At 38.5% G+C, this 142,988-nt stretch overlaps 15 protein-coding genes across 15 annotated transcripts; 7 read left to right on the top strand and 8 right to left on the bottom strand.

Moving 5' to 3' along the window:
- Positions 1–4,504: 4,504 nt before the first annotated feature.
- LOC115624741 (serine protease inhibitor 42Dd-like) lies at positions 4,505–5,897 on the top strand. The gene is made up of 3 exons (XM_030519568.1): positions 4,505–4,512; positions 4,674–5,675; positions 5,736–5,897. The coding sequence occupies exons 1-3, from the start codon at positions 4,509–4,511 to the stop codon at positions 5,852–5,854; spliced, it is 1,125 nt and encodes a 374-aa protein (XP_030375428.1). The 5' UTR covers positions 4,505–4,508; the 3' UTR covers positions 5,855–5,897.
- A 717-nt stretch (positions 5,898–6,614) lies between these two features.
- Positions 6,615–8,261, top strand: LOC115624585 (leukocyte elastase inhibitor C-like). Its single transcript, XM_030519323.1, has 4 exons — positions 6,615–6,676; positions 6,867–6,988; positions 7,055–8,059; positions 8,117–8,261. Exons 2-4 carry the CDS (start codon positions 6,967–6,969, stop codon positions 8,233–8,235), a joined length of 1,146 nt encoding a protein of 381 aa, XP_030375183.1. The 5' UTR covers positions 6,615–6,676; positions 6,867–6,966; the 3' UTR covers positions 8,236–8,261.
- A 1,627-nt stretch (positions 8,262–9,888) lies between these two features.
- LOC115624883 (serine protease inhibitor 42Dd-like) lies at positions 9,889–11,195 on the top strand. Its single transcript, XM_030519729.1, has 3 exons — positions 9,889–9,910; positions 9,975–10,982; positions 11,050–11,195. Exons 1-3 carry the CDS (start codon positions 9,889–9,891, stop codon positions 11,166–11,168), a joined length of 1,149 nt encoding a protein of 382 aa, XP_030375589.1. The 3' UTR covers positions 11,169–11,195.
- Positions 11,196–16,774: 5,579 nt separating this feature from the next.
- Positions 16,775–19,519, top strand: LOC115624793 (WD repeat-containing protein 78). Its single transcript, XM_030519636.1, has 6 exons — positions 16,775–16,786; positions 16,847–17,014; positions 17,083–17,307; positions 17,362–18,791; positions 18,848–19,060; positions 19,118–19,519. The coding sequence occupies exons 1-6, from the start codon at positions 16,784–16,786 to the stop codon at positions 19,332–19,334; spliced, it is 2,256 nt and encodes a 751-aa protein (XP_030375496.1). The 5' UTR covers positions 16,775–16,783; the 3' UTR covers positions 19,335–19,519.
- A 21,504-nt stretch (positions 19,520–41,023) lies between these two features.
- Positions 41,024–42,720, top strand: LOC115624888 (lysyl oxidase homolog 3B). Its single transcript, XM_030519736.1, has 4 exons — positions 41,024–41,201; positions 41,256–42,201; positions 42,265–42,422; positions 42,485–42,720. Exons 1-4 carry the CDS (start codon positions 41,024–41,026, stop codon positions 42,700–42,702), a joined length of 1,500 nt encoding a protein of 499 aa, XP_030375596.1. The 3' UTR covers positions 42,703–42,720.
- Positions 42,721–52,639: 9,919 nt separating this feature from the next.
- On the top strand, positions 52,640–53,107 carry LOC115624952. The gene is made up of 2 exons (XM_030519804.1): positions 52,640–52,833; positions 52,887–53,107. Exons 1-2 carry the CDS (start codon positions 52,708–52,710, stop codon positions 53,010–53,012), a joined length of 252 nt encoding a protein of 83 aa, XP_030375664.1. The 5' UTR covers positions 52,640–52,707; the 3' UTR covers positions 53,013–53,107.
- A 3,072-nt stretch (positions 53,108–56,179) lies between these two features.
- On the bottom strand, positions 56,180–57,385 carry LOC115624889 (protein cutoff-like). The gene is made up of 4 exons (XM_030519737.1): positions 56,913–57,385; positions 56,741–56,872; positions 56,472–56,688; positions 56,180–56,410 (listed from the first exon to the last, which is right to left on the bottom strand). Exons 1-4 carry the CDS (start codon positions 57,383–57,385, stop codon positions 56,180–56,182), a joined length of 1,053 nt encoding a protein of 350 aa, XP_030375597.1.
- A 1,667-nt stretch (positions 57,386–59,052) lies between these two features.
- Positions 59,053–61,779, bottom strand: LOC115624890 (transmembrane protease serine 9-like). Its single transcript, XM_030519738.1, has 3 exons — positions 60,961–61,779; positions 60,388–60,709; positions 59,053–60,119 (listed from the first exon to the last, which is right to left on the bottom strand). Exons 1-3 carry the CDS (start codon positions 61,777–61,779, stop codon positions 59,053–59,055), a joined length of 2,208 nt encoding a protein of 735 aa, XP_030375598.1.
- Positions 61,780–78,187: 16,408 nt separating this feature from the next.
- Positions 78,188–81,341, top strand: LOC115624733 (dynein intermediate chain 2, ciliary-like). The gene is made up of 7 exons (XM_030519559.1): positions 78,188–78,331; positions 78,780–79,095; positions 79,155–79,498; positions 79,558–79,987; positions 80,041–80,118; positions 80,174–80,987; positions 81,045–81,341. The coding sequence occupies exons 1-7, from the start codon at positions 78,281–78,283 to the stop codon at positions 81,214–81,216; spliced, it is 2,205 nt and encodes a 734-aa protein (XP_030375419.1). The 5' UTR covers positions 78,188–78,280; the 3' UTR covers positions 81,217–81,341.
- Positions 81,342–87,098: 5,757 nt separating this feature from the next.
- On the bottom strand, positions 87,099–88,132 carry LOC115624891 (eukaryotic translation initiation factor 3 subunit F-2; the record flags this gene model as incomplete). The annotated part of the gene is made up of 2 exons (XM_030519739.1): positions 87,099–87,991; positions 88,055–88,132. Coding segments are annotated over 2 exons (918 nt in total), but the record flags the coding sequence as incomplete, so codon positions are not given.
- Positions 88,133–99,259: 11,127 nt separating this feature from the next.
- On the bottom strand, positions 99,260–113,470 carry LOC115624518 (G surface protein, allelic form 156). Its single transcript, XM_030519234.1, has 8 exons — positions 113,359–113,470; positions 110,516–111,531; positions 108,605–109,757; positions 106,057–107,319; positions 101,683–105,471; positions 101,482–101,597; positions 100,051–101,179; positions 99,260–99,830 (listed from the first exon to the last, which is right to left on the bottom strand). Exons 1-8 carry the CDS (start codon positions 113,420–113,422, stop codon positions 99,400–99,402), a joined length of 8,961 nt encoding a protein of 2,986 aa, XP_030375094.1. The 5' UTR covers positions 113,423–113,470; the 3' UTR covers positions 99,260–99,399.
- A 482-nt stretch (positions 113,471–113,952) lies between these two features.
- LOC115624892 (spore coat protein SP96) lies at positions 113,953–115,151 on the bottom strand. The gene is made up of 2 exons (XM_030519740.1): positions 114,807–115,151; positions 113,953–114,751 (listed from the first exon to the last, which is right to left on the bottom strand). Exons 1-2 carry the CDS (start codon positions 115,149–115,151, stop codon positions 114,233–114,235), a joined length of 864 nt encoding a protein of 287 aa, XP_030375600.1. The 3' UTR covers positions 113,953–114,232.
- A 1,068-nt stretch (positions 115,152–116,219) lies between these two features.
- On the bottom strand, positions 116,220–117,031 carry LOC115624819. Its single transcript, XM_030519667.1, has 3 exons — positions 116,807–117,031; positions 116,590–116,747; positions 116,220–116,523 (listed from the first exon to the last, which is right to left on the bottom strand). The coding sequence occupies exons 1-3, from the start codon at positions 117,000–117,002 to the stop codon at positions 116,278–116,280; spliced, it is 600 nt and encodes a 199-aa protein (XP_030375527.1). The 5' UTR covers positions 117,003–117,031; the 3' UTR covers positions 116,220–116,277.
- A 1,709-nt stretch (positions 117,032–118,740) lies between these two features.
- Positions 118,741–119,591, bottom strand: LOC115624779. The gene is made up of 3 exons (XM_030519611.1): positions 119,385–119,591; positions 119,167–119,324; positions 118,741–119,108 (listed from the first exon to the last, which is right to left on the bottom strand). Exons 1-3 carry the CDS (start codon positions 119,569–119,571, stop codon positions 118,794–118,796), a joined length of 660 nt encoding a protein of 219 aa, XP_030375471.1. The 5' UTR covers positions 119,572–119,591; the 3' UTR covers positions 118,741–118,793.
- A 5,065-nt stretch (positions 119,592–124,656) lies between these two features.
- LOC115624954 (L-asparaginase-like protein GL17509) lies at positions 124,657–125,884 on the bottom strand. The gene has a single exon (XM_030519806.1). It carries the CDS (start codon positions 125,783–125,785, stop codon positions 124,736–124,738), a length of 1,050 nt encoding a protein of 349 aa, XP_030375666.1. The 5' UTR covers positions 125,786–125,884; the 3' UTR covers positions 124,657–124,735.
- Between the last annotated feature and the right edge of the window lie 17,104 nt (positions 125,885–142,988).

A 142,988-nucleotide genomic window follows, 5' to 3' on the forward strand; every position in this document is an offset into this window, starting at 1 on the left:
ACATATGGATGTGTGAGTGCGTGTTCCTGCGTACACATTTGTACAAACATATTTTGTACATACTTGTATACTTGTATGTATGTATGTTGAGACTGGGAATTGCCACAAAACTTTTTACGTGCTAGAATTTTAAGCCTTTGAAGAACCAAGAACACATCTGGTAAGGCAGTTGTGCTTTATTAGGCGCATATTTGTGAAGAGGGCGGGAAGAAAGCATTCGAATATGTATTTATTCACATATACTAAGGCATATGTACTCGTATGTGTACTATGTGTGACTCATTTGTAAAGCAGTGGAAAGTATTTATCGCAGCACGCATATATGGGCACGTGACTGCGTCCCAGAGAAGGCAAAGAACAACTGCTTCGGGATTTATTAAATTTTTCGCCGGCATCCCTTCAGCCATATTTCATGAAATATGTGTTAGATGTGGTTGCCATCGGAGTATTCTGCCCCATGGAATGAAAATTCATTTGCTTCCTTCTGCCATTTGACAACTTAAACTTTATTTAACTGCAACAACTTCAGTTGTGCCTTTTTCACGTTGCGGTTGCAATAATTAATTAAAAAAGTTCTAAAAGTGTCTCTTCCCATCAAAAAGGAGCAGTCACCTAAAAAGTCCAAAGCCGCAAAGGGAAACCTGCCGTTTTTGCAGCATATCGAAAAATGTTGGCATTTTATGTTTACGACTAAAGTCAAAGTCATGCCGAGTCGCAGCGCCTTTAGAGTTTCAAAGTCAAATAAAAGATTTGCGGTGGCAATGAGCGTGCAACATTTTATAACAATTTGTGGTGCCTCAAATAGGAGCAGAGCTGATTTTGATTAAAGGCTTTTTGCCCAGGCATTAGTCGAGTCTTGCCTGACTTTATTTTGACTCAAATACGAGTATATCTGGTTGGGTTAGCATCATTTGTGGCTCAAAACGTCTGTGGTTTCTGCAGCGGTTTGACAAACCACAAGCACCAACACAAACTGAGAATTATTGAGTAGTCTCGAAATAGGCTTGAGTGGTTCATAGTTGAAAATGTTGTAGTTTAGGAAATTTAATGTTCAACAAGAAATTCCATAGTAAAACGAATACTTTCATATTGAATTCAATGTTCTAATATTAAACAATAATATTCAAAACAAAGTAAAGGGTAAATCCTGTATTTAGTAGAGTAGTGGGAACAATGTTCTATAATTACATACATGTTTAAAGAAACCTTTGGCGTGAATCAATCACGTGTGATTAAATACACATTTTAAATGTAATATGATGCTTCCCTATGCCCGTAAGGAAAAACGGATCCTATGGGTACAGGGTATAAATATTTAAATCTATAAATATACATAGTATTTAAATTTACATGTGTATTTTTATGAGTGGGATAGGTGCCGTTAGAAAATTCAGAACCCAACTTTGGTGTAAAAAGGGTGTATGTATTAGGTTTGTGCAAAGTACATATGTAACAGGCCGAATGAGGCATAAAGTATGCATTAAGCATAACAAAAGACTTCGATCGAGAAATGTCCGCCCTTCTGTCCGTGTGGATGAACGCCTGGATTTCGGAAACGGCTAACCGCATATCAACCAAACATGGTATATGGATGCTCCCAGTCCCTAGTCTATACTAGTTCATTTTATTTTTTTGATCAAGTTCGCTCTTCTTCTTATTGCTTCTACTAGCGGCGCATATAGTTCAGTGCCGCAAGTTCGGCTGGGTACAGAGTCAGATTTGTTCGACTGTAGCATTCTTTTTTGTAAAAGTCAAATTTGTTTCTTGCATATCGTCAAATTTGATTTATTCAAATTTATCAATCACCAATCACTTCATTGATTACAGTTCAAAATCCAAATTGTAAAAGTTATTGCAACGTTATTTTTCGCTTATACCGGTTGAAATTCTCTTTTTTAGGAGATATGTACTGATACGTAGATAGTATGCATTGATAAAAGAGTTTCATATTGAAGTTCCGAACCAAGTTAGTTTTTTAACTTCAAGATATCGTTTCAGCGCCCCTATGTTACACAGTAAAATAATTAAAATTAAAAATAATTGAAATACATGCCCATTTTCTCTCAGAATAATACTTAACATTCTTTAATGAAGTCATTGTAGATCTAAATTAAAACCAATTAAATTTACCTAAGCTATAAAAATACTCTTTTGACATACAAAGACAAAACTGACAAAACTAAATGGCTATCACATCACTTTGTCTTGACATGCCGATTTTAGGTACCTTTCTCCATTTAAGAATTAAAGCTACCAAGTCAGATCACTACTTCATATAGCTATCATAGAAATGATCTATTTTAGAAAGTGATATAAAATATATTAAATCATTGAGAACCCTGGATTCATACTTGGTGTTGCATCTGGCATGGGTCGCGAATTGTGACCATGGATGACGAAATGAAAAGCAATAATAAACCCTGTACCCGAACGTAGGAAAAACTCTAATTAAATTCTTGCAACAAGTAGCCTACAAAAGAACCTTTAACAAAAGCATTGCCATTAGTTACTATGCATTAAACGATAGTACATTTGTGTACATTCATTTTCTAACTATTCTCTCTCATATACTACATATGTTGGACAATTGGAATTAGTATGTTGTTTGGGTTCGATGGCCAAACATTTATCTCTAAGAAATTTTTGACTTGCACTCGCAGTGTTATGAGCGCCTTCATCTGCGTTACTTACTTAGCAGCTGCATATACACAAACATATAAAAGCTGTGACAAGAGAATGTCTCCCTTTGATGTAAAGTTGCTAACCGACAAGGCTTACAGGAAGTTTGTTCGTTTGGTCCTGCCAGGCAAATTTATAATGCGATGAGTAGCACATGTGTATGTGTCTACATGAAAATTGTTTTGTTTTGATGCGCACTGCGATTGTTGTCGACGTATGTATAGTACCATATACACGTATGTGTGTATCACAGTGTGAGTGTGTGCGTCTGTATCCTGCCAACATCTGTGCGCGCTTTTGCTTTGTTCTGTTTAATTTTCTGCTTGCTATTGTATCCTGCAGCTGTTTGCCCGTATTGCTGTCTGCCTGCCGGGCACTATCATCAACGTGTTTTCATTAATGTTATTATTCCACATTTCTGTGTTTACTTCACTTCTATAACGTCAGACTCTAATTTGTATGCATAATTTACACCAACACTGAGACATGCACACAAACATTGCAATAGCAGCACGATTTGCAATTGTCAACATGCAGACGTGTACTATATAGTATATAATCTAGGTGGGGTGTATTTTGGCATTGTTGTGAATGTCAGATATTGATGTTGTTTATAGTGCATATTTTAAGGACTTACAGATAAGTATGTGGGCAAGGGCTTTTTATAGCCTGTACCCAAAGGGTAAGTTTTGTGCGAATGTATGTAGAAGGAGGCGTGGCAGACCCCACAAAGTATATATATTCTTAATCAACGTGTAATGTGATATGTAACAAATTACTTTAAAACTGAGATTAGTTTGAAAACAAGTAGACAGTCAGGCACCATCGATTTGTCTCGTCAAGCTAATCATTAATATACCTATAACATGGTATTCTACTCCTATTCTGGGCGTTACAAATATTGGACCAAAAATAAACTATCATATAAGGTATTAAGCGTGACATATTCATATTCCAAAAAAAGTTTCTCTCGAGATGCTATGATCTGCTATGATCACTACCCGATATTTGTTTAATGCGAATTCCTTATTTATGTAGTTAGGAGTCAAAATTATTATTATGTAGAACCCAAATCAATTTCATGAAGCTTCTAACTTAAGCAAGTAGTTCGATAATTATCGAAAAAATAGCAACTCTTCAGATTTTAATTAACAAAAGATTTGTTAGGAATGCCCTCAAATTGGGTTTAATTATAGACTCTGAGTTTGAAATCTTTTACCGTTTGAGTTTTTTTTAAATGTTAAATGAACAGCAAACTTGGAAACGTTTTTGTATATCCAAGTAATGCTAAAGTGAGATTGTTATCCAACAATAAGGAAAAGAGCTTAAGAAAACTAAAGAAAAATTGCAAGTGATGGGAATGCAACGAAACAGTTTTTGCCATTTTTTTATTCACGAGCCAACAATTTAGAAAAACTTTTAATTAATTGCTGCAGCTCGGAAAAAATGCAAACAGTTTGGGAACTGCAATCAATCTAAAAGTCAAGTTGTCAATAAAATTGTCAACATAGTGGCATTTGTTGTGTGCGAGCTGCCTTTAAACCTTTGAATTGGCACAGAAACCGAGAGTCCTTAAGCTGTGCTTTTTATTTTGCTTTTCTTCGACCCATTCGTTACGTTGCTCTGTGATTCTCATAGTGAACGCGTAATGGCATGAGAAATTGGTTGCCTATAACAAATACCTTCAATCAGGCGGATCAAATGCAATTCTAGGTTGTGTTTCCTCGCACTTTGAATATTAGTTGGCATAGCTCTCAATGTAGCATACAGTCTTTGATTAACATTGAAATTTATTTTCTTATTGTACTTGAGTTTTTAAATTTAAAGTCATGTGTAAGTACACTCAGTTGTTTTTTAAATCATCAATACATCATAGATAAAGAACCATGCCAGAAAGGGCAAGGCATATTAAATCCATTTCGGCATTAAAAACCAGTATACTTGTTAATGTTTAAATACTACTATATGTATATTTTACTTCTAAATTTCTGCAGTGGTTGCATTATTAGCAACTATATTCGTTTTAGGCCTGGCTCAGGCCGACTTATTCGCTAGCTTGCTGTACAGTGAATTGGCAATGCAGGAGAATCGTGACAATGTAGTCATTTCACCTTCTGCCCTTCGCAGCGCCTTGGGAATGGCTTATATTGGTGCTGAAGGTGAAGCAGCTGCGGATCTGAAACATGTCATGTATCTTCATGGGGATACAAAGAATATGGTTTTAGACGACTTTGACAGAGATCTCAACATTCATACGCCATATGTAGAACTAAAATTAGCCTATCGGCTATATGTGCACCACAATTTTCCTATACAGGGCGCATACCAATCTTTAGCGATAAAACATTTCCGTACAGCGGCTGAAAACGTTAATTTCGACCACGCGGAAGCAGCGGCCAAGCATATGAGCGCCTACATTGAGGCGCATACCGCGCACAAATTTAAAGACACTATCCAACCGGTAGATATAGGCACGCATACGAAATTATTTCTGACGACTGGCTTCTATTTTAATGGAAAATGGGAAAGACCTTTTGGAAAAATTAGTATTCGTCGCCCCTTTTACTTTACGCCGTCTGACCACGTTCCCGTGATGATGTATGGCAAGACGGACGAGCTACTTTGCGGTGACCTGCCCGATTGGGATGCAAAGGGCGTCGAGATACCATACAGGACCTCGAATCTTAGTATGCTTATAATATTGCCAAACCAACGCACCGAAAACTTGAGGGATTTGGAAAAAGCTATTCGCACTACCGATTTTCGCACAGTTAACAACCGTTTCGAAAGAGCCATCGTACACATAGAAATGCCGCAATTTAGAGTTGAATACCAAATCAAACTCAACGAAGTGCTCCACGCTATGGGTCTGAAAAGTTTATTTACAAATCCAGACTTTGGCAGTCTGTCCCATAAGCCAGGTTTAAGGATATCGACTATAAAGCAAAAGGGAATAATTGACGTTAACATCGCGACGAACGATGAGGTTCATGCAGGTGAATAAAACGGCAAAAACTGTAGATCCTAGGTATACAAATCATAACCCTTTTTTTCAGATTTGGAAGTGAATCTCAACAACACGCCAAAGAACTTCATTGTAGACCACCAGTTCATGTATATCATTAAAGACCCGTATATGGTATACTTTGTGGGTAGGGTGTTAAAACTACAATAAAATATGTATAATTAATAAAATTATAGATGCCTTATAAACCGTATTTTGTTTTTTAAAATATTACATATAATTAGCTTAATTTGGTTCTTCTACAATATTAATGATAAAAAATATTGCAAAATATTGCATCGACAAAAATTCTAACTCGTAGATAGACGGACATGGCTATATCGACTCGTCTTGTGATCCTCATGAAGAATGTATATACTTTGTGGGGTCTGCCATGTCTCCTTCTGTAAGTTACTTACATTCGCACTCAACTAATACAGCCTTTCACCCTTTGGGTACAGGTTATTATGTATAATTTTTTTGGTAGATATTACCTCGTTTGAGATTCGAACTCACGTAAAAGGTGTTTGACTCCACATTTACATCGGTATGTGTAAAGTACTGAGTTGAGACAAAGCTGCTACATACAATAACAACAGTTCCAGGTAGAACTAAGGCAGACATTACATTTGTAAGCGTGGAGTGGGGAGGTGTATAAGAAAACAAATTTGAAATGCGAACACATATTAGGTATCTGTTAAAAATTTGATCCTAAATTTGTCAATTTGCGCAAACCTAATATACCCTGAAACTTTTTAGGTACAAGTTATTATGATTATGTGGACTTAAATTGGACGGTACTTGGAGCGAAGCCAATTTTGCAGAATTCGATTAGATATGAGTAAATGCTCTTTTTTATTGGTACAATGTAATATTACATTGACAGCAGTCTTTTTCTGATATATCGGCGAAGTAGTTCATAAAGAAAGAAAAATTGTTCATGTAGACTTTTTTAGAGCCTTTTCGTGTATATGAGAACTTTATGATATAGAGGTATGAATTGCGAGCGAATGGACCGTGAAAAGGGCCTATGGATAGAAGGACACTACCATCTCAAACCCTCGTATAAATGTTAAACCTCGAAACTTTTTAAATATACTGAAAAATAGACGGGTGGACTGGCGATCCATATAGACTTGTCCGGTTCTTAACATAATTTATAAACATTTATATTTCATTTAAGGTGTATCAAACTTGCATGCCAAAAACGATGTACCTCCCACTAAGGTAAAGGGTACGAAATCATTCACAATAAGTCACAAGGAATATCACTCAAAAGGAAAATGGCCAACGGTGTGGGCGCATGTAAGTTGCATTACCCAGCATATTACATTATAAATAAATTGTTCATCGCTTTCTCATTTAACGCAGCGACATTAAGGCTAGGCTTGATAATCAATGCTCTCAGTCTGGGCGTGGCCGATTTGTTTGTAAGCGAGCTATACGGCGAGCTATCCAGTAAATATGTTCGTGAGAATATAGTCATATGCCCCGCTTCCTTGCGCATGGGCTTGATATTGCTTTACATTGGGGCTGAAGGTGAAGCAGCAGCTGAACTAAAAAATACTTTGTATCTTCACGGTGACACTAAGACTCAGATTTTAGAAGATCACAAAAAACAAATTAGCATAACCAATGCAGATATAACAATGCAAATTAGCCAGAAGCTATATGTGGACCACAAGTTTAAAATAGACCCACATTATATTTCTACAGGATGGAAATATCTATCTGGTCCAGCTGTAGAACCAGCGCACTTTGAAAATCCAGAAAGTGCGGCCAAACATATTTGCAATCAGATTGAGAGGCACATGTTGAACAAATTCAAGGAGACTGTTGCCTCAAGTGAAATAAGTTCGCACACAAAGATTTTTCTTGCTAGTGCTTTCTACTTCAGTGGAAAGTGGCAAAAACCTTTCATGAAGCTTGGCACTCGCAAGTTTTATAACGTTATGACGGGCTTACATATGTCCGTGACAATGTACGGCAAGACGGACGAGGTTCTTCACGGCGATCTACCTGAACTTAATGCAAAAGGCGTCGAGATACCCTACAAGAACTCCAATATAAGTATGCTAATAATATTGCCCGAAGAGAATGACAATAACCTAAGGCATATGGAGCAAGTTCTCCGCACCGTCGATTTTCGCACGCTTAACAACAATTTTCGGAGAGGCAACGTTCATATAGAGATGCCCCGATTTAGAATTGAATATGAAATGGATTTCAATGAAGTGCTTAAGGCTATAGGACTGTCGAGTTTATTTTCGAATCCAGACTTAAGCAGTCTATCACGCCAGATGGGCTTAAGGCTTTCAAACACAAAACAGAAGGGTGTTATTGAGGTCAACACAAATAATGATAACGGGAGATCGAGTAAGCTCAATAACTTAATATTAAAATTATTTAAATTATACTTTTTCTTTTTTTTAGCTATTGACGATAATCCTTATAATCCTCCGAAAAAATTTATTGTCGATCGTCAGTTCATTTTTATTGTTAAGGATCCCTACATGGTGTATTTTGTAGGACATGTGATAAGACCACAATAAAAATATAATGCTTATTGTATTACAAATAATCGGGAAAAACATAGATGAGCTCTTTAATCCTTCTAAGCTCTTATATTCCACTATCTCTTACAAAACTTATTTCAAGTCGTTAAAAACGGTTAATCGGAAGCTTAATCGTTTTTATTTATCTTCGGTTCACCAGACGAATTACAGAAGTTATTTTTGTAGATGATAGTATGTGGCAGCATTATCCTCTTTTCTTACATTGTTCTGCAGGGGATATGAGTAGCTCTACATCTGTTGCTGTTCTACATGTTCAGCTCTGAGATTACCAGCCGATTGGCTAATGGCCGAGACTTCATCATACAATCTCGTGTAGATTTAAATGTCTCAACACTTCAGTTTTAGACTTTCCTTCCAATCAATCAAGGCTACAATTGTACATAAATGGTGCATTTAAAAAATAATTTATGCATATGATCAATGAAAAAACTCAGTTCCATTTTAAGGCGACTTTGCCCATCTCTGTTTGTGTCTGTGAGTGTGTCACTGCGTGTGTTTATGTGATGTCCCTATCTGTTTGATATTTTGCGATCTTTGTTATTTATTGTTGCTGCATATGGCAAGTAAAAAACATATTTCTATATTTCGAAAATCGTTGAATGCCAATTTGTAGATATAGTTATGTTGATTACGGATCCCAAATTTGAAATCGATCGGACAACATTAATAACACATACTTTTAATTTGTAAAAATGTGACGAAATATAAAAACCCCAATAATTCAGTTTCCAAGAAAAATTTCAAAAACCCGAGTAAGCAGTTTTTCTATTCTTTTATAGATCGCAAAAACCAAATTTGAAGTTCATTTTGGAATTTCCCTCCCACCCCCTCTCCACCACAAATCGCGAGTTTCTCTAACTCCCGTAATCCTTAAAATTTCTTAAAACTCAAATTTTGCAAATACCCCCTGTTAGTGATTATGTGTCCGTATGCCAAGTTTTACTATGATAGACCGATTTAACAAGAAGTTAATACATATATACATATATTTGCTGCCCAAGCGCTGCCTGCAGCTGTTGCTCATGCTGGTACTTTGGTTGACTGCAAACATGTTCACACAGACACGAATAGACGCCCATAGGCATGCATACACTCACATAGACGCAATTGCTATGTAAATGTGCAATTATACACCCTTTCCGTGAGTTCGAATACCGAGAGGGATCAAAATTTTTTGTAATTTTCTTAATTTTGTTAATTTCTATAATTATTCTAAGCAAAGTATTTCAAAGTCGGGACACCCGACTTTAGCTTTTTTACAGGGTATTTAAGAGTTGAGCTCGCTCGACTTTAGCATTCCTCTCTTGTTTAGATTAGCTGTTGTTTTTGTTGCTGCTTTGCAAAGGCACACGTGACATACAGAGTATTTCAAAGTCGAGGTACCCGACTTTATCTTATGCACTTGTTGTATAACAAAGTAAACAGGAATTTGTAAACGTATCTTTGTGTTAACTTGTTTCGTATAAACTTTAGCCTTTCCTATCTGTGGCGAACTTATTTAGGAGATGTGGTACTAATACCATTAGCCAATTAAGTATTAATTATCAACATTCATGCTAAGGTAAGCGAATCCAGTGAATAGAATGATATTCGACATATGTTAGTCGGAAAGTAGAACTCAGAGAGAAAATGCTAGGCGAAATAAATTTACGTAAGTTAAAAAAATATATTCCTATACATATATTTAACATAATGTCTTTTTAAATAATCTGTAGTGATTATTCGCCTGGTGTTGGTTGTAAGTGCATTATGGCTTGCCCAAGCAAACTTATTTGCAAGCCAACTTTATAGCGAGCTGGCATTGAAGGAAAATCGTGATAATATAATAATTTCACCGCTTGCCGTGCGAAGTGTATTAGCCATGCTTTTTATTGCAGCTGAAGGTCAGACAAGGGCCGATTTGAAACGGGTGTTGCGCTTGCATGGTGAGACAAAATTCTTGAGCGTAGCAGAATTTCGGAAAAATGTGAACATCGAATCTAAAGCCATGGAACTAAAAATTGCCTATCGCATTTTCTTGGATAGTAAGTATCCAATAGAAGAAAACTTTCAAGCAACTGCAGAATATTTTTTGAATTCGACGGCCGAGAGTGTTGATTTCGAGAATACAAAAGAGGTGGCAAAAGTTATAAACAAATTCCTCGAAGAAAAGACCAACAAGAAGTTTAAAGATGCAGTCCAACCCGCCGATATAAGCTCATACACGACTCTTTTCCTTGCTAACGGCTTCTACTTCAAGAGTAAGTGGGCAAAGCCGTTTAAAAAGATTGGTCTGCAACGGCCCTTTTACTTTACGCCCGTCGCACATGTGCCTGTGGTTATGTATGGAAAAACGGATGAGTTACTTTACGGCGACATTCCCCATCTTAGTGCAAAAGGTGTTGAAATACCCTACAAAGACTCCAATCTTAGCATGCTCATCATATTGCCAAACCATCGCACTGACAAACTAAAGCATTGGGAGAACCTCCTCTTAAGAATGGACTATCGCACACTTAATGCCAAATTTCAGCGAACAAATGTGCACATACAGATGCCACGTTTTAAAATTAGTTATGAAACTGGTCTGAACAGTGTCCTGCAGTCTATGGGCCTAAAGAGGCTCTACATAAATCCCGACTTCACTAGTATGACGCGTAAAATGGGCTTGAGGCTATCAAATTTAAAGCATAAGGGAATTATTGAGGTGAACAGCAAGACGGACGATGGTAGTGAATATTCAGGTCAGTAAGAAACTCTCACACATTTTAGAGTTTTCTGCATAACATATACATATTTACTCAATTTCAGACAACGAACTGAACATGAATCAGTTACCAAAAGATTTTATTGTGGACCATCAATTCATATTTATCGTCAAAGATCCAGTAAGGTTGTATTTTATGGGTCGTGTTTTAAAGCCACAATAAAATAATTTATGGAAATAAAGAAAACAATACCATTATTTTGATTTAAATGGCTTCTTCAAACTGATACACCATTTCAGAGAGTTTAAGGAGGCAAAGATGAAAGGTTTTTCTGCCATAAGAACGATAAAATGTCCTTGTACGAAAAGTTTTCTTTTTTTTTTAAGATATCGAAATCAAATTGGGCATTGGAAATTGTCTTGGTAAGGCGTACGGATAAAGAGGTATACACATTTGCTATGGCGCATCGTTATGAAGTTTACATTTAATGTACATGTATGCATATTTCCTTATAATTTGTCAATTCTAGAATGCTGTAGTAGCTGAATAAATCTTAAAAATAAAATCATCAAGCTTACGTAAAAAAAGTTAAGTTTTTCGACTACTTAGCTTCCACATGTTGAGAAATTTGTATGCTAAACCAAATAGTTTTCACACGAACTTGGTTGAATTTCGCAAAAATATAATTAAAATGATGTGACTCAAGTAAAGCTACTTATCGATAGTTCTACAAGTATACTAACTTATAGGCTATATACTTTCTTTGCATGTCTGATTGTAGATTAACACAGTGATCGTTTATCGTTTAATTTTTACTTTCAAAATGTATGCGTTTTTTGATGAAATACAAGTATTATAAGCTACCAAAAAATTGTTGTGGTATTGTACTAGCAATTTCAATGACTTTTGCAATATAGCTTAATCTGTGCTAGAGAAGTGCTGGAAAACATCGATGTTCCAATGTTTTTAGACTAAGAAAACTTGTACTAATGGTGTATTTTCAAAAAGTTTATGCTAATCCTTATACATACATAGTGTATTTCATGTTTATATCATTCATAAACTTAATGTTTCTTATTATGCTTAAATTACTCTCAGCCTTCCTCAGGATCTCTGGCCACTACAATTGAGTTTGCATTTTTGCAATCTACATAAAATAACTAATAAATAATGCATATGTATATGTGCATATGATGAAAATACACACACACACACAATCACAATATGGCTGCAACTGGAAGTTAAAAATTACTTTTGTCATTGGATCTTTCGAAAATTTGTAACCATGTTGCATGTTTGGTCCAGCACTTTGCTGAAGCTATGAGGTAATTTTTCATATGATGAACCTCAAATCATTTATATTACGCATATGCTAATGGAGCAGGAGCTCAATTAAAGAAACTCCACTGATGAGAAGAAGAAATAATGTAGCACTACCATTTCAGAGCCAACTACACCAAAACAGATTTACACATACTAATCGTTCTAATGAAACTGAAACCACTGCAAACTTGAACCCCACAAACTTCCCAACCGAACCGAACCCATCCGCCCCCAATCGACCCCATCCGCCACCAAGTCACATTGGTAGTTATAAGCTACGTAAATGAATAAGTAGTGCAAACGAACGAACTTCTGCTGTACAAAGAAAAAGAAAGCGGCACTGGAGGAAGCAAGTAAAGATTATGCCATGTTAAGAAACATGTGAAGTAATTTGAGCTCACACATATACTTGTACATACATATAGTACAGTCGCAGGGAGACATGGAAACTCACACGACAAACAAAAGATTACTGGCAGGGTGGATTTCTGTGAATCGCTTTCGAGTGTCTTACATTTGTCGAAATTAAACAATGTAAAGTTTTGGTTTCCCCAACAAGACAACTACATACTACCAGAAAAGAAAGTTTGCGCTTGTAACTTGTCGTGATGTGTGACTAAGACTTGGACTGGGGTTGGGTGTGGATGTGGATGAGGATCTATGTATGGCAGCAGCAAATATGTAACTCAATTAGGTCTTGCCCAAAAACTTTATGTGTAATACATAGTTGTTGTTGTTGATGCTGCTGTTGCTGTTCATATAGTTCTTGTTGTTTCTATTGGCGTCAACAACAATCAACTCCATATTTGATATTACAAATACACTATATAGTACATACTGTTTTCCTAATCGGCTGAGCGTTTCAATTATGTCATAAGTACATGAACCACTTGAAGAGCATCCACGACTAACCCTGCAACCCTTAGGGCTTTGACTGTTAACACATCAAATAACTACATACACACATACCGTTATATTCAAGTATGTATGGATATGCTCCAAGTCGGTCAATTGCTCAGGAAGTCAGCAAAGTTGTTCAAGTAAAGTCATACCGATGTCGTCAAACTTGTTGTAATTAATTGACGACAAATTGTTCATTGGCATTTTTCTGATTATTGTTTTTTTTAGGGTGTCTGTCATGTATGCAATCAAATGTAGAATATAGATTTTTACAAGAAATATAAGATACCAATGCTATACTATTTTCCTACTATGTACTATAGTAGAGTTATTACCCCCTTCTAGGGGCGTTCAGCGATATGGCTTTCAGGTATACAGAATCGCTGCAAAATCCCACCTGGAGAAAATCCTAATCTTTCGTCTCCTAACTAGAAAAGGACCTTGGACTGCAGAATGTTGGTGACGTCTCCAATGAGCAAGCTTCACAATACATGAGGCGTCTCCGAACCCATGTAAATGTTTCAGCACGACGTCTATTGAAACGGAGAAGGTTTGATGAGAGGCTGGCTTAAGAGGGCGCACCCTATTGACCTTGCCAATAGATTTATTAAAATTATAAATGTAAAATTGTAAACAAGACCAAACTCCTAGCTTAAATTATATTTTTATTTAGCCAAAAGTTTAATTTAAGTTATTAAAGTAACAGCATAATTAAAGAGAAAACAAGTAAAGAAGCTAAAGTCTATCTATTTTACCTCCCTCGTTATTCGAACTCACGTAAAGGTTGTATAATTGCACATTTACATAGCAATTGCGTCTATGTGATGTGGTATGCATGTCTATGCGTGTCTATTCATGTCTGTGTGGGCATGTTTGGAGTCAACCAAAGCACCAACATCAATTTCCTGTTAAATCGGTCTATCATAAAGAAATTCGGCATACGAACACATAATCACTAAATACTTTAGTGTTCGGTACTTCGATTAACTAAATTCTTCAGTTGGCTTAAGACAGGGTTTCTTCTACATATATCATAGCTAATTTAATTATAATATTTGAGAGCTGAAGGGAGAGATAGACGAAGATACATTAGAGGAATATAGAATGTTCTGTGTGGGTGTAATACCTATAGCATCGATTTAAAATTCGATTTTTGATTCTTAAATTCTAAGCTTATTGGAGTTGTAAGTCACAATTTAAAGTCACTTTAAATACAAGTATACTTGTATTATACATGGCTAAAGGAATATACATACTATATTACATCTGTAAGTGCACTTCACTAAAAGCAAAATCTTGACAAATGTTGCTACTTTTCTAATACACGTACAGGGCGCCAAATAACAGAATGAGTGCGGGATACTTAAATTTATTGGTGCTCCGCTTCTGGCTGGCATAAATTGATTTTATTGATTTGAGGCATTACTTTAAGTTGGGCAGCGTTAGAAAAGACCATTTCGTCTACAATCCCTTGGCCAAGGAGAAAAAGATTGATGGCCCCGCTGGCGACATTTAATGTTCACTTTTTGGCATAAGAATGCCGTTGGCGGCCAATGCACATCACTCAAGCGGAAATCACACAAGCAAGTGTAGAAGAAGACCCTCCATATAAATGTCTACTTGGCTGGCTTTTATTATTTGTTGGGCATGTTGTTGTTTCTGCTGCTGATGCTGCTGCTGCTGTTATTGTTGTTGTTGAGCCGGGCTGCTTCTGACCACATTAACCGGAAGCGCCTGGCAACGCAAACTTATGCAAACTAAGTAGCCAGATACCGAGAAACATAGCAACAAGACTAGGACGATGGGAATAGAAAAGCAACTAAGAAGCGAAGTGGGAAAGGGAAGGAAAACGGGCGCCGCACGGGCATAGAACTAAGAAGAAGTCCAACTTTTTATCAAGGAAAAAGGCGTTGAAAATACGCAAAGCAGCCGAAGCGGCAAGGAGTCCTGCGGGGACATGCTCACTGGCACATCCTCTGGCGCCTTATTGTGCAAAGTGTTGACTTTATATCCTTCATTTAGTGGACATAAAAAGGATATTATTAAAAGCTTAGAAAAGTAGCCATTTCCGCGCTGGCTGCTCAGTCCCTCGCCCTTTTATGATTGCAACGCAAAATACATAAAATATTAGATGGCTAAAAAGAATACAATACAAACTGATTTCAGTACTGGCCGTTAGCCATCCCCCGCAGCCCTTCCCAATCAGCCAGTTGACCAACGCAAAGTAGCGCAGACAATGAGACTGCTTCGGTTTTTTTTCTCCATTTTTTGCCTACTCGGTTGCGGCTCATTTGTCTTTTATGATGTTGGCTCTTTTCTCTTGTACTGTATGTTGTGCTTCATGATTAGAAAAAAGTTAACTGTCACAGTAAAATAAAAATGGAATTGCCAAAAGGAACTCGTAAGCTTTATGAAAGGGACACAGAATAAACTTTTTCTCTTTTTATTTGAAAATATTCGTAAAAAGTCCATTATAATTATAAATGAGTTGTGTGCGGCCTCATAATGCTTTTTGTCAACATTGGGAATGTTGTACGCCGAGTTATCTTAGGAGGGGTATTGTAATGGCTTTGTCAAATCGACTGTTGCCTTTTAATGAGCATTAAAAAATTTGGGCCAAAAGGCAAAGCAAATAATAAAATATGAAAATCTTTTGAGTATAGTACAGCTAATCCGACTATTGAATAACCTACATATACGTGTACCACACAAGCTTAAAACCCTTATGTTTTATAGCAAACCTTCATAATTTACATAAAGTGAATGTCTTCTAGTGGAAAACAAGAGAGAACGCTACAGTCGAGCAAGCCCGACAGTAAAATATCCTGCACTCTCCACAAAAAAGGAGAATTAAAAAAAATTAAATAAAAAGAAAATTAATAAAAAACAATTGAATTAATTAATTAAATTAATGAAGAAAATGTTTTTAATACATACATAGAAGACATGTTTATGTGCAGTTTAACAGCATACATTTACACTACGTGCCTATACGTGTATACATGCGTGTATGTATGAAACACAAAGTTGAACCCAAGCAGCAACAACAACAGCTGCGGGCAGCGCTGCAAGCAGAGCATGGGCAGCGATTTTATTTATGGCTATAACTTTCTTCATAATTGAACTATCATGATGACACTTGTCATACGGACAAATAACCACGAACTGGATGTATATGTCAAATTTGAGTTCAAAATTCCAAGAATTACCGGAGTTAGGAAAAACATGAATTGCGGGGAAGTGGGGGGGGGGGGGTTATCAGAAAAAAAACACAAACTCGATCTGCCTGGGGCTTAGGGGAACCTGAATGCCAAGTTTGGTTATCCTAGCTATTGTACTTGCTGAGATCGTTGCGCTCATACAGACAGACGGTCGGACGGACGGACGGATGGACATAGCTATATCGACTTGTCTTGTCATCCTGATCAATAATATATACACTTTGTGGGCTCTGCCACGCCTCCTTCTCTGTGTTACATACATGCGCACAAAACTAATATACAGGCTATAACAATGCTTGAAACTTAATAAGTTACATGTTAGTTGTCAATAAGTTTGACAATATATATATGCATATACAAATAAGTAAATATATCTTAATATAGAATTTCACCATGGTATGTATTATATGTAGTTTTCATAGTTTAAAAGGCCCATTATAAATATTGTTCTTCAAGAAAAAATCAACCATAGAAACAAAGGGGGTGAAGAAGTCTGTTCAGGTCATTCAAGAAGCAACTGATGAACCAGCAAAAAAGAAGAAGGAGGAGTATGTAAGGCGGGAGGACTTACATTCTTATGCACAAGAGATCCAAGCAGATCTGCAAAATCGCCAACAGTTTAAGGTTCACTGTCTCACTTATTTCATATTCTTGTTCAATTCGCTATTATTGGTTACCATTACCATAATCAGGTCACAGAAAATGTGAACGGCGAAGAAGTAGATATGACCCCGAAGTACATACCTGATGACCTCTACAGCCAGCAGTTTTTGGTCTTTAATGACCGTCTAAAGGATGAAGTGGAAAATATGGCTTTTGTGCATGTAAATTTGAGTCAGTCTCAGTCTAGAACCCGCGGAAGCATGCGAGCTGGTGTGGGTGGTAATAAGCAGTCTATAGACGATCTTATGAATGGCGTAAGTCCCACAGATAGTTTGAGATCAAACGATGAATATTTGAATACTTTGTAGATAATGTACGATACTATTTTATTTGAACCGCCAACTGAGGATAAACCAAAAGAAGAAGCGGCGCTAGTGCCCTACACTAAATCCTTTGTTAAAGTGACCCTGAAGAAGACCGAATTTGTGGAGATATTCACACAAAATAGCACAACCGTCCTGAAGGGTTCACCGGAAGCCGATGAAGTTGAAAAGGACAACCGTCAATACGATTACCTGACCGTTGGCAAGGGAAAGGTTCGACGACGATCAGACAACGACGCACAGACAAACGTCGTGCTTATGACTTCTCGGGCAGTAAACACAATAATGATCGATAGTGCTACGGTTGGCTCTTATGTTTCTAATTTCGAGATGTACGATACAGTGCACAATCTAGTAGGCAAACATACCATAACTACACTTAACCAGAGCTTGATACGGTTGGACTCAGAGATGCAAACAGATCAAGCATATGACAACGAAGAAGAAGACGAAGAGAGAGAAAAGGCGAAGACCGTGGAGAATCGCCTTTTTGACAGTACTAGCTTTAAGAACGCCATTATGTTTATGGGACGTGCGATTTCAAGTAACATCCACGAGGCTGGCATGAGACGTTTTCGAAATTTTGAGTACATCGATCGGTGCTCCACTGATGCCGAATACAACTATTCCATGGATTTGCTCTTCCGTTGCATACCTTCGCCAAGTTTTGGTGAACGAAAAGCTGTCAGTGACATTAGCTTCTGCCGCAGTAATGGTGACATTTTTGTAGTTGCCTATGGCCTGTACTCTTTCTCCTCTCAGCACGTTCCCAAATGTGGCGACGTGTTCGTTTGGAGCATTAAGAATCCTGGCGAACCGGAGAGAGCCTTTTACTATAAAATACCAGTGACGGCAGTACGCTTTTCACCATTTCTCCCATCATTAATAGCAATTGGGATGTACGATGGTACCGTGGAGGTGCGTGATGTGACTAATCCAAGCGATCCTCCTATTGCCATATCGCAGCGCAGCACTTCGCCAGGCTGTTCTCCTGTGGTTTCCATACGGTGGATTAAACAGTCCGAGTCAGGGGATGGGAGTGAAATTGATCCCTTCTTGAGCCTTTCACAGGACGGATCAGTAACGCGCTTTCGTATAATCAAAAGCCCCTTTCTCCTGGGCTTCAATCAGATGACCTTAGAGCGCGTGGAGGGCGCACCGGAGGGTATACATGTTCCCATATCTCCTGTAATGACTTGCGAGTCAAACAGACATCCGCAAGGCTTATATGTTACCACACATCCACTACACAAAGATATATACTATGTGCTCACAGATGAGGGGTGTATACATAAGTGCTCCATAAACTATCAGCATCAGTATCTTGAAGTCCTAAAATGTCACGATGGTGGTGTTAATGTAATGGAGTTTTCTCCATGGTCTCCCAAATTGTTCCTCACATGTGGAAACGATTGGTACTGTGTTCTTTGTTCTTAAGTATTATAACTAACCCCACTTGTCTCTATTGCAGGTATGTGCGTATTTGGTTAGATGGGATAACGCGGCCGCTTATTGAGTTACAAGATAATTTTCAACCTGTGCATTGGGCTAACTGGAGTCCAACTCATTCGACCATAATTGTTGCCCTAAACCGTGAAACTGTACAAATTTGGGACATAAGGCGAAATATTTTAAAACCAATGGCAGAACATGAAATGGACTCCTCCTTTAATACAGTGGCACAGTAAGAGAAAACTTGAAGTACCTTAGGAATCATTCAATTTAGTATTACTGCTAATAGATTTTCCAACTGTGGACGTACAGTTGCAATAGGAAACGAACGTGGAAATGTTTTGTTTCAGTCATTGGACGATATGCCATTTGAGCCACATTTTCAGTATGACGAGCTAGAAAAGGCCATTTATAAGGCCATCGGTAATGATCAGGAATTATTAATCGAGCTGAAAAGTGTTGGGTTTTTTGGGTACCCCAATAAAAAGTCAGTGCAGCCTTCCTAAACGCAGCTGGGAAATTGGTAGCAGCATATAGAAAATTGTTAATTGTGAACTATATTTGCTTAAACCCTAAAATACCAGTTATTTATTAAAGAACATGCCGAAAAGAAAATCAATTTAAATACCCACTTGAAATATGTTAAATTCTTGAGATTGTAGAAAAAAATATTAAAAATGTATAAAATGTACATATTTAGTAAGTTATCGAAATAAGACTAGTCGATATAAGATATTATATAAGTCGATAAAAAATAAAGATAGATAGATGAAAAGAAGAAGCAAACGAGAGCACATGTAAAAAGAGACGCTCTGAAACTTAATTATTTTAAAAAGTTGTTAAATATCGGAAATAAAGTTGAATTTTACACTTCAGATGTGGGGTGAGCCCTCCCACTTCTTCGCCAATCTACATTAATACATGCTCAGCGTGAAATAGCATTGGATGGACATGCTAATTCTCTGAATTAATTTCACAAGAAGGCATTTCACAAGAAATGGAAACTGCGGCTGCTGAGGAGCTAGTGCGAATGCGCAAAAATGGCGTCGGTGATGACGACATTGTGAATACTCTCGGCTGTTCTGGGCGCGACGACGGCGTGAGTGGAGTGAAGCGGTACGGTGAGGTGAAATCTGGTGGCGTCGCAGGCGGCAACGATCATCAGTATGTTTTTGGAAAAGTGGATGGTGGCCCTGTCACTGGGGAAAAATTGGCGAAACGTGATGACGTCGCAGGTGGCGGCGATCACCAGTATGTTTTTGGAAACGATGACGTCCCTTCTACTGGGAAAAAGTATAAATTAGTGAACGAACATGAGCATAAAGAAGTTGGAAATGCATTGCCAGATCAGAATGTTGCTGCGAACGCGGGCAAGAACCAACATATCACAACGTTGGCCGCACTCGATCAGGAGTTAAATATTTTGGAAAGAATGTCTGATGTGTGTATTGCCAGGAAACGCTTAGCAGAACTGCAGGCTAGTATGTATGATAGTGAAGCCATGTTGGAAAAACCCCGAAGCTTGCCGAATTTTGACATACGAGATGTGGAAGCAACGATTCCAGCATTTTCCGGAGACGATCATCTGTCAATTAATGTATGGGTGTGTGAAGTCGAACGTGCAGCGGAAACTTTTGAAATGACCGACAGACAAACTTGGCTACTTGCTCTGAGAATGCTGCGCGGCTCTGCAAAGAACTACATCACTTACGAAAAATCATCAACTTGGAAAGAGCTGCGAGATTCTTTGACTGATGTGTTTGGCGCCAAAACTACACGTTTGGAAGTAGGCAGGTTATTGGAAAGCCGTAAGCTTAAAAAGGACGAATCCTTGTTGCAGTATTTTATTGCAATGCGCAATATTGCAAAACAAAGTGATTTGGAAGACACTGACATTATAAAATGCATAGTGGACGGCTTGGAAGACTTCAGCGGCCGGTCGAGTTCCCTGTATTTCTGCAAAACAATGGATGAGTTGCGAAAAGGTCTCTTACGTTACGAACAAGTACGTACAATTGCAGTTCGGAAAACAGTTGCACCCCGTCGGCTGAGTTCTGAGCCCACAAAGGATATTCGATGTTACAACTGTAATCAAGCTGGCCATATAAGCAAGGATTGTCAGCAACCGAAGAGACCACCGAATGCTTGCTTTAACTGTTCTGAGGTTGGCCACAAAGCTGCACAATGCCCTAAGAAGATCGTAGGCGTCGCTACGAAGAACAACTTATCGCCGCAAGAAGACCAGTCTTACATAAAACTAGTAAGTTTAAGAATATATAAAAGTAACGGATGCACAGAAGTAAAAAATATTTTTTCTTTGTTAGATTCCGGAAGCCCAATAAGCTTTTTAGCAATATCATTTGTACCACTAAGAATTTTTAAAGGCGAATTATCAAATAGTAAATACCGTGGCTTTGGCTATCAGTCCATTCCAACATTTGGAGAAATTACTTGTTCAGTTCTGTTTGAAAACAAATATTATGAAATACCAGTTTATGTAGTTCCCGATTTGATTTTACCAACCCCATTACTTTTGGGAAGAAATGCCCTAAGTATACTTAATTTAAAACTTTTGACAGATGTTAAACATAGATGTAACTGCCAAAATTATAATGCTGATAAAATAGTTGGTTTCGCTTATCAATCTTTCTGTGCATCCGTACTCGATAAATCAAAGTTATTTAATTGTAATACAGACGATCACAATAGCCTTAAGGAACTGAATGAAATGAATGACGCTTTGGAAGTTAGTAACAAACGTAATGCATCCAAGGCCAAAGAAGCTGAGCTGTTGTATGGTGAACGGTTACGTGAATTTGAATTATCACAGAATGTTAGTCTTGTTGATGAAAGTCTAAATGTCGGCTTGGAATTCGGACTAGGTATAGCTGACAAATGCCGGGATTTAATTAAGGTTCATTATTTAAACAAAAGCCCAGTTACTCCTTGTTCGCCGAAGTGTTCTATGACAATCAAGCTAAATGATAATACACCCTTTCATAGTAGCCCCCCAAGACTGTCGTATTACGAAAGGGATAAAGTTAGAGACATAGTCGAGGATTTGCTGACAAATAATATAATAAGAGAGAGCGATTCGCCATATGCGTCACCAATCGTATTGGTGAAGAAGAAATCGGGTGATATTAGGATGTGCATTGACTACAGAGGCCTTAACAAATTGACAGTTCGTGACAATTTTCCTATGCCACTTAATGAGGATTGTCTAGAATATTTGGGGGGAAAGTCAGTGTTCTCAGTAATTGATCTAAAAAGCGGATTCCACCAAATAGGTATGGATAACGAATCCATTAAATATACCGCATTTGTGACCCCCGACGGCCAATATGAATACCTAAGAATGCCGTTTGGACTGAAAAACGGGCCCGCTGTATTTCAGCGGTTTATTTCAAATGTTCTGGACTCTTTGGTGAAATCTCGAGATCTTTTAGTTTATATGGATGACATTATTGTGGCGACACGTACTGTTGAGGACCATATGGTTGTACTGGAGAAACTATTTAAAAAGTTAACCGAGTATAGTTTGGAGGTGAACATAAAAAAGAGCAAATTCTTAGAAAGAAGTATAGATTATTTGGGATATGTCAGTGCTAAGGGGATAACACCAAACAATAGCCATATTGCGTCGATCCAAAACTATCCGGAGCCTACAAATGGCAAAGAACTGCATTCCTGTATTGGTCTATTTTCGTATTTTCGAAAATTTGTTCCATCCTTTTCAAAGATAGCCAAACCTCTTACGGATGCCCTTAAAAGAAAAGGACAATTTCCCTTGTCAGAAACAGAGAGAGCAGCTTTCAATACACTTAAACAAAGTCTTTCCGCACCCCCAGTTCTCTCATTGTATAGTGCGAACCGCGAAACGGAGCTGCACACGGACGCTAGCTCGCATGGGTATGGAGCTGTTCTTCTGCAGAAGCAGGATGATGGGAAACTCCATCCAGTTTTCTTCTTTTCAAGAAAAACTACTGCAGATGAGGCGAAATATCACAGCTTTGAGCTCGAAACTCTTGCAATAATATATGCCCTTCGACGGTTTAGGATATATTTGGAACATAGGCCTTTTCGCATAGTGACGGACTGTAACTCTTTGGTCCAAACGTTGAGTAAAAAAGCTGTTAATCCTAGAATAGCCCGTTGGTCCTTGGAACTGGAAGGGTACAATTATTCCATTGTACATCGGACAGGATCAGGAATGACTCACGTTGATGCGCTTAGCAGACAGGTGAATCCGTTAGAGTCTGAAAGTAATGACCCTGTGGGAAATGTCGTAACTTCATTTGAGGAGGAAGAGATTTTCGAGTCCTTAGCCAAATTGTTCAAAATGCGTGAAAATATGTTGTCAAAGGATATTATTGGATTGGTCGGTGTAGCCCCAGGAGATGTCGAATTGCTTCTGCGAACAGAGCAAATGCGAGATAGTGAGATCATAACCATTCGGAAAGATTTGGAGAAAGGTAGTGTTAAGAACTTTGATTTAATTGACGGAGTGGTTTACAGAGTTGACGACCATGAGACTTTACTTCTGTATGTACCAACTTTTATGCAAGAGCAGATAATTCGTTTGGTCCACGAGAAGCTGGGTCATTTAGCGTCAGGAAAATGTATTGAGGAACTAAAGGCCAAATATTGGTTCCCAACGATGAAGGTTAAGGTGGAAGCATACATTCGCAATTGCTTGCCTTGTATTTTGCACTCTGTTCCCAGAAGTATTCATCATAGAACCTTGCACAGCATTCCAAAGGCACCAGTGCCTTTCGATACAATTCACATTGACCATTTGGGTCCTTTACCGTGCGTTCAATCCAAAAGCAAGCATATTCTGGTTGTCATTGATTCGTTTACTAAGTTTGTAAAGCTGTACCCGGTAAGCTCTACCAAGACTCGTGAAGTAAATGCCTGTTTGGAAAAGTACTTCGCATACTATAGCCGACCCAGAAGAGTAATATCTGACCGAGGTTCATGTTTCACATCCCTTGATTTTGAAGAGTTTCTGAAAAAGCGAAGTATTCAGCATATAAAGGTAGCCACAGGAGCCCCTCAAGCAAATGGGCAGGTTGAACGTGTCAATCGCGTATTGGCCCCCATGCTTGGGAAACTGTCTGAGCCCATAAACCAGTCTGATTGGTACAAGATGCTTTATCGTGTTGAATACGTCCTTAACAATTCCGTCCACTCAAGTACTCATGAAACTCCTAGTACACTGCTGTTTGGATGTGATCAAAGGGGTCCAATTGTGGACGAATTAGCTGAATTTCTTAATGACAAATTCCAATCAGAAAATTCCCGAAATCTAACAGAAATAAGGCATGAGGCGAGTTGTCGAATAACACGGTCGCAACAAAGGAACGAGGCTAGTTATGCACTAAAACATAGGCCACCGTCACAGTATTCTGTAGGCGACTTCGTTGCTATTCGTAACATAGAAACTACACCGGGGTCAAACAAGAAATTTTCACCCAAATATCGTGGGCCTTATAAAGTGAGTCGCGTCCTTCCAAATGACAGATACGAGATAACAGACGTGGACGACTGTCAATTGACCCAGCTACCATACAGAGGCATTCTTGAACCAGCACGACTTAAGCCGTGGATGCAAATTGATGTAAATGAAACCGTTGAAATATAAATTCAAATAGATCGAGGCCGATCTAATGTCAGATTGGCCGAGTATAAAATGTACATATTTAGTAAGTTATCGAAATAAGACTAGTCGATATAAGATATTATATAAGTCGATAAAAAATAAAGATAGATAGATGAAAAGAAGAAGCAAACGGGAGCACATGTAAAAAGAGACGCTCTGAAACTTAATTATTTTAAAAAGTTGTTAAATATCGGAAATAAAGTTGAATTTTACAAATGTTATTAAAGGAAAAATGGTGAGAATATGCTGATATTTCAGTACCTTAAGCCCTTTATAATCGAACTTGACGAAATACACCCAATGCAAGATCTTTAACATAAGCTACAAATGATTTGTGAAAAGCAAAAATTGGTAAATAATTTGAAACAACGTATTTTAAACCTGTTTCATTGTGTTCTAGCAACTATAATATTAACCTAAGCTGTGTCTGCGAAATCAGTTTTACGAAATTATATACAGTTCTAGAAACTGTGCTTGGTTCACCATTACCTTGCAGTAATATAAATGAAGTATATTAACATTTTGTTTATAAATTTACATACCCGTAGGTGCTCCAGCCACAATTTTTCGCACATCCTGTTACATTTCATTTTCATTAAAACTCCGCGCTACTTTCTGTATTGCTTTGAGCACATATGTTTGACTATATACATATACATATATATGTAAATATATACACATACATGTGTGCCACCGTTTGAGGCTGGGTCTTTGGAGCTTTGGACCGGAACTGTGGCACAATATCCTTTCGAGCTGTGCTCTTTCTGTATTCTTTATTTTCAATTGCAGACAAACAAGTCTGTGGGCGCGCAGCAATGCGTGTATAATTGCTCAGACAATGAGCAATTGTTTTTCATTTTTCAATTTTTTCCCTTTTTTGAGTTTATTTTTGTTGTATGAGTTGTTATTTGCAGTTGCATTTCTTTGTTGTTATTGTTGCTTCTGCATTTTTTACATTGTTTGCGTACATTTTGCAGTCAGTGTGGGCAATGGGCTCGTGATACAAAAAGCCTCAAAGCGTTGTTTTCGATATGCCGCACTTGTACATGCACATTTGTATATATGTACATACATATGTATATACGAGTGTGTACATATGTATATACATGTACATCGTTGCCTTTTTTTGGAACCAAATTAGTTTACAAAGGCTCGCCAACCGTCGTCAGACGCCGCCTCCGGTCCCATGCCCCCAGACGCCTCCTTCTCTTTGTTGTGCCCACAAATTGAAAATGCATTTTAAAGCAGCAGCGGCAGAAGCATCCACCGCCACACAAATCACCGCAGGCTAGAAATTATTTTATGTATTGTGTTTGTTCACTTGTGCAGACAGTGGAGGCGGGGCAAGGAGGCCGGCGCAGGGTATGGCCGGAAGTGACAGGATATTGCACACACACGTGAAGCATGAAACTGTTTGGACAAACCCATCATTCCCATCCCCAAAGTTCATTCCGTTTTCCATAATTAAGTGCGAAAATTGGCAACGCTTCCAATTCCTTACATTGTCTGGCCAGTACGCCACCCACCATCGCATGCAATTAGTTTGCTTTGTGAAATAAAACACAAAGCGTCTGGCCATTAACTGGGAATGGGACTGAGACCAAAGATAAACTACATTAGTTGCACTCGCATCGCCCACGTGGCTGGCCAATCAAGCGCCGTTTTATGACTCAATATAAGTGCGTCTTTATGAACTCCAACTGTAGTCGTTCCACTTTTGATAAGTGGCTGCCATCAGCCACCGCATTCTGCCACTCAGACACTCAGTCAGCGACTCAGCCATGGCTCATACTCGTACATATCGCTATTCCTGCACTAATTTCGGCGCTATAAAAATTCAGTTGCACGCCATAAATGTCAACGACAGGCAACGCTGATGACTACGCGACGAAGGCGACAAAGGCGCGGACGCGGACGCGGACACGGACAAGGCTGGGGCCGAGGCTGGGGCTGAGGATGGAGGATGGAGGATCAGGAGAGGGGCAACAATGCGCCGCATCGCGTGTTTCATTAGTTGCGAAATATGTATTGTCGCTGTCGCCTTGTCCCAGTCGTGTGTCTTGTGACAAATTTGCTTTTATTTTTGTGCTCACAGACACAAAATAAAACATGCCGGAAAGTTAGCCAAGCAAATGAAACGCAGAACACAGGACGTGGCAAAATTCGCAGTCCAAAGTGGGCCTGGCGTGTTTAATTATGTTTGCGTTTTGTTTGTTGGCAGCAATTCTTTTCCGTGTGGCAGGCACTGCGAGAAAAGTTATGGTCTCAGTAAGCAGTTAACCAATGAGAACATTAATCGATGATGAGGTCGCCTGAAGTCACAAGCGACTCTATTGAAGTAGGAATGAAGTATAAGTACTTAGCATGTAATGGAAATGAGCACGATAGTCCTTTTATTATTCTTTCAGTTCTGCTAGCGATTAGCTTAAGCCTATTGATTTTTTCGTTCATTTTTGTATAGGAATGTCACACATTCGAATGAAATAGGTCTGGCAGATCCAACAAAGTATATACTACATAAATATGTATTTGTGAACATTTGTGATCACTATGATGAATCGATATAGTCAAGTCCGTCTGTCTGTATAAACGGAAAGTATTAAAGCTAAAATAAGGAGAGTTTGTGTTTGTCTTCCTGCCCTGATTAATTATCTGTTACCTTGCATTAACGAGACCCGAATGTATAGGTTGAAGAGATTTAAAAAATGAAACCCAAACACTTTCTAGTTGCATCCAACTTTCCTTATTAACGATCTTTACTCAAATAAGGCAATGTTTGTGTTCACAGGAAATACATGCATATCGCAATTAGTCTTTTTTTTTGTTAACAGTACTTTTAATCGTCATTCTTTCCATTCTTCTAGAAATGTAATATAATTTTTTTCAATGGAGTTTCAGTGCACCTCAATATCACACCCAATGCCTGCAGCAAAGTCATTACCAAGGGAAAATCCCTAGGTCTTAGATGCTGCATCATGGAGTTGTGGAGCTCATAGCTTCCCAGAAAGGCAGCGCGCATCAAATGTGACAGACTGGCAAGATGTCATAGACGTTTTTTTTTGAAGACTTGAGCACACAAACAATCAAATAGAATAAAGTACGAGCTTGTTCAGATGGACGGATTTTAGACGGCAGCCCAAAATATTCCTGTCGCTCCCAGTGCACTTATTTAAGAGTGCAGACTGCCAAGTCCATGTACGTGTATGCTCGAGTGTGTTTGCGTCTGTATAGAGTCTGCGCTGGTCCCTCACATGTCAGCCCGTTGTCTTTGAGATGTTTAAAATGACGACAACTATATCTATGAAGGCAGCAGGCACCAGGCACCAGGCAGCGACGACTTTGCTTTCTCTGAACGAACACTGATGCAGACGCGCTTGTGTGTTTTTGGGCACCGCTCTGGCGCAAGACCGCCCCTCGCCCCTCGGTCCACGCCCCTCGCTCCTCGCCCATTACCACTATGGCACGCCCCACACGCGTGCCACGTGCAACATGCGGGTAGCTGAAACAATTTGACTTAATGTTGATGTTTCTTTGTTAATTTCCATGGTGCGTTTTATGTGTCTTCTATCTTGTTTTTTGTTGTTGCTGTTCTTGTGTCTTGAGAGATTGAGTTTTTGTCTTGCGTAAATGTTGCTACGTGTGACAAATGTTGAACTTGTACAATTGTCTACGACATTCAGTAAAAGTTTCTCCATGCTGTACTCGTATACTATACTGTGTCTGCGCTTTTCTTTTGACGCACGCATGAGGGCAAAGATCCGTGTTGGCTTTAAAGATTTTACATAAGTTGAGGAGATTTCGAAAAACGTTTACCTTCGAGTTACAAGACTTAAGCTGCATGCAATTAATTTCAACAAAACCTGGCTGCTGTCTGTTGAATAATATGTTTGTTTTTTTTGGGCTACCGGTTTCTATAAGAGTGTGTATGGGTAAGAAGAAGAAAAATTAACAATTTTCTACTTTAACTAAGTACAAAATCTTGTTTTCATTTGATTGTTCATCAAATCTTGATAATAGCCTGTTGTGCGTGGGTTTGATTTATGCTTTTAATATTATTATCATATAGTATAACAATAATTACTCACCAATCATTGCTTACTTACAGTTTTTGCTCCTCTTGTATACTTAATGTAAGATTTTTATACTTTTACGTCTGTCCGACTGTCCGTCTGTCCGTCCGTATGAACACCTGGATCTCAGAGACTATAAGAGATAGAGACATCAAATTTTGCACAAATATGCGTTATGTGTGTATTCTATACGAGTTTGTTTTATTTTTTTGATTTTCCCCCCCACTTCCCCCCTATGGGGGTTTTCCCGATTTTCCATTCGTATAATCGCCTATATCTCGGAGACTATAAGACCTAGGAAGACCAAATTTTAGTCCCATATGCCTTATGTGAATACGCGGAAAATGTATATCTTGGAATTTCCCTCCCTCCCCCCTCTACCACACATATCGTAACTCCCGTGATTCTTGGAATTTCGAACTAAAATTTTGGAAATACCTCCAGTTAGTTATTATGCGCATAGGCATACATACACTCACACAGACGCAATTGCTATGTAAATGTGCAATTATACACCCCTATAATTATGTACAGAGTACTTCAAAGTCGGGACACCCGACTTTAGCTTTTTTACTTGTTTATTTTATTTAAGTTAATAATTTTATTTAATTAATTAAATTTTTAAAAATTAATTTTTTAAATATTAAATAAATTTTAAGAGTTGAGAAATGTTGAGCCGGCTTGATTCTAGCATTCCTTCAATGTTTATTTTGGTAAAGTGTATAAAAACAAATTGCAAACTAAACAGCATTAAAGCTTTTTATTTTCAAAGTGGGTTAAGCATACTAAGGGTTGGACTTTCACAACTCTAGCATTCCATTCTTGGTCAGCTATATCTGCGCATCGTAATACTCGCTCAGAAGCGTTTTTCGATTAAAAAGTTCCAGTGCGGCATAAATAATGATGAGGTTTTCTTCAGATGGTTGGAATTTTACAACAGATTAACGAACGATTAACATTGTAACGACAAAAGCGTGTTTTGAAATGCACCGCACGCGCTCACAATCCCCTCCACTCGCAGCCCTTGGGGGTTTTCTGCCCATGAACGTCGATGGCCCCTGGGGCGCATTGAAAGTGGTGAGGTGATGTCTCGCGTCGCTAGGAATTCATATTTCGCAGGTGATTTGTCGCATAAAACTCAAATAATTCATGAAAGCGAAAAATAACAAGCAAGCTCCCAGGCAGCCGGCAAAGCCACCCTAGTCGCTTGCCAAACGCCAAAAAGTATGCAAGCAAAATGCGGCTACGCGTTCGTTGTGCGTGCTAAAAACTTTTCTGTCAGCACAAAGTTGAAAAGTGAGGTTAGGCAACCGTAGCGGGCGGCTGCCCGGAAAAGTTTGTCATTTTCAAACGTTTGTTAGCTTGTTTGTCGCCACTTCCCGCCCCTCTCCAGCTGAATACCTCCCGGCGTTTGCCCCTTTTCAACATTTTTGTCACATTTTGCCCGCAATTGCGCGCATTTTTCAGAGTTTTTCTGTCTATTTTTTTTTGTGTGCTGTCGCTCTAACAATGGAAATTGTATCTTAAGCGCATGTTACTTGTATCTGGTGGTATCTGCTTGCGGTCTCTCCTTTTGCTTCCTGCGCAAGGCTTTTCGATCTCTGTTGACGCTGTTAAACTGTTACGCACAACGACGTGGGGGGAAGGGTCAGCCGTGACGCCTTTATTTGCCTTTTGTGATTCCTTTGCACACTACGTCTTAAGCTTATATCTTCCTTCGTTCTGTTTCTATAAATATTACCGGAAATCGAATACAATTATGGACAGCATAGTTTGGCGAGATTAAGTTGTGACTAACAATTGAGGGATAACAAAACATCGCAGAACTTTGATAATTCTATCATTTTATTTTTCTCGTAGCTCTTATAGGTAAACAACTTGAATTGTAGGGTTATATTTATTTTCTCCCTGTTCGATCTAAATTTTCAACCCACATCATATCTTCTTGCAATTTTTGTTAACGACGAAAAGGCGAGCAGAAAAATAATGAAACCGGCCATTTTTTTTTTCTTTTGTGTTCGCCTCTCTCATACATATTGATTGCCACTTCACTTGCCTTTTGACCCGCAATTAAGATTGCTCGCTCATATCCATAACCAAGGCAACATCGTTGTTGCCGCCGTTTTCGCCGCCATCACCGCCAGCGATACGCGCACAATTTGTTGCGACTGCGGTTCCTGTGGGTGCCCCTGCCCCACAAACTGCTTGCCACATTCGTGGGTTTCATTTGCATGCTTATCGGCGCTTCGCCATGTTTAATGTCGCCAGCAGACAAGTTTTTGACTTTTTACACCGATTTTAGAATGTGTTTCTTCTATTTATCTTTGTGACACATGTGAGTCTCGGTTTTTTCCGCTGTTGATTTTTGATATATGGGTCCCTTTGGTGCTGTTTGCTGCTGGTTGGCAGCTGATGAGGCTGCTGCCGAGTTTCTATGCAGTTGGCTTTTTGTGCGACTTGTAGGCACAGGCTCAAGTGTGCCAAGCGAGTGAGGCGAGTGGTAGGGTGTGGTGACAATGCTGATATGGCTTTAGGGTTCTAGATTTGGTTTGTGGAATAATCAACAAAAAATAAATTGCTGTTGGGACGGCATTCTTTTGAAGCGATAAAAATGTATATTTCACTCACCCTCTTGTCAACATTATATAGTATGGAAGAAACTCCGTTGCCAAAGTCTTGCATTACCTAAATGCATTCAATTAATTATCAGGACAACGGGATGAATAAAGATATCAAGGCAGCCAAACAACTTAACAGTTTTAAAATAGTAAGATTTTCTCCTCAAAGGAGTCGTTTTTTATGAAAAGAAAATTAAGGAAATATATTTTTGAAAAGCTACAATTTGAGGAAATAAAGAACTCTCACACAGTAAGAAATATTTAATGAAATTTTATCTAAGTGCCGTAAGTTTAGTTAGTAGTTTAACATTGTTTATAAACCCCCTGAGAGACTTCAAACTGTCCGATTTCCAATACAGCAGGAACAACTTAGATTTAAGCTCCCAGAATATGCAATCACAATTCGTTGGAGATTACCAATTTTCGTTTTCTCTTTCGTTGAGTCTAATTAATTGCCATTTAAAATTAAAATGATTTTGAAATTGTTAATTATGCAATAATAATAATAATTAAAACAAATGTTGGTGCGGCTTCTGCCAACAAAATCTACACAAATGAGCTTACAATACTACATGTGTGCCCTTGTCTGCCGCATTAGCCATGACAATGATAACGAACCAAATTTGCGTCAAATATGTCGCTGTGTGGGTAAATATGTATATCCAATGTGTATGTACGAGTATATGGGAATATCCCCACTTTCCATTTGTAAAAGATTCCAGTAAATGGCGCCAACGCGTGTGTTTGTTGATTCGATGTTTGTAGATATGCATGAGTGCTTGTATATATGCATACTCGTATATGTGGCCCTTTCTAATGAGTTTATTCGCAATTAGCCGCATTTAATATGCAAATTCGGGGTTTAAACGAGAGCGCCAGCACGAGTAATATTAAAAGCAACCCTCACCCTCTTCGATACCTTATTCAAGTAGCATTTACTTCTCTTTTTATTATTGAAGCACCCACATGACATTATAAAATCATTAGGGACAAGAAACAAGACAATCACATGACATAGATCAGATGTTAAATATTGCTGCCAAAGAGTACATGTACTTGTATGTTAAAATAAATAACAAGCAAAATAAATTAAAATTTTAAGCATACAACCTAGTTAACCTTCTGCTTGCATCCGTAGTTGAAGTATATGAGTTGGTCCAACAGAATTTGGATTGTAATCTCTAGCAGACTTTGCTTTTTTTTCTTCAACAAATAGCTTATATGTATTGTATCTCTCCTAAAGCTGATCGATTACAGCAGTTATTCATCCTATAGCTTGCTGAACTTTTAAATAATGTTTCCACACATTTTGCTATTTAATTTATAGTATTTATGATAATTATTATTTAACTAAAAATATGTTTTTTTGTCATGTTGTTAGTGAATATGCGCATATGTTGTACTTGTAATTTTCGTTCACTAAATACTTAAATAATTGTGTAATTTAATTTAGATGTGGAGAACTATCGATGGATTGGCAGTATTGAACTGTTTTTGATGACAGCCATGCACTGTCTTCAAAAATAAATTTTTCAAAGTTGCAAGTTTTTTAAGATGTTGGATGATAAAAATAGAAGAGGAGAGCGTTAACGTCTTTAATTTTCAAGATCATTTAAAAAGGTCTCAGTAGTAATATTAATTTTAGTTATTTAATTTAAAAATATATTTTTAATTTAAAACTTGTATTTTTACACATATTTGTTAAAGTCAACATTTTTATAATAGTATAAAAAAGTCATATTAGCTGTAAAAGTAATGTTGGAAAAATCTAATCAAATGACGATAATATCTGATAAACGCCTTCGACTCCATGGGGGGATTTAATTTACCAAGCCTATAAACAAAAATTTTAAAAAATACAATTTCCAAATAAGAAGAAAAACTTATCAGAGAAAGAAAACTTATAACTAATTAAAATCTAATTCATTAAATCAACATACTGTCGAAAACTATCGATAGCATTATTGATGGTTTTCTGAAAACTATCGTGAAAACTTCGGTAAGTTTGCCACGGGCACTAACTATATGCTGTATGGTTAGTGCCACGGGCAACACGACGTATAAGTAATAAAAGCAAAAGTGTAATTGGACAATTGCTATTGTTTTACTGTATGTGATGTTCCTGGTAACAGCGTGTGAGGCTTTTTAATTGTGTCTGAGTGCTGAGAAACAAATAAATTTGCGTGCCATTGATTTAGGCCGAGTCCAAAAGCACACAGCACTGGATCTTCTTAGCCACACTAACGAAATGTTTACAAATCGGATGAGTATCGAATGAGGATGTAAGCTCTTGAGCCTGTTAGGTTGAAAAGGGGCTGTCCGCCATTTCATAGCAGGAGGAAGGCAGCAAATTGTTATTTCAATTGTCAACAACAATGAGTGTGGCATGTGTGGATGGTTGAAGAGGGAGGGAACAGTGTGGACAGGGAACATTGACAGCATTTTCTATGCAGTTAATTTTCTGCTTTGACTGCAATAAATTTTAAATGCACATTTAAAATGAAGAAGCAACAAGAATGAAATGAAACGAAACGGAAAACAATTTTGTGCAATTTTACTCCACACACACACACACACAGACACGAGCACTGAATCACTTGCGTATATCCATACATACATGCTCTATCGTAAATGGCGACGTGCAAATGCAGAATACAATGCAATCGATGTTGACTGTGTCCTTGTCGACAAATGAAATTGTAGCCCAAAGTGCAGCGTTTAAGAAATAAATGCACTTACACACACGCATATACGAGTATCCATATATGGATGTATGTATGCATGTAACAACATATGGCCACAAGCATTCGCCATCCACTGCAATGGTCACCATTGCCTTGGTCCAGTGGTTGTCTTTGTCCTTCTTCTTATATGTGGCAGTTTTAAAGATATTTTTACATGCAACATTTTTGATTCTGTTTTGTGTGGCAGCGTTGAAGCCAAAGTGCCTGCCTTGTGTGGCAGAAACAAAAACAAAAATGAAAGTAGTTTAGGAAAATGGAATTCATACAAGTATGTACAGAGTTGGTTTTCGTCGACTTTAATAGAATTTGATGACACGATTAAATTGTGATAAAAACATGTTCGTAAATACGTTAATAAATGAGAAATACGTTTGGAATGTTAAAACGGAGTGGGTTCAACAAAGAAATACCCTTTACCCGCTCATAAAGCATTAAAAGATAATTTTTAAATAAACTAAATTTATTGAATGTCTTTAACTCATTTGATTTCCAAAAAATATTATTTCAAAGCCAATTTTGGCATTGAAAGAGCTAAAGAGCTAAAAAAATACCGGTGAGTAGGCAATTTATAGATATAGATAAAGATATAGTGGAGAAAAATTAATTATGTACCCTAAAATCGGTCTGAAGGAAAAACCGCCTAAAGGCGGTGTTGGGCTTCCCGGGGTACAATTTTTCGGCATTCTTTGCTTTGTTATTAACGATTGCATTAGCTCAACTGATTAAACGCCACTCCAGGTGCAACTCTCTCATCACAAAAATAAGCTCCAGACGCTTCCGATGCAATTCATGCCATATCAACTGGTACCTCTGTCGCTATTCAATCTCTACCCAACAAACATTTTACTGAGCTAGAATCAGAGGACTGTGGACCTGCATACACAAATAATTCCCCCATTTTAAAATAATTTATTTGAAAAGAAAGAGTATTTGCGTCTCAATGCGAATGAGTTCATTTCTTAATGCCAGGATATGTCGGTAGGACTTAAACTATAGGAAATGCCATGCTTCAAATATTTTTTGACATATGAGTTTCTGCGGCATTAACAGTTTGTGAAATGTGCTTGTTTGTTTCTTTATATTTTCGAGATATTGATTACAAAGGTGAGTGTATTGACGGACTGATCAAGAGTAGTCTTGTTTATGCGAATCAGTTTTTCCGATCGGGATACTATTTTAGGATGTGCATTTACGGGTTTCAGAAGCGGGCTTTGGAAAATGTAGCCCGCAAGTGGTATGATGCGGCATGGATATTGTACCAGCAAACGTGGAAAAGGTGAACAAATGAAATAGATGGATCCGAGGACCGAAATTTAGAGAATACGGACAAAATGTGAACAGGCTATATAGTATATGTAAATACTATATAGGTGTCTCTAGTATACCATTTAACCCTTCATTCAAATTGAGGGATGCAGCGGAGAAAAAAACTCGGTCTTTATTCATTTTATTATAGAATTTGAAACACAAATGTTCAAGCATACATACATTTTTTCTAAGTGTAGTAATTTCTTGTTATATACTCTTGTTTAAAAGATTGATTGTATTCGTTTACATAATAGAGCTGTCAGCTAGTTGACTCAGCACATCAATAAGTTCCTTTCCTTTGGGCTTACCTATGAGTTAACCCTTTCAGCACTAAAGCCGTTAATGGCTATTGCCGCAAATTACTTTAAGAGCCTGCTCCAAGCAAATAATAAAATGCAAAATGCTTTTCCAATTTGTTTTAAGCGAGTTCTAAGAGGAAGCCTGGGAGTTAACTAAAAATAAAGTACTTTTGCTTTTAGGTCCATTGATTGATTACGTTCCGTCAATGAGGTACAACGGGTTTGAGGGGAAAGCTCTCAAGTGTGCAAAAACAACTTACTGGAAAACGGAAAATTTAATTAACATAAGCGGCTTAGGAGGCGCTGATATCGGTACCGAATTGGATGGGAGGTGTTTGTTAAAATTAAAGTGTTTTTCATTTGCGCCCGCTGGTGATTAACAAATCAATCAAATTACGGGCTGGTACGATATGAATGCCTGATATTCCTCAATAGCGTACAAGTGGCAAATGGCAGGCCCCGCCCCTTCACACAACTATTGTGCCACTGAGAAGCGCCGGCAATAGCTTAACAATAACTGGAAACTAAACGCACTCAACTATCAACAAATCAGTCAAAGTCCACATGCTGTCAAAGCTGAATTTCCTGCTCCTTGTGAGTGCGGCCTCCCCAAGTATGTGTGTACATACATACACATGTACGAGTACATACAAGTATGTACGAGTGTATGTGCAAATTGCAGCTCTGCTGTCGTTCGAGTGTGTGCGTGAGTGTGTTTGTTCGTGTGCTAAAAAATGATAACTGTGCGCAGTCAAGTGTTATCGGTCGCATCAGAGAGCTGCAGACACGTGCACACAGGCGAACCCCCGCCCCATCCTTTCCACAATTCCCACCTCCCAAACAAGCATATAAATAATTGAAATGTTCACTCGCACAGCACACACACACACAAACACACACACTTACGCGCATGGCGAATTCCAACTGGCCCGAGCACCAGGCCCACTCCAATGGGCGGCCACTTGGGCAATTTGCAGCGCTTTTCTTGGGCATTGGGTGTTGGGCACTCCAGGATCGACTGTTGACTCCCTGGATCGGCTGGCGTTGGCTCTCTGCTGGCTGGCATTAAGCAATCAAACGTTTGATTTTCATTTATCGTGTAATCAAGCGTAAAAATAGCTTCGTGACCAAAGTAACTCATCATCGTCGTCATCATCGTCCTGCCTGTCATCTGACTCGTGTCCTTCTGGGTACGTACTCGTTCTTTTGTGTGTCCGTGTGCGTGTGCGTCCACTCCTAGGGGTGTTGATGACATTACGGTCATTCGATTGCTTCATTTTTTTAGTTCTGCTGCGTATGGCACGCATACACGTATCTATCAATGAGTATCGCTTCCATCTTCTCTTTTCTTATTATTATTATTTTTTTTTTTTGTGTAGTACGTGTAATGATTTGGCGCTGCGGTAAGCGGCTCATCATGAACCTTAATTGCGTGGCTTTGGGTTCTTAGTCTGTCATTGAAATTGGTGGGTCTTGTTCAGTGTAGATTGGGTAGCCCTTACTATCTGATTGCCATTACTTGTGCACAGCTTGACAGCTATAACCCAACAGTCATTATTGATAGAAGGCAGCGATTGATGACGTGGACTCTTCTCAATTTAAATGTTCAAACATATTCAATAAATAAAATTTTGTCGTCCAGGGATAAGTTGCTCACAATGCACAGTCACTTTTCTGAGAATTACTCGTATGCCATTGAAATCGCACAAATTTCTTGATAACCTTACCTGAATATACTATACTTTCAAAAATGTCTAAAGTCGGTTCATTATTTTTGGCGCCTTGAAGGTATTCAAAACCAATTTGTAAGCTAGCTGAGATCGTTACAAAGCTAGCTGAGATCGTTCCTCCACAAAGCCGCCTATCCTTTTTTATTTGTTTGAACATTCAAAATGGAAAATAATTTATTTTCCGTTTCGGACCCCACAAAAGATATATGTATATTCTTGATCAACTTGATAAGGTGAAGCGATTTCGCCTTGCCTGTCTGACCGTCCATCTGTCGGTCCGTATGAACATCTAGATCCCAGCGACTATAACTCTTAGAGACATCAAGTTGCACCTACACCATGATAGATAAGTTTTTAAGGAAGTTAAAGTTATAAATTAAATCTCTGCCTCTCTCTCTTCGCTCAACTCTGTATTGCAAAATACTCATACACAGACAGGCATGGACTCATATGGACAAGATTCCGCAATTGTGCAGTCATACACCCTTTAACGTTAGTTAATATCCAGAATGATTGATAAAACCAATTTTATTACAATTTTATTACAACTTTTATTTCAATTTCATAAAAACCCCACATTTTTTTAGTTTCTTGGAGTTGGTGAAATTTATACTTTCGGAGATATTTGCGTTGATACCTTTTTACCGTTCTTGTACAGTTATAAAAACAAACCAATTTTTATGTACTTGCTTTGCTTTATCAACGCCACATGAATTATAACTATTATTTTATTTCAAACCACGTTGCATATGGTAGGTAATCAAATAATCAATAGGGATTCCATTTTTTTAAGGTTGTCTACAAATAGAAACTGCTTCATCGCACCTAAAAAGCAAACCAATTTTTGTTGTTGTTCACTTCTAGCAATTATAAACCGAATTATGAATATAATAGCGATACGACCAATGATTTTGTGGAGTTCATAAAGGCTAGCTAACTAGTATTATGGATCAAGCATGTGCAATTTATCGTTTCGTTTATGTAATAGTTTTGATCGTTAATTAAATATAGAAAATGAATTGCGCGTACATACGAATTATTTATTTTTTATATATACGGGTATAAAAATAAAATCAGGTAAATAAATAATATAATAAAAAATGATCTTACAAGAAAATTTATTTGTACGACAGTGTATTCCTTCCTTAGCGTACATTAGCAAAATGGGCCTTTCTATGGAAACTTCCTTGAGGCACCCACGAGTCTTACTGTGCAAATTTGCATAATTTAAATGGCATATGTTCGCGTGACCTTTATTTTTACTTATGATTATGGGTTTGTACTTTTATATATGTATGTATGTATATTATGCATTACCTATTGATCTTGAAAATGTATCTAACAGCTGTGAGCACGCTTCAATGAATACAAGTGATTCAATTTCCACAATTTTCAACTGATCTCTGGCGCTTGCTCTGACCGAATCGGGTTAGATTTTCAATTGTGATTATGCTGCCATTAATTTCGCTAATGAGTTCTCTTGTTATTGCTCTCGTGGCTGCTGTTCTCGTTCGGCACATGCAATGATTGCTCATCCGCCTACAACAACAAATGCCAGTATCGCATGTATCGCATGTATCGCGTGTTTTCAGTGTCAAGTTCAATATCCAATGTTGTGCAAGCCGCGTTTCCAATGGCTGCATGCCAGGTTACATGTACAATATATATGTATGTGTATGTACGTATGTGTAGGAATGTGTACATACATATGTGATTCTATAATGGGTTTCCCTTGATGAGTTAGCCAGATATGCAGATACAGATAAACGTAGCAACAATAAATACAGCAGCTTGTTTTAACATCTACATGTCATAAGGCACAGCACCGTGTTCAGTCACTGAATTATTATAGCTTAGTTTTCCATTTCGGTTTCATTTCGTTGTTGTATTTGTTTTTGTTTTTGCTTTTGTTTTTGTTTTCATTTGGATTTTGCAATGTCGTTTACGCAAATGGAGGGCTCATAGTTTGTAGGTTGTGGAGCTTGTTGGCACTGCCATTGCCGGAGCTCATTAAATACGCGCCAAGACTTTAAGCATTTGCATGTATGTTGTGAGAAATATTTTATAATGTTGTGTATTGTATTCCTATGTGTATGTGCCATACGAACGCACATACATACATACTAAGCACACATGTTTGTAATTAACAATCTGAGTTTACTTCCTTTAATGTTGTTTATAGATTATTATTTGCAAGTTCATTTTTTGAACACCACACTGTGCGAATTTTTAGACAATTGTTGTGTTTTACACTCTTGTCGGTACTAATATTAAATGGGATTTTTCAAAAATGTAAAAGTGAATTCTAGTTTAGTGCGAATGTATGTAGGACCCAGAAGATCAGAATGATCAGATCAGATCAGTATGACGTCCAAATGAACGACTATACATAATTTCAATCACACGCTCTCCTAAATCCACCAAAAAATTAATGTTACAATTTTCTGATGAGTAGCCTTATTTGTCCTCATTTAAAGGTTCATGGCATAGATCAAGGGATAGGAAGTTATAGGCAAACTATACACGTAACATCTACCCATGTACGATCCACCTCCAGAAACATAAACATAGACCCGATTAATATTTGAGATAATTGACATTTGCAAAACAAGTGGAAAAGCTCAATTAAATGGCGGGGGAGTGGATCACATCTACTGCGTAGTTATTGTCTCTAGCTCTAATAGCCTTTAAAATCTGGGTGTCCATACGGGCGGACGGATAGGCAAGGCTATATCGACTCGTCTTGGTGATGAATAATATATAAATGTGTATAGTATTTTGTGGGGTCTGCCAGGCCTCCTTCTGCATGGTACATATTCCCCTTTGCACAAATATATCTTGTAATTTTCAGGTGCAGAGTATAATTACATACATATATGTTGGATATTATTCACGTTATTATTTGCATACAATTTATTTAATTGATATTTTCGAATACAATTAGAAATTGAGGTAAACAACTACATACAAATAATATGTGTAAAGTTATATTATGTAAACTTGTTGCGTGAATAGGGAGGGGGAAAATTATTTTCGGGTTGTCTAGAGATCAGAAGAGTCGGCACCCCATCACCTTCAAAATGGTCTTAATCAGAAGCAGCATATTATATCCTTTTTACGCTTCGGCTAAAAGTCCCGTGCTTATAAAGTTTCAATTATAAAACTGAGCTCCTGGGTCACATCACCTGCAGAATGGACTTATTAATATTCAATGGTGTAAAATAAATTTAAGTCACTTTTCGGCCAGTGTACTGAAGCTGCTTACCACTCTGAGGCACATGAGAAGTGGCACGTTCTCCAAATATGATCCCAACATAGAAGCAAGTCCGCCATCTGGAGCAAAGCCGGACAAGCCATCTCAGCTGCAGCCAATTGCTTGAGCGCTGCAATATTGTTTGCTGAAAACTCATTAGCAAAGTATACTTGTTGACAACCAATTTGGCAGAATGCACATCGTATGGTCTCTCTCAGGCAGTCGACGATCACACCCTCGGATTGGCGCTGACGTCAATACTTGTAGTTTGCTTCTCGGCACTTGCCGCTGAGCATTTGAAGCGCAACAAAATGAGCTGCGCCGAGCTGAGCTGAGCTGAGCAGAGCAGAGTAGAAAAGTTCATAGTTAAATGATTTTATTCGCTACTTAATTTTCGTTTGAGCTTTTTGGTATTTTGTTTAGTTCTCGAATGAACGCCGACGCAGGTAAATGCGCGTTCGCAGACGACGCTTCGGTCTAGCCCGTTACTTGTGCAGAAACTTGCAACATGTTGACGCAGCTGGTGTGCGCGACTGTACTCTGCTGCCACTTGGTTGCAGCTGCAGTGCGTTATCCTTCAGCAAATGCTCGTCAGGAGCGACAGAGTCTCGTACAGTCCTATAGCAAAGTGCTTAACAAGGAGGAGGGCGCTATACGTCTAGTGGGAGGACGCACGGATTATGAAGGTCTGTAACGTCCTGATGCCAATGTTTAGCCATATATATATAGTTATTGTTTAGGCAACATTGAAGTGCTGCACAACAATAAATGGGGCGCCGTGTGTGACGATGAGTGGGACGAGGCAGAGGGTCATATTGTGTGCCTACAGCTGGGTTTCTCCGGGTTGAGGCGCGTTACTCACAGCGGCTACTTTGGTCCAGCTCGTCGTCGCTACTGGATGGACAATCTGTTCTGCCAGGGCCATGAGCAGGAGGTGACACAGTGCCACTTCGAGGGCTGGGGCATCAACGATTGTGAGCCCAGCGAGGCCGCTGGCGTTATGTGCTATCCACCACTGGATGCACCGCAACTGCCAATAGCAGCTCTACAGGATGAGCCAGAGTTGCCCAAATACCCCATTCATTCACGGACCCGACTGTATGTCCGTCTACGTGGCGGACGCTTCCGTAGTGAAGGCCGCGTTGAGGTCCGATTGAGTGGGGGCCGCTGGGGCAGCATATGCGCCGATGGCTGGTCACTGCTAGAAGCCAATGTAGTGTGTGGCCAGCTCGGTCTGGGTTACGCGCGCGAGGCATTCCAAACGGACTTCTTCGGCGGGGCCAACGTCTCGCAGCCCATACTGAGTGGTAGCGAGTGCTACGGAAATGAGACAGAGCTGGCCGATTGCCTGCATCACGATCATGTCCTGGGTGTCATTAGTTGCCACGGGCTCCGGCAGCATGTGGCCGCTGTAGTGTGCGATTTTAAGTCACCGGATTTGATTGTGGACTACGATGAGATTGAGCGCACTGCGCATTTGGAAGACCGGCCCATGCTCTTCATGCAGTGCGCTATGGAGGAGAATTGTGTTTCTAATGAGGCCTACGATATACAGCGTGACGATCCACATTGGCGCTATCAAACGCGTCGCTTACTGAAGTTCACGGCTGCAGCATTGAATGCAGGCAATGCGGATTTCCGACCCTTTAAGCAAAAGAGCCAATGGGAATGGCACTTGTGTCACATGTAAGTACAGCGTCACTATCCACTATCCTCGCATTCGTCCAGTCTATGTCCCTTGTTATTCAGGCATTACCACAGCATGGAAGTCTTTGCCACCTTCGACATTTTCGACTTGCAGGGCCGCAAGGTGGCACAGGGACACAAGGCGTCCTTCTGTCTAGAGGACAGTCATTGCTTACCGGGCGTTCCAAAGAAATACAACTGTGCCAACTTTGGGGATCAGGGTAAGCTGAAATGCTAAAATATTTAAGATTATAGCAACATTTCGAGCTAATTACGTTTTCAGGCATTTCCGTAAATTGCTCAGACGTTTACCTCTTCAACTTGGACTGCCAATGGGTGGACATTACAGAAATGCGAACTGGCTCCTATATTCTGAAAATTGCTATTAATCCAGAGTTCAAGGTAGCTGAGATGCGATTCGACAACAATGCCGCTATTTGTGACTTGCTCTACGCGGAAACATATGCTCGTGTTGACAACTGCCGCCTCACACGACCTTGAAAAAGTTCAGTGGGGCACTGTGAGAAAGATGACGAACAGTGCCAAAAGTATGCTTAATTAAATGCCAAAAAAGTGTTTCTATACCAAAACAAATTGCTTTATGTTTGAAAGGTCTTTCGTACTATACGAACTTCTGTATCTTGTTGTTATTGCTTGTACTTGAAAATCACTGGTGTGTGAACATGTCAGCACTGTCGCGTCACAGCCACTACTTTGACTTGACCAACCAAGCATTAATCAAGTGTCAATAGCCACATACACGTATACCTAGAAGCTATCAGAGTCTTTGGTTCGGATGCATAAATGAAATCAGCTGTAATATTGGGATAGTACTCAAGCGATTCGAGCCCTCTATAGCGCCGTCGAATACAAGTACAATAATAAGTAAAAAGTGTTCTATAAATAATTAGCCCAACCTAACACGGTTGTATTAGGATAAGAACAATTTCTTGTTTTTAACTGGGAAGTGGAAGTCTAATTTTAAGTTGTAAGAAACAAGTAACAGTTATGGAGATGTACAGATTGTCCATTAGATTTTAATCCTAAAATTTCTCCAAATACAGGGATTTATATAAAAGTAGTTGTGCAGCTATGAGTCTTTTCGTACCCCATATTCTATGCAAATTTAGCACTTTTAATTCGACAATGAAAAATCCTTCAAATATATATCCATTGCTTATATCGAATCAAAAATACAAGTTTAAATCAAATAAATAGATAAAACAGCTTGTGAATAGAAAATAAAACAATTGTTTTTAAGTTTTACAAAACTTATGCATAAACAAGATAGAACGCTACAGTCGAGCAAGCCCGACAGTAAAATAGCCTGTACTCTCCACAAAAAGGAAAAATTAAAAAAAAAAAAATTTTTTTTAAATTAAATTATTAAAAAAAATGAATGAATTAATTAATTAAAATAATTAATTAAATTAAATTAGAATACATGTTTATGTTCAGTTTAAACAGCATACATTTACATCACGTACCTATGCGTGTTTATATGCGTGTATGTATGCAGCACAAAGTTAAACCAAAGTAGCAACAACAACAACAGCTGCGGGCAGCGCTGCCGACAGAGGCAGCGCATGAGCAGCGATTTTACTTATGGCTATAACTTTCTTCAGAATTGACCTATCATGATGAAATTTGGCACACGGACACATTAGTACTAACTGGATGTACCTACCAAAATTGATTTCAAAATTCCGAGAATTACGGAAGTTATAAGAAAAAATACGAATTGCGGGGGAGTGGGGGGGTGTATCAGAAAAAATAAACAAACTCGTTCTGCCTAGGGCTTATAGGAACCTTAATACCAATTTTGGTTATCCTAGCTCTTGTACTTACTGAGATCCTTGCGCTCATACAGACAGACGGACAGACGGACAGACGGACAGACGGACATGGCTATATCGACTCGTCTTCTCATCCTGATCAAGAATATATATACTTTGTGGGGTCTGCCACGCCTCCTTCTGTGTGTTACATACATGCGCACAAAACTAGTATAGCCTTTCACCCTTTGGGTACAGGCTATAAAAAACAAGAAGAATGAAGAAGGTGAACAATCAGAATAAACTATATGGTGAATTATAAAATGATACGAATGTCGTCATGTCAGAAAATGGGGCGAGTTCTCAACGCCTTTAAAAGCACAGCAATCTTTAAGCTAATTAACAAGGCTTGGAAATAAATCACGCTCTTAATTTACATGTGGAGCAACGCCACATCATTGAAGATTGAGCGGTATTCAGCAGAAGCCTATCCTTACCTTATCCAGGGGTACAGAAGACTTCGATTCCAGCCTAACGCATGAAGTGCAAAAATATAAATTCCCTTTCTACGGATCCATTTTGCGATATTTATGTTTGTATTATGGATAGTGAACATGTGAGGGTTTGTCATAATAATAGTAATAGTTAATAAGTCAGTCATAATAGAATATGGTAGTAATAGGAGAAAAACGAAATATGGTAGCGGCTGGAGAGACGAAGAAAGATTTCGGTCTGAAGACCACGCAGGAAAGCAGCCTCAGTCTGGAAAAGGAGGAAGTCGAGCTATCGCAGCTGCACAAGTGATGCATCAATGAAAGGTAAACCTGCATAAAGTAGCCTGGCATCTCTAGAGGCCAAACCTAATTAGCCACATCGTCTTCAACCGGACAACAGTAAGTAGACTGTAGTATCTGCTCATGATCTCACACTCTGGGCAAATCACCTATCAGTCAATCAGTGAGTCAGGACAAACTATTTTATATATATACAGATATACAAGTCGTCATTGCAAAAAACAAAATCTGGTCAATCAAATACCAAAAGTATGAATGTTTTATTTTATTTTTTTTTAACTTGCTCTTGTTTCAACTCAACACCCTGTAATTACTAACTACTAACTTGTCATACCTATAGACTTACTGTAGGCTTTCCTTTTGCAAGCTTAAAATCCAAACCGAAAACTGATTTACTTTTGGAAGTCAGATGTTTGAAAACGACCAACTTTTACAGCTTAATCAATACGAGGCCAACTAAAAATGTACTACCCAGTTCACATCCGGCTTCACACGCATTGGCCATAAATATTACGTGGCAAAATTAATTGGATAAACGTTTTATGATATTGAATTATGATATCCGGGGTCAATGCAGCAAGCCCGAAGACCAAATGAGAACTTCTTACTTTACACAAAAAAGAAGGGGAAATATTCCCACACAATTCATAGAGCAAATTTTATGGGTGCGTAAGTTCCAGGAGGCCAAAGCAAGTAGTGCAAGGACAACACAATCCTTGCTCCACAGCGTCATGCACACGGGTAATAAAATTCGATATAAAATCATGTAATAAAATCATTACACACCAGCCTGGCGCTCGTTTATGGCAAGCCAAACGTGCAGGCGGTGCAGGATATACTCGTCCTTGTATAACCTAAGCTCGAGGCACTCCTCCGCAAAATCATAAAAATAGCTATGTGTGCCGGCAGCTAACGAAGGCGGTTTGCAGTTAAAGGAGCAGAAAAAAGCAGCAGCCGCCTCTATTGACGGCCGAGCAGTAAAAAAGCAGCGCGAAAATTATTTTTGTGGGTTTTCCTTTTTGCCCTTACATTCCGCTTTTGGCATAAGAAGCACAACGTCAAGAGGTAAAAGAGCCAGATATATGTAGCTTAAGGTGCAAGTATATTGAAAAGGGTTAAGTGGAGTTCGTTCATTAAAGCTGAACTGAACTTGGCCGAACATTAAAGCGCAACGATAATATAGCCATTCCTTATTGTTTGGGACATAACAATTAATCTGCCGACTATGCATTTACTTGCATGTATGTATGTAAGCCTAATTCTGCTTTTACACGGTCAAACAAGGTTTGAAACAATATTTTTTTAAATGTTTTTACACAATTTTATTCCATTTAGCACGATTTCAAATAAAACAACACAAATAAATTAAAACACACACAACTCACAAACAACTAGAAACCATTCTTGTACGGGGCGTTACAAAGAATTATACAAAGAGGCAGCAACAATTGGCCAACAATGGCTCATAACAGAGTTAGACTGTTAAAAGGTGGATGCCGAGCGAGCAAACGAAAGTCCAGTTCAAAATTATTTCAACGATGATAGTAATTTGGTGATAACAGATGATAACAGCAATTAAATTTGTGTTCCTGTATTTACGACTATCATTTTAATTTTTAAAAAAATTGTGTAGCCTTAAAAGTTGAATAAACTATTCTCAACATAGCTGTTTTACATACATACATAATTATTGTTTTTAAAAAATCCTTGGTTTTTCACTTATTTCACTAATTTTAATAGGATTTAGAGATAAGGAGCCAATCAGCCAATGTGTTTCTTACACGGGATTTTCTGGACCGTGTAAAAACAGAATTATGTGTACATATATACAGTCTACGTGTGGCATAGTATATATTGTAGTATTAGTCACCGTAATGCGCATGCGATATTTGTAGCTGGTCATCTCTGGTATTTTAAACAACGAATTTAACTGGAACCAAGACATTGACTCGAATGTAACACAAATATTCTTGTTAGACCTAAAATAACATGCAATAATTATAATTTATTGAAAGAATTATTTGCTAGACTTAAATATTATTTGAAATGGAGTCCTATTTGAGAGAACAAGAGAGGAGGCTACAGTAGGGCAAATACCCTTCACCCATACACTCTACACGCTGATTAATATGCGTCCATAACAGAAGCAAAAAGAAGAAGAAGTGGAAAAGCTAAAATCGGATGCCCTGCTTGTTTTTAAATCCATTTTTTAAATGTTTATTAAATTTCTATAATTATTCTATACAAATTTATATCAAGTTCGGGACCCGCGACGTTAGCTTTTCTATTTGCTTTTGATTTGCGTAGGAAATACTCCCTCAAAAAATAGCTTGCTACCACAGGATAATCTTTTTCCATTTTGACAGAGGCACTACTATCGACGTAGTTAATCAAATGTTGAACCATAATTACGATATCGATGTAGATGAAACTTTGGTGGAAATAACACATAATCAAAATACCAAAGTTTGGTCAATGTAGGAGGTCGTCTTCATGGCTCGGTTAGAAACATTTCGGATTGCCCTCGTACGTATGGCATTGGCCATACAAATTATTGTTGCTATTTTTTAAAACTTTATTATTTTTATTATAATTTAATTTGTAACAGGAGCAAATGCAGTTTTGCATTTCCTCCTCTCTTATCTGATTAAAAATATTAGTTCGCATATATTTATTTTAAAGTCCTGTTTATAAAGCCTGTAGAGTACAATGGGTATATTAGGGTTTTGCAAAGGTAACACAGGCATAAGGAGGCATCTTTCCTAATCAGCATACCGAGACATCGATATAGCCATGTCCGTCTAATTGACTGGATTTTGGAGCCCACATTTACCAAACTTGTTACACTCTCCTAAAACCCCCCCTTCCAGGCTACAGAATTTCATCAGTACCGTTTACATTTGGAAAGCTAAATAAACCAAACTTTGGACACGTAATCTACATATAATATGTTTATACAATTATCTACTTTTGTTTAATCCGAATCGGGCAGTTCTAAGAAAAGCTGCTAGCGAAACAATTTTACTCGAGTACTACGCCCAGAAACCGCAGCATCAAGCAGGAAGTTCATTTGGGTACAGGGTATTTCACTGTCGGACATGCTCGACTGTAGTGTTCTCTCTTGTTTTGTTTGTTGTTGTCCTAATTTCGAAATATTTGGCAGTAATGTTTTCCAGTTTCCTTTTGGGTGGTGGGGGACCACATCCACAATTTGGCCCATAAGTTCATTAAATTCACAAGGCCTTCATTAGATCGTCTTAAATCTCTTTATAATGATATCATATGTGGTGCGTACTGTCGCTCATTGGAACATTAATAAAATTGCATGCCGCTGACAACATAAATGTCACCAACACGCTATTAAAACTAAATTATAGCCGACATAACAATGATTCATATTGCGCAACTAGGCAAGGCAAAGCATTCCAAGCCGAGCGCCAAATCATAAAAAATGAAATTGTGGCAATAACTCGCAAATTTGTTGGTTGCTTAAATGCAAAAGCAAACAACAAAAAAATGTTATTAATTCGTAATAAGCGCACAAGGCGAAACCAAAAAAGAAATTGTGTTGAAAAGAAGGCGTGTTGTGTTTGCTTTTGAAAATGTGCCAAAAAGTTTGCAATCAGCTTAATACCCTTTTTGTTTTTATTTCATTCTGGGTTCAGTTAAAAGGGGCCGGGCATGGAATGGAATAATAAAATTAAAATGCGCCTTCTGCTTTGGACACACGAAGGCAATACGACACTATAAAAGTACACAATAAAATGAAATGAAATCAACAGAGACAGCAGCAGACTGCAATATCAAAGGAAGGCAATGAATCGGTCGATTCTATGCTCGGAATAATAATGATCTTTTCAGTTGTTCGGATGGAAGTTAGACTGAATTTTTGATGTCGATTCAAGGAAATAAATACAAGCAGTTTGACCTAAAAAGAACATTTATAAAAAACCTTAATTAAAAGAACAATACATCGATTTTATGCGTGTGTTTAATTTCTTCTAAACAGAAAACAAAAAGCTATGAGGCTCAATTCTTAAATAAAATTGTTTAGTGTGAATGTATATAATTTGAAGCTTCCGGCAATCGTTTATATTCTTGATCTAGATGAGGAGCTCTCAAATTGAAGATAATTGATTAAATTAATTAACTATAAATGAAACCAATATTTAGGTATGGAAACTGTAGGAAATTTGGCTTGTAATGTTTTGGAATACGTTCTAAAAGTGATCCGTGTTCAGATATTTGACAAAAGAGCTTGAAATGTCGATTGGTGTGCCGAGAACAACGAATTTTTAAGTAAGTTTTTATTTCATTGCAGACTCTGCGCACAGTAGTTCCCTGCTATGTGCTTTACTTAAAACAAGCTACCAGTAAATTGATTTATTGAGCCATGAAATATGCTAAAGCTTCCTGAAAACCTGTGAACCTGCAGCAGGCAGCCGTGCACTCGAGCAGCCGGGAAGCCAGGCTTTCCCATTGAGTTCACTCGATTTTTCAACCAATGCACATATTGAAATATTGCACACAAATAACAGGTGGCTTTTCCGGCTTTTGTGCTTGTTTTATTTGCGCATGGAAAAGCAAGAAAACTCAATTGATGGGCCCATGACCTCACATTTTCATTGTTCATGCACAATAAATATCCAATACAAAATAATGTTGATATCTTTCGTAATAAATATTCATGCGACAGATAAGCAAAGGTGGAGGGCGCTAGTCTCCTAACAGAAATATTAACAACATAGAATGTTGCAGTCGAGCAAGCCCGACATTGCAATACCCTGCACTCAAAAAATATTAAGATAGACTGCTAGAGTCCTAAAAGCTCGACAGTGTAATGTGAAGGTTACTTAATGTAGCTAGACTAGTGGACAATAATGGCGAAATTGTTTAGAGTGCAAAGATGACGAGGGGGCAGAATTGAAAAAATATAATAATACATTGCATAATACATACCTAGGAGATATTACATAAGAAATAAGTTCGTCCATCCCAACAGACGGACGAACAGATATCAATTCGTCTCGTCATGCTGTTCAAGAATATACCAATAGACATCTATTTTACGTGGTCGGATATGCTATGCTATATATGGCGGAGAAGAAAATCATAACCAGATGGTAGTTCTGGAGTAAAATTGTTTTGCTAATCATTTTTTTCGGATTAACCGACTTGATAAATATTGAAAAAGTGATAAAGCGACTTATAGAAATAAAATTTGCACGGAGAAAAAGTAATTATTGATATATGAATGAACTCAGCCCTTTCCCAAATGCCGGCGTCATCTAGTCAGACATATCCAGATCGAATTTCGGCGCTTCAGTTACATACGTTGGAAAATATTGTATATACGCTTTGACGCAGGGTATTTAAATGAAGCAATACTTGTATTTTAATTTTGCCGCACATTTGTATTTTTCATACTGGCTGCTTTTACTACTGGTGCTGAATTTATCCTGCAGAGAGGATGCGGGATGGAGTTTGTGGCAGAACCCAAACAGACTCCACGGTCCTTGCTTTTTTTGCTGTCTATATCCAGACGAAGACGGTGGCTGCTTGAACTTTCTATATAAGTACATACTTGTACTACATATCTGCAAATATTTATTTAAGGATTTTTATGAAGTTGCACCAAAGCGAAAAAAGAAGTGTAAAGAAAGCAGCAAAATCTGCTTTGTGGCTTTGAATTGCGTCGGATATGTTCCACATTGAGGTTGTGGTTAATAAAAATCAACTTAGTAAGTTATGTGCTTGGCGTCTGCAGGTTGGCTTATAATGTCAATACCTGCTTAGAGTCCTCTGAATATAATTTGACTTTGGCTTACTCTTATTTGCTCATTTATAGCTAATTTAATTTGCAATATATATTTCAAATTCGCATTTGTATACACAACTTGATTGGGCTTCAATTAGTTGTTCATTTAGAAATGAGAGCTGATTGAATTTGTTATGAAATAATAATTAGTATATGGGGGCATAAAAGCTTTTCCATTAATGCTGAAAATATAAACACAAAAGGCAGCTGCCGATCGCCATTGTTCCATTTAAAGCTTTTGTCATAACAAAATTTTGCGATTTTTTTTCCGCAAACGGCACCAATATAGTACATATGTATCTGTTTGTCAATGTGTGTACTAAATGAATTATGTAACATGTCTAGCCATTTAGTGCCATAATTCAAGCAATCTATGCCAGCAGACACATCAAATTGGAAAATTTGAGGCCCAGGTGAGTAGGAGAGCGCACTAAATGGATGAAGCGAGACAAATTGCATTTGCATAGCGTAATTGGAATTGCATATTGGAAATTTTTGCACTCAGTAGTATGTATTCTACATATGATACAATAGCTATACATATATTGTTGGCTTTTGTGCCTGTGCAGGAACTATTTTAATGATACCCATTAATGCGGATGAAATGCATATTTTTAAATAGGCCTATGTTTATAAAGAGTTGTTTTCTCATCAAACATTTAAATTAATAGTGACACCAGCCGTTCTTGGTTATGCAACACAAATAGCTTTTTATACCCTGTACCCAAAGGGTACAAGGGTATATTAGTTTTGTGCGAGTGCACATGGAACACACAGAAGGAGGCTTGGTAGACCCCACAAAGTATATATATTCTTGATCAGCATGACAAGCCGAGTCGATATAGCCATGTCCGTCTGTCCGTCTGTCTGTCCGTCTGTCTGTCTGTCTGTATGAACGCAAGGATCTCCGAAAGTATAAGAGATAGTATAACCAAACTTGGTATACAGATTCTCCTGAGACCGAGAAAGGACGAGTTTGTTCATTTTTTCTGATCCACCCCCCCCACCCCCCCCCCCCCCCCCCTATTAACGATTTTCTATAACTCCCGTAATTCTTGGAATTATGAACTAAAATTTGGTAGTCACATTAGGTTCGTAATTATATATCCGTATACCAAGTTTCATTATGATAGAATGATCGGAAAGAAAGTTATAGCCATATAACCAGGCCCAATGCACACATACATACATATGTACAAGTACACAAACACGCATAAGGCACGATTCTGATGTAAATGTAAATGTATGTATGTATGCATGGAATATTTTATATTTAATTTAGTTACTTAATTAAATTAATTTAGTTAATTAATTAAATTAAATTAATTAATTAATTTAATTACTTTTTTGTGGGGTGGTACAGGGTATTTAAGAGTTGAGCCTGCTCGACTTTAGCATTCCTTTCTTGTTTTTGAACAGCTTTTGGCTAGAAGCTGAAGTTAAGCGGGCCATTTTTGCTTATTGGTATCTATTCCTAATGCCATTATCCAATTAGTTACATTCTAGGAGCTTATGTATGAAGAATGTGTGGCTTTTTTGAAGGACTTGCGGAGATAAGTCATCTATACTTTGTGGCCTTAAATCCTCGACCAATAGTTTTCCTTTGCGCTATTAGCAATTGGTTCTGTAGTTATTCACATTGTCTCGAGATTTGTTGCTGATATCGTTAATTACTTCCTTGATGTCTGCATTTTTAATAGCGTCGCATCATCTTCTTTATTAAGATCTCCATGTAAGTCACGAATCATTGAAATTCCCATCTGCCCTGCATAGACACGCAAATACCCACTTCGATGAAACCACGACGGATATTTATGGTAATCAATATCATATATGTATTTTGTATTATATTTACTAAATTAAGTTCAATTTAAGAAGTCAAGTATAAAATAAATTTCTTATAATTTTTAATGTGGTGTAGGTATAGGGTATATGTATAAAAGTTGGGCACGGTCGACTCTAGCTTTTCCTTGCTATAAGTTGTCAAATTCTTTTTTGTTTTTCTTGGTTGTCATTATTCAAAATTTAATTTTAGCTAAAATACAAAATTTTGAGTAATTTTAAAAATTTTGGTAAAAAAGTATCATTTTAATTGTGGCAGGAGTCGGCCAAACACAAAATGCCAGTTGCCGTACGCCTCGTCGAAGCCTTGACTTTGATTACGATAATGGCTCTGATTGCATGCGTGTCTCTTACTGTGATTGTGGCTCAACGCACAATTTTTATTGCCGTGACCCTTCTGGAGGTAAGTTTGCACTGCATCGGGTAATTTGAAGTCCTCAACAGCCTCATTCACAGCCAGCAGTAACAATTGCCAATATTCTGCTGATTATGACTGAGAAAGTGTTGGTCGGCGCCCTTCTGTGTATGGTGACGATGATTAATACAGTTAGCAATGCAATACATTCGACCGGTGTGGCTTGAATAATTCTTAATGTAATTATTGAAATATATCCATTTTTCTTGGTTGTAATATAAGTGAAAAAGTGGCAGTTTAATAATATATATTTGTAGCAGAATTTTTTGTTATCGTTTTAATGTTTGAAGATTCGAATTTATATATCTATGTATATGCATGTAGATTTCTCGTATCACAAGGTTTGTCCAAGATAGACTCTGAAGCTACTGAGCCGATTTTAATCAAATTTCGCACGTATCTGCAATTTGGCCCAACTTAAAAGATAGCATAGTTTTTATCTTTATTACTCAGGCTGTACTGGTTGATTCTTCATATTGCTACGTGACCCTCCAAAAATTTGTTCGTATTATTTCATGAATATGTTTTGGATAAGCAGGGCAAAAGTAAGACCGAAATAGAAGTCCGAGTTTGTGTTAGTTAGTTCTTAAGGTGTTGAACCTAAGTGTGTGTGTTTGCCGATATTAAGAAGTATTCAATTACCGAATATAATAATGACAGTCAGAAGAACAAACTGTAGCAACAAACGCAACCCAACGGATCAGAAAAACAGATATTCGCAGACATGAATCTCAAGATCAGCGTTATGAACTATGAGACAAAATGAATGGAGGAGAAGAGCAGAGCGGCAACGGAATATGGACAGTTTTAGAGCACCAGAAATTAATTACTCTGTGCAAAATTACAATTGGTGCTTTAAATAAAATATGTCAATATTGTCAAGCATTTAAATTCCGAAATGAACCACTAGGTATCTTTGTGTTGTGCATCAGGAAAAATCAGGATCCAGGATAACTCGATTTCATAGAAAAAGCAGAATTGTGGAATTAATGGAAGTTTTTTTTTCGAAAATTTTAATCAACCTATTTTTTAAATTCTCTGGATTTATCAGACAACTTGTGATTAAAAATTGGTTCACCAATTATTCTTCTCTGTAATTCAAACCAACCCAAATTATGCAACATTGCACGTTCAGTCCTCAAAAGGATCAATGGAAATATTATCGAAGAACAATTTTAGCTGGAAAGGTTAAAGAAGAAATCGTCCTGTTTCCACACATTCCATTAAAAGCGTCAGATCATAAATAAATCACAACGTCAAACAATGTCGATTAGCGGATTGGACTTGAAAATATGTGTTTCTGATTCGGAGTGGGAAAACCATCAAATTTAAATGTGTTGGCAAGAGACAGGTTAGCCAAGGATATAGATAATTGTCAATTTTAATAAATAAACATAATAAAAACGTTATTTAACCTACTATAATTATTGAGCTATAGTAACTCGTCGCTGGATGAGATAGTATATAGTATGTAGATTAGGGGAGCGGAACATTCCAATAGGAGTTGCAACAAAACGTTAAAAGGTTATTATGAGTCAAGAGTGCATCAAAAAAATTTGAGCATGCCGTTGCCGATTTGTAGATTCTAGCTTTGATACTCTTCGGTATCCATATGTGTATACTCGTATGTTAATGCAAAAGCACGCTTTTAAGCAAGAGAATTTTGAAAAGATTGGGATTGCACATTTTGGCTAGCATACTTGTATAATGTTCGAATTGTTGTCTGTACTGACATTAGTCCGTGTTGCTGGGTATTAACCCAGCATGGCGCTTTCGTCGTGATAAATGCCATTTAAGTAAATGATCTTAGTTTATTGCATTGCACTTTATATCTTGTAGTGCCTAACTAATCTGTTAGGCAGCATTAATATTGAATGTTTATGTTTTGTTGTGGCACTCAAAGTGGGTCTTGCAGTTTGCTAAAAGTTGTTAATAAATGAAAATGAAGTACCGGCACGCTAATATTCAATCAAACAAGTTTACGCCTCAATAAGCATTCCTATCCTGCGGCATTAAAACTGAATAAACTGAAAGAAATGCGCTCAGTTGTGGCAAATTTTCGCCTCGCTGCAAAAAAGAAAACGAACGAATATTTCCTCCTCACTAAAGGCAATTTGTGCTCGAGGATGCGCAACATTTTTTAGTCGCTCCCCTTGCTGACGTACTCGTGGCTGGCATTGTTGTGGTCGTGCTTCTCACTTTTATTCGGGTTTGGCACGCCAAAAGCCGCCTTTAAAGTTTTAGCACCTTTTGTGCTGTTTATTCTATTATTTAGTTATTTATCAATGCCGTCCTCGATCCGGCTCCAGTGGGGCTCACAGTGTAGGTGTTTTTGCTGTTGCTTTTATTTTTGTGGCGAACGAAAACTTTTCTTGCACATTTTTTTTTGATTTAGTGGCAATTTTGTCCAGAAATTTGTGTAGTGCCTCGGGGGGAAACTTAAAACAAGCAGATTACAGACGGAAATTGAAGCAAGTTAAGCGACGAGCCAACGATCCGTATGCCCCGACTCTCCAGCTACATGGAGCTGTTACCAATAATAACGAACTAAAAAGTTGTCTTCGCCTGCGTTGCAGCTATATACCCTACACTGTATGTATGTATATACCCTGTACTTGTATGTATATACCCTGAATTATTATCTTTATTATTATCTTTCATTAGAAAACATTTTATACTTATTTTCCTGTCGGCCATCAATGGTCACCTTTCTTGAAATGATGATAATATTTTCAATATGTATTTGGTACAAGAACTACAAGTATTTTCAAAACATTTTGTTTGGAAGATAGCTATTAGATATATTCAGCTGGCATGGTTGGTCTGGACATATGTCGAAGCATAGTTTCAACGAGTTTGGATTTGGATTCAATTCATCATGATGATCATACATGTATGTAGTATGTTTGTATCTCTAAAGAATGGTCTACCATTATTCCTATTCGATGGTAAAACCGTGCGAAGCAAAACAATATCCCTTACTCTTTTCAGTGAAGGGTATAAAACAGATCGAACAAGTTCGAACGCTAACAGCTATATATTTTATGTATCGTGAGCTTAAGTTGTGGTGGTATATGCCAATGCTTATGAATTGAGCCAACAGAGTCAATTATAGCCAACACCTTAACGCTTTTTGGAGGAGTAGTTAAGGGGAGTTGCGGCCATGACTCTTGTTAACCAAGACTTGTTATACGCTCAATTGGCCAACAGTGAATTTTTTGAATTTTAACGCTTAAAAATAAAACGAATCATGATCTGTTAGAAGTTATTTATTTGTATAATCTTTAGAAAATGTATAAATGGACCTATGTGAGAGAGAGCTTATGAGAGCTTTTCAATAAACGCATTCATTATCCTCCAGTTTCATGCGATACCAATCCGATAAAAAGGTGTGTTTGTTGCGTTTTGAATGTACTACACAGCTTAAAACTTCCGAATTAGCTGAATAGTCGAACTCAAACACGGCTGAGGCGTTGTCGATTTTTGTTTTGTCGATGAATATCTTCATGGCTTGTAATGTGTACGATAAGTAATGCTTCGAAACGTCCGGCGCCCAAAACTCACTCTAGTTTAAGGTTATGGTTGAAGATTATTCAGATTATTAGCCTTATTATACAGGTACTTACATGTTCGACGACAATCTTGCCTAAATATTGTATTTCAAGTTTTTCAACTTGGCCATTTAGGTCGGCAGAAGCCACGTGAACATTTCTGATCCCCTTTAGAGTACATGCGCTCCACCAGCTTAAAGTCTGTTTGGGGCTGTGTTGGGTGGGTCCAATGAATGTGAGGCCCAATTTAGCTTCAATGAAGTTCATTTTGCTAACATCAATTGACGTTGGTCTAGAAGATAATTGTTAAAAAAGGGTTATATTCCCATAAATAACGTATGTACTTGGATTCAGAAGTCCACTTTTCGAACTTAATGTCGGTTCCACACATGGGCGAGCTGTAAACTAGTAAGAGACCGTTCAAGTTGCAGCGAAAAACACAATTGAATTCAGCACAGCTTGCGCTTTTTTTAAGAGTATCTTTAAATAAAACATCGCTTAAATTAGACAGTTAATTGATTTCTTAATGCTATTCTCTCACCTCTGTATAAATGATGACGCAACTTCGCCTCCCACAAATCGAAGCGCCGCACTGCCTGGTAGTCGTCATGGGCTCCTTGATGTTCTCCAAGACATAAGTAAATCGTGCTGCGGTATTTGGTGGCCAATATTTTCCAGTTTCGGCCTACCCATTTATAGGGTGTACTCATTAGTACTTCCAGAACTTCAGCCTGACATACGATGTTTGCATTTACGAAGAACCCCTTTTTCGGTTGACGTAGAAGCATCTCATCCGATGAATCAGTAATATAGTTCAGCATGTGATCCAAATACTCGTCGAAGAAGCTGCAGTTCGGCTTAAGGTCTTGGGCACCTGCAACCTCATCCAGTTTTAAGGGAAAGCTACTGAGTGGGGGCACCTCCATGTACTTCAGCTCCTTGAAATTATGTTCGTAAAAACGATCGCTGGTCACGCTAAAACATCCCATTGCCTGTGGTCTAATTCTAATAGACTGTGCGTTCAGTACTGGGTACATTTTGAAGAAATCCCTTAAACCAAATATAAGTTGTGGCTCAGTCATGTTCAAAAAAGGCACTGAAAAATACATAATGGGATTATGAATACAACGGATGTCAATATATGTTTGTTTTATTGCAAATCTCTCCTATTTTCTTTTACTTACGCAATTAAAGTCTTCAGAAATGTCGCTTTTGCGTTAGAAAATTACAAAAAATGACTTGCAGTGTTGGTTAATGCTGAGTCATCGTTGGAGTCCTCGCAATTCACACACTGAAAATAATGTGGACAATAAGAAAGGAGCTGTCAACTCGTTATAAGTATAAAATATAAAATACCATTCATATTTTTAAAATGGTTACACCCGGTACTTAAGGGTAAAGCAGTTTTGTGCGAATGTAAGTAACACATAATTTTGTGCGAATGTATGTACAACATAGAACGATGCGTAGCAGACCCCGCAACGTATGTACATATATATATGTATGACAAGACGAGACGTTATAGCGATGTCTGTCTCTCCGTCCGTCAGTTCGAACGAAAGGATCTCAGAAAGTATAAAAGCTAGGATAACCAAACTTGATATCCAGATTTAAATTAGTCCAAGAAAGGACAATTTTACGCTCTCCCCGAAGCTGTACATGAAATATAGAAGAGTATATAAGGTGACGAGACGAGTCGATCTAGCCCTGTCTGTCTGTCTGTATGAACACCTGGATTTTAGAGACTATAAGAGGTAGAGACACCAAATTTTGCACAAAGATGCGATATGTGTGTACGCTGTGCAAGTTTGTTTTATTTATTTTTATTCCCCCCCCCCCCCCCAATTCCCTCCTATGGGGGCTTTCCCGATTTTCCATTCGTATAATCGTCTATAGAGACTATAAGACCTAGGAACACAAAATTTTAGTCCCAGATGCCTTTTGTGAATTTGCAAAAAATGTATATTTTGGAATTTCCCTCCCTCCCCCTCTCCCACACAAATCGTAACTCCCATAATTCTTGGAATTTCGAACTCCAATTTTGGAAATACCCCCAGGTAGTGATTTGTTATGTAGACCGATTTAACAGGAAGTTATAGCCATAAATATAATTGCTGCCAAGCGTGTGTCCTATACGTAATTTGTTTTCTTAGAAAGCAATGCTTACATATTTTATATTTGGTCATTCGTGGTAACTATTCTCGAAGCACAAGTGATGCAGAGTTGTCAGGTATGACAAAAATTTGGATTCAATATCATTTTAAAAAAAGTTTTCAATGCGAAATTATATTTAATACAGAATTATGACCACTATAACTATATCGGTCATCAAGATTCGGCCTGGGTATGCTGACCATACATATACATATGTATGTTAATATGTAACTATATCGTGTAGTCGACTAGTCTTCCTTCTGGGTGTTACAAACAAACAATTAATCAGTGATATACCAAAAAAATGTACATAGATTTATTTATTTAGACGACAAATAAATTAATTTTTAAAATATTGGCCAGACAGATTTTATAAATTGCACAACCATTTTCAAATAAAACTAATTTTTAAATTATGAAAGTGTCTTTATTTCAAATCTCCAATGCAGGCTTTAAATATATCGAATTATACATTTTGATTAATAAGTATTGCTTTAAGAGTTTACAGAGCTGATTGCGCAGTTGTAGTTTCCTCTTGCGGTTCCTGTGTAGAAGTAGAGTCCACAGCGTTGTCCTGAGGAACTTGTCCACAACCGCAAGAGTCGCGAGTATTTAACTCAATCCATTCGTTGAAATTACTTACGCGGGTGTACACGCCAGGTGATCCAGGTTTGGCGCAGCCCTCGCCCCAAGATACAATGCCAGCCAGCTGATAGTTAAGACTCTGAGCAGAATCTAACACATGCATGGGTCCACCACTATCGCCTTGGCATGAGTCTTTACCGCCCTGTTCCACAAAACCGGCACAGATCATGTTGTCAGAAATGCGTTGTGGTCCATAGTTGCTGGCACGGCACTGCTCTTGCGACAATATTGGCACCTCCACTTCCTGCAGGGTGTCCGAAACCGGCCCGCCTTCACTAATAGCTCCCCATCCAGTTACTACTGCCGTTTGGCCAGCATAGGTTTCTGTAGACGAAGGCAGGCAAACGGGATGCATGTCAATCCCCAGACGAACGGGCTCATTGAAGCGAATCAAGGCGATGTCGCTGTCGAAAGTTCTAGTGCTATAGTCAGGATGGACCAGCACGCGTGAAACTCGTCTGTCCACCACCTTTACACTGCTATTCACCCTATTGTGCTCAAGCAGACGAACCGTAATAAGTCGATGGTAAAACCCATTTACGCAATGCGCTGCCGTTATGGCATATTGATCGTTGACGAGCGAGGCGCCGCAATAGAAACTGCCAAACCACATGAGCATGGCCATCCAAGGATACTCATGTACTTCCGTTTCCTGTCCGCCGACTATGCGATGGCGTGTGTTGACGCCGCCGCAGGCACACGCCGTGCACTCCCGCTTCGCAGGCACTCCCAGCTCCGGGGCCGCATACTCCGGTCCTAGAATAGAGACAATCCAATCGAGGAAGCTGTTCTGACGCAAATTGCTGAGCGTCTCTAGAATCTTTGCGGGTTCAGACACACTGCGTACATTTGGAGATGCCTGGGCCCACCCCACGTACAGCAGCAATAAAGACAAAAGATAAACGGAACGCATCGCAGAAGACACTGCGCCAGGCAAGTAGTGAAGTGCAACTGAAGCGCTGCGTCCTTTGCAACAAGCCTTTAAGCCCCAATAGAAGCTACGCTGAACCGGCTACAGAACTTGCTGAGCCATCCAGAAATAGACAAGGCGGAAAGACGGCAAACCGGCTTGGTTCCCAGAGTTTGTTGCCCTGACCACTCAGTAAAGATAAGCCCGGCTTGGCAGAACATTTTCTTTAATTCAATAAATAAACTTTTTATGACTACACGCAATTCTCACTTGAAGGCAGTTATTTGATCTTCTTGGTCTCCGACTGGCAGAGACAGGCTTGTTTGGTGAGATTCTTGATCCAGGTGCCGTAGCGATTGACTCGTGCATACACGCCTGGATATCCCATTTTGGCGCAGCCTTCGCCCCAGGACACAACACCGGCGATTTGATGCTCTCGCGTGCCATTTGCCACAATGTGAAGTGGGCCGCCGCTGTCACCCTGGCAAGAATCCTTGCCGCCCTTATCCACAAATCCGGCGCAGAGCATGTTGTCTGTTATTCGAGCGGCGCCATATCGACTTTTACGGCACTCGTCCTGCGACATAACCGGCACTTGCACCTCCTGAAAGAAATTTCAGCTATATAGTTACTGAACTAGTACTGGTCTAAGAAGTACAAATAAGTTGTTGGTGATAAGCGCTCTGATCTGAACATTTTAACAAAGCCCCAAATTCATGAATTCTCTCTATCTCACGTTCTCAATAGACAAATCTTCGGCGTTATGAAACTTAAATTCCATTACGAAGAAATCCTATTGTGTGATAATATACAATGAAGTTTGGTCTTTGTATAATGATTAGTTTAGTAATGAACCTGCAGGGTGTCCGATGTGGGTCCGCCTACTTTAAGGGCTCCCCAGCCAGTTACGATGGCGGTCTCGCCCTTGAAACTACGACCGGGTGTGGGCATGCAAACCGGATGCAGTAGCTCACTAAACTCGACCGGCTCGTCCAGTTTGAGAATGGCAATGTCGTTATCGTAGTTTCGCGCGTTGTATTTGGGATGCGTGATCACCTCCATGACTTTGCGGTCGATCTTCTGTATGTGCGACAGCTTGCGATCATGCTCCAGCATGCGAACTGAAATGCGCTCTCTTCTAAACCCGTAAACGCAGTGCGAAGCGGTCAGCAGGAACTGATCGTTCAGCAGTGATGCGGCACAATAGAATCGTCCGCCGTAGAGCAGCATTGCTACCCAGGGGTACTGATGTATTTCTGTCTCCTGACCGCCGACGATGCGCTTCTGTATGTTGGCGATGCCGCAAAAGCAGTCGCTGCAGTTGCGCGGCGGATTCAGAGCGTTGGACGTAAGCGGTGGAGCTGGCGTGGTGGCGCGGCGAGTGGTTGTGGAGCTGCTCGAGGAGGGAGGTGGCGTGGTGGTGAATGGCTCAGCGGTTGTAGTTGTGCTCATTAGCGGGCTACCACTGCTGGTCAATGTTGCCAGAGTGGCATTAAGGCTTTCCGGCATGCTGCCCGGTCGTTGTGGCAACAACGAAAGCACCCATTGAATGAAAACGTTTTGTGATTGTTTGAGCAATGGGGATGGAGCCGCTGCGGTATCTGTTGATGTGGCCGGCTGCGCGGCAACTACCAGACCCAGAAGTAGCCAGCTAATCAAAGAACTCCAAGACATTTTACCGGATTGCTTGGACTTGGCTAGGCAGTGCTTTGCTTTCTCCTCGCAGTGCGACACCAACGTCGCGTGGCTGAAGGCAAACTAAATGCTAGTGCTGGATTTGAAAGCGCGCGAAGCTCCGAGACAGCAAAAACTCGTAGCTGAAAGCATTTCACTTAACAATTACAATAAAAAGTGGTTCTCGCCAGGTTCCGTTGTAAAAGTGTCACTAAGCGATGGTTACGTGACCAAATGGGTAGTCACGAGAAGCGTGCTTTAAAAAATATACACATATATAATTAATTGCAAACCTATTATGAAACATCAATAGAAATTAATAATTTATTCGACGTATATTTCAATTTAAGATGCTAACAAGAATTTACATTAGCGAACTTCGTTAGAATTTCTTCCAACCTACATATTGAGAGGTCTGGTATTTGCTTTACGAAAATATATATATAAATATAGCGGCCTTCGATCAAAAAATCAACAATAATTTGCTGCACTTTTAAAAGTAATATCTTTCATTTGTAGGATGGTCAACGTTGATGTAGAACCTATCTGCTGAATTTTAAGATAACTATATAAAAAGCTACAGCAGCCCAAGTAGTGATAAAAGTGCAAACCGGAAACACTTGAAATCGGCGCAATTACTGGATGCTTTTTATTGATACCAATATATTTACCCCCCTCTGCGCAGCTCGCCCAATAAGCCGGCTGAAGAGGAGGCAACCAGCCGATCTGACTAACTAACCCCAATAGTGAAATGTTTTCACTATAATTGTACAAGTGTATAAAATCTAATTTTAAACTGCAAAACTTTGGTCTCGTTTATGTATATAAAAATGTTATGATTATATTTGCAGATTCAAAATAATAAGGTATATATAATATATTTGTTCCTGAAGGAGACCAAAATAAATAAATATTGACTGTAAGAGAGTGAATTAAATTTAAATATAAACACTAGAAAAAGCAATGAAAGAAAAGACTTCAATTAAACTTTACAAAAATACTTTTCATCAAATTATTTCAATCGATATGGCACATATTAGGTAATTTAATTTATGGCAAATCCAAATTACAATTACATTTCATATTACTTGTAATTTATATGAATCTATGGGCAATATCGACAGGGTGTGGCTTCCTTTTCTTTATAGATCCTTATTGGAACATTTGTATTTCGAAGACGCCCCATCTATTGTGCAGCTTTCTTATGGAGAACGTAATCAACTTTGTGTAATCCTAGGTCCTTTTCAATGTTTGCCGTTTTCATATACCAGGGGGCACCAGTTATCAGGTGAAGTGTTTCAAGATTCGGATAAGTTAATGTAAATAAATGCTGTCAATTGCATTTTGAACTCTTCACGTAAAATATACCTAAAACAACTTCAAATTAGTATTAATATTTATGAAGTTTTTGTTTTTTCATTAATTCAGTTGGTATTCGTACTATTTATATAAGTATGTCATTCTTAACTGTATCCGTTTAAAATGACGGATATTCCTCCGAAAATATTTTGATTTATCCTGATGATTCCTGTTTTTCAAATCATATAAATGTGGTTTCTCATTGGAAATGAATGTCCACGTAGCGCTATATAATAATAATAAGAATATCTCTGCAGTGTATACAACATACTTGTACATATACCTGCTCACATCTCACACAATAAAATCACTTTGGATAATTTCGTGTTGGCAATAGTTGTGTTTCAGTGCGATTGCTATATAAGTATGTTGAGCTTGCGATCTCCACACGCGTACATCTCTAATCGATCGTCCGATTGCTAATTTGTTAGTGTGTGTCGGCGCTTTTCGTATTCTGCGCATGCGTGGGCGCCGCTGAACAGCTGCTCTGGCTGCGCTCGTTTGCTGCTCGTTGCTCTGCTTGCGACCGCTTGACCGTGATACTCGAATTCGATGGTTTTTGTTATTGTTTCGGTTTTTTTTCGCGCTACTGAAGTAGCGAAAGTTTTTCTTGCGTCGATTTTATTGAAATGAATTTTTTGTGCGTTCGATGCGTTGTAATTTTACTTTCTTTTGATTTGTTTAATTGGACGAGCTTTGTGTGTGTTTGTGAGCTTTTTATGCTTTGTTTGCGGTCTGGCATTTTTGTGTGGCCCGACACTGTTTACACTGTTTACGTGGTTTGCTTTAGCAATTGCCGGTAGCACTTTTTCACAGGGTGTGTACATACTAAGGGCATAAATGAAGAGACGCATTGTTTACTTGATACATACATACAATCACATGTTTTATATCATACCTTATCTATATGTAGCTATTTATTTTAATCTATTAAAACTTATTGTCAAACCCGCACAATATGTTGTATGTGGTAATAGTTTTTTTTTGTCGAATCAATTTTTTCGGATTTCACATGTTCCTGTCAAAAAACAAGCAGGTGGTAAAACGTAAGTACTGCAAGTTCGCAACCCATCGAACTGCTAATTAGAGCTATACCAACATCGATGTTTTCGATATTTTAAAACCACAACATCGATACTATTGGTAATTTCAAATACACTATTTTCCGTTAGTCTTATTCGTTAGATCAATATTTTTGTTCAATTTACGATGTTGCTTTTTAAAAAGCTCCTACTTTGTGTTATAATTTGCTAAAAGTGTCTTCAGAGACATCTCATGTGGCTGGCACACCCATGATCTGCCTGACCGGACATATTTTAATGATTCATCATTGCGTGCATCAAAAATTGTAACGGGCTTAGTGACAAAGATTCGTTGTGTTGCCCTTAATTGCAAATTTTATTGCATAGATACGTTTGAGAATTGTCCATACATTTTTTGAAGTTCTTCCAAACAATAGATGGCTTCTTTCCCCTCGTGGTGGCATCAATGGTTCCGTTCCTCCGCACATAGTTGTCCATTAATGTAACTACATTGGTATAAAAGGGGAAACACTTATTGAAGCTTAAATTACGTGAATTCATAGCAAACAATCACTACCGATATGCACTTCATATTTACTTACTACCTATCCATTTTAATCAAAAATATATTAAAATCCACTTAATAAATAAGAATTCTGGGACTTTTTCTTCCTGCTAATGGGCTTCCGAATTTTCAAAAAAGTACCTTAATTTCGATATTGGCAAATAAAACATCGATGTTAAATTTCAGGTAAAATGTGTAGAATTTTTCTGGAATTTCGTATGGGTTATTTTAAATCATCATAGTTTCGGAGCATTTATTTATTTTATTTTCGACTGTTTCATCTTTACAATTAGAAATATTTTTTAGTATTTTCTATATTGGCGAAAACACCGATTTATCGATGTTGACATCGATGATTTTGCCAGCTCTACTGCTAATGTCAATAAAAAGTAGCCTCTATACTAAACTATTGGCCAATACCCCACGCGTAAAAATTGAGTTGATTGAAATGTTATATAGCTCAGTTGGTTTTTATTAATGGATTCATTCTGAGATTTAAACACATGTAATTATTTACAAATATGAAAAACTAATTTGACAGACAGTGACCCACAGCTTATTTTATGGAGGTGTGAAAGTGCCAATTGGGCCATTCGGTCGAACTTTCGGATGTATCAAAATTTGGTTCCTCAGGCAGCGAAGTTGGCAGACTTTAATATTATTGCTATTTTATGGACAATATTGGATCAAAAATTTTGGAAACATAAAACTTCCAATAAAAACGACCACAAAGAGGCGCTAAGAATTAAAGGTGCCTCAAAAGTTAGTGATATTGATGCAAAATTGCCTTAGTGTAGTTGTAGACCATAAGGGCTTTTATATAAAATATAATAAAAGAATGAAATTATTATAAAAACAAAAGTTTTCCACAACAAAACTAGCTGCATAAAATCAGCTATGCAGTTTTTTTTTAATAAATAAATGTCCATTTATTGGATATAAATAAAATCTTATATTAAACTAGAGATTATAAACTTTCAAATGGTACCAAAAGTTTCGCCTCCAAAAGCGAGAATATGAACTGCTTAAAATAAGCTGGGAGCCACTGTACATTAAGATCAAAACTATAATAATAATTAACTTTTAAGTTGCTAAGACTAACAAAGAGACTAACTATATAACAGGTATAGAATTTAGAATTTTTATCGTAGCCACAGATAACTTCATCATTGAGGACACTGTGGCCAATGTATGGGATGTAGACATAGCCACACTAATTGCTGCGCCCTACCGGTCTTAATGGCTAGTTAGTAGCTGCATTTAATGCGCATATTAAAGAAGTCTATTATCATATTGCTATGTTTAACAGCAAACTTTGTTGGTGGTCACATTTAAAGTCTGCAATGGACCGCGGCGTACCTGCCCATCAACCAAACGACCGCCTTGCATAATTGCCCTGCAAGTGCATGTCTAGCTTGTCGCATAAATAACCAGTGCCGGGCAAGTCGTGTCCGGCTATACGTGCAACATTTAAATATGTGCTCATGTTCGCAGTGTATGTTCCTACAATGTACAAAGATGCATACATACATACAAATATGTACTCATATGTACATTTTTCGTTTGCCTTTTTTTCTAACAGCGTATTATGCAAATGACACTTTTTTTAACGGCGCCCATTGACTGGCCCCTCCAACTTGCGCTGTATAGGGGCTCGACATTGGTTTGTCATAGGCAGTGACAAAAAAAGCAACAACAACGGCAGCCACGCTATGCTGGCCAACACAACTTGGACATCATTACGCAGATAATTAATATGCCAAGTATTATGTGCGCGCATACAAATGAGACTTTTTCCAGTCTGCCCAGCATCCCATGCTCGTTCGGATCATGCCGGGACTCTTCATTCCACCGTCTGCTGAAAACACAAATGATCTGATCGTGAGCATAGGACCCCAAAAATGTTCCCCCTCGATTAAATTCTTATAGCCATAAATGTATAATCTGCACCTGTTGTTGCTTTGCCTCAACTCTCTACTGCAATTTACGCACTTAGGCGCAATCCCGATATCAATTGCTGTTAAACATGCATTATATAATGAATATAAAATAGTATTAATAACAATGTTATATTCATTTTTTCCTTGTTTTAAGTCTATATTTTATTCATTTTTGAGCCACATCGCTTTGCCAAACCAGCAGTTACCGGCTTTATGCCATTCAGAGTGCTTAAGTTTGAAGTAAAATGTGTAGAATGTTTATAGAAATTCTTATGGGTTATTTTTAATCATCTCAGTTTCCGAAGATTTATTTTTCCAAAATCTAAAAACAATAATATTTTAAGCTGACCTTCACCAAACTTGGTATGTAGATTCAAACAGTGTTTTTCACTGACGGGCTTGATCGACTGTAGTGTTTTTTCCCGCTCCGTTCCTAGAGTCGTTAAAATAGTTTTCTTTGAAAAGTTGAAAGCTTGTGGCTCAGTAGAAAGTTGCAGGCAAGTTTTTAAGTTCGTATAATCGATATATTAAATCTATAGATGTTAAAACGGCTAAAGCGAAATTAAATTAATAAATGATGTTTTTTGTTGATAGGCAGGGTAATTATGTTTCTATCATCAGACGACCAATTCCGTGTCGTTCAAAATGCTCCCAAAATTGGTGAACAAGCTTAAGACGGTCAATTATTCCCAGACTATGGCAATCAATGTATTTACTCGTATGTTGGCATTCATATATTGTGGCTGCAATAAGAGGTTATTATTATATTACCATATGTGAAAAGCTTGTACCGAAACTACAGGCATGCTGTTGTAAAAAGAGACCGCCACAGGCGAGACTGGAATTTAAATTACTCCCGTAATTCGGAAAACCAACCTCAGGAAAAAAAAAGAGAGAACGCTACAGTCGAGCAAGCCCGACAGTTAAATACCCTTCCGACACTGAGATATAAGCGACACTTATATACAGTCGACTCTCATTAATTCGAAACTTGAGGGACTGTTCAAATATTACGAATTATCGAGTGTTTGAAATATCAAATGGTTCGAAATATGTGAGAGAAAATAAATTAAACTTCGTATTATGAAGTGTTGATCAATTATTATTTAGTAACTGCTATTCTATAACCATGTCAAAAGAGTAACTGTAACTGAATGATAACTAAACTAAAACTAATAAATTAATAAAACTCGAATAGACTAGAATAGACTGGTTAATGTACGCTCTGACGGCCGGAAGAACGGACGGACATGTCTAGAACGATCGGATATGCTTCCTTCGGATATGCTTCCTTCTGCCTGTTACATACTTTGCACAAACCTAATATACCCTTTTCACGGGTAGAGGGTATACAAAAAACAATTAAAAACGTGTTGAGACCCTTTCGTCGTGCCTGTTGCAGTTTGGAGGTGGTGGCGACGCTCGGATATGAACATGGACATGCCGCGGCAAATGTAAATTAAATTTTAACAAACAGTTTGGCGCGTGTAAAAATTTCACTTTTGATTTATTTTAGTGTCATGGGGGTAGCAAAAAAGAATGTACTTACATATGTATACGTATGTGGAAGGGATAGTGTTGGATGTAAAGAGACTTTAAAGTTAGCAGAAATTAGATTACATCCTGCCTGTACACCTATGCCACTATTTCGGATGAAGCTATTAAAACTAATGATTAAATTGACTTGCTTTTCCAGCTATCACAAAATTGTATAAGCCACGTTAATTAAACTAGGAGTGTGCTACTACTATGTTGCTTCTCGAAGTTGGCTGTTAACTCCAGTCAGTTTTGTTTGTACGACGCCCTTCTCTGTTCATTTGCAGCCGAAAATATAATTAGTAATACCACTTTTATTTCGAATGTATCTTTGTGCATTTTTTCAGCCCGTTTCTGTGGGCTTTTATACGAGTTAAGTAAATGTGCTCTTTCGTATTCTGCTCCTTAGAGTGGGGAGTGCTATGGCTGGCTTATGAAAGGCTGCCGTACACCGGTCAGAAGGCTTTAAAAGGCAGCACACACTTCATTGAGTTTGCAAGTTGAATAAAAAGAGGAAACATTTGACTATATTTTTGAGCCCAGTCACTTTCCTAACTAGACAATCTAATAAGTTTGTGGGAAAACAAATCTTCCGACTAGACTTCTTATTCACATTTTCTCATAATTTGCCAGAAAATGTTTAAAAGGTATTATTTTATATATGTACATATATAAGTATTTATTGAAAAAAGTTAAATTGGTTGCTGCTCAAAGCCAAATGTGCCTAGAATTAACTTACGGAACAATCAAAATAATTTTTAGGTGTTTCTCACTGACGCAGCATATCCAAAAAATTCTTGTTTTTAAATCAATTTTTTATTATTTACTAATTTTTTATTTCATCTGTCTTTCCAAGCATAGTGGAATTTAAATCTAACAATAAATGAAATAAGGTTGACGGAAACAAGGAAGGAATAATAGAGTCGAGCTGGCTCAACTTTTAAATACCCTGTAACCACTCCCTCAAAAAACAAAAAAAAATTTTAAATAGTATATATTTTAAAAATGTAATTAATTAAATGATTTTATTAAATTAAATAAACCAGTAAAAAAACCAAAGTCGGGTGTCCCGACTTTGAAGTACGCTGTACATATGTCTCGTGTACCTGTGCAAAGCAGTAACAACAACAACAGCTGCGGGCACTGCTTGGTCATACATACATATATGGCTATAACTTCCTGTTAAATCGGCCTATCATGATGAAACTTAGCATACAGGCTCATAATCGCTAACTGGGGGTATTTTAAGAATTGCAATCAAAAATTCCAAGAAACACAGGAATTATGGAAAAAATAGAAAAAATTAAAGAATTAAATTCATGTACAGAGTATAAATATTCAATACATGCATACATAAATGGTGACTTATGTATGTATAGCTTCAATACCCTGAACTTAACACATAGAAGGGGCGTATCAGATCCCACAAAGTATATAAGTATATATATTCTTGCTAATATTTATATTTGACCTATCGGGATGAAACTTAACACGAGGCACTAAAGCAATGCAATTTGAGTTAACAATTTAAAGAATTACCGGAGTTAGTTTGGTTATTCTAGCTCTTATACTGTACCGACGCACTACTTGATGCTGCGACACAGATGGCTGTAGGCGCATAAGACGTGGATGAAGTTGTAAGCCTAGCTTATAAGTTTAGGATATAACTTGATATGTAGTATTGAATTCTGAAGAAGTGTAAGTTAGAAACGTGGCTTGAGTTTATTTTTAGGTTAGTCGGATTCTGGAGGCGTTCAGGAGTGGACTTGTAATAAAAGGCCATGGGTATTAATTAAATTACATATACTTGTATTTTGGAAACCGCGCCTTTTACTGTTTGCACTTTGGGGTACCCATAAAATAAATTTCAGCACATTCAGGCCGGCGAGTATACCCGCGGCAGAGTATCATCGTTACAATACTTTCGGATATCCTTGTCATTTGTCATTTAACAACATAAATAATGCCGTTTGAACGAGGGATATACAAGTATGTAGTTGCTAGGAACGTTTGGATTTCAAACAGGGCAAGGAAACAAACTTATTTGACGTAATTTCTGGTATAGATAATAAAATTAAGCCACAAAATGCAGCTATTCATAAAATCGAAGAAAATGTTGAATTTCAAGTATGTACATATGACACATGACGCTCCAGCTACAAATACTCGGTAATTAAAATGCACGCCAATCTGCCACTACTTGTCAAAATGCTCACCTAAGTGTATTCACCGCGGCGGCAACATTTCGATAAGGAATTTCCACACCTGAAAAAAGGGAAAGCACGCAAGTAAGCCATGTCAGAACTCAACAAGCAAGCAAATTGCATGTTGCAATCAAGCCAGAGTGGCGAAGGTCAAATGCGGCCAAAGAAATCTGCAGGGCATGCAACGCTTGCTTTTCATCTATGAGGCATGTAGAACAGGTTCCATACGAGTACAGAATAGCACGCGATTTTTACGGGCAGTGGCAAGCGCCGATTATGACTTGTAGTTGTTCGAATTTTGGCATGGCCAGCTATTCTCTTACAACGTAATACTTTGCATGCAACTTGAAGTGGCATGCAACATCGAAAGCAGGCAGACGCACGCAATGGCTAATGCAATAATTGCAGAGTAATGTTACGCATTCGGTGGATGGGAACATGCCGTTGGAAACTAAGCGAAATTGTTGAAAGGAAAAATCGACTTGCTTGCCCTTCCATATATGGTCGATGATCAATATATTGAGCCGTAGAAAATGTTTGTGCAGGCTGCTATTTCAATTTACAAGATATTTGACGTTTCTGCAATGCAAACTATTCTACATTGAAACATTCTGTTTTGAAATGGACGTAATTATAATAAAACCGCAGTGACACTTTTATGTTCAACCAATCTTGCATATATCAATAAAAATAAAATAGTTCCTAAACTACTTGTAGTAATTGGTAATCCAAACGATCGAGATGCTTTAGGAATAAATGCCGACATCATGATCTTTCCAATCCTGGGATCAGCCAAGAATAAGCTGATGGATACAAATTATATGTATATTCCCTTGACAAATCTGGAAATGGATCCAGAAACAGTAAGACAAGATGAGTCGATATAGCCATGTCCGTCCGTCCGTCTGCCCGTATGAACACCTGGATCTCAGAGAATTTAAGAGCAAGAGGCATTTTGAAGGTATTTTGAAAATACCCCCAGTTACCCTCGATACCCCAGATTTAACATGAAGTTACAGCCATAAATATATTTGTTGCCCACAGCTGTTGTTGATGCTGGTGCTTTGGTTGACTGCAAACATGTTTACACAGACACGAATAGACGCGCATAAACATACATACACTCACATAGACGCAATTGCTATGTAAATGTGCAATTATACACCCTTTACGTGAGTTCGAATACCAAGAGAGGTAAAATCGATAAATTTTTTTTTTTAATTTTCTTAATTTATATACCCTGTTCCCAAAGGGTGAAAAGGTATAATAGTTTTTTGCGAATGTATGTATGTAACACACAGAGGGAGGTGTGGCAGACCCCACAAAGTATATATTCTTGATCAGGGTGACAAGCCGAGTCAATATAGCCATGTCCGTCTGTCTGTATGAGTGCAAGGATCTCAGAAGGTACAAGAGCTAGAGTGACCAAACTTGGTATCCAGGTTCCCCTGAGCCCTAGGCAGGAGAAGTTTTTTTTTTACATACACCCCCCACTCCACCACACTTCGTGTTTTTTTCCATAACTCCCATAATTCTTGGAATTTCGAAACTTGGTAACTACACCCCGTTAGTGATTATGTGTCTGTATGTCAAATTTCATGATGATAGGTCAATTTTGAAGAAACTTATAGCCATAAATAAAAGCGCTGCCCATGCTCTGCTTGTAGCTCTGCCCGCAGCTGCTGTTGTTGTTGCTGCTTTGGTTCAACTTTGTGCTACATACATACACGCATATAAACATGCAGAGACACGATTCGGATGTAAATTTATTCTATTGAAAGTGTACATAAGCACTTATGTATGCATGTTTTGAATATTTTATATTTAATTTAATTAATTAATCAAATTATTTAAATAATTTTTTTTTTTTAATTTTCCTTTTCTGTGGAGAGTACAGGGTATTTTACTGTCGGGCTTGCTCGACTGTTGCGTTCTATCTTGTCTTAAAACTGTCTTGCTAACAATTCATAACATTAATGAAATATATGTTTTCTAAATACTATTTGGGTCGTTCATTTCCAATAAAGAAAATCCAAAGTGATTATAAATTTCATTTTCCGGGGGAAACAAATACATATTATTTATGCCAAAAATCGAAAAAATAATGATGCTGTGAATTTTTGAAATTCAATAAAAACTACTTAAAATTGCGCACAAAATTTTTGGTCTCAGTTTCCTAAGATTCGAAAGACCGTTGTTTCTAGTACAACAAAAATCGAGGGATTTGTATTGAAATATCGACGGGAACAATAAACCAACAAACTTTGAACCGAAAACAATCGATATATCGATGTTTATATTTGAAACATGGTTCACTTAAAATTCCCAACTAGTGCACGCCACTTTTACTTCAGCCTATATCCAAAGTAGAAACGTGTCGACGTTATAAGTTCGCATTATTACATTTTTCTTTTATTTTTTAAATTAAATACTATTGTTTTAATTAAGTATATTAATATTATTTGGTATCCGTATTATTTTATATCCGTCCGTATGAACACATGGATCTCAGAGACTATAATATCTAGGGACACAAAATTTTGTACGATAAGATCCCTTATGGTATAAACATATGCAGTATGCGCTGAGACGAAGCTGAAGCCGAATTACTCGCATTGCGATGTTAACTTACTTTGGTGTTCATAGTGAGAGACGAATTCGATGCATATTTATCTTCGATAGTCGCAATGGTGGAAACCGTGTTCACACAATTAATTTATTACGAAAAATCTATGCTGAATGGGTGATTTGTGACATTGAGGTAATAAAAAATTTTAAATTTATAAGTTTTTGAGTTATTGTTGTGCAAGCTCATTAGAATTAAAAACATCTGGTGAGATATGTTGGGTTGATTCCTTTGGCAATGACGCATTGTCCGAGAATTGAACTGATGCGGAATCAAATAAATTCGGCGATTGCGCTATTGCAATTTGCACATTTTCAATTTGATAGACGTGTCCCATTTTGTATGCATGATTATATTTTTGAATTTCCATTCTGCTTAGAAGCTTTATCTACGAATCCATTATTTTTAGGTTGGGTACTAAACTTACAAAAAAAAGACCATATTTTCATCGTTTGTTTTGAAACCTTTTGTATTTAATAAAAACAATTAACTTCATAAATAAGATAACAAATAACAAGATAGAACGCTACAGTCGAGCAAGCCCGACAGTAAAATAGCCTGTACTCTCCACAAAAAGGAAAAATTAAAAAAAAAAAAATTAAAAAAAAAATTAAAAAAAAATTTTTTTTAAAAATGAATGAATTAATTAATTAAAATAATTAATTAAATTAAATTAGAATACATGTTTATGTTCAGTTTTAACATCACGTACCTATGCGTGTTTATATGCGTGTATGTATGCAGCACAAAGTTGAACCAAAGCAGCAACAACAACAGCTGCGGGCAGCGCTGCCGACAGAGCTCTACCAAATTTTAGTTTAAAGTTCCAAATTACGGGAGTTATAGAAAATCGTTAATAGGTGGGGGGGGGGGGGGGGGTGGATCAGAAAAAATGAACAAACTCGTCCTTTTTCGGGCTCAGAAGAATGCGGATGCCATGTTTGGTTATTCTAGCTCTTAGACTTTCTGAGATCCTTGCGTTCATACAGACGGACAGGCAGGCAGACGGACATGGCTGTATCGACTCGGCTTGTCATCCTGATTAATAATATATATACTTTTGGGGGTCTGCCACGCCTCCTTCTGTCTGTTCGCACAAAACTAGTATAGCCTTTCACCCTTTGGGTACAGGGTATAAACATTTTCGACAAACGAAAATAAGTAGGCATTGAATTCGTCTTTCGAATACCGAGAGAGGTAAAATCGATTAAAATTTTTTTTTTAATTTACTTCATTTTTTTAATTGTTATAAATATTAATTATTTTAAATATATGTATAGAGTATTTCAAAGTCGGGACACCCAACTTTAGCCTTTTTGCTTGTTTTTTTAATGAAGTTGACAAATCTTTAAATGTAAGAAACAGGTTTCCCTTGACTATACTTGTAAATTCTGGCCTGATTTGCAGAGAGCTTTTCAATTTTGCAGCTGAATGTAGTTTGGATTGCTTTCCATGGTTACATGATTAATTAATTTTTGAGCATATTGCTCACCACACTCAATTTGTTTGGTAAGTAAATATTCGAATCGTTCTGACACTTTCGTCAATCGTTTATGCAGTTGTATGAAGTACTGTATATTATTAGTATATGTATTAATATACCATATAAATCTATATGTTTTATTCAATTCAATGCCATCAAGTCATTTCGCTTAACCGCAAAACGCACATTAAGGCCCAATTGCTATGCAATTTTCAGATTTATTTACATTTTGCAGTATCTCATGAATTATTTGCAATTTTGCAATTGCTGCATATTTCATGCATGCGCAGCATTAATTGCAATAATTTTTTCATAATTTATTTCTCAGTGCCACTTCACTCCATTTTGAGCTGGATGTGTGCAGCGGACTTGGAACTGTGTCAGTCGTTCAGCTGGGATTGACATTAATTTAGTTTTTTTCGCAGAGAGCATATAAAATAAATGAAGTTTTTCGAGTTGCAAGCGGCAGTTTAAATGAAAATGAAAATCATGCATACATAGTCCTACATACATACTACGTACTATTTGAAATGCCATAAATGCACGAGCTTCGTTACGTTTATGCCAACATATTAAAGTCCACGCTGATTTTTTTCTCTCACTATGCAATGTCCGTTTGGCGTTGTTTATAATTTCATTTACACTACTTTTGTTGGTGCAGCCACTTCCGCCCGGCAATAAAATTAACTGCAGATTTAATTAATTGTGGTTGAACTTTCGGCTCCCTTTTTATTGCTTTCTGTGTGTTGACTTTTTCTGATTGCATTTTCATAGGAAATCAGTTTTTAATCAAATTTGCGCAGCGACAATGAAAAGCACAAAATAAATAATTTAATATAATTTGCAAACAGCAACATCCAAATTAACAATTCTGTTAAACAGGAAAGAAATTAATTTGCTTGGTGTATTGATTTTTTCTTTTGTGTTTCAAAAACAGTCCCCTATCTTAATTTGTTCCATCCATTAAAAATTCAAATTGTTCCCTTTCACTCGAAGTTTTCCAGCTTTCAGTTGAGCGATCGGAGGTTTAACTGTGCAGTCGTCCCTTTTATGTCACATATTCTTGATCAACATTACAAGAGGAGTTGCTACATAATTGTGCTAACTGATTGTATGAAAGTTCTTTCGAATGCATACAAAACTGGATTCACCAAACTTCCAAACAAGGGCATTCTCCTGGAATGCGATCCCTTGTAATTAAAGTCTTTAAATTAGATTGACGTTACCATAGTAAGCTGCCTAATGCTGTACCCAATTATTGAACTCTTATTCAACCAAATTTTAGTTTTGATTGTACATAAGTATTAAAGATATTGATCTCATAACAATTAATGATGGAAATAGAACAGTTCGTTCTAAGAAGGATAAATAAAGGGTGTCTGTCATATTCTAATGTATTGTATCGTATCATATTTTCTGGTCAACTCTAGAAACATACAGAGCAGCACAGTAGTAATAAAAGGAGGCTTAGTTAGTTTCGTGAGATGACAAAGTTGTAATAAATGAGCTCGGAATTAGGAAGTGATGATTCAAACTCACAAAGTTGCTTGGTGGCGCTGCTCATAAAATTTCTAAAGAAACGACGTGTTTTTATCCCCTAATAAAATACAAATAATCAAATGCTCAAACCAGTTACAACAGCGAAATCAAACGCTTGCCCAATTAGCCAGTCATGTAAGCTCAAAATGTTACCGGCACTGGACCTTTCCGTCCACCTGGAATATGGCTCGATAGCCATTAGGCCCAGAGCGCTACACGCTTCACCACTTTAAGTGCTTGTTGAGATCCATAAAATTCGAAATCGACACGACCTATAGCTCCAACAAGCTCAACGAACGGAAAATGTACACTTTGAGCTCGTAATTTTTAATCAAGAGGGATCCGAAAGAACACCATAATCCTAACAACACGCGTAAAAGTGCAGGTGAGGCCATTTGTGGCATGCAATTTGTATTGTCTGCTACTTTTTTGCTGCTAAGGCCTACACGCGTTTAAATACCGCCACTAGATTCCATTGAGTCGTTAACTTTGCGCATAAATAAACAACAAAATGAGCTGTTATTAGGAATGCTAAGTAAATAATAAAACACAACAACAGCACAGTAGACATGCATGAAAACCTGGTTTATATATTCAAACGACCAGAAATAAATGCTAATAATTAAGACCGCATAGTAAAAGTGTTATCAGCGAAATTTCGGAGCTTTGGGACAACCGTAGAATGAGCTAATTTGTAGCTCGTTTTATGATCTGGGCCAAAATCTTGGGGAAGGAATAATTAATGCAATTAACTGAACGGCCCAAAGCAATAAATTTGAAAACTTTCGTTTGTTGAAATATTAATATGGTGTTAATGTCTCTCTGGCGATACTGATAAAAGAATCTAACTTAAAATTAAAGGGTTTTTTTCTGCAAGAAACTCAGCAACAACATTTTCAATGAAAAATAATGTCCCCCCTTCCATTTCGTCAATCATAATTGTTATTAGATGGATATGTTATTAATACATAAGCCTTCTTTTCAATCCAAATAAATCAGTCATTGGTAAAATAATAAACTTTGTATATCAAACAAATTTGAAGGCGGTTTTTTATTATTATTTATTTATTTTATTTTATACTTTACAAACTTTTAGCTTTTTCTTAGGCTTTCTTATCTTTTAAGTTTAAAATTTAACGTTGTATTATCAAAAATCTTTATTTTATTTTATATATAATATAAATCATAGTTTTTGTATATGTATCGACAGCACTATTTGTTGATTTACTAAATAAAATAAAAAAGCCCTTTACGTTTATCTAATAAACGGCTCCGACTCGATTGTATTCGGATGGCATTCGGAAGGCTATGCATAATCAACATTTTTAAAAATACGCTATTCAGATAAAAAAAGGTTTATCAGAAAAAAGAAACTAAGAACTAATTAATTAAATTTTAAAGAATAAGCAGACGAAAAGATGTATATAAAAAAGGAATACCTAGCCCGATGGGGAATGATTTACTAGCCGGCAAGCTATGTCCCTTCTTACAGCCGTATGTGGTTCCAGAGATTCTGGAAATGACTGAAAAAAAAAGGATTTTAGAAAGAAAGGACTGTATATCCACTAAGCCAATGATATTTATGTATGCCAAATGTATATAACAGGCAGAAGAAGTTGTGGAGTGTTATAGAACGTGCGAAATCTGTTCAAAAGAAAATGTGAATGTTGAATTTTGAATACTCGCGGGTGGCGTACATTCGATTATTATTCTCTTTTTTTTTTAAATGTTAGTACACATATGTATGTTTACCATATGTCGGAATTATCAGCCAATTTGGATTAGTAGTTAAAAAGATTAGTCACGTTTTTGTATATTCTTCGAGCTTAGACTTCTGATGTTTTTCAATCAAAAAACAAAAAACCACGATATATTGCTTGCATCCCCCGAAAGCAATGATGGTAAATCACAAATTTTTGGGTACATCATGAAAAATAATTTATATTTAAATATACGATAAAAAGGAAATTGTGGACCCACGATAATGGAGGAATAAGACGGATGGGCGTAGAAGAATGTAGCTATTTTACTTGTTTTATATGTACTTTATGTGTACTTTTGAATTTCATGTCAAAAATACAGTTTTTAATCCCCAAACAAAAGGCATCAAAATTTTTATGAATACAGTTGAATAATGTATTGAACGAACAATACGATATATATATTTATTTAACTTTACTACTAAAAACAAGCGAGAAGAAATAGCGGCAAAAAGTGTTAGTCAACAATGGCGGATAAGAAATCAAAAGGCGATGGAAAGCAGAACAAGCAACAAAAGGTAAGCTTTTACATAAGGTAAAAAATCTGAACAACACTTAGTGCTAACATTGGCGGCTTTCTTAGGGTCCTCTTTGCTTTCTTACTTCTTTTGTAAGCATCGTTTTTTACAGTTTTTTATTTCATCATTTATCATTATTCTTTAGGATTGGCGACAATTTTGTATTGCATATGCGAATTATAAAAGGGCAACTTATAAATACTATAAGTATTTTAATCGTTTTCCCAATAATTTGGAAAACATTTTTAAAGTCGTTATTTTTAATCAGTTGATCGGGTTAAATGAGTTTATTTTCAATGCCAATCAAAAGATTCTTTAATAGTTTAATAATCCGTGGAAGTAAAGTAATGTCAAGTATCTGTTAGACTTCAAAGGACGTTTGGAAAAATGCAAAAAGCTAGTAAAACTTTCAGTAATTAACGACAAAAATAACGCCTTTTTATAACAGAGAGGATCTAAGGTTAAAACCGAAGGCGGAGGTGATGCCGATGACTTCGATGCCTGGATGAAGTCTCGCCAATTAGTAAAACCAGATGATCAATTAGAGTTGACCGAGGCTGAACTCTCGGAAGAAATAACAAAGGTGTTGACACCCACAAATACTAATATCGTTCGGAATCTGGTGATTTACAGCTTCAAGGAAGGCGAATATGTTCCAGCTCCATTACCGGGCAATACGGTCACACTATTAAGTTTTTCGGGAAATTCGCTACACGTCGATTCAGAAGAGGCGCGACGACAAATCGAGGAATCAGATGAAATTGGTGACAGCACAATTATATTGTAATTTTTGAAACGTGCCTCATTTCCTTTATTTCTTTAGGTTATCCACTGCCAATGCCCAAATTTTCAGTTATAGAACTTCGGGAGTCTGAGGCTGTGGATGCTGAGGAGGGGCAAGAGGAAGGTGAGGACGAAGATAGGAGAAGTGAGGGTAAGCTAGGCCAAGAAGAACAAGATAGTGAGGGTGAAGAGGAAGAGGACGAAGGAAAGACAGCAGAGGGCGATGGGGCGGAAGGTGAGGAAGGACCGGCCGAGGCTGCAGCTGATGACGAAGAACCGACTGAGCAGATGCGTATGGCAGCCCCGGCGGGCAAGAAACGCAAGCTTATTAATCAATTCAATTATTGCGAGCGAGCCGCTCTAACCTTCAGCTACCCAAAGCGAGTAAGGCCGCACCCAAAAAAATGTCTTGTATACTCAAATAAACAATATCTTAATTCTAGAATGTGGACACACAAACCATTCCGCCGCCACGCTCGCAATATGGAAGTAACGTCTTGCAATGGGTCATATACGATACATATTTGGCTGACTTCGAGGAGCAGCAAAAGGACCAGTCCACCAAGCATACGGACCGCAAACGCAGTCTCCGGCAAAAGAAGTTCAAAGACAAATCCGCACTAGCCGAGCAACTGAACCGCAAGTATCTGAAATGCTGGCAGATACTCGAACGGATGATAATCCAAAATATATTCAATGACATTGCTCACGACTATCGCTATTGGGAGGATCCGGCCGATGAATTTCGCGAGGGAGAGGGAAATATGCTGCCGCTTTGGAAGTTTCAATATGAAAAGACAAAGAAAATGTGCGTTACCGACATATTGTTTAATCCAAGCTATTACGATCTATTCGCTGTTTGCTTTGGCTCGCGTAAGTACGCCCTGCCTCTTTCTCGAATATGGTCTAATGTAAACCTTCCTTAGATGACTTCACGAAACAGCTAGACGAAGGTTATTTGTGCCTGTTTACTGTTAAAAATCCATCCTTTCCGGACTACATAAGTAAGTTTGTGACGCCATCGACTGTCTGACTACTTTTGAATACTTTTTTCCGAAGTTCAAACCGATTGCGGCGTCATGTGCTGCGACATACACCCACACTTTCCTTTTCTTGTCGTGGTCGGGCTATATGACGGAAATGTGGCGGTCTACAATTTGCGCGAAAACTATCGCACTCCGCTATATCTTTCCAGGGGAAATAATTGTAAACATGAGGAGCTCGTGTGGCAAATCAAATGGGGTCCTGATATGACGGACGGTGAGATCAACTTTTTTTCAGTGTCTTCCGATGGTCGTGTGCTTTATTGGATACTGCAGCAAAATATGCTTTGGGTGACGACATTAATTACGCTCTATCTGGAAAACGGTCTGGTCGATGGGCCTGACGGCACAAAGGTTCATCTTAAAAGTTGCGGCTGTTGCATCAAATTTCATCCTGTCGAGCCAAAAATATTCCTAATTGGCACTGAAGAAGGCCTCATTTACAAATGCAGCACCACCTTTAATTCCAAGTATTTGATGACATATGAGGCGCACAACTTATCCGTTTATAGCATCGACTTCAATCGTTTCAATTCCGATATATTCGTATCGTGTAGCGGGGATTGGCGCGTCAAAGTGTGGGAGGACATGCGTGCCGAGCCCCTGTTCATATTTGATTTGGGATCCGCGGTCGGAGACGTGAAATGGGCGCCCTATTCAAGCACAGTTTTTGCGGCCGTAACCACAGAAGGCAAAGTGCACGTATTCGATTTGAATGTGGACAAATACAAGGCCATATGCATACAGGCGGTAGTTCCCAAGCGCAAGAACAAACTGACCCGTCTAGCTTTTAACGAGAAGTTGCCCTTTATAATTGTGGGAGACGAGAAGTAAGTAAATGTAATCTCATGTAGGCCATCAAATGCTATACTCACTTAACTTTGTAGGGGTGTTACCACATCCTTAAAGCTATCACCGAATTTGCGCATGATGGTCAAGCCGCCGAAGAAACAGCTATATCTCGATCAAAACACATTGCAAATTAGCAAATTAGAAAAACTGTTGTCCTTGGTGCGTGAGACACCGGGAGAAACCACACCGTCCACTATGGGCGCCTAAGCGTTATTTTCATTATCACGGAAGGAACTGTATAAAATTGATGATCGTTAATTTCAGATTTTGTAAGACTATTTATTAATGTGTTATGAAAATTACGTATACGCACTTTTTCATCCTGCGAAAAACTATTTTTTTCACGGACACCTTTATACTTTACTGTATCTAAACTATCTAATGGAGCACAAACTTTTACTTGTAATGAAAGACAACATCAGCTAAACCCTTCTAGACGGCACCGACTGATAGTATTTGCAGAGTATTTTCGTATGTACATAGTTGGTTGACGGTGTCCAGCTGAGATCACATATCAGAGTCGCACAACCCAACTCTTCAAAAGTTAAGTTGTCTGGCTATGATTTTTGATCAAGGCTTTAAGGTGAGAGTTGGATCAAGCTTTGCTGATGCCAGAATTATATCACAACCAGAAAAGGTAAAGTCCAAAGCTAAAGACTTTGACATACTCTATGTCTATGCGGGTCTATGTGAGAGCATTTGCAGAGTAGACTTGAGCATCAACAATAGTAGTAGCTGCTGAGCACAAGCAAAGATTACTTTAAAGGTTAAAATTTCTCTTTAAAATATGCCTATCCTGATAACTTACGGGCACATAATCACTAGGTGGGTGTATTTGCCGAGCTTAATTGAAAACTTCCAAGAATTACGTGAGTTAAAATAGAAAATCGCTAATTTCGAGGGAGTAGGAAAGGACGAAAATTCCGAAAAACACATTTTCTGCGTATTCATATAAGGCAGGTGGGACTAAAATTTCGTGTCTTTAGCACTTATAGAGTCCAAGATATAGATTATAAAACGAACGGCGTTAAGAAAAATTCCCTATAGTGTGGGAAGGGGTACATACATAAGGCATCTCTGTGAAAAGTTTAGGGTCTGTAGCTCCTACAGTCTCTGAAATATAGGTGTTCATACGGACAGACAGACAGACGGACAAGTAGACAGATAGACAGGACAAGGTCGACACATCTTGTCATGCTTCATCAGCAATATATACACTTTGTGGGGTCTGCGTCGACTTCTTCTTCCTCCCCCAAAACTAATATACATTGTACATTTTATTTTATTGGTGAATTTAAATTGTGAACAACATTTTTAACTTTTGAAATACTAAACTATCGGTATTCATCTCATGAACAACTTTGGAGATGCTCGTTTTAAGCGAAGCATGAATTGAACAGGAATTCATAAATTCATATTCATGATTTATATTAGTATGCATGATTATTGGCAATTCAACCTTATCAATCTGTGTCATCTGGCTTCTTCAGCTCCTTACTGCTGACCTGCTATAGCATGTATACTTGTACATATATGTATTTACTACACTGATAAAAAAGTTGCATAGTACGGATGAACATTTTCATATTAAATTTAATGCTCACGTACATTTTTCTAAAAACATATTCAATTAGTGATTTTAATATGAATAATCAAAATCAAAATAAAGTGTAAAACTTCGTCATTAAAGTGCGTCTTATTCAATTTAATGTTGATCCATATTAAATATTAATATACGCCCACTTCAAAAACAAATTGGTAATTTTACTATATTCCATAGTAAATTATAATGTTTTTCTCAACTTTAATTTATTAATTTATTTTTCATCCTATATCCGTAATTAAAAGGCATACAAAAACACCATTAAACTAACTTTCTATTAAAAATGTTTCTATAGAAAACAAGTATACAGAAATAAAATATGCCTCATGGAAATGTCAATATCGAAAAGAGTTAAGAACAAGTAAAAAAGCTAAAGTCGGGTGTCCCGACTTTGAAATACTCTGTACATATGTTTACAATAATTATAGAAAATAAAAAAAATTAAGAAAATAAAAAAAATTCAATGATCGATTTTACCTCGCTCGGTATTCGAACTCACGTAAAGGGTGTATAATTGCACATTTACATAGCAATTGCGTCTGTGTGAGTGTATGTATGCCTATGCGCATCTATTCGTGTCTGTGTAAGCATTTTCGCAGTCAACCAAACAGCAACATCAACAACAGCCGCGGGCAGCGTTTGAGCAGCGCTGCAGCAGCAAATATATTTATGGCTATAACTTCTTGGTAAATCGGTCTATCATAGTGAAACTTGGCATACGGACACATAATTAATTAACTGGGGGTATTTACAAAATTTTAGTTCGAAATTCCAAGAATTACGGGAGTTAGCGAAAATCGCATTAGCGGGGGAGAGGAGGGAGGGATGGAAATTTTAAAATATACATTTTCTGCGTATTTTCACAAGGCACCTTGGACTAAAATTTGGTGTTCCTAGGTCTTATGGTCTCCGAGATATAGGCGATTATACGAATGGAAAATCGGGAAAACCCCCATAGGGGGGAAGTGGGGGGAAAATCAAAAATATAAAACAAACTCGTATGGAATACACACATAACGCATCTTTGTGCAAAATTTTGTGTCTCTATCTCTTATAGTCTCTGAGATCCAGGTGTTGATACGGACGGACAGACAGACAGACAGACAGACAGACAGGGCTAGATGGACTCGTCTTGTCACGCTGATCTGCCTGTTACATTTTTCAGCTCCCGCAAACCTAATATACTCTTGTACATTTCATGTACAGAGTATAAAAACCCGTAGCGTAGACAAAAAAAGTGGGAAAAATATTTTGTAATTATAAACAAGATAGAACGCTACAGTCGAGCAAGCCCGACAGTAAAATAGCCTGTACTCTCCACAAAAAAGAAAAATTTAAAAAAACAAAAATTTAAAAAAAAAATTAAATTATTAAAATAAATGAATGAATTAATTAATTAATTTAATTAAATTAGAATACATGTTTATGTTCAGTTTTAACAGCATACATTTTCATCGCGTACCTATGCATGTTTATATGCGTGTATGTATGCAGCACAAAGTTGAACCAAAGCAGCAACAACAACAACAGCTGTGGGCAGCGCTGCCGACAGAGCTGCAGGCAGCGCATGAGCAGCGATTTTACTTATGGTCATAACTTTCTTCAGAATTGACCTATCATGATGATGGCATACGGACACATTAGTACTAACTGGATGTACCTACCAAAATTGATTTCAAAATTCCGAATTACGGAAGTTATAAGAAAAAACACGAATTGCGGGGGAGTGGGGGGGTGCATCGAAAAAAAAACTCAAACTCGTACTTTCTCGGTCTTAGGAGAATATGGAAACCAAGTTTGGTTATTCTAGCTCTTATACTTTCTGAGATCCTTGCGTTCATACGGACGGACGGACAGACGGACGGACGGACAAGGCTATATCCACTCGGCTTCTCATCCTGATCAAGAATATATATACTTTGTGGGGTCTGGCACGCCTCCTTCTGTGTGTTACATACATGCGCACAAAACTAGTATAGCCTTTCACCCTTTGGGTACAGACTATAAAAATAAACCTTTGGCGTGAATCAAACCCACGTCTCCACGTCATCACTTGTGATTTAATATTGTCACACTTTAAATTTAATATTTTAATATTAAATTTTTAAATTTAAGTACACACACACTTCATATTTAATAAAACACACGATGGTGCAAAATCGATAGTAAAAATAGTTAAATCAACGTGTAAATATTTTTTATCAGTGTACAAACATTAAAACGCACCTCCCTTGAGGCGTCAAAGTACGGCCGTAGCTTTTGATTTGCATTTCCGCCTGTCATTACAGTAAGTTATTCAAACAATGCCCAGAGTTACTGCATTTTCGATTCGATGAGGCAATTAAAATAATGATGTGACCTATAATTGAACCGGACGGCTGCTTAGCCGCACAATATGAATTATGCATATTTATATATGTATGTGCATACTAGATAAATTTGTTAGTAAACATGTTGACGACATTACTAAAATAAACTACATTTTCTGTACGTGCTTGTTCATGTGTGCATATTGCAATGCCAAATATTTGCCCCAGCTGAGCGAAAAGTAATGACATTTGTTCAAATATGCAACATGCAACCATCGTCTGCCAAACAGTTGTTGTCAGTTGTCATTTGTTGTACTGGTGGTTGGTTGTTGTAAACACACACATAGGTTATTGTTGTCCTTGCATGTACATTTTCTTCATCAATGATTAATGGTTTTGACACTGTCGACTGGGGCATCCATCTGTCTAGTCGGCCGACTCTACTCCGCATGGCCAACATTTGCGTGGCAAATGTATCTAAATCCGTGCCGTATTGTAACTACTGGAAGCTATAACATCGGTTGTGGCATCATTTCTAGCTGTTGTCGTGGCAACATACAACAACTACATACCACGTAGTGAGGAACGTCCAGTCATCCGGGAAGCTTTAGGCCCCGACAGTTTTGCGGCATTCTGCATTTGACATACGCCAACGCATCTACCTAAATTGATGCATGATTTTGGCAGTCCGAAACCGCTTTTCCACCAGCACTGTACTGTACACACACACTCACGCATAATCTGTCGGATATTTGAAGATTTATAATATGGCTGATGACCGCGCTCTGATTCTTTTAAAGTTTGTGATTTAACGATGATGTCGGCGTACCCCACACCATGCTAAGGATAGAAGAGTATGTTTAAATTGTATTGACGAATCATCATCAAAATCTATTCATACGGCTATCCATAAGCTGCAATTTGCTCCCCAAACCGAGATAAGAACATTGAGAACAATACGCCGAAGTACAAGAGCTAACTATTTTTATACCCTTTACCCAGGGTAAAAGGGTATATTAGTTTTGTGCGAGTGCACATGAAACACACAGAAGGAGGCGTGGCAGACCCCACAAAGTACATATATTCTTGATCAGGATGATAAGCCGAGTCGATATAGCCATGTCCGTATGTCTGTCTGTATGAACGCAAGGATCTCAGAAAGTATAAGAGGTAGAATAGCCAAACTTGGTATCCAGATTCTCCTACGCCCGATAAATGACAAGTTTGTTCATTTTTCCCGATGCACCACCCCACTTCCCCGTTATGTGCAATTTTCTATAACTCCCGTAATTCTTGGAATTTTTGAACTAAAATTTGGTAGTCACATCCATCATTTAGTGATTATATCCGTATCCCAACTTTTATTATGATAGATTGATTAGAAAGAAAGTTATAGCCATATAACCAGGCCCAAGCTCTGTCTCTGTTACTGCTTTGACATAATTATGTAATGCACATATGAGTCTGCTCGACTTAAGCATTTCTATCTTGTTTTTCGATGAATCCGTCCACTCCCCCGCTCTTAGTGGTTTTCCATAACTCTCGTAATTCTTGGAATATAGGACCCAATTTGGCAATTCCATCCCGCTTGTAAGTTATATGTCAGTATGCCAAGTTTCATCATAATAGGTCAATTATAAAATAAATCAATAAATGTAATATCTGCATAAGCTCCGCCCGCAGCTTTTGTTGTTGCTGCTTTGACTTATTCCTGTACTGTACATATACATGCATATACACACGCATAGACACGATTCTGATGTAAATGTATGCTGTTTAAATTGTACATAAACATGTCCCTCCACTTATGTACTATATGCACAGTGAAAACTCTCTTCACGGACACCTCTTTTATCCGGACACTCTTCGGCGGACACTTTTTCTAAAACTTTCGATCGGTGTATAAAGTATTTAAGTATCCCCTCAAGCGGACACTCCCCTTGGGCGGCAAAAAGCCTGCTCGACTCTAGCATTCCTTTCGTGTTTTAATTGAAAATATATATTTAAGAGTGAGCCCGCTCGACTCTTGGTTTCCTTTCTTGTTTTATATAAAACAGGATGGTTTGATGCAATTACAAGTATGAAATTAAATGAACATCTTTCGACTCTGTACTAAAAAAGTTTACTAAAAAGTTTTTAGGAAATTTATGTTTCTATATTTCATGAAACTTGTATTTTGGTACATTTACACAGTTGGTTTTGTTCCGATGATTTGGTTAACAATGTGGATTTAGTAATCGCGCATATAGGACAACTTCTCGCTAATCTGCAACTGATTCTTCGAGAGCATGGCCATTGTAATGCTCATGAGCATGTCGCGGACGTTGGCATTAAACATAAGCTTAAAGTTTTCGGAATCCATCAACGGCACAGAAGTCAGAGCATCGTGTAAGGCCCGACCGACGACATTGTCTGGACGACGCTTGCGCGCGAGCACATCGTTGATGTACCGGAGTACAAAATCTAACTTGTGCTGCAGCTCGCGACTCGCATCCACTACGTGCACAAGCTCCGGAAGCATACGCCCGTACTTCGATGGCTGCTGCGAATGCTTTTGCATAAACTTCAGGGCCACCCACTCCTTGCTTGTGCAGCTGTACTCCAACGGCAAGAGCGAGAACATGATGCCCTTTGTGCCTCCTGGCACGCCGATTTCCACAGCACAGTATAGCCGTGTGTTAAAGCGGCCGCCACGCAGCGTAGTGTCCACCAGAAGTAGCACCGGTTCGTCGCACTCCCTTGTATAGTAGTCGTGAATGGCGACGGCTGATGGGCTAACGAGCTTACCGGTGCTGTACCAGCCGATGATTTTCTCCTGCGGATAGGTCAACTGATTCAGCTCGTACATATCGGTAGCGTATTGCACATCCATGTCCACTTTGCACTCGCCGGCGTGCTCCTTGTGGACCAAACCAAAGCTATTGGTGATCTCAATGCGTCCGCATTTGTCGTTACGGCCCAGCAGGGTTCCAATTACTTGATTGGCATCCTGAGGACGGCGTTCGTAGGCATCTATGATTTGGAAGAGCACCAATGGATGCAAGCGCACCTTAGATTTCAAATTGTAGTTCTTCGACGTAGAAAGGGACATTTTAAAAAGTGTTTGGCAGTTTTAATTCGACTTTTAACGAACCAGAAGATTGTGAAAAAGAGGGGGCACAAAACTTGAACTTGGCTGCGCTTTTTCGGCATGACAATGAGTCAGTGTTGGAAAAGGTTGTCAATGGCATCGTTGATTTTGAATATACAACGTTAATTACATTTTAATAACAGATATCCTCAAAAAACGGTAAATTATTTTTTGATTTTGAACAGATTATCAAGCCTCAGATGTTCAACAAATGTAAAAATATTCTACTTACATAGACACAAACCACACCAATATTTGTGCTATTTACATATCGATACCGAGTACATAGAAAATATCGATGTGCTTCACGTGCTGTTTAAGGAATGGATCGATAAAAATATTCAGTAGAACTACAAAAACATTTTGTTGTAGTTTACATCGATCTTTTTCGGGTTTGAAACTTTATTTATTTATTAATTTGTTGTGACAGTGCTTGTGGACAAATAAAAAAAAGAAGCGCTATTTCAAAATGAAGTACACAACAGAGACGTGTGGCCACGAGGAGCATTAAGAAGAGTACAGTTATTGCGTTTTATTAAGAAAACATACGTTTATGTAAATGAAAAGCTTGCAAAGGGCTGAATCTTATAAAATGGAAAATGCGAACAAATGCGATCTTGATACAATTTTCACTGTTTTAAATAGTCCCATGGTAAGACCACATTATTTTATTTCTGATAGATAGATAATATTACCTGAGCTAGGAAATCCGTGTAAATCTATACGCGTACAAACATATGTACATACATACATACATATGTATGTATCTATGTAGCCATATTTCTGTCAACTGTTGCCGACCCAGGGGGTGGGTGGTTGATGGACATAAGCAACTGACTTCAAAGTGTCAAAGATAAGTAGCCCTGAAGAAGTGTGTGTGTGTTGTGGGGGTGGAGGGGCTTTATGAACATGTAATGCATAATGTAATGCACGTGCCGAAAGCAGCAGGCGTTTGCAAATTTAATGGCACACATGTGTTTAATTTGAGAGTTGGTCGCGGAATGCAGGAAGGTGCAGCAAACATAGACTGTACATTTACACCCAAATACATGCATTATTTAAATGTACAACACGTACGCGCTTTGAACTAATGCTTGAGGCGAATAACTGGCCGGCCAACTGGCCAAGTGGCATAAAATGCACTTGCTCTGGGCTTGAGCGCATAATTTATGGGCTCAATGATAAGCAAATGTCGAATGGCACGCGTTTACACAGGGACAGTTCGTGGTTCTAATAGGTACCACGTTTTTGCCATAATGGGCAGCGAAAATTAGTTTAAGCGCCTAAAACTATGCTCTACAGTTAATGCCACAATTTATGCGAGCGTGACAGCCACCCAGCTGACTTATCAACAACAGCGACCAGTCATCGAATATCCCCCGCCACAACAAACAAGCAGCCACCCTCAATGGCAACGGTAACTAAGTCACTTGGTCAGCGCTTCAGTGAACCCCCAGGAGTGGTTAAGTAAACGGACATCAACTTAAACGACACTGACACACACAGATAAATAGGAAGTGAGAGAAGAAGCGACTGGGTGCCAATTTTCTATTGGAGTGCACAGAAATTCTTCTTTGTACAGCTAGCAATGTGACCCTTCTGACAGTGGTAGGATTACGAGCATTGTTGCTGTTGTTGTGCTCCCTGACAAGGGTCAAGCGAAAGTTTACGAGCACTTGCAGGCATTTAAACTACAGTAAAAGTTTCATTGAAAGGTATTTAACGTTGGCTCTGGCGCACATTTCACTTTTTTATTTCAGGTTTAATTTGTTTACTTGGCACGGCTGCCGTTGCTAAGGAAATTGGTCAAGGTGGTGCAGGAAAAACTAATAGATTTATCTGATGAAAGCTGTTCGTGTGTTAGGCTTAAAGTGTGAATTGGAAATGGCACTTTCAGCTTTTCATTCGTTTCTGTGGCTGACAGAAAGAGCAAGGGGTGATAAATAGTGAGGGAGTGGAAAGAACGCTGATAGAGGGAGTTAGCAATAGAACAAAGCTACAAGTATGTGCAATTTGATTTGTATTAACTATGATCTTTCAAAAAAGTAGTGTTAAGCTTTAATAAAATTGAATGCTAGAGTCTAGTGGGGCTAACTCTTAAATACCCCACAAAAACATAAAAATAAATTATTCTTATATATTTGTTAGTTAATTTATTTGAAAAAATACCGTTTTTTATTGACAAATTCAAAGAATTACGGAATTTATGGAAAACTAGTATACCCTGTACAATGTTTATAATCGTTTGAGTTTTTTTTCATCCGATTAAATTCTGATCCACAGATTGAATTAAATCTCACATTTCTTTTTAAATACAATTGTGTACAGGCTTCGACTGCTCCAATGGCAACAATCGCCGTTGAGGCACGAATCGCAAGCAACCAGCTTTTTGGTGGCTGTCCGATGTTGACTTCATTGCAATTAATTTAACATTGCCAACTCAAACATTTTAATCAAATGACAGAACCGAAAATAATTTATTTGGTGAACATAATTTACAGCACACAGGCCGTTTGTCAGTTTCGGACGTATTGGGCACCAGTGGATGGCAGAAACAGGCTTTGGCCGCTGCCAGCGCACTAATAGATTTTAAATGCGGCTGTCGCTGCCAGCAATAGTCGTTGGGCTCGGGTGGTAGGCGGCTAGGGAGGGGGCTAGCGATAAACGGGACAAAATAAATTGTTCAGTTGCAGTTGACCAGGAAATGGGTTAACAGCCGTCTGGCTGTTGTGACAGCTGCAATGGCTTATGGAGATATCAGCAATAACTTGGATATTTAATAAATATGAACCAATTTTTAAAAACTTGTTGAACAATTATAAGATGCGGATAGCTTGAAACCTATTGTAGCCAACATACTCTACATTATATTTTCCTGTACTATCTACACATAATGCAGGTTTGATACGGGGATTTTTATACACTGTACCCAAAGGGTACAAGGGTATATTAGTTTTGTGCGAGTGTACATGTAACACACAGAAGGAGGCGTGGCAGACCCACAAAGTATATATATTCTTGATCAGCATGACAAGCCATGTCCGTCTGTCTGTATGAACGCAAGGATCTCAGAAAGTATAAGAGCTAGAATATCCAAATTTCTCCTGAGCCCGAGAAAGGACGAGTTTGTTCATTTTTCCCGATGCAACCCCTCACTCCCCCCCTATTCACGATATTCCTTAAATCCCATAGTTTGATATTTTGTGCGAAATCTATAAAAGCAGAGATATAACTATAGTAAAAAAAATTAATGCACAATAGATTATTGATTTATTAACTAAAATTTGGTAGACACATCCAGTTAGTAATTATATATCCGTATACCAAGTTTCAGTATGATAGGGTGGTTATAAAAAAGTTATAGCCATATAACCAGGCCCAATGCACACATACATACATATGTACAAGTACACAAACACGCATAGACACGATTCTGATGTAGATGTAAATGTATGTATGCATTTATGGAATATTTTATATTTAATTTAGTTAATTAATTAAATTAAATAATTAATTAATTAAATTAAATTACATTAATTAGTTTTTTTGTGGGGTGGTACAGGGTATTTAAGAGTTGAGCCTGGTCGACTTTAGCATTCCTTTCTTGTTTATATGTCACGAATACGGAAACAATGGAACAATAGTTATGTATTTGTGGCTCATATTGCCTTTAAGTTATTAAGGTTGTATTTCTACGAATGATAAATAACTCCACTTGGTTCTTCTGCGACTGAGGTGGCATCAGCAAGTGTAATTTCCGCTTGCCATGTGGCCAAATGTCACTTCAATTTGCGACTGCAACACATGTGTCCAAGTCGACAGGCCAGACACACGCTACGCAGTGCATTCAGGAGCCCCTTCCCCTTCCCCCACCCCTTACTTCATCGTCGCCTGCGTCAGAGGTGCGTACGTGTCTTTGTCGCTTATTAGTTTATTGTGGACTCGCTTCATGTCCAAGAGGAAATTAAAATAATTCAAGCATTAAATTCAATTTCAGTTTCCAGCTACAAAAAAGCATGCAGATGGAAAAGTCCAATGATAATTCTTAAATATGCTCTTGTACACTCGTGTATACATACATATGCAAGTAGTGTGCGGCATATAATTATAAAGTATTCATATCAAAGAGGAATATTTTAAATGCTTAAAGAACACATAATTTTTGTCGCCAATTAAATTCATCCAATAAAATGAAAATGAAAATGGATCAAAATCGGAAAAATCAGGGTGGTACAAGATATTCAAGATTTGGGCTGAGAGGATTTAAATGTTATTCTCGTTTGAATATAGCTACGAGAAATTAAGTAAAAGAGTTTAATCCGTTTATTATAAGAGCGATCAGTTGATCGAAACTGGAATATAGTAGGTGAAGCAGCAACAGATCCTTCCTTTGAATATTGATGAGACTTTTAAATGGCTTTTCTGGTTTCGAGACCGACGACAGCCTTCTCGTGAGGCATTGACGTCAGCTCAGCATTTACTCTGTCAGCCCCAAAATATTGATTTCGCAAAAAAAGGCTCAGAGTTCAGGAGTTTGATATTTTGTGCGAAATCTATAAAAGCAGAGATATAACTATAGTAAAAAAAAAAAATTAATGCACAATAGATTATTGATTTATTAATAAAGTGTGTCCCGAATCCAGGTCCAGTAGAGACTAGTACTTAGATCGCAGTAGCTCCAAACATAAATGTTACCAAAAATCTGCTTACTTTTGCAGAAACTGCAGGTTTAATGACTTAAGACTATCAGATGTAGAGAATAGAAAAAAAAAGCAAGGTATAAACAAGGTATGATACTTTACCTGTTTAAAAACGGAATTTATATCGAAACAGAAACTGATAAAAAAAACCAAGGAACACATTTTTCCGATACTGTATATGGTTTTAATGATACTTTCAAATGGTTCGTTTGATATGCTAAATATCGAGAAATTTTCACTTAATATGGTTTAATAAATTCGAAGCTTTATATGCAAATATTTACCAATTTCAGCTCCGCAGTATTCATAATAGTCGTTCAAATAAGTAAAGAGTTATGAATTACTACTGATATGGGGAGTCAAAAAAAACCTTAAACTTGATCGGCTTAGAATTCAGAGGAAACTGAATACCAACTTCAGTTATTCTACCTCTTGTACTTCCTTAGATACTTGCGTTCATCCAAACAGACGAATGGGCGGGCTGACGGACAGACGGATGCACAGTCGTCTCGTCATACTGATCAAGAATATATATGCATACTTTTGCCATGCCTTCTCTGTGTGTTACTTACATTCGCACTAAATATACCCTTTAATCAATTATTTTACCAGGCCCCATAAAATAAATTTTTCCAACCACCATAGTATTACATTGTAAACTTGTTGTGTGTATAGGAGCAAGGCAACCATTCTAAACTGTCGAACCACACCCAAATAATAATGTATTTGTGTGTAAATTATGTTTAATTTTTACCGAGAATTCCGAACCGCTCCACGCTCTCCTACAATGTTGCTTCAGATCAATATAGAAATTGCTGTTGTTTCCATTATTATTATTTGTTCAATATTTGTAAATCCTTTGCAATAAACATGCATAAAATAAAAAACCAAAAACCTAAGAATAGCTTTTCAGACCGATAACTTTAGCTTGCGTCCTCAGAGTTATTGCCTATGACGCATGACTGGATATACCGAATGGTGATAGTTCATTCATTAAAATCCCTTAAGCTCGCGTTCCAGTACAAAACAAACAGCTGCAAAATAAATATTCACATATACCGGACAACTAAATCCAGAAATTGAATTTGCTGTTGCGGTTGTGTCGCCTTTCTCGTTGCTCCTCTTTGTGTTTGTGGTGTTTGGGGAGACTGTAGGCGCGCGATATGTTCAAATATACACCACATATGAGAACCAACATTTATTTTTTATATAGCCGGCATTTTTAAAATTGAATTTGCAAATTAAGTTTATTGTGTTACAGCGCACAGAAATTTATATTCTATGCGCGATTATTGTTTTTCGCAATTTGCTGCGTTTTCGAGCTTCGTTGGGCTTATGCGATATTTATTTATGGCGGCCGTTCGTGTTGTTTGTTGTCTCTACTCTCTACGGTCTGTGGACCATGTGCCCGCCTTCTACCAAGCCTAGACCTCGCCCACCCTCCACCCACAGCAAATGCCCATTGTGTGCATATATTTTTTGTGTTGGTTGGACTTCAATAGAAACAATTGAACAATTGATTTGCATGCATAAAATTTGTTATAGGGATTTACTTGAATGATTTATGGACGCGCATTGCATTCAATCTGTGTTTATTTAACTATTTTAAAATTGGCAAATATTTTGTTTAATTGGCTAAGACTTTCTCTAAAATTAAATCCAAGCAATATACAAGTATACATATATCTCGGTTATCATGCCAAAAAAAAAGATACAAAAAACTAATACAACAGTTTGCAGTTTGCATTGCAGCCCATTTACATTTAGTTGGCATCATTTAATAATTTTTTAGCATTTTTCTGCGCATTTGTGGCGTCTAGTTGGCGCCGTTTGGTCAGTGAACTATTGAATATAAAATACATTGCGGACATTTGCGTGAAATTTTTGTGTACATAAATATCAAGCGGCCGATATTTCATCATAAAAAAAAAAAAAAAATAAATTGCCCGAAATCAGCTCCTAATTTTAAATGAATACTGCAAAATCAGTAAAGGCGAAAAATAATCTATTCAATTTTAAGCTAACATTTCAAAGTTCTATTATTTGAATATTTTCTATACAAGTATACAATAAAAATTTTCAACTCATTTTTAATGGGGGAATGCTATGCCGTTAATGTCGACTAATCAATAACAGTTATTAAATAGTTCCAAAAAAGAAACCCTGCACCTGGCTGCTACCCACAACTTTAAGTTCTACACAAATAGCTTTTAGGCTTGAAATGAATTAAATAAACTATAATCATTATTACTAAGTTCGTAAATCCATTTTCAGGGACCGAGCTTGAAAAAGCTGATACCAACTTAAGGCAGAGAGTGTAACTCAAGGTACTAGATTTTTTGCTTCAACAAATTTGAAAAGGGAAACCTCTACTCATGCTTCAAAGTTGAAGAAATCGCCAAATGCAGTCATTGGAAATTAAATGCAAATTTCGTTGCTTGGGGTTTAACTTTGATACTCGAAAAGAGAGGGAGACGAATCTGTTTTAACTTTTAATAAAGCTGCTGCAACGGCAAACAAATAAATGCTCACAGAAACATACAACATATCTAGTTTATATATGTATGTACTATACATACAATATATATATTCGTATAGAGCGTGTAGATGTGGGAAATCTAGAGAACAGTTTTTCTTGTTTAAATTGCCATCAAGATTAGCCGACTGACAATTTGTTGTCTATCCATGACGCTTGCGTTTATCGCCCCGAAAGTTTCATACTTGTCATTTGATTGCGTTTTAATTGCTGTGGTTGGTCATTTAGTGGACTTGAGGCCATAAAATATATACGTTGAGATTTATGGTGACAATTAAGCGAACAATTTGATGCCAAATTACTACGTAAGATAAAATGAGCACCAACTAGTGATAGTATAAACAATTTAATGTTTAGTACTATCTACCAAAAATATATTGAGATTTCACTTTTTCATATATTCAGAGCAACGATTTCTTCATACGAGTGTTGCTGGGTATTGTAAACACAAAGTTATTGTCTTAAATCGCTTGTTCACTAGAAAATAATTTTTATCGACCAATTTTTTTCATGCTAAAAGTTTTTTGTTGTGAGGACATTTGTATTTATCTACAATATGAAGTGCGACAAGTATTTCAAGCTTATTTAATAGACCTAAAAAAAACAAGGAAACTAGATCAGAAGCATAAATACCATCAAGCTTATACTAAAACAAGATAGAACGCTACAGTCGAGCAAGCCCGACAGTAAAATAGCCTGTACTCTTCACAAAAAAGAAAAATTAAAAAAAAAAATTAAAAAAAAATAAAAATAAAATTATTAAAAAAAGTTAATGAATTAATTAATTAAATTAAATTAGAATACATGTTTATGTTCAGTTTTAACCGCATACATTTACATCACGTACCTATACGTGTTTATATGCGTGTATGTATGCAGCACAAAGTTGAACCAAAGCAGCAACAACAACAACAGCTGCGGGCAGCGCTGCCGACAGAGCTGCAGGCAGCGCATTAGCAGCGATTTTACTTATGGCTATAACTTTCTTCAGAATTGACCTATCATGATGATGGCATACGGACACATTAGTACTAACTGGATGTACCTACCAAAATTGATTTCAAAATTCCGAGAATTACGGAAGTTATAAGAAAAAACACGAATTGCGGGGGAGTGGGGGGGTGCATCGAAAAAAAAACTCAAACTCGTACTTTCTCGGTCTTATGACAATATGGAAACCAAGTTTGGTTATTCTAGCTCTTATACTTTCTGAGATCCTTGCGTTCATACGGACAGACGGACGGACGGATAAGGCTATATCGACTCGGCTTCTCATCCTGATCAAGAATATATATACTTTGTGGGGTCTGCCACCCCTCCTTCTGTGTGTTACATACATGTGCACAAAACTAGTATAGCCTTTCACCCTTTGGGTAGAGGCTATAAATAATAAAAAAATTTCCATTAAATTACCAGATCTTTGACATTTTGAAAGCTATAATGAAAAGGTGGTACCCCAACATCGATTGTTCCAGCTGACATGGAGTTCTTTTAAAGTAAACTATGAAATACTTACGATATTGTCTAAAGGATGCTGATAACATTTATGTAAAGTACTTATACTTGTACATATACATACATACTTGTAGTATGTATGTGCCGAAGCTTTGATCCCTTATGAGTAAACAACAACGTGTTTAATTTTACTTAATTATCAATACTGTTAATTTACTGACACAGAAGATTTTAATTTAATTTGGTTTTATGTTAGTTCCTATAAATTGTCTACACAACTCCATTTTAGTTTTTAATTTTTTAATTTTTATTTAATTTGGTTCTGTACAATTTCTTGAACTGAGGTTTTCAACACTGGTCTACTCAAGTCAATCGGTTCACTAATGACAAAGTTATTCAATATCTACATACCGACATAAAAGATGGCGCACCCTGTACTATACATATAAAAAGTTTATGCCACACATGAAGAAGCTCACATTTTTCAAATCTATATGTTCCGCATCAGTCATACGACTGGTACGCCACCTGGCTTCCAGTTGCACGCGTTCGTAAAGAATCAGCCGCAGGCAGTAATTTAATTAACACGACTGCAGAGCTACGTATAGTACACCAGAGCTATCAGGCCTCACACCTGAGACCTGCGCAGCAACCATTCATATGCATAATTGCTCAACTCGACCTTTTGTGTTGGTTTGAAAAATCAACAGTATGTGGGCCACACGTGGAAAATCGTTAAAGTATGTTAACGGCATATGAGAGAGAGAGGGGGAAGGAAGGGAGACAGGTCGACAGACAGTCTTCATTTTCAATTTGTTGCCGTTCATTAAGCTGCACTGCCTCCGATTTCCTTTCCACAACATACCCGGCGCTTCGCTTAATTTGTTTCATATTTGTTTTGCTGATTTTGGGCGACTACGCTTGCTTAAATTGCATTTATGTGTATAAATATATACCTCTGCAGAATTTATGCTGCATTCATATATGTACATATCTGAGTATATTAATTCCTTCGGTTCTTCTTTAATTAATATATAAAATACTTGATGTATATATAATACCATTTATGATTTCGTTTAAAACATTTGGACCGAAAGCAAAGAAACCTTTGTTGTTGGGCTTTGGCCGTTATGGCCCATTAAGCTTAACTCAACACTCCAACTCAATATTTCGTATAAATCAAATAAAAACAACGTAAATTTAACTAAAATTTATTCCATTACTATAATAATATTTAAAATGAAGTGTAAATCTTTGCCATTAAAGTGTGTTATAATTTAGGGCTTAACAAATGGTTAAATTTTCTATATTCAATAGGAAATTTCAACATTTTTCTCGAATGTATGTTACACTCCGACCCCACAAAGTATGCATATATATATTCTAGATCAGTCGAGTTTTTTTCTGATACATTCCCCAGCTATTAATGATTTTCCATAACTCTTGTAATTTTTGGAATTTTTGACTCAAATTTTGTTATATGGAGGTATATATAATAGTTAGTGAATTAGTGTCCGTATGCCAAGTTTCATAATGGAAGACCAATTTGAAAGGAAATTATAGCCATAAATGCAATCTCTGCCCAATTTAATTTTTTAAAAATATATTTTTTTATTTTTTCCTTTTTCGTGGGCCACTCCCACATACATATTCCTTTCTGGTTAATAGTTAATTTAATTTTTTTGATTATAAAATAATTGATTGGAATTCCTAAGCCGGTTTTCAGCGACTGGGATTTAAAAGTACGAAGTGAAAGCACTTGACTTACATGGTCGTTAAGAATGTGTCAAGTAAGTGTATTCAATCAGTTGTTCCTTCAAAAAATAATAGTGTAAACAAAAAAATGTGAAAATATTTTTTAATTATAAAAATTAAACTTTTGGCATGAATCAATCCAAATGCCTATGAATAGAAATCATCATACTTTTAGTTCAATATTTAAATATTAAAATCAAAATCGAAGTATGCATCTATGTACTAAAACACACTGTGCTTATAAACCGGTCGTAAAACCATTTAAATCTTGCAAATATTAAAATTTTTTTGAGTATACACGCTTTTAATTAAAATTTTATTAATTCAAAATTGGTATTAAATTGCTGCAAGTTGTAGCTTTGACAATTTTAAACTGTTCATTTCGAGTTTCATGGTGATAGGACAATTTAATTCCTGTCTGGTAGATAAATCGTTGCTGAATCGACCAAAGTATACGAGTCAACCACTGGAGCCCCTATTTGGGAAGTGCGTGGAAAATGATTATGATTTCTCATCCTTTTTCCTTTATACCTTTAAAAATTCCATTGTTGTTAAATGGGCAAAAAATAGTTGTTCAGGTTTTGGGAAGGCAATCAACTGTTTTCATTTTCAAATAGTCCATCTGTTTATATTGACCAATGTATACCTTAACAAGGACTTCATATTACCCTCGTACCTTGTACCAAATGTTAATAATATCTTGAATGCTCATCTCACATTTGCAAACAACTAAGTAATAGGAGATTGTCTTTAGAAAAAGCGTTTTCTTTCATTATTTTTTAATTTCACCCTTTTCGGCTAGAAATTACATTTATATACACTCTACGTACAACTACTTAACTATTATGGCGCGTTTTTAAATGTAACACATGGAATGACATATTATGCATTGGGAGCGCTGTTTACAAGCTGAATCTCAATCTGCTAACGAGTATGGCTATCGCAAGCGTCAATACCAGACCGGTGGAGCTAAGCTGTACTGCTCCATCTGTCAAATCCACCGTATTGCATCCAGCTGACTCGCAAATCTCACACTTCTTGCTGCCTTCACATTGGATATCGCTAACGCAGCCACGTTCCAGATAACCGTCATTTCCATATTTGGTCACACAGCTATCACCGTTGACATAAATGGGGCACACTTGCAAATGATTCGGATCCTTCACGCAGTTGCTATCGGCCACGGAATTGCAAATATGGCATTGTTGTCGACCGACCGGAAATACCTCAAGATTGCACTTTTGGCCGGCACAGGCAGCGCACGTGCCGTTGGCCACACAGGAGCTTTCCTCACTGCTCAGATGGCCGAGACAACCGCGAATGGTGTGACCGTCTGCAAAGAAAAGAGTTTTAGGTTTAATGCTCGTATTTGTTGGTCTTACGAGAATAACATTCAGGATCTGTGGCTAATACAATACAACTTTTTTAGGTATTTAAGTGGGAGCTAATTACTTATAAGTTAGAATTGGCTGCCACTTGTTCAATAAGCTATCTAGGATGGTAAATCACATTTTGTGCAGAAAGGCATATACAAAGTAAGTTAAAGGACCCACCTCCACTGATTAGCGTCACACATTCGCTTTGTGGCGCGTTACATAGCTCGGTGGTGGTGACATTTGTGGGGTCTTGTGCACAATCTGGATTCTTGCTCGAGTCGCAATCCAAGCAGTTTTCATTTTGCGGCAACCGATTTAAATCATTGCATTCATTCTCCTCGCACTCGTACAATAGTTTATCTTGGCGCCACTGGTTAAGGTCCGAGGGGCTCTGATCACTGGCACAGCCCATTATTTGCAAGTTGCCTTCTTGGTACTTGGCAATGCAAGAGTCTGATTCATTGTACACACGGCAGTACTCAGCCGTCGTGCTAGAGCAAGTGTCTCCAGTGCATACGTGGCATCGTAAGCGATCTTTGGGATATGCAAATTTATTACACTGTTCACCAGTGCAGCGGGCGCAGTTGGTGCCGGTGGAATCAGTGCTACAAACATTTCGGTCGTACTCCTCTTTGTCATCGAGGCAGGTCCGTACGACTTCATCCCCTACGAGGGCGACCATGCACTGGCCCTGACACTGACGCGAGGCAAAGCCAGCATCTTCTGGATTGGTCACGCACAGCGGATCAGTCTCCGAGTTGCAGAAGGCACAGGTTACGTATTCACTAATGCTCCAAGCCGAGTTGCATTCGTTGGACTTGCAGGAGAAACACAGGTCAGGATTCTGACGGCAGTATAGGTCCTCATAATCATCAACATCTTCGGCGCAGCCGCGCCGAAGCACTGTTTGCCCATCCTTTTCAAAGACAGTCTTGCAATCCTGTTCATCATTGCGCGTACACTTAACCGCTGGACCTAATGAGCTTAGACAGTGATCTCCCGAGCATACATGACAGCTGAGTGGGAGAGGCTGGAAGAGACCGTGCGAGCCATCATCCACACGATTGGCCAGATCGATGCCATTGCATTCGTTGTTTACGCAGGATCGACAGTTTCTGAAATCGTCCGTATCGCACTGTAGACTTGAACTACAACCTCGTGCGGTGACGTTGTCGGCTAGGTGTGTGAAGCAGCTCTCGCTGTCGCTCACCCAGGCACATGCTTCTTTGCGTATGGGATAAGACTCACAGTTGACGTCATCCTCTGAACTACAGGTGAAACATTGGAGTCGATCGGCGGGGAAAATCTGCAAGCATAGAATGCATTCAAAGTTGGAGGATATTATCAATATTAGAGGAAATTGTATTCCAGTAGTAGTCAAGAAAGTTATTTTTTATAGAACCAACTACTTGGATGAAAATTGAATTTAAAGATTTAGTCTATATACAAGTATGTTCCAAGTTTTGGTCTGAGTTGTTTTTGAAGACGGACCAAATATGCATTCTTCTGCCTTTTACATACGAGTGCAGCGATGCCCTCATGTTAGACCTTCAAATTCTTTCATCTTATTTTTTCCGTAGACGGTATAAAAACTGTACATATTATTACCTCTCGATTACATCCATTTTCATTACACACTGAACAGTTTTCGTCAGTGCCCAATAGACAAGCGGCAAACTCTGTTGGCTCTAGATCGTAGAGGCAACCGCGATTAGTGGAGCCATCTATAAGAAAGGAAAAACCCCAAATATTTCAAATAAAGTTTCTGATAATCGTAGCATTTGAATAGAATAATTAATAATAGCTCACCGCTCGCAATTCGGCTTACACATCCGGTGTGCGGCATTTGAGTACAAATATCAAACTGGTCAATGGCCACTGCGTTGGTCGCACATAGCACATTATCCCTGGAGTCGCAGACCGCGCACGTGGTTGGCACTTGTAGCTGCGGAACGTTGCAGTTTTCGCCGTCGCATACGGCTATGCGCTTTGTCTTGATAACACTTTCCAGATCCTGATTGCGGAAAGAGCTCAGACAACCTAGCTGCTTGATGCTATTATCTTCATCCACCCATATGAAGCATTTGTCGTTTTGCTTGTAAATGGGGCAAGACTTCGTCACAGGTACTTCACAGTCGTCACCTTCGCAAATGTAGCAGCTCATGCGGTCCTCTGGTACAGTATCCACATTGCATTTGGCACCAGTGCAGGCCACGCAATTGGCATCACTTCCAGCCTGGCATTCATTTGCGTCTTTCTCTTCTTTGTCATTGAGACAGGTGCGAATAATTTCCTGACCTGCATCGGCGCTTCCATAGAGAGCGGTCATGCAGCCACCGTGGCAGAGACGTGTCTTATGTAACGAACTCTCCGGCAACAACAAACAGCTGTCATCCTTGAACGAGTCACAGTATATACACTCTTCAAACTCGCTAAGGGCGTTAGCGTTGTTGCATTCATTAGATTTGCAGTTGTGACATGTTGCACCGTTGGCTGCGCACTCTGTCTCGAGAGAATCGGCACAGCCGCGTGCCACAACCACTCCGTCTCCATTAAATACTGTAATACAATCCTGCTCATTGTTGTCCTGGCACTGCAGGCTGCTGCTGGGTTCCACGCAGTTCTCAGCGCCTTGGCAACTTAAACATGTAAGCGGAAGATCTTGCCATTTGCCATGATTGTCATCATGTTTTACCGCCAGATCCACAGTATTGCAGCCATCACCAACACACTTAACACAGTCGCTTGAGTTCTCGTCGCAGCTGAGTGAGGAGGAACAGGCACGATATGTGACCCCACTACGATAGTTAGTTACACAGGTATCGCCCTCTACATATATTGGGCATACGGAGAGACTATTTGGAGCAGACTCGCAAAGGGCGTTGCTCTGGGAGTCGCAAATTTGGCAAGAGGCACGATTTTCGGGATAGATTTCCTTGTTGCACGCATTGCCTCGGCAAGCATCGCATGTGTCAGCCAAGCCGTTGTAGCAATCGAGGAACTCGTCATCTTCTAGGTTAGACAAACAACCGCGCTCCGTCGAACCATCATCAAGCACGCGTGAATAACACTCGGGCAGGCCGATAAGGTCACATGTGGTTTCACTAATCACACTGCTAGGACTGGTGGCACAATTTTTATCCGTGCGTGAGCTGCAAAGAGTGCACGTTTGCGCTTCAGGGATGGAATCTAACGTATTACAATCGGTTCCCTGGCAGAGTAGTAATCTCTTGGAACGCTGCAGAGCGAGGATGTCTGCATGGCTGTACTGACTAAGACAGCCCAATCCGACAACGCCACCTCGCTCATTAAACTCTATGTAACATTGATCATCTTCGCGGTAATTGGGACAAACATTGGCCTGAGGTGACTGGCAGTCATCTCCAGTGCAAATGAAACAACTGTGACGCGACTCCACTAGCTCCTGCGAATTGCATCGGCCCTCGGCACAGGTCACACAGTTGTCTTTGGTGCCCGCAGCACATGCTTCGCGATCATCCTTTTCCATGTCATCGTAGCAATTGCGTACAGTTGCAAAGGCATCGTTGGTCTCGCCAAAGATTGGACGTAGAGCGGTCATGCATTGTTCGTGGCAGCGGCGTATCTTACTCAGTCCATCCACCTGTTGCACACAAGCGCTTTCCGTGCTGGAATCGCACACCAAGCACTCCACATACTCCTCGAGGCTATCGGCCACATTGCAATTGTTGGAGTTGCAGCGCGGACATTGCGCGGTATCATCTTCACATTGCGTCGCAGTTTCCAGTACTTGAGCACTGCAACCACGTTGAATAACCACGCCTTCCTCATCAAAAACTGTGATGCAATTCTGGTATCCTTCGCAAGTCTGTGGCTGACCTCCGCCAGTTGCACATGATTCGCTGCCGCTACAGCTAAGACAACTGATGGGCACGTCCTGCCAAATACCAGGACTACCATCTGCATTGAGCTGCTCGAGATTAATGGTGTTGCAAGAGTCACTGCTACAGATACGACAGGAGCGACTATCGCTGGCATTATCGCAGGATAGGCTGGAGCCGCAGCCGCGATAGGTCACATCTCCACGTTGTGTGGTGACGCAAGTGTCATCAAGAACAAAGATCGGACAAGCACGACTGCTGCTTGGGCTTGCAGCACACGCAGAATCAGTGGAACTGTCGCATTGGTGGCATTTGCGACGATTGGCTGGGAACACGCTTAACCCATTGCAGCGATCGCCTTCGCAAATCTCACACAGTTCATCGGTGCCAGTCAAACAATTATAGAAGTCGGAGCTGTTTAGTGACGAAAGACAGCCACGTACTGTGGTTCCCTGATTATTAATGCGGGTGACACACTGAGTATAAGGCTGATTCGAGCAGGTTATGTCTTCTAGTATCTGGTTGGGATTGGTGGCACAACGGGCGTCATCCTCAGAGCTGCACGATGAGCAGGTGTTGGGATCGGGTATGATGCTGGGTATATTGCAGTTCTTCTCATCACATAACAACAGTTTCTGCTGTGCCACGAGTTCGTTGGTGACCTGAGTCTCAAACTCGCTAGAACAGCCCATAGCAACTATGCCAAGGTCATCAAAGGCCAGATAACATTGATCGTTTGGTCGATAGGCCACGCAACGTTCGCTTGCTATATCTACGCAATCGGTATTTGGCACACAGGTGAAGCAAGCATGGGGCTCCTCCACAGGATCCTTGTTGTTGCAAAGAGCGTCGCTGCAGGAAACACAGTTAGGGTGGTCACCAGCAATGCACAATTCACGATCCGATGCATTTAAATCGTCAAGGCAGCCACGTGCTGGAATCAGGGCCGAGTCCAGAGCAGAGCTACGTGGGTACAGTCCCTGCATGCACTGACCATGACATTGACGCGTACGTGTGGTCTCCTGAGAAGGTGTTTGGAGCACACAGTTAGGATCCTCGTGCGAATCACAGAAGAAGCACTCAATGTAATTATCCGTGCTAACGGCGTTGTTGCACTCATTCGATTTGCACTTGAAACAGCTCGCCATATTAGCATCGCAGTAGTCGGCATGCTTAGCTTCTACGGTATCGCTGCAACCACGCGCTATGACATTTCCATTGGCACCAAATATGGTTGAGCACACTTGCTTGTTATTGCCCTCGCAGGTTTCTACCCCGCTGCCGTCGATGACTGCACAGCTTTCCTCATCATCGCACACATAGCAGCTCAGTGGCAGATCTGTCCATTGGCCTGGATCACCCACATAGTTGGCAAGCAGATTAATCACATTGCAGTTGTTCTCATCGCAAATACGACAGGTAGACGTTTCCGAAGCATCGCAGCTTAGCTCCGAAAGGCACCCACGACGTGTCCGGGTTTTTTCTATGCGCGTGACACAAGCCTCGTTTGGTGAATAACTTGGGCAATAGCTTCCATATAGTTCTAGATCGGGGTTCTTTTCGCACTCGATGTCGCTGTTTGAATCACATCGTACACAGGTGTGCCAATCCTCCGGAAAGATGTCCTTGTTGCAGTTGTTCTCATTGCAAACCTTGCAAGTCTCACTCTCGCCGCTCAAACAGTCATCGTAAAGATTATCGTCCGCGTCCATAAGACATCCACGAACTAGAACTCCACCTACAACGAATAGAATCAAAAATTAGTCGTAAGGTATTAACCGAATATGTATTACGAGCTATAGTGAAAAAGTGATGTAGCGCCGACTAATACGTTTACATTCAAGTATAAACCCTTCCATACTTTGGGTGTACAGATTTCAAATTATTGTAAGATTAGGACAGAGCTTAGAGCAGTTCAAAAAATTAAAGGTGACTTAAAAACAGCATCACTCATTGTAAGTTGTTCTTTAAAAAATGTGAAATCTTGTTGATAGATTGATTGATATCTTGCATCGCTTTATTATGATACTCTGAAACGGCCGATCAATAAGCAAGTAATTATCTTTTAATGCTGCTTTCATCAATGTATGTACAAAAGAGGCTATTTTTTAAGTGAAATATCTAATTAAATCTTGCGTCCCCAAATCCAAATAGACGAAGATCGCTGTCTCGGTTTTCTCGAAATTACACCAGACTATTCTCTTTGTGTTTAACTATGTAAAAGTACGAAAATGTAGGTTAGTCAACACTCAATGAACTAATAAAGTAGAAGATCAAACCAGGTAATCCATTCAATACACACTAACTAATTTATAAAACATACCTTCGGTAATATGGGTGATGCACTCCGGATTGAGATAGTGCTGGCAAACAACAGCTGCTATAGCATTGCCACCAACACAAGACGCGTCCACCGAAGAGTTACAGTAGTTGCAACTGATTCCTTGAGTATTGAGGGATTCTTTATCATTGCAATTGTCGCCATTGCATAATTGCAAATCACGACGATTTTTCAGCAGGAAGTATTCCTCCAAATCACTGGCACAGCCCATGCTTTCGATACGTAAGTCCCCAACATGAATGTAGCACTGATCCTGTTCACGATAGGCCGTACACACTTGTGACTGGACAGTCTCGCATCCGACATCGGAGCAATAGTTACATCTAAGTCGTGTCTCTGGTACTGCATGTACGTTGCATTCAGCGCCTGTACAGGCAACACAATGATTCTTCTCGTTTGCCTGGCACTCCACCCGATCGTCGAGTTCTAAGTCATCCAGACAGCCACGGCTTAGCTCAAATGCTTTATTAGCCTCCGAGTTGTTGCGTGGATAAAGGCCCGTGAAGCAGCCACCTTGACAAGAGGTCGTTCGGCTGACATCCTCAGCGTTGGTCACACAGGCGTCCTGCTCCTGTCCATCACAGATACGACAATTTTCATATGCGTCCAGCTCTCGAGCGTTGTTGCATCCTGTGGACTTGCAGAATTTGCAGGATTCTGGTGACTCATCGCAATATTGTAACCAATCAACTGCGTTGTAAACAAGGTCGGAACAACCGCGAAGCACCACGGACCCATTAGAGGCGAAAATAGTTGCACAGTTTTGGGCGTCGTTGCCGGCGCACTTTTGCAGCGAACCCAGACTGTCACCTTGACAGGCTGTACCCTCACAGGTGTAACAATTAATGGGCGGAGTCTGCCATTTTCCCGGATAGCCAATGTTCGTCTCAAACAGATTCGCAACATTACAGTTGTCGCCAGTCGCACAGTTGCGGCAGTGTTGTTTGTCGGAATCGTCACAGGTAAACTCTGTTTCACATCCACGATACGTGACAGAGTTGACCAGTTTGGCACTGCAGCCTTGATCCTCCCGGTATCGAGGACAAACACTTGCCGCAGATGGTGACGACTCACAACTGGGATCCGTCCGGGAGTTGCAGCGATGGCAACGACGTCGATCGGCGGGGTAGATCTCAACGTTGCACATTTCCCCCTCGCAAATGGAGCAGTTGTTGGTGCCCAGAAGACAGGCCCTCATATTAGTTGTGGACAGGTCGCTCAGGCAGCCGCGCTGTGTAGAGCCATCTGTGGAAATATAATACCAATATATATATATATATATATATATATATATATATATATATATGCGGGTCTTAAAGGATCTTCTTAAAGTACATGCGCTATTCAATATAAACATACGTAAGCTTCGGACCGAAGCAGATGGCAAAAATCTAAAATTTTCCGAACGCTGTGGGGTCTATAAACATACGTGTCTAATAGGAAATTGCCCAGAGATTTAGAAAATCTTACCAAATCAAGCAATCGGAACTGTAGTTAAGGAGATAAAAGCACTAAAAGTTTACCCTTTTTTTTAGTTTGCATCTTTCAGGTGCATTTGGTTTTATTGTGTGTGTTAGGTGTATTAATTAAATGCATTATTAAATTGAAACAAGTGGAGCAGCTAAAGTCGGGTGTCCTGACATACTCTGTAGATACACGTATGTTTAAAAGAATAATATTCCAAAAACTTGAAAACATTTTTATGGATTTTATCTCCTTTCTAACTTAAATGAACTGCCCATAATATTTTTCAACTCGCGCAAATCTAATATACTCTTGTACATTTTATGTACAGAGTATAATCAGCGAAAAAGGCACCGCAGATGGTATAAGAAGAAGAATGTATTTGGGATTATGGTTACCAAAATTGACCTAAGGGATCCGAAATCCAACATTCTGGAACAAATATGGTGCGCAATTTCTTAATTTACATATTCGCTGATCCACTAATTTATAAACAAATAGTGAATTTGATAGACAAAAGTGGTTTTGGTTGGGATAAATACGGAAATGGTCGGGTGTTCCGACTTAGAAATATTCTGTACATATGTATAGTATGTGTAGATTAATTATAGAAATTAATAAAATTAATAAAAACATTTCGATTGATTTGGCCTCGCTTGGTATTCGCACGCGTACTCACGTAAAGGTTGTATAATTGCACATTATACGTAGGAATTGTGCCTATGCATGTCTATGCGTGTTTATTCGTGTCTGTGTGTAAGCATAAGCGCTTGACCAAAGATTAAATTTATGGCTATAACCTGCGTATTTACATAAAATTTGGTGTCCCTAGTACTTATAGCTTCCGAGACAAAATATATAGTCATTATAGCTTTAGAACTGAGAGACAAGTTTGTCTAGAAACGGTTTTCAATTGTTAGCTTATTTTTAATATCGGATTTAACGGAAATATCATAGTTAAAATAGTAACTAATTATTGGTTAATATGCATTTTCGAGTACATTACTTATCACGTAGATTCAAAATCAAATGGTATTGAAATTGAACTAAAATACTTTCTATTTACTTGCTGTGTTCAGGAATGTCACACAATTTGTGTGAGGCGCCAGAGTGCAGGTGTCGGTTTGCTGTACAAGAGCTGGATCCACGGCACAATTCTCGTCGGCAATGGAATTGCAGACCCGACAGGTCTTAGATTCGGGAATGATATCGAAGAAGTTACAATTGTTGCCACTGTCGCAGAAGAGTAATAAATGAATGTTAGTTTCTACGAAAGACGCATCCAAATCGGAATAGCAGCCCATGCTCTTCACATCGGCTTCAGTGTCGAACAATATATAACACTTATCCGCGGGCGAGTTGTGTTGGCATTCGGCTATGCTTGGCTCCATGCACGCATCTCCTTCGCAGCTGTAGCAGCTGAGTGTAGATTCAGGAAGTTGTTCCGTATTACATGCGGCTCCCGTACAGGCCCGACATTCCAAGTCGTTGCCGGCACTGCAGCTCGCCTGATCAGCTGGATCCTTGTCATCCAGACAGCTGCGTACAGTGTCGTAAATGGGGCTGATGTTCTCGCCAGATCGCGGACGCCACGCTGTCATGCACTGTCTGTTGCATTGGCGCCGTTCAGTGACGGCTGAGGGGTTTTGGGCGCAGTTAGGGTTGCGTACAGAATCGCAATAGATGCACTCTTCATAGGCGCTCAATGATGTGGCCCCATTACAGTCTTGGGAGTTGCAGTTGTGACAACTGCCCGGATTAGCATCGCAATAGGCGCTGTGGGCTTCTTCTATCTCGTTGCTGCAGCCACGAGCCTGCACCACCCCAGTACCATCGAACACGGTCATACAGTATTCTGTGCTTTCGAGGCACACAGCCCTTCCATCATTGGATGCGCAGTCCTCCACACTATTGCAAATCTGACAGCTCAGTGGTAAGGTTTGTCCCCATAGGCCTGGCTGTCCGTCGGCGCGACGCTTCAAGTTGTCCGTATTGCAGTCGGTTCCGTTGCAGAACTGACAGTGCTGACGATCACTGATATCACAGGTCAGGGATCCACTGCAGCCACGTTGAGTGTTTCCATCTGCATCAATGCTGCTGACACATTGCTGCTCAGCCAGGTGCAACAGGCAGATAGATGTAGAGGCGGGCACAGACTCGCAGCTTGCATCATCGCTGGAGCTACACACGTGGCAGGCTAAGCGGTCGGCGGGATGCAACTGAAAAATGATGACAAGCAATTTTGTATTTTTTTTTTTTTTTCTAAAAATACTTAATACCCTGTTTGCAGTCGTATAAGTTAATCAATCACATTATTAATCATGATGTATCAAACAATAAACATTTAACATTAAAAACTCGTTCAGCACGAAATTCCTTTGAATAATGCTTCTATTACACAAGTGGAAGAGTTAAGGTCGGGTGCACCGACTTTGAAATATTCTGTACCTATGACTATGCCAGTCTGTGTGTGAAGTAGTGATTACACTTATGACTATAACTTCCTTTCAAATGATTTTGATGAAAGTATGAAAGTAAAGTATCCGGAAAGATATTCACTAACTGGAGGTATTTGCCAAATTTAAGTTGAAACTTCCAAGAAGTACGGGAGTTGTGGAAAATCACTAATTGACACGGAACGAGGCCAAGTAGGAACATTTTGAAACAAACTAGTCTTGCGGACTCTCTCGCTCTCCGATATATAAGAACGGCGTTAGCAAAAATCCCTAATAACTGGGGATCGGAGGGGTGCATCAAAAAAATAAAATAAACACTGCAAACTCGTGGACAAGGCTAGATCGACTCGTCTTGTCATGCTGGCTAGGAATATGTATAGTTTGTGGGGTCTGCACGCCTCATTCTGCCTGTTACATTTCTCACCTCCCGCAAACGGTTATATTCCTGTGATATACTTCAATATGATCGAAATATTTGATCTCGAATTAATTTTGGCTGCAATGGCTATTCACCTACTCACCTGCTCATTACAGTTGTTGCCTGAGCATGTGCTGCATCTGGTGTCGTTGCTGCCACTCCAGCATTCCACATAGTCGTCCGCCTCTAGACGCGAGACACAACCACGTTCGGTATGGCCACTGTCCAGCAATCGTACATAGCAGTCTGTGTTAACCACCTGATTGCAGTTGTCCTCTGAGCTCACCTCTTCCGGTGCCAAGGCACAACTGGGATCCGTGCGAGAACTGCACAGCTTGCAACTCTGAGGTGCAGGAAGTGCCGACTGTACGTTGCAGTTGTCTGAGCTACACAGCCACAAGCGCTTATTGGCTATCAACGCATCCAGATCAGGCACATTGTACTGGCTGCTGCAGCCCATTTCAGTAACATTGTCCAATTCATCCACCTCGATAAAGCATGTCTCCTCGTAGCCAGTAGGGACGACTGCACGGCAAGTTTGCGGCTGCGGATTGGAGCATTCACCATTCGTGCATCGATTGCAGCTGCGACGGACGCCCAGCTCCACGGTGTTGCATCCTGCCGAGCTGCAGGCCACGCAGTTGGGTGCTGTGCTATCGGCGCAGTTCTCGCGGTCGTCCAGATCCAAGTCATCCAAACAGCTGCGTACCAGCTCCAGTGGCCCCCCTTGGTCGCTGGTGCGTGGGTACAAGGCTGTCATGCAGTGCTCATGGCATTGGCGCCTCTCCGTAATCAACTCAATGTCGAAGACGCACGCGTCATCGTTTTGTGCATCGCAGGAGACACATTGAATCAACTTGCTGTTGTCGGAGAGATTATTGCAGCCATTGGAGCGACATTCGTAGCAGTTGTTGCTCCCCTCGCTGCATGTATCCTCCAGAGCTTCGCTGCAACCACGTTGAATAACCACGCCGTTGGCATTAAAGACGGCCACACAGCCTTGAGTACTGCTACCTTCGCACTTGAGGATCGCGCCCAAACTGGCTGAGCAACTTTCCAAACTAGAGCAGGTGTAACAGTTTATCGGTCCGTTGTGCCAAATGTGCTCAGAAGCCGTTCCTGTGGATGTCGGTGAACAAAAAAAAGACCGTTTTTGAAGAAGGCTTTGTTTCATTCTCACCATCACCTACAGATAGGTGCTAACAATCCATTAGAGATTGACTAATCCATAGCTGGGTGATACTTAAAAAGTTCCTACATTATACTTTTCCAAAAATATGTATAATACTGGCGTATTATGGATGGTATGCATTCGTAAAAAATCCAAAAGCTGGGGATGCATTTTATCGTTCAGGAATATAAAACTTGTACTGTTTTTAATTTTTAAGTATGCACTTTATTCGTGTTTTTAGAGAGTTTATACACCCAGATTAAAAATAATCGCATAAAGAAGCAGATTTGGAGCCCGTTTTCTCCCTTTGCGGTTTAAATTTAAAAAAAAAATCGCTTATAATAGTGCTCACCAACACTATGAAAGGATACTCGAGTCAACATTTCAGCTTCCTAGCTCTTGTAAAAGCTTTAAGTTGAAGTATAGATTTCTTATTATACGTACTAGATTGTATTAAGTTGGCCGATATTTAACATTCCGATGTTTTAGTTATGATTTGTTGTGAGTTTTCATGTTCAGTTTAAGTTAAATCCCGGCAAAATAATCTTTAATTGTTGTTAGAATGTACCCATTAATCTAGCGTAGCATGCCGTTCAATCGAAATCTATTGTTATTTATGGTCGTACTTGGTCCTCTAACGACTAAAAACTCGGCACGATTGGGACAATAAATTAATATCCGCTTTATAGGAGGTAGTGTTATATAATTGAGTATGCGATCATGCGACGTGCGTCATTGACCAAATAAATTAAAATCTGATAGGAATGCCATAATTTATTTTTACCTAAAATTATTGTACTCGTTCCAGAGATTTGGAAATATTACAAATACCTATGAAAGTGGACTAATATGTATAACCTTTGGAACTTATGGGTAAGTGAAAATTGCATATAATATTTCACACCCATTAGTGCTAAAAAGTAAAAAAACATCGACGAACCGATCTGGGATATTACGACATATAAACGACTTGCTATTTGGCTTGTGATTTTTTTGGTTCATTTCTCAATATTATTTATAACACTCGCACTGTTTTTGAATAATACATTTATATTCGTAGTACAGTTATACAAGTATGTTGCAGAAGTTTTCTGCGATTGGTGTTTCCACTTTTGCACTTTTTGTAGGTTAAGGCTTGAATATTTAATTGCAATATTAGTTAATATCCACATAATCCAGACTGTTTTTGCCAGAGCGGCCTTTTTAGTTTCCGTTCTTATTTTTTTTATCATTCTCAGAAACTCCGTGGGTTAGTACTTAAGTTGCCTCGTATAGTAAATTTTTTTTCACCGTTTGGATATACAAATTGAAGTGGCATTAACACTTATGTGGTGTATCTTGTTATATAAACATTATCTTTTATTTTTGAAGAGCGCTATAAAGTAGCTGCATACGTAAATGATATCATCGACTTAGAAAATTTGTAGAAAAGCCGCTGAGGGCTTATTTATTCAGTCATTACAGTATTTTCCTTGAATAAACAGTATTTTATTATGTTTACTTATACTTGTGATAAAGCTGTAAACGTCTTTATTGTTTGTAATTACACCAATGACGACTCATTTGAAAATTATTTCCGGGCATTTAATAACTGTTCACTGCACATTTGGCTGAAAGTTTATGGCGACGGGCATTTCATTGTTTCGCACTTGACGCTTTAATTAAGAACCATATTTTGTCACTGCAGGTTTAATTTTTGAGTAATACTTATATTTATAAATTATTATCCTTTTGCACATCTAACTGCACTTTTAGGCACTTATGACACCACCTACCAGTGGGATTATTTGCACATAATATGAGAGCTAGCAGCGTCACTCCTGCTGCTGACCAATCCATTTCGATTATTTATTTTCTGCCCGACGCGTTTTACCAACACAAAATTGGGGCAACTAATTCGTTGACCGCGATTGTTGGGCCTTTTATAGAATTATGGATCGATCAGTCCATTATCGCTCGTCTATCCTATCGGAGTGGTGTCGAAGTTATTGCTTTATATTGGCAACAAGACTATGAGCCATATAGCAACCACCATATGTTCGAGATAAAGCAAATTTCTACTGCTATATATAACAGGTGCCGAAAAGGCCACTGAAATGTGTAGGTACATACGAGCTACAAGGGAAGTTATCGGACAAGTAGAGCCCATTACGCGCTAGCAACAAATGCGTAGATAAGCTCCCATCGTATATTCATAAAAGCTGCGAACTCTAAAACCTTTAATACATTATTCGCGTATTGAATATTGATACGCCGACAGCTGATAGTTCATAGAGAAATTAAGTATTACACTGTGTTCATAAATGGAATACCGAATCATATGTTATAGCCATAAGATTGCAGTGTTCTACATTTTGCTTGAGCTTAAGTTTTTGTTTGGTATTATAGATATATTTAATGTCTTTTCTTCTGTCCAGCCCCACTAGGCCGATCATATACTATACATAGAGTTGGGTAATTTCCACGCCCGAACTTTGATTGGCATCGTAAACCGTGTTATGTGTGTTGGCCAACTTATCGTAAATTATAGCTAGCTATAAAATTAGCCGAGAATTTCTTAGATTAGCACTAATTTAACGGTTACATATAAGACGCAAGGTCGTGGGAACTCGGCATCAAGTTGTTAGCTTTTTAGTGGTTATACCCACTCTATTGTGGGTATAAAAATGTCACTATTTTAGATAAAAGTAAAACAATTAGAACGTATTTGGAACTCAAGCTACAAGAGCTGTTGCCAGAAGGCTTGTCCGTTGTGGGAGAATTGGTTGTCGATGTGGTTGTAGGTTGCGATGCAGATGTTGAAGTCGATGGCGATGACGATTCGGTGCTCGAAGCCGGCAGAGTGCTCGTGCTACTAGATGGTCCGGCTGTAGACGTGCTACTACTGCTACTGCTACTTGAACTGCTGCTGCTGGTCGACGGCGACTGCGTGGATGTGGACGTGGACTCAATAATTTCCATGGCATTACAGTGCGCAATTTCTAGTGGGTCACATAGCTCGCAGTCGGCCCTAGCGAGGCAGTCAGCCTGTTCTGTCAAAAGCGTGACGCAGCCTCTAACCAAATGCTCCGCATCATCCAGGCCCACATAGCAAAAGTTGCGGCCACTACGTGCAACTGGGCAGATTTGAGGCTCCAGTTGTGTTGGGTCCGAGCGACAGCGTTCATCCTGCGTAGAGAAACCAGCCATTGAGCATTTGCGGAACAGTCTCTTAAGTACTCACCTCACTCTCGCTGCACTGCAGACAAGACGCCCCTTTTGAGGCCAAGTTATTGCACTTATTATCCACACAAATATTACATTCCTGATGAGGACTATCCTGGTCGTGGCATAGCTTCAACCATTGCTCCTCCAGTGTGCTCAGACAGCCTTGCGCCTGCACAATGCCGTTGTAAAAAACACTCACACACTCATCTAAGTCGTGGACACACTCCTCCAATCGCTCATAGCTGGTACGCTGACAGTTTATATCTCTGCACTGATAGCATGTCCGTGCAGCCAGGACGAAATCCTGCGGGAGTAACAGCAAGAAAACTGTCACTATTGAAAACTTGCTTGCCGCTGGCATTGGAGCTTTTATGATGTGAAGGGTTCTGGTCAGCCCCCCTTTATATAAACTTTAGTCACTCCTCAAGCATTCTTGTATACAGAAGTGTTGTTTTATTTTATACTGTGAAGTACTAATGCAATGATTAGCAGATCTGATAAGCAGTCTTTTCTGGCGTTAATATGTTATTTAATGACAAATACTTCAATAACAATAACACCATACAAACTTTTCCACAAATGTTGTCAAATATGTCGACAAATGTGGTAAAAATTTTCCTGCTTTCTAACCTACATTTTGATCATATGTGTATAGTATGTATACTATATGTAATGTAATCGTGCAGTTATATTTAATGCTTATTAACTCGTCGTAGAGTATTAATACAAGACATTATAGCGAGCACTGCTTCCAGTCTGTTTTACCTTTTTATTAAGGTTACATAGTATGTATGTATGTAAATAAGACACCAGAGGTTGGAGAGGCCCCCTCCACCATTTACATAAATATTTGCAAATCAAATCGCGGAACATACATACAAACATACTTACAAATCGCATTTAAATTACAATGATATTTACATACGACACAGACTCATTGAATAATTTTATTTTCATGTTTTGCTTATAAAATACGAATATGGCTTAAGTGGAGCCCAAAAATGGACTATATCTAATTGATTGTACTGAGAGTAACTGAAAAGATATAGAGTAGAATCTTTGTGTGATTCCGGTTAGGAAAAAAGTAAAGTGGTCTGTTTTTTGCCAATTAACTTTGTCTTTATTTCCTTTATCCTAATCACAGATTCATTCATTTTATTAAGGTTGTCATCACCACTGGCAGAGCTCACACACTCAATAAGGGTGTCTTGAAAGTATTTCTTTTTCTTTCATTTTCAAGATAACTGATCATTAATTTATTTGGTTGGGTGTGTGGATACCAATGCTGTATCTATCAAGGTATTGGCTTGGGTGTACTGTCAGTCGCGCCAAAAATATACGCAAAATAAGAAAAACCACCTCCGATACATTGGTTAATTATTATTAGATAAATAGTATGTCTAACAATTGGAATATTTTAACAATGCTGTTTTTACTGTCCAATTATTATCACTTTATTGAGACACATAGAATGGTTTAGATATCTATTACAGAAATCTAGGAAATCGCTTGCTCTTGACTGCAACGCTTATGCTATTACAGCGTTTGACATCAGAGGGCGAGCAGAGCGAGCAATTTTCATCTGCCAGGCACTTCTGCTGATCTGCCACTGTTGTTGCACAGCCGCGTTGCACGACATCCGACTGTTTCACAAAGCAATAGGAATTGGGCGCTGTTGGGGCCCCACAGGGCTGGGGATCCAGGACGGCGGCGTTCTCTGCGCAGTTGGTATCCTTGGGATAAGAAATTAAAAACCGTTGCATGATGGCTTTATTGAATTGTTATGCGAGTATGCATACCTTGCTAGAATCACACTGCAGGCAGGCGAACTCTGGCGAGCCTATGTTATTACACCGATTGGTATTACATTTGGTGCAGGTTCCAGAGCCAGCAGAATCGCAGCGACTTCGCAGTTCAGTCGGGATTTCTAAGGAACAACCTTTGTATAACACCTCGGCTGTAATCAGGGCGATTAGAACATCTTGCATCTTCATACTTTGATAAATTAGCACTTACAGCCATCAAAGATGGTCACACAGTAGTCTAGCAAATCTTGGCACTGAATCTCCTTCAGCAGTGAGGTTCGCTGGCAGCTGATGCCATTGCAGCTATAGCAGCTGTTTAGAGTATTTGCCTGGATCAGTCCTACTCCAGAGGAGAGTAGCAGGAGCAACAGTGTGCTGTGATAGTTTTTGGTTATTGCTGGTCTCATGTTTCAGACACGACTGTTTATTGCTCGGCGATTGTGTAGCGTTTTATAGACCATCGAACCCCAAATATACGCTACAGTGTACTTCACAAGAGGTTTGTAAGTGGCAGCTCTTAAGAGAAACTGTTCTGCCGCTGCGGTGGTCATTTCGCAAGTGGCTGATATTATTCTATATACACGTATATGTATGTATTTACAGTTAATAAAATATGATCTATTTAGTCGATAAAGGGGACACTGAAAAAAAGAAACCACCTTGTTCAGAACCAAGTAGCCTGAACCGCTCCATTGAGTAGTAATTCCAATAGAGTACCAACAAAGATGTAACTGCTTAGGAGTGAACGATACAATGAATTTCCAATGCATGTTCGTTCCAACAGCTATTCGGAATCTGAAACAGAATCCCACTGAAAGTGCACCTTACCTTATAATTTAAGTTTAAAAAATACTTAGAAGCCATGAGGGGCAATCCACGATGTATGCACGCTGCACTTAAATTATACTTGTACTTAATTTTAAGCTTTATATTTGGTAGACCGATCGTGAAATTCGATTATTTCTTCTTCGGCTGCTGCAGGACCATTCTAGTCAGTCATTAAGCAATTATGTGAACTGTTATGTACGAGTATGTTGTAAATATCAGGGACCGCGAATAATCATTAATTTGTCATTTTTTTAAAAACACTTGTAATGATTGCAGTCCCTGGTAAACGTTGTTAACTTTTGTTTAAGAAACTTACTATGTACATCGAAAGAAAAGTCTTTTATATAAAAGTTATATTCGGATATTTTAAATATTAAGTATTTGTGTACACTATATGTTTCTGGAATGTTGTGAAGTTGCACCAAAACTTGCAATTTCTGCAACCATACGAGTATGTAGACCGTAGATAGTGGACGGTACTTCTCTCCTATATAGGATAAATCAGAAAATATTCAGCAAATTATATATATATTATATATATATATACAGGTATACGTAATCGACATTCCAGCATTTGATAAGATGTTCAGGATTCGCGTCTGGCTATGCACCTTAAATATATTTCTTTAACGGCAGATGAATTCAACATATCTATATAAACGTTTACATTAATATATTAATACATTTATACAAATTAATTCAGAGATAATTACTAAAATAAAACATATAATACCCCTTTAATTATTATAAACTTAATTATAAAGGAAATGGGTAGAAAAATACTAATTTACAGTCTTACGATGTGAAATTGCTCAGCTTACTCATGAGAAAGAATGTTACTGTCGAGCAATTAAATATTAAAATACCCTTCCTGTACTCAAACAAACTTTCGTCACTGTCTTAAATCCGTTGTAATACGCGCGTTACGTTTGTTTCCGTAAATCCTTTTCTTATAAATTACTGATTTAGAAAAATAGAAATAAAAATGTAGCAAAGCTTAATTTATTTATATGGGGAATTGGGTACAATATCAACGACATTCTGTAGTGGTTCGATTTATAGTAGAAAATTCAGACATTCGTTTCGACCGGTGGACGGAACTTTTACGTAATGATGACCATGAATGTTATAAGATCTTGTCACCTGCAGTCATTCACCGATCCGCGATTGCAATGAAGTGCAATGCCCCAGGAGGCACTTGATATGTGAGTGATTTGTCCAGATTTGATAAACCAATCATGATTTTGTTGAGTGAAACGATTTCACGAAATTCTGATAAGTGTGCTAAGTCGAAGAGTACAGTACAACAATTACCCCTCAAATTGCCCAACAAACACGATTTTATTATTAAGCGTTAATATTATTTTAATCTAATTAAAAAATTTGATAGCCACCACGGCCAGAACTCCAACAAAGCTCAGCAGAATCTGAGGAGCAGCCGCACCCGATCGTACAAGGTCGAGGTCGTAGGAATTGCAAGCCCCAGACCCCAGTCCATCCTCTGATAAGCACAAGGAGCATTTGGAGTCGGCAAGACAATCCACCTGGTCCTTAACTTTTACAGAACAGCCGCGCTGGACATCCACGTCTGACGTTTGTCGGATATAGCAATAGGAATTCGGAGAAGTTGGCACTTCACAAGGCTCCGGTGTTAGGGTGCTTGCCGCCGTGTTGCACTGTGCGTTCTAAAGAGCGCTTACAGTTAGTATGATCTTGATGTGTAGCTGGATGTCTACAGCTTACCTCACTCCCCTTGCACTGTACGCATCTGAAATCGACGCGTCCTTTGTCGTTGCACAGACTGCCACTGCACTTCTGGCACTCCTTGGCGTCCGCATTCCCACATTTGGCACGCGATTCGACCGAAAGATGCAGAAGACATCCACGTTCCCTAACAGCAACTTAAATGAAAATATTAATATTCGTTTCTAATGGTTGTACCCACTGCTTGAACTACTTACAGCCATCGTAGACAGTTACACATAGGTCCAATTGATCGCTGCAAGTGGTCGTGGCATTGAGACGTGTTGTGCGCTGGCAGTTGATACCCTCACAGCTGTAGCATTGAAGGGACTGGGCTGCCTCCAACCCAAGCACCTGATAGCCCAGAAGTCCCAAAGCCAGGAGGTGAATTTCGATGCGCAGCATATTGATGTTTCTCTTTGGCTGTTCGGTGTTGAACTGAAACTTTTCCGTTTCATGTGCATTAAACATCGCCTTCCATTTAATTGTCCCACACTTGAAAACAATCGCACCATTAGTATAATACTTGAGGGACGAATCTCGAGATGTTCCGCCTGCTGATAAGTCACATTTTGCATTACAACGATTTGTTGGAACACCTTTCGAGTACATGCCAGTGTAGTGGCTACTTGAGGTTGGGTAACATTTTCGCTGGAGCTTATCTGAAGTAAATATTTACGTGAATCACATTGTTAACATTTTTCATTATTATATTTATTTATTATTTCGTATCGCAACCAATTACCTATTTGTTGTGCCGTGTCGTATTTCTAGATTTGATCAAATAGTGCTTTATTCGGTGTTTCACGAGCATTTTTCGATCGTTAATTTCGCCAAAGGGTGGTTTTATTTTCCCGTGATTCATAATATTCGGCCATTGCCCAGCCAATCGAATTTTATTGTTCAAATTATTTGAGCTTTATCAGCCTTATCGCTTCAAATGAATTGCTACACAGTTTATGACTTTAGGCAAGGTGGACAAGAAGTGTTTGCTTTAATTTATAGAATACACGTGGTGGCTTTATCATCGAAATCGAGTCAATTCACAATTAGTTTTCAACTACTGACCCAGATGAGCAGGTTGTGCAGTGGAATACACTCAACTATGCTATTTCCTTTACTGTGTGTAAGGGTTTTACTATTACTAAAAATTAGGTGTTTCTGTAATCCAAACAATTACGTTTTCAGAGGAAGCATTTATACCTCTAGTGTTTAAAAATAGATTTCTATGTTTCTAACTGTTAGGTCGATAATGAATAAGATTGATATGATTGTAGATCACAAATCACATTTACAATTCTGAATTTATGATTCAAGCTTTTATAGTTTCCAAGAGCAAATGGAATCGTGATTAAGATCTCAGTAGAAACATAGTGATACGCATTCTGCTTCGAAGCCAATTTACCATTAAGGATCCATTTCCCGAAAGTTATGAGGAACACGCTTGTTGAATAGTATGTATTATAAACAAATCGTTTTGAACTTGTTATAGGGTGCCGATTTAATATGATTTGAAGTAATTTCATAATAACATTGATATCATGGGGAATTCGCTGTTAATATAAGTAGATAGAAATTCATTTATTTCCCTAATTGTGCTTCCCCAGCCCATTAGGGTTTTATAACTACTCGTATAGCATTCGGAAAATATTCTGCCACCTTTAAAAATATGGATCGGCTAAGCCCCTTTTCAAACCTTCCACTCTACAACTCCCGTAATTCTTGGAACTGTAAATCCACATTTGATTATTTTAACTCTAAAGAAAGTTATAGCCATAAATAGGCATATTTATAGACATATTTAAATTGAATCCCGATGTAAATTTATGCTATTTGAACGGTACATAAATATATGCATTATTATTTTCATTATATCAATTCATTAAAAATTCATCTTTAATTAACATCTTTTGTTTACATTTGTGGGAGTGTACAAAGGGTATTTACGAGTTGGGCCCGCTCGACTCTCTAGCACTTTAATCTATTTCAATTTGATATACAATATATAATTCCTCATTGCGTCACTCTCGAATCACACGCAGATATTTTCCGGTTCCTTAAATCTTTTTCGATTTTATAGAAACGAGGGAGTGCGGTGCGCGGTTTGTCCAGAAATCTGCCGTTTGCGTGATCTATCATATTCTATCTAACGTTCGCATTATATTCTCCTATGTAATCTTTTGTTTCTATACATACAAGTAGTTATGTACAAAATGTACATATGAATATATGTATATAAATGAATGCATTTGTTTATATGTATGTATGTTCATACGAATAATACTTAGTTTCTGGTTCCTAGCAAAGACAGTTAGTCTCTATAGAATTTTTTTGTGGGAAGGGAACATAAAAATATTATAACCAAATACAAGCTCTGCTATAAAATAATGACAATTTATTTTTAATAATCTTGATCTGTGTTTTGCGGTTGATTGCGATTCATTAGAAAGTTATTTAATAATAGAAGACCTTGGGGTAAATGTTTATTCCACATTGAACTTTAATTTTGACATCAGCATGGACGCCAGTTCATGCACTGGCGAAACCTATTGTATCAGCACATAAAGGTTTAAATTAGATCTATTGATAAGCTATTGAATTATACTTTCAGAATTTGAATTTACATATTAAAAAGGATGCCCTTTACGGCTTTTACAGCGGTTTGTGTAAGTTTTTGGAAATAGATTTTTTTGTCCAAGGATGATGCTCAATGATCGTGAGGAAAAACGAGGAGGCTTAAAAATATAGAACAAAGTAAACAGGGGTTTTTTGATAGGCTCTTCTGTAAGTGACTGCTTCGTTAGAATTAAAATTTACAATTAAAATTTAATGACATATGCTCCACTAGAAACACAGTTATTGCGTCATCGGAAATGAGCATCAAACAAAGAACAAAAATTGAGTTCGTTTGTAAATTTGGTACAATTTTTTCAATAAAGTTTCAATTGATAAAAAAGTTTATGGTGATATTTGCATATCTCGGGACAGAGTCCATGAGCGGTCTATGCGAATCAAGAATGATCGTGACAGTTTGGATTTTGAGGTTGACCATTCATAATTCGGGATTACCGAAGTTTTCGAACAAAAAATTGCGTGAGTTTTTAAAATTTCTTTGATGAAAACAATTAAAATAGAAGTCAAATCAATGATTCATCGCATTTTAATAGAGTAATTGTTTCAGGTTCTTTCTTTTTTGCGCACAAGTTGACTGATAACAAAATTGGTCGACACTTGTGACTAATCGCATTCCCCGAAATCGCCAGATAGGAAAATGCATTCATCGACTAAAAGAAAGCGCTATGTGGACATCTAAGCCTGCCAGCGAGCTAAAACACTTGTTCAACATGAAGTGAATTGAATCAAATATATTGATTCTTATTGATAAAAGACCTGTTTACTTTAACACGCACCTTATATGTATATGTAGATCAAAATCGGACGAAAGTTAAAAGTTTTTAGCAACTTTGTGCATTTTGATGAAATTTCAAAATATCAAGAGCCACCAAATAGAACTCATAAATGTCAGATTCTCGTAAGATATCTTATTAAATCCAACTGTTATCCTGCAAAGACATACCAAGTTTTGTGTCACCAGCTATTACAGTTCAAAAGTTCTAAGTGTTTAGTTAAGATATTTATTTTAGCTCATTCCTCCGTGCGTTTCCGTTTACACATACTACTACTGTATTTCAGGTAAATGACACAACATATTACTGTCAAATATATTTATTAGATGCAGGTGTTGTGAGATTTACAAATAAAAGCAACAATTACAATTAGGACTTGAAGGCCGTAATAAGTATCAAAGAACCATGAAAAAACAGTAAAGACTTTTAATAATCTTATGAAAACTGAGGACTAGCCTGAACAAATTAAATACGGGTAGATATGAAGAACGAGAATTCCAGTGTATGTGTTAATGTGTTAAAATGTGTAAAAATTCCTGTGCTAAACAGTAAATATGATTTTTTTGCAGCTATTCATTGTGGCTACAGTATTATAAAGAAACAAGTAAAAAAGCTAAAGTCGGGTGTCCCGACTTTGAAATACTCTGTACATATGTTTACAATAATTATAGAAAATACAAAAAAAAATAAATAAAAAAAAAATTTGATCGATTTTACCTCTCTCGGTATTCGAACTCACGTAAAGGGTGTATAATTGCACATTTACATAGCAATTGCGTCTGTGTGAGTGTATGTATGCCTATGCGCATCTATTCGTGTCTGTGTAAGCATTTTCGCAGTCAACCAAACAGCAACATCAACAACAGCCGCGGGCAGCGCTTGAGCAGCGCTGCAGCAGCGCTGCATCAGCAAATATATTTATGGCTATAACTTCTTGTTAAATCGGTCTATCATAATGAAATTTGGCATACGGACACATAATAACCAACTGGGGTTATTTCCAAAATTTTAGTTCGAAATTCTAAGAATTACGGGAGTTACGATTTGCGGGGTAGAGGGGGGAGGGAGGGGAATTCCAAAATATAAATTTTCTGCGTATTCACATAAGGCATCTGGGACTAAAATTTGGTGTGCCTAGGTCCTATAGTCTCCGAGATATAGGCGATTATACGAATGGAAAATCGGGAAAACCCCCATAGGGGGGAAGTGGGGGGGGAAAATCAAAAAAATAAAACAAACTCGTATAGAATACACACATAACGCTTCTTTGTGCAAAATTTGGTGTCTCTATCTCTAATAGGGGGGGTAATAGAGATGTGTTTAAGTCCAACTGCACCCCTATCCTTATTTAGTCTTACAGATGTGAGGTTTGAAGTTCAATTTTGAAGCATTTTCAAACATAAATTTGGCTAAGTCGGGCATAGTTCGATAGTTCCTAAAATATATGTACATAGTTAATAAATGAATTAGTTTAGAAGTATAAGTTGTTTCTGTATGTATTGCTTTGCTATCACGTTGTTAGAGCTGAAAGCAATGCACACAGCTTTAATTCGAAAGTCAATTAAAAGTTCACTTGGAGAAATTAAAGCACAACTTATTTGCATATATTTACGGCTTTTTCTTTCCCTTTATAGTCAACAGACGTTATGACTCGCTCACAACGCTAACGGAGATTACGTAAGCAAATCTCAAACAAAAAAGAGAGCGCGAGAAAATGAAGCATAACAAAGAATATGCAAAACAGATGAATTGAGGATAGCACAAAAAAGAGAACAAAAAACGGTCATAAAAGGGGCAGGCAAAAAACTGAAATCGTTATAAAAATTGTAACTTTATTGTACCGCTGGGAGGGATTGCTCTTGCAATGCTCGCGCGACCCAAAGAGATGGCGAGGGGGGAGTCATTGTTCATGAGAATGGCAATGCGGATAATGTTAAAGACAATGACATAATGGAACTTAAAATGTGTGTGTGTGAGCTGAGCTCGAGCTGATTGGGTGCACGAGATGTTTCAGATAAATGTAAACAAAGACAACAGAAGCAACGAGGACATGAAAAGGCGCCAATGAATCGACTCGGAAATATTTACAAACAACAAAGGTTTTTAATTCGGAAATCGCGACAGTTTGGTTGGGAAAACCAATTTCTTAGTATTTGTGACCCTCAGCTTAAATTTGTGTGCCCACTGGTGGCTTTGGACTTAAAGGTCCCCTTGGGTCCCCCGTCTACAAATTCGCGCCGATCAATGCACTCGACGCGCTCCACTCTCGCCAATGTTTGATTCTTTTGATGGCTCACTACAAAGTGGAACTCGTCGAGGCCCGAACAAGCAGCTGCATACTGGCCCAGGCGGTTTACCACCACAAGGCCACCATTGAACTCGGTGTGATGGTGTAGCAGGCGATGCAGAACATGAACTGCCGTGTCGGAGGGCTTGCGACCAGCTCGAAGCGTCTCCACCGCCAACAAAGCAGGCAGAAGTCGCATCATTACATCACCATCGCCACTGACCAAAGCTGCGCCCACTTCATTGTCTGCATAGATTCCCGCACCGGGTACAGCGGAGTCGCCGGCTCGACCAGCAATGCGAAAGGCTGAGCCAGTCGAAGTACTTCCCACGTGCATGTGACCCTTTGCATCGATGGCCAACATAGCAATTTGATCATGATGTCCTATCTCTATTGGGTACTCCTGTCGAGGCCAACTATATGCGCCCGTTTTGGGTTGCGGCACTCGCATGTAGGGCCCACAGCTGGAAAATGGCGGAGGCCGGACATTTTGCCAGTAGTTGGGCTGGCAGCGATCGTGTTGCCAACGATACAGTGCATCAACGGTGACCGGCGAGCTTAGGCGCTCGGCTGTGTGACCTAAAGCCTTTGCAAAACGTGTAGCCCCCGCACCAGCCAGCAAAGTATGCTTCGTATGCTCCAGCACCTGGCGAGCAACTCCAATGGCATCGCGAATGTCTGGCATGGCTGCCACCGAACCCAAGCGTAGGTTGCTCCCGTCCATCAGTGCTGCCTCCAGCGTAATGTGCCCAGAAGCATCGGGTGCGGATCCGCGTCCAAGTAGGCGACCGCACTGCTGGTGTTCGCACATCGAACATCCCTGCACCACAGCCTCCCGCGTGAGGTTCAGGCCCCCGGGTTTGGCGTTAAGGACATGCCAGGCGTGCAAGTTGGGCTTCGTGTAGTTCCACGTGTTGATAACCATTGGCAGTAGTTGGTTATTGGGATGGTGAACGAGTTTTTTCGAGTACTTGTGCAGCTTTTTGGCATGGCGCGCTGTGCAATAATCATGAAGCAGCAACAGCAGAACAGTAAGCCATTCGCACCACAAAAGTAACATAGTCACCGATTTCGTTCAACTGGAAATGGTTTAGAGCTCGTGGAGGCTTTTATATGAGCACATTGGGTTACTACCTGCCATTTTCACATCAAAAAGTTTTTCAAGTCCGTTGAAGCTGTGATTCAAATTGTGCGTCATTTTATTTTTTTCATCAACTTTAGTCAAAATAAAGAACTCTAGTTCTTCAAGAATTTTAAGATGAGGTGGCACGGCACTCTAATTATAGTGCATTCAATACCCAAAAGAAAGGAATGCTAAAGTCGAGCAGGCTCAACTCTTAAATACCCTGTACCACCCCACAAAAAAAGAAATTAAATTAATTTTATTAATTAATTAATTAAATTAAATTAATTAACTTAATTAAATATAAAGTATTCCATACATGCATATATACATTTACATTTACATCAGAATCGTGTCTATGCGCGTTTGTGTACTTGTACACATGCATGTATGTGTGCATTGGGCCTGGTTATATGGCTATAACTTTCTTTCTTTCTGGTCAACCTATCATAATGAAACTTGGTATACGGATATATAATCTAACTAACTAACTTAATATGTCTACCAAATTTTAGTTCAAAATTCCAAGAATTACGGGAGTTATAGAAAATCTTGAATAGGGGGGGAGTGGGGGGTTGGATTGGGAAAAATGAACAAAATCGTCGTTTTCTCGGGCTCAGGAGAATCTGTATACCAAGATTGGTTGTTCTAGCTTTATACTTTCTGAGATCCTTGCGTTCATACAGACAGACAGACGGACAGGCGGACATGGCTATATCGACTCGGCTTGTCATGCTGATCAAGAATATATATACTTTGTGGGGTCTACCACGCCTCCTTGTACCCTTTGGGTACAGGGTATAAAAATATAATGAAAACCATCAGCTTCAGGCGCCAAAACTAACATCCACTTACAAGTGTAATAAACCCGTCTAAATTGCTTAGAAATGTATGGTTGCCTGCTAAGATATCGTAGGCCGATTTGGTTTAAATTAAAGTATTTGTTGAAATGTATATACAAGTAAAAGTATCAAAGTATGAATTGTGAGATATCTTGATAAAAAAATAAGCTATTGCGAAATCACTCGAAAGTTCCTATGATGAAGGTATGGGGCACAAGAGAAAATGACCGTAACTTTACATTTTAGATTATAATAAGATTAGATCGCGACGAACATAGATCGACCGTAAACATTTGACAACTCAGTGGCTGCAACAATTAGGCATTTTCTCACAGAAGAAAGAAATATGTATAGAAATAAAATTCAATTTGATTCTGCACACTAAATTGAAAAACACCCCCTGGAAAGAAATCAGAAATTGTTCCCACGAATTGTATCTCGTGCTCATAACCCCCTCCCTCTCTCTCTCGCGCAACATGTTGCCAGAATAAGTTAGCTTAAGAAAGAAATATGTATTGAAACAAAATTCAATTTAATTCTAAACACTAAATTACGGAAAACCCCATAAGTCTGCACACGAATTGTATCTCGTGCTCATAACCCCTCTCTAACCCCCTTTTGATGATAAAAATAGTTTCAACATTCTTTTTTTTTTTTTTGGAATCACCACAACAACGAAGAGTTTGTTGATCATTTCGAAAGAATTCAAAATTATTTGGCAAAATGTCACAGTCGGAAATTCAATTGAGTAAGTGGTTTCCCAACAGGCCAAGTTTTTATATAGACCTAAGCTTAAGTTAAAATATATGCTACGTTAGTGCGAATGTACTCCCTACGAGTTACCTAAAACAGTATGGTTAATATGACAATATGAGCCTAAATAGTCATGTCGGTCGGGGCATCTATTTGTCTATGTAAGGATTACGGAAGGTAAAGAAACTAACCATTTTTATATACATATTTCCCTAGGGCATAAGCAACACATTTTGTGATTTTATAATACATTTTTAGATATTTTTTAGAGTTTGAACCAGTCTACAGTAGCCATAATCAAGATGAGCACCAGATCTTTTATTTATTTCCACCACACCTTTCTTCCACTATCGAATTTCATGAATACACTGTGTAATCCAAACTTTGCACAAATATTTTTTTTTTGCTATATCTATTTGCAATTTATCAAATATTCGCGACGTACAATTTTGTTTTGACGGCCACAAACAGTACACATAGTCCATGTCTATACACAATGGTTCTTAACTGCGTCAAAATATTGCTGTACAAACTTATCGGTACATCGGCAAATAGTTTGTGCAAATAAGTAAATGCTGATTGCATATTTTCTCGCACAACGGCAAACTCGTAATTGGTTAAGCACGCCAGAGTCGAGGCCTTCGGGCAATCAGTGGCGTGGGCGTACCGCCGCCCTGAACACTTATCGAAAATGCTGTTTTCTCACAATTGACTTCAATCATTTCGGCAATATTGATAAGTTGATTGATGGCTTGTGCCATAATAGTTGCATGGCGTATACGCCTCGTCGTCGCATGTTTCCCAGCTCGCCTTTCATATTCACTGCCGCGTCCTCCGGCCGCACGAGTTGGTATCTATTGGCTTGTCTGTCTGTTTGTCCGCCTGTCGATCTACTCATATATGCGTCTTTGTGTGTTTGCTATTCGCGATTGTAATTGCGTGTATTGGACGTTTGAGATTTGTAATTCAAATGTGTAGATGTGTACAGTGCCGCGTTGATTGAAAATGGCTTAAGTAATCTACCGTTGATTGGATGATTTGATTGTCGATGCGATTTCGTGAATAAGTTACAAGCGGTGAAGTGATTCCAGATTTGAACCATAAAGCTCTTTATGTTTTCGAGGACCGGCTCAAAGGTTTTTGCCAGAAGCAAAAAAACAAGTAAAAAAGCTAAAGTCGGGTGTCCCGACTTTGAAATACTCTGTACATATGTTTACAATAATTATAGAAATTAAAAAAAATTAAGAAAATAAAAAAAAATTCAATGATCGATTTTACCTTTCTCGGTATTCGAGCTCACGTAAAGGGTGTATAATTGCACATTTACATAGCAATTGCGTCTCTGTGAGTGTATGTACTATATGCCTATGCGCATCTATTCGTGTCTGTGTAAACATGTTAGCAGTCAACCAAACAGCAACATCAACAGCAGCAAATATATTTATGGCTATAACTTGGCATACGGACAATTAATTATTAACTGAGGGTATTTGCAAAATTTTAGTTCGAAATTCCAAGAATTACGGGAGTTAAGATTTGCGGAGGAGAGGCGGGAGGGAGGAAAATACCAAAATATACATTGTCTGCGTATTCACCGTCTGTCCGTCTGTCCGTCCGTCTGGATGAACGCGAGGATCTCAGAAACTATAAAAGCTAGAATAACCAAAGTTGGCATCCAGATTCTCCTAGGTCCGAGTAAGGACGAGTTTATTTTATTTTTTGGAATTTTCCCCCCCCTTCCCCCGCTACAGAATTTCGTCAATAGCGTCCACATTTCAAATGCTACCTAAACCAAACTTTGCACACATAATTTATATATAATTGTCTACTGTTGTATAAAATTTTATTCAATTCGGTTAATTCTAAGAAAAGTTATTAGCGAAACAAATTCTCGCCAGTACAACCCCCCACAAACTGCAGCAACAAGTTCGCTCTTCTTCCTCTTTTTGTTGCTGCTATGGGCGCATATAACTCAGTGACGGAAGTTTACCTGGGTACAGGGTATTACACTGTCGGGCTTGCTCGACTGTAGCGTTCTCTCTTGTTTTTTTAATAATTTAATTTTTTTTATTTTCCTTTTTTGTGGAGAGTACAGGGTATTACACTGTCGGGCTTGCTCGACTGTAGCGTTCTCTCTTGTTTTTAATAATTTAATTTTTAAAAAACAAATATTTTTTTAATTTTACTTTTTTTGTGGAGAGTGCAGGCTATTTTACTGTCGGGCTTGCTCGACTGTAGCGTTCTCTCTTGTTTGATTTAAAATAACTTAATCAAATTGAAAAATAATATTTTACAGCAATGATTAGGAGGATTGTTGGATAACGTGTGATGCTTTTAAGGAATATATTTCAAACAAAAATAAAATGTCTTTGGGCCTTTTTTACAGGATGCATGCTCCGACCTAAATACTGTGACAAAACGAGGGCCCAAAACTGGAGTGTTTCGGTAAAGTTTTCATAAGCCTCATACAAGCACACACACAAACAGTCCCCGTTTGTTGTTGGGGGTTCTCTTGCTGAAAACACTTTTGCGCTTGGACGCAACTTTAAGCACCACTTTGTTGCATGCGGCTTAAGTCTAAGAGCAAATAGGGTTAAGCCGAGCTAAGAGAGCGGGGGTGCAGGTGGAAGAAAAAATAAATACAGCCAAGCCAGCTGAAACGGAATGTAAAAACGCACAGTGGCCTAAAAAAAAAAACTCACTTTGAGCAAAAAGTTCTCTTTAGCTGTAGTTGCTGTTGTTGCGGGTACGTACTGGTATTGTTGCCGTTATTGCCATTGCTACCAATAACCAAAATGTAGCGACATACATTGGTTGACCCGAATCAGTCGCTCTCCTTTCTGCTTCAATATTCACCTAAGGTAAAAAAGAAGAATAGAATGCTAGAGTGGAGTAGGCCCATCTCTTATATACCCCCTACACAATAACTAAAAACAAGAAAGGAATACTGAGTCGAGCGAGATCAATTCTTAAATACCCACTCCCATATATGTGGTAATGGGTCTGGCAACGTAGTGCCAACAGCCCACCAAATTCACCACATGCATGAAGAATAGATGAAGTCGAACGATGAGAGAGTAGATATATATTTAAAACAAGAGAAAACGCTACAGTTGAGCAAGCCCGACAGTAAAATAGCCTGTACTCTCCACAAAAAAGTAAAATTTAAAAATATATTTGTTTTTAAAAAATTAAATTATTAAAAAAAATTGAAGTAATTAATTAAATTAGATTAGAAGACATGTTTATGTTCAGTTTTAATAGCATACATTTACATTTACATCACGTGCCTATGCGTGTATGAACCAAAGCAGCAACAACAACAACAGCTGCGGGTAGCGCTGCCGGCAGAGCTGCAGACAGCTCATGAGTAGCGATTTTATTTATGGCTATAACTTTCTTCAGAATTGACCTATTATAATAAAACTGGCACGGACACATTAGCACTAACTGGATGTAACTACCAAAAATTCAAAATTTGATTTCAAAATTTTAAGAATTACGGAATTTATAAAAAAAAACAGGAATTGCGGGGGAGTAATAAAGGACAGACGGACAATTTTGAATATTGCACAGTTTGTTATTAGCCTTAAGATTTACTATTAGTGGATTACTAGATTTAAGATTTTTATACTCTGTACATGAAATGTACAAGAGTATATTAGGTTTGCGGGAGCTGAAAAATGTAACAGGCAGAAGGAGGCGTGGCAGACCCCACAAAGTATATATATTCTTGATCAGCATGACGAGACGAGTCGATCTAGCCCTGTCTGTCTGTCTGTCCGTCTGTCCGTCCGTATGAACACCTGGATCTCAGAGACTATAAGAGATAGAGACACCAAATTTTGCACAAAGATGCGTTATGTGTGTATTCTATACGAGTTTGTTTTATTTTTTTGATTTTCCCCCCCACTTCCCCCCTATGGGGGTTTTCCCGATTTTCCATTCGTATAATCGCCTATATCTCGGAGACTATAAGACCTAGGAACACAAAATTTTAGTCCCAGATGCCTTATGTGAATACGCAGAAAATGTATATTTTGGAATTCCCCTCCCTCCCCCCTCTACCCCTCAAATCGTAACTCCCGTAATTCTTGGAATTTCGAACTAAAATTTTGGAAATACCCCCAGTTGGTTATTATGTGTCCGTATGCCAAATTTCATTATGATAGACCGATTTAACAAGAAGTTATAGCCATAAATATATTTGCTGATGCAGCGCTGCTGCAGCGCTGCTCAAGCGCTGCCCGCGGCTGTTGTTGATGTTGCTGTTTGGTTGACTGCGAAAATGCTTACACAGACACGAATAGATGCGCATAGGCATACATACACTCACACAGACGCAATTGCTATGTAAATGTGCAATTATACACCCTTTACGTGAGTTCGAATACCGAGAGAGGTAAAATCGATCAATTTTTTTTTTTATTTTCTTAATTTTTTTATTTTCTATAATTATTGTAAACATATGTACAGAGTATTTCAAAGTCGGGACACCCGACTTTAGCTTTTTTACTTGTTTATTTTTATATTGCACAGTTGAATATTACACATTTTTGTTACCTTATTGCACAGTTGAATTTTGCACATTTTTGTTACCGTATTCCACTTTGAATATCGCATACAAAAGTTCCTTTATTTGCCAATTAGAGTTACGAAGCAGTGATCTTTTGAATAGAGGGAGAATAAACGGGCCGGTTTAGAAAAAGGGAATAGGGTCACACAAAAAAGGCTAGAAGGGCGAGCAAAAACGGAAGCTCGCTCTCTTCTCCGGCGAACCATCAAGCAAGGCAGACGTTCTTTCGACACCAGCTTCCAGCAACCGAGCACAGGAGTTAACCTAAGTTAACTAATCTAAGTACGTCTGCGTAATCAAGCAACAATCGTTGTGCAGCGTAGGGCCAACAGTGTTTATAATATAAATAATATAAATAATATAAATAAATGCACCAAAACTATGAGATCGGCGGATCAGACTGGCGACGTTTTACAGTTGCTGGGCCATTAACCGCAGTTGTAAAACGGCAGCAGACTGGTAGGCGCTTCGAATTTGCACTTACCGGGTATTAACCAGAGAGTACAAATTCCACGTGTCGCTGCCGATTGTCCCCTACAGTGTGCATCGAGCCCTTTTGGTCGCAAGGTCCCGCAACTTACAAATTTCTTGTAAGGAATCCTGGACAGCTGAGCCATTACCCCAGCTGGAAAAATAACTTCTTTACAGTGTGCAGGACGGAATTAAGTCAAAGCAGCAACAACAACAACTACTATGGGGAGAGCATGGGCAGAGATTACATTTGTGGCCACACTTTTCGTCATAATTGACCCTGGAGGCTAGGATCTGCAGCATCCTTCCTGCACTGTACCGCACTTTTTGTAGTATTTTACTAATAGTTTTACACACATTTCTGAAACCTTCTGTTTTAAGACACGCTGATTTGCTTGCATCCAACAGACAACTATAACTAATCAAATCATCTTTTCTTTCGAATTCATTTTTTGTTAACAAGAGCTTTTTTCGTGCAATGGTTCTACGCCTCAAGTAATAATGCGTTGCGTTTGGCACTCTTCTGCCTAGCATTTTAACGGCGCTTTGGCTTAAGTACCAGTATCAGTACATTCAGCACATAATATCAGTGATCAGTAATTTTACTAATCAGTGATCAGTTTTCCCTAGTGAATGCGTTCAACGAATGGTTTTAAATCTAATTCCCTTCAACACTTACTGCCGGTTCGTCAAAAACTTCAAAAGCCGAAGCTGCCGGTTTTGTCTCAATTACAAATATGGCTCAGGTATATCTGAAGCTGCATAATTCCTACAGTTTCGTAAAATTTTGTGCTACATTGCACATGTGTTTTCAAAGCCTTCACATTATCGAACGTTTACTCCCTGAATAACATTACCTGAGCGTTTTAAAAAATTTTGAGCTCGGCTGCAACTGTCTGTTTGACTTTCCAACAGACTATTATTTATTTATTAATGGAGCTAGCTTAAAGTTAAAACTATAAGCTAAATACAATATCTAGGAAAACCAAACTTGACATTCAGGTTCCCCTAAGCCCTAGGCAGATCGAGCTTGTGTTTTTATACTCTGTACATGAAATGTACAGAAGTATATTAGGTTTGCGGGAGCTGAAAAATGTAACAGGCAGAAGGAGGCGTGGCAGACCCCACAAAGTATATATATTCTTGATCAGCATGACGAGACGAGTGGATCTAGCCCTGTCTGTCTGTCCGTCTGTCCGTATGAACACCTGGATCTCAGAGACTATAAGAGGTAGAGACACCAAACTTTGCACAAAGATGCGTTATATGTGTACGCTGTGAAAATACCCCCAGTTGGTTATTATGTGTCCGTATGCCAAGTTTCACTATGATAGACCGATTTAACAAGAAGTTATAGTCATAAATATATTTGTTGATGCTGGTGCTTTGGTTGACTGCACACATGCTTACACAGACACGAATAGATGCGCATAGGCATACATACACTCACACAGACGCAATTGCTATGTAAATGTGCAATTATACACCCTTTACGTGAGTTCGAATACCGAAAAAGGTAAAATCGAACAAATGTTTTTTTTAATTTTCTTAATTTTTTTTATTTTCTATAATTATTGTAAACATATGTACAGAGTATTTCAAAGTCGGGACCCCCGACTTTAGCTTTTTTACTTTTTTTAATTTCTATAATTATTCTAAACATATGTACAGAGTATTTCAAAGTCGGGACATCCGACATTAGCTTTTTTACTTGTTTTTAATAATTTTTTTAAATTTTCCTTTTTTATGGAGAGTACAGACTATTTTACTTTCGCGCTTTATTATTATTTTGAGGTTTTCTGCTGTAGGATTTGTAGGATTATTATTACATTAATGTAGCTTGAGCATAAATGAGTATAACTATAATATTGGCTAACTTTACTGTTCAGGTGCGCGGTTACATACATGGACCTAAAGTAAATTAACTCGATTACTTTCACTGGAGTATGGAGTACACTTATATAAATCTGAGTCAGTCTACAGAAAACCACAAGAAGTTATAGAGATTGTGTGAAGTGCTGAAGAGCTTTGAAGCCGGTTGAATAGGCCAGGAATGGTCCGTCTGGCAAATAATTTGCACTTCTCAATATGTAGTGAACATAATGTTTCTTCCAATAAAAATAATAAGAATCCGTTGGCTAAAATATACGTTCTGCTACATTAAACATCTTTGGGACTTGTTATATACAACGAACTTGTGCGCAAATCATTCGCATGCCTGACCGTAGCATTACAAGTAGTCTACCAGCAGCAGGGCACACAGTTTTTTAGTCTGTGGGCCTTGGGTGGCCAATTTTAAGCAGCCAAGCTGGAAGCACAATCAAAACTGCAATGATTAATGTCAACAAAGCTGACACAAAGTATGGCCAATCGGGCCCGAAGCTGCGACAAAGTGTCAGGCTATAATAGAAAGAAACGTACCAGAGTACTAGTTCCTGCTCATGCCGTTGCTCCTCCTCAATGGCACGACATTTTGCCTGACAGTAGTCGGAGAAGCAATTATTGATGGATTATTTACTGTCAGCACTGTCCGTTATGACAATGAGATATGGCCGCAGGGCGGCTCTGTCTGCTGTTTGTTCCTTGGTCTGGCAAATGTCTGTAGAGACAGCCAATGACACCGACTAGACACATGCCCCAAAGCGCAAAGTCATTGAATTTCTTCGTTGCTGCATTTGCCGCGAAGACACCAGTGTGTGTGTGACTTTGCAATTTACGGCCGTAATTATGCGCAACTGCATCATGCCACCGCGGAGGCGACTCCGGGCTCATCATTTATATTCAATAACTTCCACTGATGCATTAATTGAGCGTAATCACCTTTCCCATAAATTGCTAATAATGGTTCCCAGCCACAAGAAGGAGCAACCATAGCTGAGCAGGAAGTATCCACCGACTCATTTGCATAGTGGCAGCAACAGCCTGTACTTTCCTAGACCACAGATCGCTATTGGCGTAATTATGCGTGGAAAGTACGACAGCTTCTACTTCTTATTGTACTTATTATTCGTTTTCAGAAGGCATGCACAGACATTTCCGTTAATTGCGGTTGGTAGCTACGCCTCGAACGATTATGGCGACGACCACCAGCTAAGTCGGTTGTCAATCAATAAATGTCTAATAAGCGGTGCCTAAGAAGCAACCAAAAAATGTTTGGAATATGGGGAAATGTGTAAGGAAGAGAGTAATGTGCCCTTTAATATTTTTGATTTATTCGACTGTAAAAAAATTTAAATGCAGAACGTTAAATTTGTTGGCGCAACGGAAATGAGCCATGAAATAGACGCCTCTATGATTATGTTCTGATGGACAAATAGTATGAATTGATTCGGTCAATCAATGCAGAAGAAAAAATTAATTATATAAACAGGGCTTAAACTTATAGCTCCAGGTGGACTTTGATTTCCAACCGGGTTCCTTTCATTTGTTTGGTTGGTCATTTTGATTTTCACCTTTTCACTATGGAGAAAAGAGCCGGTATTTTATTTAAAAATCGGATATTCCGAAACTTTTTAAAGCATGAAAGGAATAGTTCCGTTATAACCGAACCAAACCTATTCCTAAATATTCGACTCATTTCCAAATCGTGCTGTAATAACTTCCGATATATTACTGAGCAGGCAGTTAATTAACGATATGCACTTCAAAAGTAAAAATAGTAAAAACTTACACAGATTAATTGGACCCTTTGACGGGGGAACTAGGCGAACTAGAAAAACAGTCTTTACCCTTCATAGCAGGTAGGGCGGCATCCGGCATATCGAAATAGCTAATAAATATTCTGAAATAACTTAAAATATACCTAAACAACTAATAAATATTCTGAATTACCTTTAACTCAAATATTGACTTACCTTACGACCTCTAAACTAAATATATCTTACTAAGTTTCGTTTTCTGCTTCCATATCTACGGAAATTGAGAGGCAAATCAAGCTGCTTTGGTGTTCGTTATGCTCCTTTGACTGCCGCATCCGACGTGCTCATAAGACTGTTCGCAGTCGACTTTCAACAAAACTTATTAAGAAAGTTTACCAGCTAGAAATTATTTTCAACAGCAGGGCCAAAAACATCATCTGCATCCATCATGACAAACATTTCCCTTATAAAGTTTAGCAGTTTTTTAATTATCAAATAATGCGAGGTTGTGAGCATGCGGATATATACTTGTATACGCACATACATTTGAACGTATAGTACATACGAAATGTATTATTAAACAAAGCCAAAACAAACTTCAACGCTGTATCAAATTAATTCTCCCACACATTAAAAAACAAAAAATTTAACAAAAGTTTTCTTAGTTCGCATACTATTGTTGTCTGCTGTGCATAAAATTGCTTTAATAAACTATTTTAATTAAAAATATTTTCCAAATTAATTTTTTATCTCCAGCTGCTGCTGCTTGCATGCAATATTATTGCCCATAAATTTCACATTTCGGTCAAAGGAAAATGCAAATAAAACGAATTTTATGTGGCAAGCAAATTGTTTTTAGTAACTTTTCATTCCTCATCTAGTATGTAAAAACACAATAGGAACGACATGGACCATGTATGGTCTCGGACATTTTAAACGCATTGCTTAGGCTCAACTAAATTTAAAATCACTTTTACTAAAAGCCTCCTCCACATTGTTGTGGTCAGTTTGCTGGCGAGGGCAAGAGATCAGCATAAAGCTTCTTTTTTTATTTTCATTCCCACGTCTAATTAATTTGCACAGTAAAAAATCGCGTACCTTACGGGGGCCGTGTAACGGCAACTTAAACAACCAACGAGGCGGCCGTTTCTGTGTCCATGGCCATGGCGACGACGGAGCAGCCAGCGGTGTCACCAAAGGTTGATTGGGATCAAGGTGTGGACGAAGTTGTTTGCGATGTTCCTATGCCGCCAAGCTATGCATTTTCCATCTAACGATGGACGACGACGGAGTTGAATTAGGCAACGGGTTATACCTTGTACCTAAAAGGGGAAAAAAAGTGGAAAATGTAACAGGCAAAAGGAATATTTCCGACCCAAAGTTATATACGTATTAATATTCTGTCTGTCCGTTCGTTCGTATGACCACCTAGATCTCAGAGAATATTAACGCTAGATACAAATATGCCTTATACAAGATATGTGTATCCAGAACGAGTTATTTTCTTATTTTTTTTATTTTTATTTTTATGCACTTCCTCCCACTCCCATTCTATTGATGATTTTCAAAACCTCCCGTAATTTGTTTGTTGGATCTGTTCGAATCTAGCATTCCATTATTATTTTTTCATATATGGTTGGATTCTACACAGATTGGCCTGCTTGAAGATTCTTGGTCTATGTTTGCATCAAAGTTAAGTGCTTTCTTGATGGTAGTTGACGAGAATTCGTAAAAATACTTTTCTTAGCCTTCATATTATTTATTAGGCTGACAAAGACAACAAATTGCGTGCTTCAAGAAGTTTGTGCTTTTGATAAGTTGTAATCTTCCGAACGAATTGCCATTATTAACCTAGCCTGACCTGATCACCTAAAATACTTACAACATTTAAAAAATTGTAATTTTTTAAACAATTATTTCCACAACTTTCCCGAACTAACCTGTGAATATATATAATACCATAACCGACACTATAACTAAATCCGATTATTGCGCCCATGTAACAACCTAAACGTATAGCTGTCACGCACCCAGCATACTAACGGTTAAATTATAGAATTAGAGAGTACAACGAAATGCCATTAACGGGTAATTTCATAGCTGGTGTGTGGACCGAAAATCATGGCAATTAAACGATGCTTCGAAAGTCCAAGCCTAAATGACGAAAAATTTTGCGCATGACAACGAAAATTAAATTGCATGAAATTGGAAAATTATTGCACATACGCACGCATACACACATGTGAATGTATGTACACACACACACACACACACAAAAGTGCCGCAGTAGCCGTGCAATTTGGTTTGCCATTTAAGCCAAATTAAGCGTCGCTGGCCGCCCGGTCACATGGCGTTTTATGCGTGTCGCTGGTCACATGCAATCAGGCTGCAATTTTCTTAACCAGTTTCCTTCAAGTCTATTAACCAGTCGTCGTTGACAATTCGTATGCGTATCTTGTGGCTAGACCCGGCTGGGCAGACTTTGCCTCCTGCAGCCGTCCCCAGCAATTTTTCTAATGATGACACGACAGAGATTTTCTCTGCCCCAACCAAGTTTGGTTGTCGCCGCGCCTAGTAGAGGAAGGAAGAGCGGCAGGCATTGGCAATCAGTTGGCAGTTTGTTTGGCTTAATCGGCATGGGTAACTGATATGCGTGTGTTCATACATACGTGTATGAGAGAAAGAGAGCGGCTGAGGTTAAATGCAGCACAGGATTTTAAATTAAAGTGCACAACTCGTTGGTTTTTAGCTGGCAATTTAACAAAGACATTAAGCGGGAGCCAGGAGAAACGATTTTAATCGGCAGACTTAATTGGCAAGGAGGCGGGAGCCGTCTCTAACATCTGCTAAATAGAAGTGCTCGGCATAAATGTAAGCTGGGCTTAATGTGTGGTCTGTAATGAATGAAAAGATTGAATTTCCATCTCCCCCAAATCGATATATAAGCACACTCGTGTAGTAACTACTGGATTTGCAGGACTTTTCATGCCGTCAATAGATCATGCCAGTCTGATAAATATAAGGCAAGCTATCTGCTACAAAGTAACACTGTGCTAAGGTAATGTAATGTAAATTGAAGGAAAAACATCGATGTTGATGTACATCGATGTCACTTTATAAAAAATCGATGCATGGTCGATGCATCGCAAAAAAACATCGATGCTCGATGTTTTAAAAAATTAACTTCCCATAAAAATATGCTAATATTAGGGAGAAAATCAACAGAGATGTTTGAAATAAAAAATGTTATATATCAAGGGAGACTGTCCTAGTATTTTACTTAATGTTGTTAATCAATAAAGTACTCGTAATATTGACTTAAGGCGAACTTGTATGGCTTACTTAAAACAATGATTATATATAGTTTTAAAAACAACGACGCGTTTTAGCTACGCCTTTTAAGCATATTAAGTGTGACATTATACATGAAAAACGGAAGATCAAATGCTTAACAATCTTAAATTTATATTACAAGATACACATTTATTGAAAACATCACATAATTTATAATACAAATATACCTTCTTCGGTAAACCACACAAAGAAAACCTATGTCTTAAACTAGGTAAAACTTTTTCCGAAATATTCGATATGTTGATAATTATTTACCTTATAGAAATGCCCTAACTGCGTAGCAGAACAAATACCCAGTAATCACTAACTGCTAAGTAGTGACCAAATCGAATACATAGTTATGTGGTGGCCAATAATTAAAAGTGATCAATAACCAATAGTAGGTGATAACAGATAATACAAATCTAAATTGATTTTGATCAGCGATAAGAGGAGGACGCTAAGCGAAATTGATCTAATTGTGATTAACTTTAATTCACTGAACAATCTCTAGACGAAGTCCATGAGTAGTATACGCGTTTCAATAATTGTAGGGCATCCAAAGCAAACTGTGCCAAATACTCCTGCGCTTTGCAAATAAACGAACCCTCGCATTTTAATCCAACAATTGGATTACTGCGCAAGGTGTGCTCTTGCTTTTTTCCGAGGGATACAAAAAATTGGTGCCATCGATTGACACTTTAACTTTTCGAAGAATTGCAATAGTCCATAAAAGGAAACCGCTATAAGAATATCGAAACCATTCAAAGTTTGTAGAATAATGATATGAATAAAGTAAACGCATTTTGCCATAAAATCAATTATGCCAAAATTACCTGTGACTTTTTGCCTTTTAGCAGCTCCATTAATCAATTGTAGTTAGATTGAATTTTACTATCCGATTGGTATGAAACATTCTAAAATGTTCACACATCTTTTAGATTCTTTTAGACTCGGCCGACTTTGTTATTAAACAGAAATTTTAAAGCTCAATAAGCTCAGTATCTTTTTTTATGAATAGAATAGCTAGTCAGCCAATGAGGTGGGATACCGGAGCTAGGATAGAAGTTTATTGAAGTTGAATTGAAGAATAGTTAATAAAAAATCGAGCTACACAGGTCCAAATCGACAAATCAGCGACCTCGGTCCAGCTATTGTAGCCCAAAAAACTTAGAAATTCATGTAGAATAATTATAGAAATTTAAATAATTGTAAAAAGGAAAGAAATTGTAATATGTGAACATTTATTTTGATCGATTATAGTACCTCCTAACTGCACATTTGCTTATCGTAATGAAACTTAGCATTCGGATCATTAACTGGAAGTATTTTCCACATTTGAATAAAAAATTCAAAATTACGAGTGTTATGAAAAATCACCAAAAATTCAGGCATCTTAGTGGGGTCTGCCACGCCTCTGCAAACCTGATATACTCTTGTACATTTGATGAACAGAGTATTAAAATAATAGTTCGTTATGTCCTAAAATGTATATTATTTTTGTGCCATATTGGGCAAGAAATTGAAATACGTTCGCAATATGAAATAGATGCGCTTTTGATGGTATGCTGTGAAAAGCTTTAAAACCCAACTGTTGCATCTTTGGCTAAAAATGTGGCCTCCGATTTAAAGTAGAAAGTAGTCTCTTCACACCATAATGCCTCCGAACATTTCAAGAGCCATTCAAATTGGCTTGCCAAGTCCACTTTACCCTTTTTTAAAGAACACATATTGAAAATGTGCTCGAAATTACAATTACAAATACTGCTATGCATGAAGCCTTCTCCAGGGGGTGTCAAAATGGCCTACTGGCCAAATGTAGCGCCCTCCCAGCATTGGACCTACAAAGACAAATATTGGACCGCAATCACTCAGCTGTGAAGATGCCGCAGCGCAAACACAAACAACAGGCACACAGAGATATGCGGCACAGTGACCACGAACAGCAAAACAACAGTCGTGGTTATACTTGTACACCCGGTCGGTCTCCCATAATATGGTCTACTGTAAATATGTGAAGTCGAAGCCTCAAACTGAACCCAAAAGGAAACCTACCGCACGGCGGTCACCAGCAACAACAAACCAATAAACAAACACGGACGTGATGGGGACATCAAATGGGACTGGCTGGTATTGGGACTGGGACTAGTGTCGATGCGAGCCACAAGAGGCATTAAAATGCCAAAAACGTAAAGCACATAGTATTATTTTTCCTCTTTTTGAGGAAGGGAATATTTTGTTAAAAGTGAGGAACTGAACAAAATCTTGAAGTCCGCAGTCTCATAATTTTGTATTTTGTTTAATAAGCAGTTGGTTGTTAGCAGAAACTAAATTTCAATTAAACACCTAAGCTTATAAATAACCGAACTCGAACAGAATTTGCGGCCTGAAACTTCTGTCCAGCGGTCAGCCGCAGGCAGTTAAGATACAAATTCACAGCTACCCGAACTGCATTTAGCTGTTGGAAGTTTGTTGTTTGCCTAATAACGCCCAAATGATTACAGATGTAGCCAAGCGTTGCAGCTGTCACACTTAGAGCAAAGGCCAAGCTCCAACAACTTCCGCAACTCTCCTGCCCATGTCAAGAGCTTCACAGACGCATAAATTGCACACAAATCAATTACGGTTGCTGTCTCCCGACTCAGACCCAGGGACACAGACCTGACACTGCATTATAATACAAGGTCAGTGCGTGTTCAGTAGATGTTCTCAGCCAGCTTAAACCCCTTATGTATTTCACGCACGTTTTATACATTAATTGATATTTGCAGTAATACGCATAAGTCAAGTCATGACAAAAACGAAATGAATAGCAGCCAGGAGACGGAAATGCGCGAACTCGTTGTGATTGCCACTCCTCTGCAGAAAATATTCGTATACATCGGACTTAATTGGTATTTTGACTCGAAAGGTCGGATTGCTGGTCCTAAGCACCAATTCCAAGTCTTCTACAGCCCTATATGGCTTGAATGGGCTTCAGACAGAAAAATACAAGTATAAATACAAAATGTCGAAAGCGTATATGAGTATTTGCATAAGCGCAGTAACAATTAAGCCCTCGATTTTAATTTGCACGAATAATAATAATAATAATTGTTAGATTAAATTACAAATTGGCAAGCTTTAGATTTTTATGGCAATACAAAACATAAAACATGGTTAAGTTTAAAATTAAAATAAAATCTTTTCATCTTGATTTTCCTATATAGACAAAAATGCAGAAGAGCAGGAGGGTCCTGCAGTTTGTAGTACTGAAGTGAAATTGCTTAAAACAAAATATAAATATTATATATATATATCGATTACGTGTGCAAAGTTTGGTTTATGCAGCTTTCAAAATGTGTACATTATTGATGAATTTCACAACTATACTAATATTTTATTGCGGGCGT

The sequence above is a fragment of the Scaptodrosophila lebanonensis genome, unplaced genomic scaffold (genome assembly GCF_003285725.1).
Source record: "Scaptodrosophila lebanonensis strain 11010-0011.00,11010-0021.00 unplaced genomic scaffold, SlebRS2 tig00000061-arrow-pilon, whole genome shotgun sequence".
NCBI lineage: Eukaryota > Metazoa > Arthropoda > Insecta > Diptera > Drosophilidae > Scaptodrosophila > Scaptodrosophila lebanonensis.

What these genes read in the sequence shown, in the direction of transcription:
- LOC115624741 (XM_030519568.1), top strand. An exon ending in GAACGATGAGGTTCATGCAG is followed by an intron (nt 5,676 to 5,735) that starts GTGAATAAAACG and finishes CCTTTTTTTCAG; the next exon opens with ATTTGGAAGTGAATCTCAAC.
- LOC115624585 (XM_030519323.1), top strand. Translation starts at nt 6,967, where the DNA reads ATGGCCAACGGTGTGGGCGCAT. An exon ending in GGCCAACGGTGTGGGCGCAT is followed by an intron (nt 6,989 to 7,054) that starts GTAAGTTGCATT and finishes CATTTAACGCAG; the next exon opens with CGACATTAAGGCTAGGCTTG. An exon ending in TAATGATAACGGGAGATCGA is followed by an intron (nt 8,060 to 8,116) that starts GTAAGCTCAATA and finishes TCTTTTTTTTAG; the next exon opens with CTATTGACGATAATCCTTAT.
- LOC115624883 (XM_030519729.1), top strand. Translation starts at nt 9,889, where the DNA reads ATGCTAGGCGAAATAAATTTAC. An exon ending in GCTAGGCGAAATAAATTTAC is followed by an intron (nt 9,911 to 9,974) that starts GTAAGTTAAAAA and finishes AATAATCTGTAG; the next exon opens with TGATTATTCGCCTGGTGTTG. An exon ending in CGATGGTAGTGAATATTCAG is followed by an intron (nt 10,983 to 11,049) that starts GTCAGTAAGAAA and finishes ACTCAATTTCAG; the next exon opens with ACAACGAACTGAACATGAAT.
- LOC115624793 (XM_030519636.1), top strand. An exon ending in AAAATCGCCAACAGTTTAAG is followed by an intron (nt 17,015 to 17,082) that starts GTTCACTGTCTC and finishes TACCATAATCAG; the next exon opens with GTCACAGAAAATGTGAACGG. An exon ending in CTCACATGTGGAAACGATTG is followed by an intron (nt 18,792 to 18,847) that starts GTACTGTGTTCT and finishes TCTCTATTGCAG; the next exon opens with GTATGTGCGTATTTGGTTAG.
- LOC115624888 (XM_030519736.1), top strand. Translation starts at nt 41,024, where the DNA reads ATGTTGACGCAGCTGGTGTGCGCGACTGTACTCTGCTGCCACTTGGTT. An exon ending in AGGACGCACGGATTATGAAG is followed by an intron (nt 41,202 to 41,255) that starts GTCTGTAACGTC and finishes GTTATTGTTTAG; the next exon opens with GCAACATTGAAGTGCTGCAC. An exon ending in TGCCAACTTTGGGGATCAGG is followed by an intron (nt 42,423 to 42,484) that starts GTAAGCTGAAAT and finishes TTACGTTTTCAG; the next exon opens with GCATTTCCGTAAATTGCTCA.
- LOC115624952 (XM_030519804.1), top strand. Translation starts at nt 52,708, where the DNA reads ATGCCAGTTGCCGTACGCCTCGTCGAAGCCTTGACTTTGATTACGATA. An exon ending in TTGCCGTGACCCTTCTGGAG is followed by an intron (nt 52,834 to 52,886) that starts GTAAGTTTGCAC and finishes CCTCATTCACAG; the next exon opens with CCAGCAGTAACAATTGCCAA.
- LOC115624889 (XM_030519737.1), bottom strand. Translation starts at nt 57,385, where the DNA reads ATGGGATGTTTTAGCGTGACCAGCGATCGTTTTTACGAACATAATTTC. An exon ending in AGAATAGCATTAAGAAATCA is followed by an intron (nt 56,873 to 56,912) that starts ATTAACTGTCTA and finishes ATTTAAAGATAC; the next exon opens with TCTTAAAAAAAGCGCAAGCT. An exon ending in GCAAGATTGTCGTCGAACAT is followed by an intron (nt 56,411 to 56,471) that starts GTAAGTACCTGT and finishes ACCTTAAACTAG; the next exon opens with AGTGAGTTTTGGGCGCCGGA.
- LOC115624890 (XM_030519738.1), bottom strand. Translation starts at nt 61,779, where the DNA reads ATGTCTTGGAGTTCTTTGATTAGCTGGCTACTTCTGGGTCTGGTAGTT. An exon ending in CCACATCGGACACCCTGCAG is followed by an intron (nt 60,710 to 60,960) that starts GTTCATTACTAA and finishes AATTTCTTTCAG; the next exon opens with GAGGTGCAAGTGCCGGTTAT. An exon ending in GGAGACCAAGAAGATCAAAT is followed by an intron (nt 60,120 to 60,387) that starts AACTGCCTTCAA and finishes TGCCTGGCGCAG; the next exon opens with TGTCTTCTGCGATGCGTTCC.
- LOC115624733 (XM_030519559.1), top strand. Translation starts at nt 78,281, where the DNA reads ATGGCGGATAAGAAATCAAAAGGCGATGGAAAGCAGAACAAGCAACAA. An exon ending in AGCAGAACAAGCAACAAAAG is followed by an intron (nt 78,332 to 78,779) that starts GTAAGCTTTTAC and finishes TTTTTATAACAG; the next exon opens with AGAGGATCTAAGGTTAAAAC. An exon ending in CGAGGAATCAGATGAAATTG is followed by an intron (nt 79,096 to 79,154) that starts GTGACAGCACAA and finishes TTATTTCTTTAG; the next exon opens with GTTATCCACTGCCAATGCCC.
- LOC115624518 (XM_030519234.1), bottom strand. Translation starts at nt 113,422, where the DNA reads ATGGATTGGTCAGCAGCAGGAGTGACGCTGCTAGCTCTCATATTATGT. An exon ending in ATGTGCAAATAATCCCACTG is followed by an intron (nt 111,532 to 113,358) that starts GTAGGTGGTGTC and finishes CGACATCCACAG; the next exon opens with GAACGGCTTCTGAGCACATT. An exon ending in CATCACCCATATTACCGAAG is followed by an intron (nt 105,472 to 106,056) that starts GTATGTTTTATA and finishes TATTCGTTGTAG; the next exon opens with GTGGAGTTCTAGTTCGTGGA.
- LOC115624892 (XM_030519740.1), bottom strand. Translation starts at nt 115,151, where the DNA reads ATGCCAGCGGCAAGCAAGTTTTCAATAGTGACAGTTTTCTTGCTGTTA. An exon ending in TGCAGTGCAGCGAGAGTGAG is followed by an intron (nt 114,752 to 114,806) that starts GTGAGTACTTAA and finishes TTCTCTACGCAG; the next exon opens with GATGAACGCTGTCGCTCGGA.
- LOC115624819 (XM_030519667.1), bottom strand. Translation starts at nt 117,002, where the DNA reads ATGAGACCAGCAATAACCAAAAACTATCACAGCACACTGTTGCTCCTG. An exon ending in TGTGACCATCTTTGATGGCT is followed by an intron (nt 116,748 to 116,806) that starts GTAAGTGCTAAT and finishes CCCTGATTACAG; the next exon opens with CCGAGGTGTTATACAAAGGT. An exon ending in TGCAGTGTGATTCTAGCAAG is followed by an intron (nt 116,524 to 116,589) that starts GTATGCATACTC and finishes TCTTATCCCAAG; the next exon opens with GATACCAACTGCGCAGAGAA.
- LOC115624779 (XM_030519611.1), bottom strand. Translation starts at nt 119,571, where the DNA reads ATGCTGCGCATCGAAATTCACCTCCTGGCTTTGGGACTTCTGGGCTAT. An exon ending in TGTAACTGTCTACGATGGCT is followed by an intron (nt 119,325 to 119,384) that starts GTAAGTAGTTCA and finishes TTTTCATTTAAG; the next exon opens with TTGCTGTTAGGGAACGTGGA. An exon ending in TACAGTGCAAGGGGAGTGAG is followed by an intron (nt 119,109 to 119,166) that starts GTAAGCTGTAGA and finishes AGCGCTCTTTAG; the next exon opens with AACGCACAGTGCAACACGGC.
- LOC115624954 (XM_030519806.1), bottom strand. Translation starts at nt 125,785, where the DNA reads ATGGTTATCAACACGTGGAACTACACGAAGCCCAACTTGCACGCCTGG.